We start from the raw sequence: 142076 nt of genomic DNA, 5'->3' as shown, positions 1-142076 counted from the left end.
AGAGAGAGAGAGAGAGACATAATAAAAGAAGAATTCATGCACACGCACACACAATAAATGATGATCACACACACATTGAGGTGATGAACCCACACATCTCCAGCCTCCACTGACCCATATCTGCTGAGCACAACTCCTGGGGTCCTGGGTGGATGTCAAGAGGTGTGGTGGCTGTCAGTAACGGTTGACCCTGCACCAGTTCTCTGATATCTCCTGTCACACATCACTGCCCAGGAAGCACTTTCCTTTCTCTCATGGTCTCTCCACACACTTCATCATGCTGTCTGACAACAACAAGGCTCAAACCACAGAACCTCTGACCAGCATGTGCACATGTTCGCGCGTGTGTGTATGAGTGTTGAGCAGCACTTGACTGATATGCGGAGTATGTGGAAGCTTTCATTTTTACATTTTTTCATTTTTAGTTTGACAGTGTGTGGGTTTTTTTTTCAGTTCAGTGCTTGCTGGATGGAGTGGATGAAGGAACATATTTAATAAAAAACATCAGTATTTATAACTGAAAATGACTGATGTACAATAACTGATGGTCAACATGCATTCTTTAACAAGGTAAACTCAAACTCACAGATTATGACCAAAAGCTCTGGACCAGTGATTAAAGGGACCTCCTTTCCAACTACTTATTCCAATGTGAATAGTACAACTTTGGATTTTGGTTGAATACCATACAACACATGAACTCTGACCCATTGTATGTAACAAACACCAATTGTCTTTTTTTTATTTATTTTTTTAAAAAAAAGCTCTTTCTGCGCCTTTATGTGTCTAATTAATTTTAATTTGAGGTTGTTTTCTTTTTTGAGAGGCAATGATAATTAGTGTTCAGCACAACAATGTATAAAGCTGGTGTCAGATTACATCCCTGTTTTCCACAGTCACATAAAATATTGACCATTAGTGCAAAATCTTGTCAGAATTGTTGTGTTAAGTCTTGAGTCGTGGCTAAGAACAGTTTAATTTGACCTGTAGACCGCCAAAGCCTTATCACCTTATTCTTGGGTCCAAGTGAACTGCCTCAAAGCATTACATGGATAGTCACTTCGACAAATGTGTCTATGTTTTATGAAGTCACTGAGACCTTGAACTTTAACCTTTAGCCCCAAACCAGTTCTTCCTGAAAGTTTTTTTTTTTTCCATCATTTTATTTTTGAGTCACTGCAATTCACAAGAATGACATTCACAAGAATGGGACGGATGTACGTACAAACTACAACATGGAGGATTAACAACAATGTGAAAGGACTCACTTATAGCTTTGGACCTTTAGACAATTCAAATCACACAAATCTGCAGCTAAATGGAGCTTCATGTTGAGTTTCAGCTCTTTGTGTGGCTGTTGGAACAGCAGCTTTACTGTTTTGGCTCACCGCTCTCAAAGTGTAGTTTTGGTCGAAGCAGCACAGAGACAAACTTACGAACACATTTGTGCACATAGTGGAGTAGTTGGTAGAGAATTGGATGGGGAGGATTGATGATGGATGGCAACTCGTACTGACGTTTCCAAATTGCTAAAGAAATAATTCATCACAGGTTTACAGTGAGACTGAAGATAAGAGTACTCCTCAGAGGTGTTCATAAACTTAAGAAAGAGCACTTTTTATATACAAAATGTGAAATTATTTATTAGGCGGGGACACGCACAATTTCCTCCCAACTCAATCATAATATTTAAAATGTTTCCACACTGAGTAATGTTTGAAATAACGAGCAGCTATGGCCATAATTGGCAGTAATTAGGAAGAGTATAGAAAAATGAATGGAGTGGAACACCACAGAGATGGTATCTGTCCATATTGTAGTCCGCATATAGCACATGTGTACATATGAATTACTTTATTTCAGTCAGCCATAATTTCCCCCCATTTAAAAGAAAGAGTAGATTAAAAGCATGCTGAGAATAGTTCCTGACTTAATATCTGGAAGCATTTAGATGTTGTTGTTTTTGCTCAGCAAACACTTCAAAGTGGAAAGAGAGCTGTGGTTGACCACAGGGGAACAGATATGGTTTCTGATCAGCTTGCTAATTACCTTCCACAGAGTAAATATGAATAAAAAAGAAAAAAACATTGTGAAAGCCACCCGGGTGTAAATGCAAGCTGTTCCACACAAATGTGGTCTTCAGATGCCTCAGTGTGTGTGTGTGTGTGTGTGTTATTGTGTGTTATACAGACTACTACACTTCAGTGTTGTTGCTGCCGCAGCAACAAAGCCCAGCTACATCGTCACTGTACTCAGTCCTCCCCGTCTTGTTGACGAATGCCTTGTTTAACACAGTGAAGTTGATGCAGCCTTTTTTGGTGCTTTACACTCTATCTACGATCAAGGATCATGACAGCTTCTGTAAACGCACAGATCTGTCACTGGCCTTGGAAAACATTTCTCAATCTTATGTTCCATATGATTTTTAACATGTCTTTTTTTATGTTGTTGTTTTTTCACTGTTACAGAGCATGACCTTACTTTATGCTTGTATGACATGCCAATGCAGCGTTACATAAAGGGGGCAGTGATAGTATGACATGTTTTGTGGTGGATGACAGACCTGTGGAGCTGCACACACATACACACACACACACACACACACACACACACACACAGTCTGCACTGTCTGTATAATTCTTTGCATGTCTGCCCACTGTAGTTCAATCACAATCCTGACGTTTCCTGCCAAACCCCTGCTAATGTTGCTCTTGACCGCGGTCCAGTTTGGAACATTTGGACTGCGGTTTGACATCCACTTGTGCAGAGGTCAGGATCATGGGTCAGGATGATGATGTGCCTCCCGAGCACCTTCCTCTCTCTGAAATGTAATGTAAACAACTCCAAGTGTATTACACTGGGCTGCTTCCTGCTGCTATGTGTGTGGCATGCTGCGTACGTCAGCTGATGAGACATAGTGAGTCTGTTTGCACAGTTATAAATACATGGGCTGTGAATGGAAGCAGCCAAATTACCAAGGACTGTTTTGATTTAACTGTCAGAGTGTGGTGTGGAAAATTTTGCAGAAATTGATTATGACATGAAGCCGACAATGACATGAAAATCATTTTTGGATAAGTTATTGTTTCTTTGAACATGAACGCCAGGAGTGGACATGTAATGCAACATGTTTTCCCTGAAGACTGATGAAATCAACAAAGCACAAAAGTTCTGACAGGAAAAAGCTGGTGTTTGTCAGTCACAAATGAACTTCAGGCTTCATTGAATTTCACCCTTGCTTGTTTCCTCTTTATATCGAAAGCATGTAAATCTAAGTCAACTAATAGCGGTGATGTTTGGCACACTTAGTCACAAACCACGCACCAATTTCAGCCAAGGAAACATACCGGTACTCAGTGAGAGTGTGCTGTTTCGACCTGGGATGCTGCAATTACATACTGTATGCACAGATGCACAGCAAATTAAAAACCAATATGAAATGTTCTAGCCAAGCTGTTGGGGCACCACGAATCTATGTAAGATGAATATTCATTTAACTGGTGTTTTGATGACGATGGTGAAGGGCGCCATCTACAGCTATTTCCACACCAGGTCCATATTTCACACGAAAGAAAGACTGAGATTGAGTGAAATACTGACATAGCATTTAACACAACGATACTATGTGCATGCTTTTTAATACCTGGTTCCATCCAACCAGCGAACAACTTTCAGAACTGTGATATGTTTTTCTGATATTGGGCATTTGGGGCGTCCTAGTGGCCGCATGGTGAAGGTGCATGCAACACAACCACGATGTCATTGGTTCAATGCCCAACCGAGGCATCTGTCTGTCCCTGCTGACTGTCCAAGTGCTCAGAAATAATAATAATTATTTCAAGAAAACAAATCAATGATGTGACAAGTGTAAGGCCATATCTGCGTCAAAACCGAAGATACCAGTACACTCCATCAGTACTACGTACTTGTTGTGTTTTTAAGGAGCATCTGTGGTATAGCAGAAAGAACAAGTTATCCACAAGTCACAGAGCTAGCAGTTTGATCCACAAAAGACAAGACACGGAAATTCACTTTGCTTCTGATTTAATGCAACTGTTTGATAAGGCAGAAAAGGGCTGTGCAAGTGCTATTTATTTTCAGTTGTCAGTGTTATGTGATATTGATGCTAATACTTTGATGCGAGTGAAAAATCAAATAAATTTTGTGGTCAGTGATGAATCTCTCTCTTAAAACCAACCTCATTTCATCACTTAACTTGCTACTCAACATGCAATGCTGTTAAGCGCCTCCTTAAACCAAAACTTAAACTGTCGCTATGATCAATAGTATCTTTGATTTGGAGTTACCAAAGCCTGAAAAACTCATTGAAGTGTATCTGTTGGCGAGACAAAGGCAAAGCAAAGAGAGAAAGTGGCAGAGAGCACGGTGCCATGACCCGGAGGTCATTGGCAGTAGATAATCTGGTATGAGAACAACTGATAGCCTGTCAGTAATGATGGGGCCTAATGCTGGAGAAGAAAAAGGAGGGGAGCCGTAGAAGAAAGAAAGAAACCTACTGAGAACTCCCCTATGTTTTTTGTCATCTGTGTGCCAAATTAGGGTGAGAGGGGAGAAGGGGTGGTGGGGGTATGTGCAGGGAGGGGGGGGGGGGCAAAAAGAGAGAGTGCAGATGGACCACACCGACTGACTGGTTGGACTAATGTGAACGTTTTCTCTCCGGGGTCAGATATTTACTCCTAATTAGCTGGAGGAATGCGACGCATGAGAGCGGAACAGATACGTTACCGTTTTGGCCGGAATTTCCTCTCCTTCCGTGGCATGCACTGCTTTAACCTGATTAGGTATGGCACTTATCAGAGGAGATGAAAGCGCTCTGGGGATCGGTGACGCATTGCTGGACACCCCTGCTCTGCTCCCACTTCACCCCCATTTCCACCACGACCCTCCCCATGGTCATTACTGGTTGAACGCGGTGATTTACAGTAAGACTGACACCGTGCCCTCAGTGTGGCACTTGTTGCGGGACAAGATCAAAAGGAGGTTGTTGGGAATAAACAAGCAGGGAGACTTGCTATAAAAATGATTTTTATTGAAGGAACTTAAAATGAGATAAACAAGTTTTACGAGGTGGAGAGAGCGGCATGCTGTTGTCAGGAAGTGAGACAATTTCTAGCGTGCATATGCATGCTTTTCAGAGGAAGTATCCGACCTGGTGGGAGCAGATTTCGTAGCACCACCCCGGTGTAGAGCAAAGCCTGTGACAGCGTCAGGCCTAACTTCTTGCTAATGATGGATTAGAAGTCTTTAAATGACAGATGAAGCCAGTTGATATTGGCAGGCCTGGTCTGATGTAGCTTTAATCTGCTACATTTGTGGTTTTCTCAGAAAAAAGGGTGATTTTGGCAGGGGACAAGGATATTTTTCTTCATGATGTTTCAAAGCCATTTGGTTTGAATTCACTCTGTTGCTGTTTGTTGGGGGAACACAAAGAAAAATAACACTCAAATTTTTCACATTAATCCAATTGTGTCCAGTCATTCATATATTTTTGTTTTTGTTTGGCACGGTTTTAAAGTCTTAATTCACTCATACCACCACCACCACCACCACCACCACCAATAATTAGTGTGTGGCGCTTATGACATGAAAGAACCTGAAGAGAACTACTTATTACTGGGATTTCCAAGGAAAAGTGTTCACTGTGTTCTTTTGCGAATTGTCCAAAATAATTGCAACATAGCTTCTGCGGAAAGTTTGTCCATCATTGAAATATCTCTGACTTTTGGTGTGCATATTGTTTTATTATTAATTGTCTTCATTTGTGATGCCGAGACGCTGAATTTTTATCTTCTGACTTGGTTTTGACTTTTTTCTTTGGTGCTGCCATGAGGTTGACATTTGGAGTTTTGAGTGAAATGTCTACCATGAAATTTGTTGCAGATATCGAACTTCCTTTCATTATAAAATGTACAAACTCATAATCATCAAAAGAAATTATATTATCATCAGAAGCAGCTGTGCTTAATGCCAGTTAGCCAACGGTAGCATGCTAACAACACTAAACTTAGATAGTGAATATGGTGTAGCTATATATTGTGCATGCTTTGATCAGCATGTTAGCTTATCAATGTGTAATTATTGTGACCTTTTATTTCAAAGTTAACTAAGTGTGCATTAAATAATCTATATAGTCCTTTATAGGTTAAACGATAAGTATTTTGTTGTTGTTGTTGTTGCTGTTGTTGTTTGGGTGAGTTACTGCAGGTACTGTTTACATGTGTATTTTTTGCACATGAAGGACATAAACAAAACCCCGGATGTGTGCTTTTGAAGAGGAGAGAAATGTGTTAATCCTCATGTTCAGGAAGGAGCTGGTGGTCCTCCGACTAATGTGGTTCTGAATTCAGGCTAAACATATATTTTTCAGAAATCCCCAACACAAACAAAATCAATCACCAGCTGTCACACAAACCACCGCTGAAGTGGAAGTCCATGATTACACGCTCCTCTTATCAGTGTCCATACATAACCTCATTTCAACAGAAAAAAGGGTCATGAATATTCTTCTTATGCTTCATAGCATTACAATCTGTCTTCTTTCTCTGGCTATATATTTCAGAATGGAAATGATGTTAGATTTCACTATTACTGCCATATGCCATATGAGAGCTATCATTTCTGAATGCAAGACCTACCTCTGCTTGTAGCCAGCGGCACATCTGTGCACCTTCTGTGGTGGGCTCTGCCTGTGGTGGGCTTTACTCATGTGTGTGTGTGTATGTGTGCATGAAGCAAGCAGATAGATGTGCGCTCGCTTGTTCACAGGCAGTTGCAGGTGGGCCCCCAATGTGATAGCAACAACAAATTTCTAATAGATTTAATGAACACACTCCATCCAGAGCATATTCCTAACTACTGATCCCTGCACTCCACATCCTCTATGTGATGTCCAAGCTCACCCTATGCATCATGGGAGCCTCAGAGCCGATGGCTGGGGCTAATGACCTGGATGGATAATGTCTAATGTGTGTTACAGTAAATGACAATGAGGTCATACCCTCTAATTTTCATTTTGTACCCCACACAGAGCTCGTTCCCAGACTCTGCTACTACTACTTGCTTTCTTTCTCACACACACACACACACACACACACACACACACACACACACTTGCTCACTGGTCTGTATTTGCTCAAGAGTTACTGGAACAGGCCACATTGAAGTCTGGAAGCAAAAGGACATCCAGGCTCACAGCCCCCAGGTCTCACGGTTCCACTGATTGACCTGATGAAGACCAAAGGCTCCAATCACTGAGTCGATGTGTGTGTGCATACAGTATGTGTGTGGGCACGACTGTGTGTGTTTAACACGCGTGTGTCATCACCTGACCACACACACGGTTTGGATGAACCGTTATCATTTGCACATTCGACTCTTGAAAGTTCTCCAGAAATTCTGGGGCCAAAATCCGTCTTGTCCTTCTCTTCTTCCTCCTGCTGTCTTCTTTCTTTAATCCCACACAAGAAGGACCACATCAGTAGTCTGTCAAGCATGTGTGTATGTGTGTGTATGTGTCTTTGTGCATGTGGAGATAGATACCAGTTGGTTTTATCTACTGCCTAGGTGGCACAGTACAGATGATGGTATGCTGACAGTGCTGGAGTCCTGCCAGTGTGCCTGAATTCAAAAACAGCTTGTTGGAAAATGGACACACTGACAGAGATGGTTGCCTCTCTCTTCAATCCACATGTCCTGAACACAAGTATCTCATCACTATAACTACAGGTCTGTGAGTCAAGATTCATTTCCATCATTGATTAATTTGTCTGTTTAAACTGATCTTTAGAGGGTTGTTCAAACTTATGCTGCTTCGTCACTGGCTGAAACAACACAAGTCTTTGTGGTTTTTACACAGTCTTGTTTTCAGTCTGAAAATCCATCTAAAACCCAAAGATATCAAATAGCAAAAACTTACATTTGAAATACTGGAACTAGTGCATGTTGAACATTTTTGCTTGTTTAGTGACTTAGATGAATGATGTATGATCAACCAGCTGGTAAAACGAGAGTTATACCTGTATCAAGTACTGAACCAATTTCTTGATTAAAGTGTGGATCTACTGAAAACGCTTTTGATGATTGATTAATCAAGCAAACGAGCTGGGATGGGAAACATACTGAGTGGTTTCAGCTTCTCAAATGAGAGGATTTGTTTCTTTCCTCTTTTTTAAACTGATGTAAATTGGGTATGTTTCAGACAAGTCAACTTGGAATCTGGGAAATGGTGAGGAAAAGCACTTTTCACAAATGTCTGACATTTTTTTCAAAATCATTGCCAGATTAATAGAAAAACATCAAAAGACTAAGGGCTAATGAAAACAACCATTAGCTGCTGCACTATCTGTATCTGTGTTTACCTCCTGTGTGTGTGTAATCCTACTACACTGCTGACTAACTGGAAGCCAAATTTAGACCTCTCTTTACCACACACACACGCACATTTCCGTTTTCCGTAGCTTTTTTTCCCTCCATACTCTATTTTTTTTTTTTTTTACAGTATTATAACATCACTTTCCTTGGCACTTAGATTGTGATTGTTGCCTACAGGCATCTCCCGTCCTATTCCAGTGGTTAACACCTATTTATATAAGGGTTTCTGACGTTTTGCTTCCGCATCAAACAAGGTAACAATGCCAATACTGTAAGCTGCTTTCATTCATGAGGCACACCAGCATCAGCTGAGAGATAAATCCACTCAATAGTGTGTGGGTGGTATGGTCTGTGTTCTCTGGGTGGTCATATTTGGGAAATGTGAAGTCCAATAAAGGTGTATAATTTGGAGGGAGTTTTCATCCAGATGTACACAAAAATGTCCTGAAGCAGTAGGTTCAACAGGAGATGTTGTATTTACAGGCATTGTATTCATAAGTCACTTTGGCAGGTGAGAGAAATTTAATGAATTCCCTTGGGAACTGTTTGCAAATAATAAGCTCAGTTCCTCCAGAAAATTTCATCTGGGAAAAGATTCAGTTTGTGTGGTTTACAGTAAGCGCCAGAGGAAGTCGGAGCTGAATTGGTCTTACTTATGTACACTTGTTGAAACTACCAGGACGACAACGCACTCATTGTTTTGCTTGGAAGATTTAAGCGTCGTCGGCGCTGCTCGGCTGGTGTCACTGTATGTAACCAGCTTATGGATCAGAGGGAGCCACGGAGAGAAGTGAGTGACAGAGGGCGGCCGGGGGAAGAAAGAAAAGAGCGAATGAGTGTTCTGGCTTCTTGACCTCTTAGCGTAAGAAGTCTTCTAAGTTCAAACTCCAGTGATTATAAGCTGAGCTGGTATTTAAAGTGCCGACCCACCACCACCACACACCCCCACCCCCACCCCATTCACTCCAGGCTCGTGTGAGCTGTGTGTGCATGTGTGACAATGTCAGCGACTGGAATATAAGAGTACATACCACATGAACCTGTGTGTGTGTGTGTGTGTGTGTGTGTGTGTGTGTGTGTGTGTGTGTAGTGTGTGTGTGGGTAGGGTTTAGTAGAGTAGGTGGGCAGGGGGTCAGGGGTTGCTTGGTGGGGTTCTGGAGCCAGTGGGTCTTCTCCATTGTTCAGGCTGGAGGAGCCGAAGGGGGGCAGCGAGTATTGATGCTGAAGGTATTGCCTGCTTACGGTAGGGGGTTAGCAATAAGTGTGTGTGTCTCTATGTGTGTGTGTGTGTGTGTGTGTGTGTGTGTGTGTGAGTGTGGACCTTTGCTCCAGGAGGGACCCACAAGGGGCGGGAAAGGGAAAGTAATTACAGATGATATAGGACCAAAGGGAGGAAATTGATTAAAGAAAATGGGTGACCAGGAAGTAAGCAGGGATCTTTGTTTCCCCTTCAATTAAACTGAAATGTCTCAGTAGTCTGTCTCTTTGAGCTGCATGTGGAGGAGGAGGACAGGGCTGTGGAAAGAGAGGGGGTTCTCCCATGGACAGGGGGGGAGTGAGCTTACAGAGGTGATACTGATGGATGGATGAACTTGCAGCAGCACTCTCTGTAAAGGGGTGACAGTCCATGATCACCTCCATACGTTACTGTGCTCAGCGAGGAAAGCACATGGGCTATACAGTACAGTACCTGCAGCCGCAACACTCGCACACTTGTGTTTTGACCATCACTGCCATTGCTATCATGAGTTAACTGTTGTGGTCTGGAAAGGCAGAAACAAAGAAATAAAATTTTTTTAAAAAAACAGTCACACGAACCAACAAGGAAACGTAGGCATACAGCGTAAACATCCATCTCACCATACACTGACCTCTTTTTTCAACTTTGACCTACTACTATAATTGTTGACGCTCTTTTTAAACTGACTGAAAGCATCATGATCAATAAACAAGGCATCACTGTTATATCGAACATTTCAGGCGCACAAACTGAAATGGTGATTAATCTCAGTGGTTAACCTGCTGACATTAAACAAAGTTATCACAATAGAAGAGAAACAATTGCAGTGACCAAAACTACTAAAATAAGACCCATGGGTGTAATAAAATACTTACTACATTTGCGTAATTGTGACCTATGTGACACATTTTTCTAAGCTGTGTTAAATATGTACAGCACTGGACACCAATACACAACAGACCGTTGACTATTGCTTGATACGTCTAAATATTATTCACATTGGTTGTGTTTAACTTAACATTTGGAAAAATGATGTAAAAAAAAAAATCCAGTTTGAAGTCGACTGCATCCTCAAACAAACTTTAAAGTCACCACTCAGCTTTCTACCTCATTTACTGTTGCTTCTCTGTTACTTGCTTGGCAAATGCGAGTATACAGTATGAATAGTTTTACAAGGCCAAGGGAGAAATAGGACTGAGGGGTGGTGGTGGTGGTTGTATGTGTGTGGGGTGGGGGTGGGGGGTTGGGGTGGTTGAAGAAAGAGAAAACAGGTTGTCAGTGTGGTTGAACAGCAAAATAGCATTTTCTCCCTCGGGCTCAGCCTCCACAGATGTTTCATTCAGGCCCCATGGCAGGGCCACTCTAAAAAGTGCTCCAGTCCCGACACAATTCAGCCCCTTTGTGCGCTGAAGGAGAGAAGCTCAGCCCACTGTTTACTGCTCGTCCACCCCCATTCCTCCTTGTCTAACCCCCCTCCTCATGTTAGCAGGCGGAACAATTGGGGAGGGCCTTGCCCAGAGCTGGGGCGGTGTGGCAGGTCAACAGAATGGGCTGTGAATCCTGTGCCTCTGAATCCTCCGGGTGGGTGGTCCAGCTCTCTCCCCTCTCTGTGTCTCTCTCACACACATACACATAGAAACACTCTCCTCTCCTCTCCTCTCCTCTCCTCTCCTCTCCTCTCCTCTCCTCTCCTCTCCTCTCCTCTCCGTGCTCATTAGCTCATCCGCTGGGCCACGCATGGTGTTGCTGCATGGGTTCTGTGATGTGGTGATAGGTGGCCCAGAGAGGAAGCCAGACGGGGGTCTCTCTCTCTCTCTCTTCAGGATTAGCGGACTCCCAGTAGTTCCTCTTCACTGCGAGCAGGTCCCGCGCAGACCCGGTCAGACCACTCGGCAGTGCATGGGGGCCTGAGGTGGCCCACGTGGAGCCTGCCAGTGACTGGGTGGCAGTTACAACACTAATCCTGCTGCTGATTACCACTGGCATGAGGAAATAAACAGTAATAAATGAACCTACAAGGCCCAGCACACATACGCCCTTACAACAACTCCACCCCCACAATTCGTGCTGACACACTTGTACAGTGATACTCATCCAAAAAGTGGTAGCTTTACAGACCAGGAATATTGTTTTCAGGACTTTTTATGAATGATTGATCGGTCATTCGGTCTGTAAAAATGAAAAAGAAAAAAAAAAGGTGACATGATTAACCAGAGCCAAAGGAGATGGATTCAAATGTGAGAACAATATTTTAATTCAGGAAAGGTCCAAAATTCAAAGATATTCATGGAAGACAAAGAAGAGTTTCATGTTTGAGAAGCTACAAGGTGTGAAAACTTGGTATTTTTGCGTAACAAGTGAGTAAAAGTATTCACCGCTCATCAAAATAGCTGACTCAGTTGACTAATCAACTGATCTGTTCATTCTTCATCATATATTTTTCCTCAAACACCACAGCAAAAAACATACCACAGTCCATTGTTGTAACTAATCTTAATCATTTACATCATTAGTTAGTGTTTTTTTTTTTTACTTCATTTCTTTCATAGTATATCACACAGAAAAAAAAGGTTTTGTGTAACTTAGTCATACATTCAGGAAAGGAGAGGGGAAACTGCCTTGTGCATGTCTGGCATATTTCCCCATAGTCACAGCGACATCTAGTGAGCAGAAACTGGTACTGACAACAATGGAAAAATTGCACCAACTACTGTATATTGGGTAACACTGAGTTTTTTTTTGGTGATCATACTTTGTTTGATTAGAGGAAACTAATTGAAAACACAAATAAATTGTTTGAAGACTAAAAGGGTAAATATGAGATCAAATATTTGCTTGTATGTGTTGAAGTCAGTACAAATAGTCCACGTTGTTTACTAAATTAATTCATTTAAGATCCACAGTGGATCGTTATGAATTTTAGTTCTTCACGGCAATTAACATCTGCAAACTAATAGTGTCCTGCAGTGAGAGGGCAGAACTGAAGCAATGTACCAGCATATTTCCTCTAACAGCATTTGAGCAACGCTACATCCTGCTGTGGTTGAGAGGCGTTGATCCTCTTTTTTGGTTCCTTTAGATGCAAGTTACACTGTGATGCATTGAAGGGGAAGCTGCATATGAGAGCATCACCTGATGATAAAAATATCCATTAAAGATTTACGGAGACTACGACTCAGATTTTCTTAGATTTCTGCTGCTGTGAACCAAACTTAAAATGCCAGGGATTGGTTATAACCTCTTCATCCTGGGTAAGGCTTCTTATATTATATATTTATGTTAATTATTGTGCAATGACCCTTTATATATAAACACTTAATTTTATGATGAAATTAAGTGTCATGTTTTGTTACAATTTCTTAAAATCCTTGTTCTTCAAATGTTCTGTCTGAGTCTAGGTAATTTTTGTAGACATTAATAATGGAGTAGAAAAACTGAATATAACCCAAAAAAAGCATTTTAAGATAATCATCGACAAATAAAAACATAGTGAGACTGTTATATGCTGTCCTATTAACATAGTTTGAGTAAAATATCATTGGGCAAACAGGGCCACACCCTGAATTAAACAGCTGGTTCCCCATAAGGTTTTTAATGATAAGAAAACTAAGGTCAGGTGAGGGTCAGCAAACAAATAGAGACAAAATATTAATAATGGGGATACATAGTTACCTTTTATTGTTCATATGACAGCATATATATTTTTTAAAAAAAGTCCATATTGGGGGTAGACAGAGGTTGTTTCTTTTAACTACAACCATCCTTAACTGCAAGTTTATCATCTAACCCTAACCCTAACCACTAAACCTAACTGTGACGACGTTAGTCTAAACCCTAAGTGTTTTGTTTTGTTTTTTACCTAAACCTAACCCTAAACAAACTACAGCTGCTTCATAAGCTTAATCATGCGTTTAATAGTGTTACTATGATGACTTCAGCTCCAGTGTTCCCTCCTCCATGCAGTACAGTAGCTACTATTTCAGGAGATACTCCTATAGGCTATCAGGGTATAGGGACAAATGACCCATATGGTTGATCAGATTGGGCAATTTATTGGTAGAGTCTGTTGGATCTTAAGTTGATGACACCAGAATAGAAAAACTCAATGTGTTATGTTCAAACTTTGGACATTTCTGTGTTTACTGAGTGTTGAAAAGGCTGTATCCCTTCCTGCAGGTGTGGTTGTGGCTTCAGCCATAGCAGATGGGGAATCAACGACTCAGTATTCAGATGTATCAGATGTTACCGGTGGCAGTGGGCTCAATATCTCCAGTGACCAAATGCCCTCCAATATCACCACTAGTGCCAGCCCCAACACCAGCAGCTCCCTTTCCACCAGCAAAATGAGCACCACCAGCATGAGCATGTCCCCCAGAACAACAAGGGAGAAAGGTTTGATCTGAACTATTTAAACCCTCATACTGTAGCCTATATGTATTACCCAAAACCACGTATGTCAGAGATTATGGTCCTGAAAGCCAGTCCTTATCATTATCAAGTCTGCTTTCCCTAATCCTTTTATGACTATTATCTGTTTGTTTTGCTGTGGAGTAGAATAAATTGTTTCTTTGATTCAAGGTGGTGGAACAACCACCAAAAGCCCCACGACACTCTTGACCACACCTACACCCCGCAGTCCTCCTGAAAGCCAAACTTCCACCACGAAAACCGCCAAAACGACCAAAGGTGAGTGCAGACGAAAATGAATTAACTATAGTCTATAATTTTGTGTTCCCTGAATAGCCTCGGGATTTGATTTTCTTTTTTTTTTGTACTCTACATACAATTAGAGAGTCAGTTTTACAGTATTTGGCTTTACTGTAAAAAAAAAAAAAAAAAAATCATTCTCAAGTCAACCTTCCTTAACTTAGGCAACAGCTTACAAAGAAAAGGCTCCAATAAACGCTGGACGCTAACTGCAGAGTATAAGGGCTGACAGATAAAACAACTATCTTAAGAACATAGTGGAACATTTATCAGCTAAAAAAAGACAGATGAGCCGCTCAGGAGTTGGTAGAGACCTAAACATGTGAAGGCAGATATCACTGTGTGTCTGGATGTGTGAATAGGCAAATGTTTGCTGACACATTCGCCAGATCAGCAATGTTAAGTGAAAATATGTCATTGTTGTGGATTCGACTTAACTTTGTTGCCCCCAAGTGGACACAAAAAAATGATTTGCAGCTTTAAAATAGTAGAGTAATATAAGGGATATTGGACTGAAGCAACAGGGTTTCCCAATCTAGCATCTTCTGACACTAGGGTTTAACATTTAACAAGTCATTAGTAGGTTTCAGTGGTGTCCCAACATAATATCCTGTTAGCAATGTATCAAGTAAAGCCTCCCTCTTTTTAAAACACCTTTTTGTATTTCTTTTTGTAGCAGCAACAACAAGTCCCAAACAAAAACTTGGCAGTAAAGACGATGACAATGCTGGTGAGTTGAATTTAGGTTTACACCTCAAACAATATCAAACTATAATGTATTTTTGAGGTTGTATCTATGCTGTACGCTTTGACATACATGACAGATTTATGTCATTACCTTCAGCCAAGACTTTGAACTGCTGCTCCTACAGGTATTATCATCCTGGTCGTGATCATCCTTGTAACTGTTGGATTTGGACTTGCTTGCTTTCTTGCACGGAGGAGAGGAAGAGTAAGTAGAGTATATTAACTCTTCATTTCCACTTCCAAAACAGGAATAGCTACAATTAATGGTGATTAGCACAGTCAGCAGATAGTCGGTTTAATTTGGCTTGAAGTTGTGGCACTGACGATGTGTGTCTCTGAATCTCCTCAGCGCTACTCTGTTGATTTCGCCTCCAGACCAGATGAAGCTAACATCCCTCTCAGCACCGTGGAGCCTGTGGAGCCTGCTGACGCTGGTTCTCAGAACGGTCAGTCCACGTATATCAATTAGAAAAACTGAATATAACAAAAAAATTAAGCATTTTCAGATAATCATCGACAAATAAAAACATAGACTGTTATATGCTGTCCTATTAACATAGTTTGAGTAAAATATCATTAGGCAAACAGGGCCACACCCTGAATTAAACAGCTGGGTATAAGGTATAAGGTTTTTAATGATAAGAAAGCTAAGGTCAGGTGAGGGTCAGCAAACAAATAGAGACAAAATATTAATAATGGGGATGCATAGTTACCTTTTATTGTTCATATGACAGCATTAAAGTCCATGTTGGGGGTAGACAGAGGTTGTTTCTTTTAACTACAACCATCCTCAACTGCAAGTTTATCATCTAACCCTAACCACTAAACCTAATATATCGACAACAACATCGCTGAGAATATTTGTCACTATAGCAGAAAGAAAACACATCCTCCAAATGTGCTCTTTTATTGTTGCACAAAAACAAATCCTGACACTTGTACATTTTTCAGGTTTGCAGACATTTCAAAGCCAAGAAACTTCTACTAAAGAGCCACAAGAACAAGCAGCAGAGCCTGAAGTTCAAGATGAGAAGAAAGGTGAGACCCAATGATAAGCTGACAGGTATTTTCTATCTGTTATATAACAGTTCAGTTCTGTGAAACAGAAGAAAGAATTAGTTTTAGCTGTGACTTTAAGTGTGGTATGTGCACTTCTTTATTTTCTCTATCGTAAGATCACTGTTAAACTTAGTAAAAGGAAGTATCGTTCGTGACAGCTGTCTGAACTAAATATATATTAACACCAACATCCTGTGAGCTGGTGTGAATGCCCAGATAGGGAAAGCACAGACTTTTTAAAGCTGACAACAGAAAATGCCCATTTAATTCACGAAAGGCATTGATTTCACAACCTAATGCCAAAACTATACTACAATATCAATATGTTCTGCATGCAAACAACCTTGAATCCAGTGTGTCTGTCATCACACTAGGTATGAATTTCCTAAGAAATTACATTTGACGTTATGCAATGCCGTGACTCATACAAATCATTAAAAGAACTTGTGCAAAGATAAGAGCAGTTAAGGACCAGCTGAAAATGTTGTAATGTTTGTGACGACAAGTTGTGCACAACTCAACAACAGTTCCTTAGTTGGAGGGGGGGGGGGATGTGTCCTGCAGTACCGGAAACCACCACTTGATGGAAATGGAAGCCAGGTTAATATATTATAGGCCAATGCAGTTCGCTATGACTGATAGCTGATACTGATATCCAATAACTACAATAACTAACTGAAGATGTTAATGTGTATAATACAATTCAGCAAGTTTTATATGCAGTCACTCAGCTTTAAAAATTGGATAATTGACATACTGATGAATGCAAGAGCTTCTTCTGTGTGTTGTATATATTACGGCACATTCCTACCCAAACTTTTGGTCCAGCCTGCAGCACAATATATGCATGTCCAAATTAATTTTCCTTGTCCTATTGTTTTGACATTTTCATTTGTCTGAGGATGTATGAAGCGTACCTGCGCCCATGTTGAAAGGTAAAAAGTTCAGTCACGTCTGAGCCTGCCTCTCTGCCTTGAGCCACACTTTGTTTAAAACGGACAGTGCTGATGGCTCAAATGGTTCTCTTCCTCTCGTGGGAAAGAAATAATGAAACTCTTTCAACAATCAGAGCAGGTGGGGAGTCAGATTTTCTAACTGCTGCTGCTGTATAGGTTCAGGTTTTTGGAAAAAAGATTGATCTGATGATGTCTGTCTGTAACTTGTTTCAAAAGGGAATACTGAGGAAACCAGTCAAACACTTGGCAAATTACAGTTTCCACACAACCAAGGCTATTTGTTACAGCACCTGCTTGAAATGTCCATTTACAATATGTGACAGACAATAACCTCAACTTTGCTTAACACAAAGTCACACCCTTGATCTCATGAAAACACACATATCCAACCCCATTCATCCTTACTGGCACTTTGGCAACAGAGCAACTTAATTTTATTTTTGGGATTGGGTTGTTGTTACCGTAGCTACAACAAAGAAGACAAGAGAGGCAGAAGAAAATTTATTTTTGTATCTAAAGTGGAATCCATCTGAATGTGCGTATGACACCTTAGAAATACTTTATTTAACACCTACATCAATGGCAAGCATGCATTAGAAGAAGTGTTAGACCGGAAATCACATCATTGTGCAAACTGATGACTTAAGTAACTTAAAGTAGCTTGTGTGAGGTAACTGGAGGAGAAGACTGTTGGACCGGGACATTTGTAAGCTGTGCTAAGTACATCATCACAGGTTCATCGTCTTTCAGGGATAATGAGGTGAAAAAAGATGCAAAACATTCAGCTTTCTCTGTTTTTTTTTCATTTTTTTTTTTTTTTTATCTTTAGCAGGTGGTTAGTCACTTCCTGTGGGTTGAGTGCTTCCTCTTTATCCTACTTCATTTCATCGGAAAATGTGTTAATGCAATTAAAAAGTTATTCTAGAGAATTGGCCAAAGAAGAATATGTGTATTATGACAATAAGTAACCCACATAAGGATGCCAATGACCACAATGACACACTCGAGAACATCTAAAAAGATTTGCAAAGAGGTACTGAAATCATCCAAATAAATCTCTAACAATAAATGTTGAATGGGTAATTAGACAACAGAAATATTAGAGGGGTCTAATATGTGTAAATGCCCACACAACCATGTGATCGGCTGTAATAATTGAGATCACCTGTCCAGATGGGATATGGAGCCAGCGTTATTGGTTTTTATCATAGATTTAAGATTGGTTGAATCCTATTTGTCTAAGGACAAGTTGTGCTCATGAGCAACTTGTTAGTGCATCGTGTCATTCACATGTTGAGTAAGACACAATAACTGTTTACATATTATTCTTATACTTAAAATCTGTTTTTACTGATGCTTTATGCTCTCAAACAGCAGAAATACAAGACACAACCGCTGTGGACAGTTGGGCTGCACTAATGCATAGCAGGGCTAATCAGTCAGTCAGAATGCCAATATGCTCAAAATGACATTGCTAACATCCATATGTTAAGCATGTGTGATTTTAACATTTCCATTTGATGGTGCGTGAGGTATTTGAGAGTTACATCATGTTTCTGTATCAGCAACAACAACCACATACTTCTCATTTCATGTCTTTATACTGAGCTCATTTCCTCTTGGCTCTAGTTCAGTACTGAACATGAACATGTTCAAATAACCATTTTGGGGAAAGCAAAAAACTTAACTAAAATGTTGACCTTCCTTATACTGCATTTTAACATATTTTACATAACACCAATACAGAGCACATTTGCTGTCTCAGTATATGAAACGGAAAGGAAAGCTGATGAACAGGTCAACGGTCTACCTGTAGTAAAGAGTCTAGTCAGCTGCCATAAACCAGACAGACATGATGATTCTCTTAAGACTGGAATAACGCCCGAGGAGCCATCTTAGTCATGGCAGAATTATGTCCAGAACGACGGTCACCTTCCTCTCCCCTTCATCTCCGCTTTCCCTCCACCTAACCCTGGGTCAGATAATGATGGGGCCGCCCTACTTTCCCACAACCTCCAACAGCTGCATGGCTGTAGCTCATTAGGAACTGGTCAGTAATCAGCCGCCTCATTACCAACATGGTGGCCCCCTCAAATGCCTTTGCCCAAGAGAAATCCCCCTCCCTGACTGTCAGAGAGGGCAAAACCACTGCAGGCTATGAGTGGAAATACTGTTATTATGTGGCAGCTAAATACAGAACACACTGAACCAGTCTACCTGCAGTTTAAAACGTCAACCAACAATGTTACACAATTAATCTATTGCAACAGTTTAACTTCCTATTCGATAAATGACGACTGTTCGGTTTTTCCACTGTATTTCAATATTACCCATATTGTGTGTGTTTTTTTTTTTAACTCATCCCCGTGTTTATATTTATATTTGTGATGCCAACTAGATACAGAATAAAAACGGGCTTCCTGCTTTTGAGAACCACTAAAAAAAGGTTTTGCTTTTCCTTGGGTTTGTGCTTCACAGCTGAGACTGATAAATCTGTCGATGATGCCACTGCCGAGTCTGCAGCTCCGGCTGATTCTCCAGACAGCTCTGTCTCTGAGGACAAACCCAAAGCGGACGTCGTTGAGCAGACTCCTGATGCTCCTGTGCAGCAGAGCGTGGAGGAAAAAACTGATGATGAAGGCGTCGCCTCCAACCAGACTTCAGTGGAGTCACTGAAGGAGACAAATGAGAACAACAGCAATAGCACTGACTTGAGTCAGAAGAGAGGTTGGTATTTAATGAAGTTGTCCACTCATTGTAATGTCCACAACTATATAAGATATCACCTGAAGCCCACATGAGGCTGCAGCAGTCTGTACAAAACCCCCTTCATGCTTTATTTCTAAGCTGCAGTGGAGTGATGGTAACAAAAAAAGGGGAATCAATTAGAAAGACTGGGACAATGGGAGATCCTCACTTTATTTGGCAAACTCTGAACTGCTGAAGTTTTACATTAGCTTTAGACAAAACTTATCATGCAGTTTTGTATGGAAAGAAGGTGGGATAAGGATTTTATTGCCCATCTCTTAAACTGGAGTAGACCCTATGAACGTGATCATGTAATATGATGAGCAGTAACATTGATTAACTCTTATAACATACATGTACTTCAGAACATACTGGTATTAGTCGTCTTGTACATACATGTCAATGTGAAGAAATTGTTTTTTTTAATTGTTATTATTTGCTGTAACAAATACATTTATAAGGTATTGTCACATAAAGATTTTTTTGTTAGAAGATGTTATCGTCCAACATTTGACCAATACACAAAATGCGTTTTAACACCATAATGCACTTTGTCAACAGGTCTGGAATTGAGCAAGGTCTTCTGGGACGTTTCCCTCGACAGTCCAGTGTGACATTATTGCCTCAAAGCTCCTGTCCTGTTCTTCAAAACCTTGGTAAGACCGCAGCGGGCGAATGCTGTGCTGCAGCTGCTACACTGCTCAGCCAGTTCAGATGTTAGTAAATGGAAAACCCCCACCCCACAGCGCAGGTCAACAGATCACGTACGACCACTGGGAGTCCTGTGTTACAGCTTCTCGTTCTCAATTATTAAAAATAGATAGTTAGGAGTCATAACCCTTAAATCTAAAATTATAAAATGTGCTCGTCCCCAGAATTGTAAATCACGCTGATGGCCCGGTATCCAGTGGTTTATAAATATACTTTATGGAAGCTGCATCCAAAAGTTGAGCCTCACTGCAGGAGACATATCACAACATACAGTATATTATTAATGTAAACTGCTTGCCTATACCTTTACTTGCTTCTAGTAGTGTCTGTTTGCTAAGTCACACTTTGTCCACTCTTTTTTTTTCCTTGAGCTATTAACTACACATCATCAAATATCAACACATGATGACGACCAGGCAAACTCATTCAACTTGTGAAGAAAGGGGGAAAAAACTATGAAGCAGACTTTGACGGCTTTTATTTTTCTATCAAATTAATTCTGTTTCTGCTAAATGTAAACCACCCATTGCTTCCACTCACAGATGAGATTCCACTCGCACAGGTAGTAACAGTGGCCCTCTCAGTCTAATCATCACATGCTTCAGGATGTTATGCTCACATCTGCACCTGCGCTGCTTCTCTCTTCCTATCTGCTCAGAAACACTCAGGGCCGAAGCCTGAGGCCCGAGGAATTTGCACAGCTCTTAACAGCTGATGATAAGCTCACATCTGAGGAGCTAACCGCTCAGAAGCTCCGTGTTAGCAGTCACGGATCATCTCTGTTCCCACAAAAACACCAGCTTCAGAAATCTCAAGCATATCTGCATTTCAGCAAAGGTGGTCAGTCCTATAGTGCTACTGCAGCTCTAAATACCTGTTCACATAATGAGAGTTTTAATGTTAAATTCATCTTTACTCACTACATCTTAGCCTTTCTATTAAAACTGTTATCAGTTATCACATTGGCATCGGTTATTTGGAGCAGGAAGTTATTGATTATTGTTATCAGTGGGAAATGATCCCTAATACAAGACAATAAAGACGACTATGAAACTTACAGTAATGAGATATGTGAAACCTGTTGCTCGAATATGCCTCCAACTAGACCTGTTTCACAGAAAAGAAAAGAAATACAAGGTTTTGCAAGTTACCTCAACTCTGTCTGTAAATATTTGTTTCACATCTAGAAATTATTTAAGAACATGTGGTGTCATTTATTGGTGACATCAACTAAATACCCTCCACCCCTCCCTGTCCAAGTGTGCAAGACGACCTAATGTAGATACAATGTTGTGTAACATGGCGAGCTCTCGGAAAGAGGACCCAGTCCATGTGTAGGCATAGTCTTGTTCTAAGCATCATTTCTTAGTTTCAGGTGATTATACACTGATGAAAACAAAATCATGAATATAACAGGCTCTAGCAACTAATGTCATTCAATCTTAAATCCCTGCCTGCCACCCCCTCTCCTTCCCCTACCTTCCTGTCTCTCTCACAATGTTACTCTGTAATAACTTAGAAAATCATCCACTTGCAGATAAAAAACATTATAAATATTTGTTGTGATGCCTTAAGTTGGTTAAGTAGCAATAATGAATACAATTTAAAATTAAATCCAACGTTATGGAAAGCAATCATTTCTTTATCGTGGCCTTAATTTCTATTGAAAAGCACATATTTAGATTAATTGTACATAATTTTGGATACATAGTGAAAGTGATTTTTCTAAAATAAAATGATATTATTAGAGATACAGCTTTGATTGACAGGTCACATGAGTAGGTCCTCTAACATAACACAATGAACACATGATGGAAAAAAGGGGAAAAGGACAATTGCACTGAAACAGCAGAGAAAAGAAAAAGTGAAGTCTCTACTTGTTCCCACCTGGGATGGGAAGTGATGAACAAGCTGGAAACAGAAGTTGAAGGGCTGTTTGCCATTCTGCGCCAGTAGATAATTGATATGAACTGACAGGTCATAAACTAAACCAGCATAATTAGACCTGGGACTTCACAGTGTTATTTTCCAGTCAGCGCTTGGCTTTCATGTTTGATGACTATAACGTTGGTGTAAATTGTCCGTCCCGCCTGGGATGAATATTTCACAGAGAGGTGGAGGCAGGAGAAAGAGAGTGACAGACTGAGATTTAACTGTGTGAGACAAGGCTATAGTCAGCTAAAGCAACTTCACAGAGGCTCTTATTTGAATGAACTGCTGCTGCTGGTTCAGAGACAGGTCACAAAGACGAGGAGGGTCAAGGATCTGAGCATGAAGAGGGTAGTTAATCTCTCATGGGCCTTTAACTTCAGGGGAAGACATTTTGGCTCTTTGGCTATTGCAGGTGTAACACAGATTTATGGCAACAGGATGACAATAGTATACAGTATGTGGTCAACACAGGATTTGTATCTTGGTAATAACAGTGAGAAGAAAGCTTCCTGCTCGTGAGTTTTGATGTGGTGCGGGTAGACCATTACACCTGGGCAGCTTTACAGGAGGGAGGGACTGTCGGAAAGCGCAGACTAACACTCCCCTCACACTACAAGAAGAAGAAAACAGCTGGTCCAGGCTGGGTCTGCCCCTTCCTCCCGACACTTCCCATCCCAAACCATCAAGTTTTAGTTAGAAATTGAAATCTAAAACTTTGCAGTTGCAAAGTGGTGAAGATAGCAATTAGACCTGTCTTATTACAGGGCTCAAAGGGCTGCCCCTGCAGTTTAAGCTGCACATGTAATTTCATGGTGTGTGTCATCGCTGTTTTCCTGTGACGATGTGAAAATTGAATTTACTATATATCCTTTATGTTTATAGACTCCAAAATGCCCAGTGTCATTTTCTTACTTTCTAAAGAAGTCAAATTTATTGCCATTATTAAGTGTTTCACTTAAGAGTAGTGACGTGCTATGGATAAAGAATGGTAAAATTGCAGCTGAGTGACAATAAGTGAATATATTATTACTGGATATTGGTTATTGGATAGTGCTTCACAATATTAAATGTGTTGTTACCACCAGGTCAGAATAATTTCAAGTCTGGATTATGTTACCAACCAATAGATAAATGTCACGCAGCGTTAAGAAAAAAGGAATGGTCACAAACCATTTAAGGGACATTGCGTTATTACTCTCATGCATACTATAATAGGCTATATCTCAAATAAGGAGCAAGATGATATTATAAAAATATCTGAAATTTGAATCTTAAGATAAAGACTTACAATTAAATGCAAAAAATATATAACTTTTTGAATTATGCTCATTCACTTTCTTGCCAAAAGTTTGGAGAGCAGCATGAGAAATGAAGCTGATGCTAGCAGACAGTTAGCCTCTTCTAGCACAAGACTTTAGCCCTTTTATACAAAGGACATAAGATGCTATACAGGGGCTTTGTAGTCGACTCTTTCTTGTTGCCTATTTGACGGTGAAATTAAGACATGAAACTAAGTTATCAGGGTCTTAAAAGAAAATGAATCTAGAGAGGAATTCCTGAAATGTTTTAGCAGACAATGAGACAAATAGTGCTTTGTGATGCAACTTGCACACTGTTCAGCTTCAATTGTTATAGGTCTAATTTATAAGTGAAAAAATTTACTTGTCATTGCAGGAATACAGCTGTCCCTTCTCGGACAATTTGAAGATAATAAATTTGTCAGTGGTGATTTGAGGATGCTGTTTTTTTTTTAACGCCTTGTCAACATATTAGGAGTTGTGCACCAAACAAAACGGAGCAAGAGACAAGCTGATTGTTTCCCAAACAGTTCAATGAGTTTGTTTTGAAACCGAATCGTTTATGAGGTCATGGTGTGATTTTGTTGAAAGAAATGAGACACTGATAAATGAGCTCGACTGAAACCACTGCAGAACCTTTCCAGGTGCCGTCATGTACAGCAGATCGATACCTTCCTTCATGTCTCACAGGTTAGCTTCCTGTGTTATGCCTCTTTATCACAACCGTGCAGTTTGTCTCTTTTTCCCCTCTGTGGTTCCTTGACCTGAAGAGGCTCTGGAGTTGTCCTTTCCAAGGGTCATAGGTCAGACAATCCTAATTAAAGGGTTCACAGTGACTGCAGGAGAATAATGTGGCCTCAATGTCAGAGTCAACTGGCCTACATTCCTCTACCTGTCACTGAGCAAGTCTCAGCAGAATAGGATGTGCGGCGGCTGCTGTGATGTGAAGCTCAAACCAGGATACATTTCAACGAGGCCACAGCACATGACAGAACCTGAAACAAACTACAAACAATATTTGTGAGAAAAATGGATGGAGAAATGAAAAACTGTTCTTGGTGGTTTTAACGTCGCCTTAGAGCAGAGTCTCACTTTCCTTCACAAATACTTCAAACAGCTGACAGAAACACACATCTAATGATTTAAAGAGATGTGAACATTTTTCTGATAAAGCAAGTTTTTAATGTATGATTAATAAATAATTTGTTCAAGCTTTGCTCAATTACTTCCATTTGGAGCCATTTACCAATATTAAATAGGTGTTAATATGGAGAAATGAAACACTATTTATTTTTTTATTTATCAAAATGACAGAAAACGGCCAACTTAACCAAAACTTGCTCTAATTACCTAAGTGTTTATATTGCGCCATAAAACTTAAGTAGATTATTAATTTCCAATTAATTTTTGTCATGATTTATAAGTCTGCAACAGGTGAGTTAGTCGGAATTACTAACACAAGATGAAAGAAAGTGGTCACCTAAAAGGCTTCTCACCTCTGCTTTCCCTGATGCCCCGACCGGTGTCCTTTTATTTTAAGAGGCGTCCATGTATGCTGGGCCTTGACCTTCACTATTTACACTTAGACATTTTACAACTTCAGTCCATACTTTGGCAGGTGGCCTGCAAAACATTTATAGGGCTTAGTTTGGCGGTGAGCGTTTCACTTTTACGCCATGCTGCATGTCTCTTAACAAAGGAAAAGGAGGGGGAGTAACACAGTGAAAACAATGTGCAGAGAACACAGAAATAGAGCCGGCGCTCCAGTCGTATACTGTGGACTCAGGGTGGGTTCGTTGTGAACAATCACACCTTTGACATTTTGTGATCTACTGGCTGAGCTGCCTCTACTCTGCCTGGTTACTAATGGTCACCAATGCTTTGATCTGTTTTTGCATTTCACCTTCTCTAAGGAGGAAACAGCTGTTCAGTTTATGTTGAAGCAATGACAACCGGCTGCAGTTTAGAAGTTTGTCATGATCACTGAGGAGCAGCGGGGGTTTTGTTTGTGTCGCTGGTTCCCCCGGGGACAGCGTTAGGTAAATGTTTATATTACTGTGAAGAGAATGAAGAAATCACCACTCTCGTGTTGCGACCTCGCCCAACTTATGTGTGTGTGCGTGTAAAATAAATCAGGTTGTAAGCTTAGATGTGTATTAACAATCTCTGAGTCAGGTATTTGTCATGATTGAAATTCTAGACTTCATAAATCACCTAAAAGACTAAGAGGCCACGCTAGTAACTGTGCAAGGCTGTTCTTAGCTGCAATGATAAATGCTGGTGGCATCCTCATACTGACATTGTCAACATGTTCAAGCCCAGAGAGTAATGTGTACCAGCTTCCCTTGCTTAGTTCAGCTTAGTGCGTTAAAAGGCGAACCTTTACTAACTGGCACTGAAAACCAGGGGATGGCGCTGGATGAAATGTCTGAAGATTACGACAGTTACCTGACGATGTGAATTTTTTACCTAAATGACATAACATTCATTCATTCATTCAACCTTTTTTTAATTTGGTAATGCACCAAGGTGGACACCCCATTTACAATGTAGCCCGGCAAAGTTAACAGGTACAGACATAAGAAACAACAATGTTGTGCTTACATAAAAGTGGCAGAAAACACAAACACCACAAAATTGAAACGTGGCAAGAAATAATACAACAATTAAAGTCTCTGAAAATATGAACAGTACACTAAATAAAATCTTAACAGTAATTGAAATATCATAATGAGGATGTATGGATCAGGTAGGCGGGACCCTAACCATCACTCTATCTCTTACCAAACAGGAACATCTAGAGATTAAATGCGATGTAAGTGCCCTAAGGCTAAATAATAAGAAAGTTTTAAAGTATTCGGCAAGTTGTTCCATATTACAGGTGCACAATAAGAAAAACTAGATCTTCCAAGTTCGGTTAAGTGTTGCTGAGGTGTTGCTAAGCAAAACAAACAAAACATTTCCTCAGATGCAATTTGCTGGTAGCATCAGAGGCAGAGAAGTCACCAAAGTCATTAGAATACATCATCAGGGAACCATGAATGTCTGCACCAAATGTTATGGCGATCTATCCCATAGCTGTCATGATATTTAAGTCTGGAACAAAGCAGTGAACCAAGCGATCCCCAGAGCCGGGCTTGTCCTCTCCCATTGTCCCATCCAGACTGGGTTAGACATTCCTGGCCCGGCTTTGTGCAGTTGGCAGGGCCGCTGTGATCAGGAGGCCTGCTGACAGACGGCCGTTGATTCACCTGCTGGTATTGCCTCTGGCGGTGGCTCCGAATTCCTCAGGCAGTGTCAAACTGTCAGAGTCCTATACTGTTGCTTTATTACATCTCTGCCTCTCATCATTCACACGCAGTTTAAAGTGAGCTCAGGTGGAATCTCAGGTGATGATGAATGAAAGTTCCTAAAAATGTTAAACCCTTAGTTTCGTTTCATGTGCTGCGAGTTGATGCGCAGGACATGTTGAAATACGAACGTGGAAACAACCAAGAATTGTTTTGAAATCTCGGTATCAACCCTGATGGGTATATACAGTATGTCTCACACTGTGTTACAACGCCGGACGATAATGAGTACAAGGTAGCAGGTGTCACTGTAAGTGTAAGTAACCTTAAAGCCTGCTCTCGTTATCAGCATGTCTTCTCTGAATGGATGGTGCTGAATGCTCGAAGCTAAGAAGTTAACGGCGACTTGCTGGCTAACTGGTGACCAGCCAGGACCAGTACCAGTACCAGTCAATCCTTTTTGATTTCGCTGCAATTACCTTACCGAGATTGTTTTCAAAAAGTCACAGTTCACACAGTTAATTTAAAAGATGTACCATCGATCCTGTGCTAGCTGCAAAGAACCAAAAACAAAAAAAACTTTTGGTTGTTTGGGGAGCAGTGCATATCCTGATAGAGGTGAAACAGAAGTGAATGGTGCAATATACCTCACAACTTTGTCCTTTTTGAGCTCAATTTCCAGCCCACCATTCCCTCAATGTCACTGGACAATTGATGATGAAAGTTGTGGTGCCCTATGTGGCTCACCTGGTAGAGAGCGGCATGTGTTTCAATCCTACCTTTGGCTCCTGGCTACATGTCATCCCCTCCCTCTTCCCCTGACCCTCCAGTCTATCTTTACTGCGATTTTGACTGCTAGACTTGATTTTAGATGTTTGGATTTTGTAAACCTGACTTATACCCAAGCATTCATTTAAATTATTTAGATTTCTATTCTAAACTGAATCCAGAGTCAGAGACTATGTTATACAGTATCTTCTTCTTCCCTTCAATATTTCTAAGATTACATCTCTCACCTTTTTTTCCTTTGAACTAATGTTTTCATCATTCATACCTGAACCATAAATCTGCATCCTGTTTTGTTGTGGAAAAACATCCTTCCACATTCTAGTGCATGAAACTTAACCTTGGGGTAATCAATCCATCAGGTCTGATACACTTTATCGCTCCAGTTGTTCCAACCTCTGTTTTTGTGCACACCCCCTGTCATGTCAGTAGCCCCAATAAAAACATTAATCACCTTACAAAATACACACACGATCACTTCAGTGACAAATTGTGTCATTTAGCCTTTAGCTGCGTGTTTTTGTCCTGATACACATCAATAATAGAGAAATTTTTAATTTATTATTCTTTCTTATTTATGTTTTAGGAGCAAAGTAATAAAACTGAAAAAAGTTTAAAGGGACAAAGAGGATTTTTGGAAAGCGAAGTGTTTCCACACTACATTTCCCATGAGCCTCCGCGTGCACGGTGAAATTCTTGGACCGGCGCAAAACGGACGAAAGCGAAAACATTTGCCAAAATCTTTTCATTAATGAAGAATGAAAGTCAGAGGTTCGAAGACAATCAGATACCATCGTAGTTCCGACCATAAATGGCGATTCGGCAGGGTTATTCCCATGACAGCGTCTGCCAAACCGAAACTAGGAAATGCTGGGCGAGCCGACCACTAGTAATAATAACAAAATAACGATAAAGACAAAATGATATATTTATCGAAAATGGAGCCATTAACAGGTGTGGGTAACATAGATTCATCCACATTAATATGAGACTTTTTTATAACCAAAAGCAAACTCCTCGTTGTCCCTTTAACTGTTTGTTTTCACAAACTTACATTGTTTTACCTAAATAGTATTTGTGGGTTTCCCATTTGTGTGTGACTGAGAAGAAGGATGAACAGCCATATAGGGGATTCGGTTGAGAATTTTCCTCCACACTCCTAAATCCCCCGAGGAATGCCCAGTCTTTCAGCAGCCAGGTTTCACTATAGTGGTTAGTGGTCTCCACAGATCCCTATCTGTGCCTGTGGCTCAGCTCAGTGAAGCCCTAAGATCAATGTGAAGTCTCACCTGCAACCTGAGTCCCAGTGGTCACATGACTGGTTTAAAACCAAACTCCTTTATATTAGATGCAGTTCAGATTCACACAGGTCAAATTTGGGATTTGTGGGGTTTGTGAGAACAAAACACCTCTTTGACAGATACGATGTGAGTTCGGGAGATTGCCAGTAAGAGTGCTCTAAACTGTGCTGAAAGCATCAGCCATTGTCCTCAAGTTATTGCTCTAAAACCACTTAACACTATACCTTTGTTTAGACAAATATTTGGATACATCCACAGATGAGCATCCTCTGCACTGTTGTCACTTCACCCTTGGGCACTACAGTGTTTTTTTTGTGCAGCTGCTTAATGGTTAAGCATAAATCACATCAATAGATGTGGAGTGGGATTATGTCAGCTATCCTTTTCCTCAAACAGATGTTTCTCCATGAAGGTGAAAGGTTATGGCAAAGGCCACATAAACTTGGCCAAAGCAGAAGTTACAAGTTACACAAAGCAGGTGATTGCAGGACACATGACTGTGGGACGAAGTACATTGTCTTATTTGATCTCTCTCTCTCTTTCTCTCTCTCTCTCTCTCTCTCTCTCTCTCCCTCTCTCAGATTGAGGAAAACATGACCAAAAGGACACTTCTCCAAACTTAAATGGATGTTGCTTTCCCGTTGGAAACTGATTTGTTGTAACAGCAGCTTTTTCTAAATTAACTTTCAGCTGAGCTCAGATTTGTTTATAATTTCTATGTATTAAATATTGAGTGTAACCAAATGCATTCAAGTCGAGATTTATTGGACTAACAGATGTGTTATTATTTTTGGTGCAATTTCACAATGAGGTACACTTATAAAAGTTTAAAATGTTATTACCACAGTAATGGTGAATATGATGTAAATAAATGTGTTTTTATAATTTAAGTGTAAATAACAGTATTGGCAGCCTATAGTCATTGCCCCATGATACCCTCAAAGGCGAGCAAAGCAACCTGGTTAACCAAGACTACTCTTTACACTTAACAGCCAAATGGGTCCATTTTTTTCACATCAAAGTTTTTTGTGAAGTGTTATAACTATATTACACATAAACCAGACAGTATTTGATTGTAAGATTTAAACCAGTGTTTATGTTGGAATATTATTGTATTATGCTGAATTTTGCCTTTCCATGCTCTCACCATTTAGTAGTATTAAAGTTTATGTTATGCTGAAATACTGTTGTAATTTGTATTTTATTGTGTCCCACATGTTATTGACATTATAGTTAAAGGTGGAAGTAAGCAGAACGTTTGTGTTAATATAAGTCTTAAATAGTTATATCTTCCGACAGCAATCACTTATATAGAGTGTTTGGTCCGAAACACGGGTCTGTCAGTCACTCTGCTCTGCTGTAAGCCGAGGAGAAAACTTTCCTTGTATCCTACAACCTTTATCCAATGAGGAGAGAGAACGGCATAAAGGGGCGGTCCTCTCTGTGTGTGCAGCCAAGGGATGCGCGTGAATGTGGTGACGTAGGGACAAGGGCGGGGACTGCTAACTCCATCGGCTGACAGGATCGGATCTCTTACTTCTGCTTTAAAGTTTGATCAGTCGTGGCCTTCAGAACTAAATAAATTCCGTAAATTTAACCAACAAGTTGCGATGTGATCTGAAACAACAACACATCTCTGTTGTTCCCCCACTGACATCTACAAACTGTTCTTCAGAAAGCCCCTGGCTTGTTCTCCTGTAAGTGCAAATATGAGGTCCAGGTGCAAACATATATAGTTCAAAGTGATAGTGTTAAAAGACAAGAATCCCCCAACACTGTGCGGCACACATTCCTAGGTCAGTATCTGAGTTTCCCTTTTAGGAACCAGTGTTCTCTAGGAGCAGTGTGTAGTTGCATCAGTATTGATGCTAATTAAACCTTAAACAAGGAGTTAAATGATTGGAAAATTATAATTTTATGATGCTATCAATCAAATATGTCAGTGTAAGTCTGATAGAATATTAATTTGCTATTTAATAGACAATAAACTTCACCTTACTGTGCGTGGTTTGAGCTCAACTAAAGGGACAGCATATATACTACGTGGCTTTAGAGTCCTGTTTAATTGCATAAGGTATATAACATTTTTATTATTTCCATCTACAGTGATGTGTTGCCCAGTGTTTGGGCCTGATCCAGCTGCTATATCCAGCCTGTTTCCATGGGCTTCTACTCTCCTTTAAAGACAAGTGATAGCACCAGCCTATATCAATCTGCCTGCAGGATGCTTTAATCCACCATTAAGAAGATGAAATGCTGCACTGAGCCTGCGGTGCAGCAGTGACGGCAGGAGCGGTTCTAAAATTTGTGCGCCTACCCCCTCAAACCTAACCGCAGTCATGGACACCCTGCACCAAACCACCCAGTACAGCAGAACACAAACCTCTTCCTCCTCGGAACTGGATCCAAACGTCTCGGGTCTCAGTATCCTCTATTTATATGCTGTGTATATTTACAACAGGCCGGATGATTAGGATGCAAGCGAGTATGCAGCGTTAGAGCAAAGAAAATGTAGGCGCAATCTTCTTCAGCTATTCTGAGGGGACAACGAGTTTATTAGGGGTGAACCACCTCACTGATGTCAAGGCTTGTTTTCAAAGAATCGCTCAGATCAACTTTCCGGAGCAACTTCGCACATTACATTTTCACGTTGTTTCTTTATTTATTTATTTATTTTGAGTAATGTAGGAAAATCCAGTACAGCAAAAACAACCTATAAAGTCAGACAATATAAAAGAGCATAAGCACACAAACACCTGTAATTGACAGTATGTTCTTGGGTAACAGTTTGAAGGAAGTAACTCCAGATAACATCCTTGGTTTATACCGCTCTTTCGCTAAATATATCCATTGTCACTAACAAGGCCTATGTATTAAACACAAATTACCTTTGTAGTTACCTTCAGTGTTGTTTTTGCGGCAACCGTTCTTTTTCCGCCGTGTAGTTCTTTATGACATGTCTCTCCTATAAGAGGATGAGCAATATCTCTATATTGAATTTCAGATGGATAAACCTTCTAGTAAAAAAAAACATGTTTCTACTAGATATGAGACACAGAAAATGTATGTATTTTTCAAGTGTGACTGTGTTAACATTGTTTTAATGTGTTCAGCAGATATTCTGTTCTATTCTCAGTGCAGTGGGGATTTTGTCTTCACTGGATTAAATGTATGTAGGAGCAATACAATAGGAGCAGTGTCTTTAACATGACTCAGTAGATCTTTACCTATAGTTGACCTCCCGTATTCTCGGCACACTGACGCACATACATACACATTTACACACACACTGACAGTGGCTCGAGTCTGCAAGTGTTCAGAACAGCTGGACTTAGCTGTTCATCAAGCGCATGAATGGTCGTGGAGATGTTCTCGAGTGATAAGTGTTAAGGACACGCTGAGAATGTGAAGAATGATCACTAAAACTAAAACTTCTGTTGAGGGAAAACATCCATTAACACTTCTGTCAGTGTGCCACATTGTGGAATGTTATAATGATTAAGTCTTTTATTTTCTGATCTATTTTTGACACTATTAAACTGACTGATTAAACTGATATTGTCTTAATTTAAGTATCCATATTCGTTTTGGAGTTGCTCCCTACATGGAAGTCTTAATGACATCACAGATTCAACATCAGGAATTATTTCCTGTCTGTGACATATGATGAATTTGTCTAATGCTGAAAAACTGCAGTCACTTTAATAACCAACTGTTCCCATGGATACAGGTTTGCTTAATATATTTAGATTTTCCTGTGCTAGCCAAAGAAACACAAGACCAAGACTTTTCATTTAAGTGCACTCTGCTCCTGTACTTATTACACATTATGTTTAGAGCTAAATACTAAACTCAGCATGATAACAGGTCACAGTGACTATGGTGTCTTGTGCTTAACAAGTGTTTTGTTTTCTATGTCACCCACTGAGTTTAACATGTTAGCATGCTTACATTTGCTACTTAGCACTAATCACAAAGTGAGGCTAAACAGCATGTAAACAAACCTGTTGATAGAGGATAAACCGTAAAAAAAAAAAAAACATTTTTAGGCAACTTGAGTGCAGTGAAAAGTAGTTGTGAACATAGCTGGTGAACGTAAAATATTCACCTTCACAATTTATTTTGCCTTTACCTGAGGAAAATATCTCCTGAGCAGGAAACCACCTGGCTAATGGACCGGCTGTTTGGTGCTGAGAAGTTTTTTTCTTTGGATGTATCTGCCTGTATTGGCCTAAAATGGTGTCATGAGAGTGTGTGACAGTGATTGCAACTAAATAATGACCTAAAAATTACTATAAACCTTGTTAAAATGCAGATGCAGATTAATAATTCTCTGTAGGTTCAGTCATATTTTGACATTCTTATATTAAGCTGTTGAATCACCACAGTCATTAGGATTCATCCTCTGCTGCAAATACATTTTCCTTATAACATTTCATGAGACCCCATCATGAAGCATTATGAACTTTGCATTCTGTGTTATTTAAGGAAAACGTGTCTCTGAAGAGCTTTACAACAATGACTGAGATCTGGTTCTGAACACAGACAAATGGAACAACTGCACCAAGAGGAAAGGTTGCAAATCCCATCTTCTCTCATGGGCGGCCGTGAAGGATACAGGTATGGGATCTATTTGGGCTTTATTTTCCATCTATCATGAGGTCATTAGTGCCTGCTGTCATCGTGAGCTGCCCCCTAGATGAAGAGTTGATCCTGGGCAGCAGGGCTCTGTTTACCTCTAGATGCTATAGGTCATGTCATGTCTTTAATGTCTAATCTGGACAAAGGCAAACTAATGAATATCGTGACTGGAGCTCAAGAACAGGCAGATTTAGAAGCTGTTTTTTTTTTCAGCTAACGTGCAGCATTTGTGCTGGGGAAGCAGTTTCATTTCCTGTGTTTCTTGGCCTAAAGAGCAATATCAAAATTTTCTGTTTTAAACAAAGTTGGATTCAAATAAACTCAACAAATAATACATTTCTGAAATCTGTGGGTCATGATATTTTACAAGGCACTTTTTCAGCATGAGAGGAATGTGAATGAAATCCAAGAATAACAAAGTATAAAAAGACTGCTGTGTTTTTTTTCTATAGTTACACCCTGCGGTGTGAGTGCCCCCTTTTTATTCTTGGCTGGTCAAGTGAGGAGGGCAAGATTTATTTAGAGGATGCAATGAAAAGTGTGATACAGAATGCCTGGATGCAAATGGCATGTCTGCTATTTGGCCCACATGGAGGAAGGTTGCTGGGAGGTTCACAGTGTTGTCCTTAAAGTTTTAATGTTGTGTCTTCCAGATCAATAACTTGAGTTCAGAGAGATATTCACTGATCAGACACATTTTTCATGATAAGATTTGTCATTATGTGCAGCAATGAACCCCCCGTCACAATAGTAATGTAAAAATGTCAAAAATTCCAACCACTGCCAGAGAAACAACTGTGAAAATGTTCGAGCAATGTGCACATATCACTTCATACAGTGTCAGGCGCAACTCAAAAGATGTTCCATAAAAGGCTACTAGGTATTTTTATCTTAACACGACCTTGTGCACCATACTGAGTACACATTCTCACATTCTCACTGCATCCAGTATGACCGCTTGATGTCTCCATGTTGCTCTTTGTCAGTATCAACTTGTCTTATTTATGTATTTCACCACTCCCTGCTAAGATAAAAACTTGTTATGTTGTTAAACTTAATAACATATTTTCTTTATTGTTAAAAAATAAATAAATAAAGATAAAAATTCTCAACATCTTATATCTCATATCTATAATTACAGACTGACCCAATAAGAAAGAGTCTTTCATTGCATGTTTTAAACCCTACAGTCAGCAACACAATATCAAGCACTAAGCAGTATTTTGGCTGTGTTGTTTTTGTTGAGACCAAACAGTGTCTATACACCTGTCCTGCCAGCTGATGCCAGGTTATTGTCCCTCAGTGTGGGACTAATTGCCACTCCGGTGCCGAGGTGTCCCTCTGACACGACCTTATACACCCTAACTCGTGAACACAGCACAAAAGACTTTGGAAGATAGTTGTTCACGTGTTGCAGTCTCATTTTTGTAATCAGAATTATTTTGTTGATTGTTAGGTTTCAGGTAAGAACTGAAATCCATGCTAAATTTGCTTAGATTCTCTTTAATTCAACAAGTCAAAAAATGTATAATGGTCGAATTACATTTCTGCATTTCACTAATTCACTGATTAGTGTTAATAGAAAGTGGTACTAGATTAATAGCAGTTAGTCCTGGGTTGCCAGCTCTGACCTTGACAGGGAGACACTCAATGAATTGTATTATCTTTAGGACTTTCTTCATGCCCTTCCCACCCTTAAAGACCCCTCTGTCTCCCTCTAAAGCAGTATGTGAAATTAAACAGGTCAGTGATGACACAAACATACTTTTACAGTACGTTAATTAAAATCAACTTCACACTAAACAATGTATTCGATATTATCTGGAATAAGTACTGTTTATTGCTTTATATATTCAACTTTAATGCACAGAGAGGACAAAGGTATTTTCATTATGATATGTGCCCATTTGAGGGCCAGTGTCATGCTCTCAAAAAGGCTTTAATCAAATTATTATATTACAGTACAGTAAAGTAAACCCTGAAAAGACCAAGGAATGCTCCATTGTCATACTTTTAAATGTATTACATAATATGGAGACCACTTAAGTTTATCTATTTATTTATTCTCTAAATTCTGTGAAATTAGTTTTTGCACTGACTTTTACTCACAGTTTTTTTCTGTGAGCCAAGGGGAGAGGGGTGGGTGTTGGCTGGGGTAGCACTTTCACAGTCTTGGCCAATGGTCTTTCTTTAATTAGCTATGGGGGCAGGAAGCTCCCTCCCCGTGCTGACAGAAGGAGGAGCCTGTGCCTGTCACTGTCTACTGTTTCATTATTACCTGCACAACCCTGCAGCATTCACCACACTTGTGTCTCTGTGTGGCCACACAGAAACAGAGAGACAGAGACAGAGGGGACAGACTCCAAGGCCCAAACCATCAGAAAGAAGTTTCTTTGATGCTTTTTTCCCACTTGGGAGTGTAATCTGCCTGCTACTGCTGACTTGTAAAAGACATTGCAAGGCAACTAGCAGTGGACATGGCTGGTTGTCTGAAAAATTGCCAGCTTTGGGCATATTTGAGATGCCTGCTTGTGACGTTTTCTCTCAGCTTTTGCTTCACATCAGTAGATGCAGAGCCATTTGACCCAGCTCACCTCTATCAGTACAGATCTGGACCTAATGAAGATAACATCATCATTGCCAACAATGGGATCAGGGTGCCCTTTGGGAGGTCTGTGTATCTGGACCCAGTGAGTGACCTCGTAACAGAAGTGCAGCCTGGTGACCGCTGCCACATCACAGTTTTGGACAATGACCCACTGGCCCAGAAACCTGGGATGCTGAGCCCTAAAAAGTTCCCCTGCTCATTTGGACTGGATGAAGTGAAATACACTCATTTTGGATCTCGGAGCCCAAGTAAGGATCGCGTGAAGCTGCAGCTTCGTTATGACTCCCAGACGGACACAGTTATTATCCCTTTCATGCTGGAAGTGGAGGTGGTTTTCCAGCAGCTGGAGATCCTCACCAGGAATATGCCTCTTAATGTAGAGAAGCTAAATGGTGACAGCACCCCTGTTGACAAAAAGGCTCTGGAGTTTTCCTTTGAGGATGGTGTCACACAGTGTAAGATCACCACTCTGGTCGGCGCTGGCGGTCTCCCCAGGTATGGCACTCTTTTGAATAACCCTGCAAATGGCCAAATGATTGACTGTGATGAGTTTGTGAAACAGGGCATTCGCTACAAGCACACCGCTAAAACAAATTCACCAAACAGAGACTATATTCCAATGATGGTGGAGCTGCAAGATAATGATGGCAACACTATAATGCAAGAGCATTTCCAAATGATGGTTAGAATCAGAGAAGGTGCAGAAAACACTGCTCCTAAACCCAGCTTTGTAGCCATGATGATGATGGAGGTTGATCAGTTTGTGATGACAGCTATTACAAGCGACATGCTGGCTGCTGAAGATGTTGAATCTGACCCAGATGATTTAATCTTCAACATTACGTCACCGCTGGGCCCTCAGCAGGGTTATATCATCAGCACAGATGATCAGAACCTGCCTATCACCTCTTTCTATCAGAGAGACATCAAAGACCTTAAAATTGCCTATAAACCACCCTCAGAGGATTCAGAAGTAGAAAGGATTTTCCAAATAGAGTTTGAAATCGTAGACACTGATGGTGCTGTGTCAGATACATTTGCTTTTATGATTATGGTGAAACCTATGAATACATTGGCTCCTGTAGCAACCAAAAATACAGGGCAGTTATTGTTTGAAGGACAGTCGCGAGCACTTTCCAGCTCCCAGAATTTAGAGATTAGTGATGAGGATAACCTAGACGATGTGAGAATCACTGTTGTTGATGGCTTAAAGCACGGAGAGCTGACTGTGCTTGGAGCTCGCAGGAAATTCTTTACACCTGCTGATCTAGATGCAGGCATTGTGGTGTACCAGCATGATGGCAGTGATACCTACAGTGACAACATTATTTTTAGAATGACTGATGGCAGCAATGAAGTGGAGTTTTTGTTCCCTATCACTATTGCTCCCACTGATGATGAGCCCCCTATTATCAATGCTAACACTGGTGTGGTGCTGTTCAAGAATGAGGTCATGCAGATCTCTCCTTTCATCCTGAGTGCGACAGACATTGATTCAGAGGACTCTACCATAAAGTTTATCTTAGAGGCGCCCTACTCCTCTGTTGGTGAGCTGCTGCTAAGGCAAGTTGAGCCTCCATCTGACCCGTCTCTATGGAAATTCAGTGAGACAGATGAGATGTTTGAGCAGGTGGTGACTGAGTGGTTCCAGCAGGATATTCTCGATGGAAAGCTGTTCTATCGTCACATCGGACCCCATAGCACTACCACTGTAATTGACCACTTTGTGTTCCGGGTTCAAGATGATAATGACCCTCCTAATCAATCAGGCGAGCACAAGTTCACTATCAAAATCCACCCTGTTGATGACCTTCCCCCAGAGCTTTGCCCAGGCACCACCCTTCACATGACAGTCCAGGAGTATGAGCTGACACACTTCAAGAAGAAATTCTTGTGTTATACTGATTTAGATTCAGATGACAGAGACCTCAAGTATACCATCACAAAGTCCCCAACTGACACAGATGAGAACAATCCAGCCCCCTTAGGTGAAATTGTACTGACTGACAACCCTGACACTATAATTATAGAGTTCACACAGGCCCAGGTTAATCACCACAAAGTAGCTTACAAGCCTCCAGACCAGGAGCTGGGAATCACTCCAAAAGTAGCTCAGTTCACATTCATTGTGGAAGACACAGCTGGTAATACAGCAGATGGACTATTCACCATTTTCCTACAGCCAGTTGACAACAAGCCCCCTCTCATTACCAACACAGGTTTCACTCTTATGGAAAGAAGTACATATGTCATTACTAGAAAGGAGCTACATGCCACCGACACAGATACAGATGATGAAAATATCATATTTACTCTGACCCAGATTCCTCGGTACGGGTATCTGCAGTACCTGGGGATCGACATGTCAAATGGTGAAACGTTTGTGCTTGAGGACATCGCAAATGGCCGCCTAAGTTACATACATAGTGGAGAAGAATCTCTCACTGATGTTATCAAGCTTGATGTCAGTGATGGTTTCCATGAAGTACCCATCATCATCAAAATAACTATTGACCCCGTTGATGATGAGGCGCCTACAATTATGCTCCCAGCCGGTCTACTGGGAGCCTCTATCGATGTACTGGAGAATGGAGCCACAGAGATTACAAGCAATGTGATTCAAGGCCACGATGAGGACACAGATGATCTTATGCTCACTTTTATTGTAGAGGAACCTCCCAGGCAGGGTGAAATCCTGGTAAATGGTGCTCCCACTGAGAGATTTACCCAGGAAGACATCATTAATGGGGTGGTTATGTATGCTCACACATCTGGCGAAATTGGACCAGTCAGAAGACATGACTCCTTTAACCTTACTTTATCTGATATGTCGGATCAGTGGGTCGTTGGTGGCAATAAGGTCCAGGGTGTGACAGTCCATGTCACCATCCTTCCTGTTGACAGCATTCCACCCATTGTGCAGGTCGGAGAGCAGTTTGTTGTTGTGGAAGGGGAGAAAAATGTTATTACTCTAGACCACATCCAAGCAGAAGATATTGACACAGAGAATGACGATATCCTGTGCACCATCATTGTTCAACCAACATCTGGTTACGTGGAAAACATCTCCCCGGCTGCAGGTTCTGAGAAATCCAGGTCAGGGACAGCCATCACTGCCTTTACCATTAAAGATATTGCCCTTGGTCATATCTACTATGTCCAGAGCATCCACAAAGGTGTTGAACCGGTGGAAGATCGTTACACTTTCCGTTGTTCAGATGGTATTAACTTCTCTGAACGCCACTTCTTCCCGATAGTCATCATTCCAGCCAATGATGAGAAGCCTGAAATTTTTGTTCGTGAGTTTGTGGTAATGGAGGGCATGAGTCTGGTCATTGATACACCAATTCTGAATGCAGCTGATGTTGACATCCCTGGGGATGAGCTGCACTTTGAGATTATCAAAAACCCCAAGCATGGCACAATAGTTCAGCAGCTCAGTACTGGCACCATTCCTGTGGATAACTTCAGTTTGGAACAAATCAAAGAGGCGTCCAATATTGTCTATGAACATGATGACTCTGAAACCAAAGAAGACAGCTTTGAAGTCAGACTCTCAGATGGAAAACACACGGTGGAAAAAACTGTTCTTATCATGGTTATTCCTGTTGATGATGAGACTCCAAGGATGGCTATAAACGATGGCCTTGATGTGGAAATCGGAGAGACAAAAGTCATCAGCAACAGGGTTTTAAAGGCCACAGATCTTGACTCTGAAGACAAAGATCTGACATATGTTGTGCGGTATGGCCCTGGTCAAGGCTACCTCCAGCGAATCAGCAAGTTTGGGGATGTTTTAGGTAACATCACCCTGGGGATGAACTTCACACAGGATGAAATCGACAAACAGCTCATTCAGTACGTACACACAGGCCAGGAGGGAATCCGCGACCTGCTGAAATTTGATGTGACAGATGGTATCAATCCCCTCATTGACCGTTACTTTTACATTAACATTGGAAGCATTGACATGGTTTTCCCAGATGTTATCAATAAAGGTGTGACTCTCAAGGAAGGAGGGAAAGTCACGCTTACCACTGACCTCCTCAGTACCACTGATATCAACAGTCCTGATGAGTATCTTAGCTTTAGCATTACAAGGGCACCTAGCAGGGGTCACTTAGAGTGCACTGACCACCCAGGTGTTCCCATTTCTACCTTCACACAACTGCAGCTTGCTGGCAACAAGATCTACTACATCCACACCTCTGATGATGAGATGAAAATGGACAGCTTTGAGTTTGAGGTAACAGATGGTTACAATCCTGTCTTCCGAACCTTCAGAGTGTCCATCACTGATGTAGATAATAAGAAGCCTGTCCTGACTATAAACAGGCTGGTTGTTGAGGAGGGAGAAACCAAGCTTATCACACCATTTGAGTTGACAGCTGAGGATAGGGACACTCCAGATGATCGGTTGCGCTTCATAGTCACCCAGGTACCAGTGCATGGGCAGCTGCTTTTCAACAATACCCAACCAATCTCAACCTTTACCAAGCAGGACCTGAATGAGAACCTTATCAGCTATAAGCATGATGGCACTGAGACCAATGAAGACAGTTTCTCCTTCACTGTCACTGATGGCACACATACTGACTTTTATGTCTTTCCTGACACTGTGTATGAGACACGCAAGCCCCAGATGATGACCATTTATATCAACACAGTGGACAATGGTGTGCCCCAGATATTGGTCAATAAGGCTGCAGCCTCACTGAAGGTCCTCCAAACAGGACACCTGGGCTTTGTAATCACCAGCAAGTTCCTTCGATCAGAGGATCGCGATAGTCCTCAAAAGGCTCTGAAATACATTGTGTCTGAGACTCCTCTACATGGCTTCATGATGAACACCGGCCTGGGCAATGACAGCATCAAAACCTTCACACAAGGTAAGCTAATGTCACAGTATTACATTCAGTTTAATCCCCTCAATTCCACTGAGCATTTCAGCATTTTTCTGCTCTTTTTTTTATTACTGTATTGGTTGGCCATTTCCAAATTCACATGCTGCAGCAAACGCAGTGTTGTGTTTGCTGCAGCTAGCCAAAAATAATCAGTTAATGCTTCTTAAGGATCATAATCATACAACACTAACACAAAATGAGATTTTTTTATAAGGTTATTCATTATTGATCAACAAAATATGGTATTTCATATGGCTGTAAATGATAATGAAATGAATGCATGTTTAATTTAGATACTGCATTAAGTTGTCATGCATGCGATAATTATTTATTGTGTAATTTCTCTAATAATAGTGATGATATTAAATGCAGATAATATTTCTGTAATAGGATATTTCTTACAGATAATACTCTTTGCCTAAACAATCCTGAATGCCTTGTATCACATGTCCTCTGTGGCCCATATTACTTTGCAGCTTAAGGCCTGTAACTAAAACCTTGTTAAAGTGGCTTAGTCGTCACAGATATCTTACTAAACGTTTTCAGCTACCACTCACTCTCTCTATATTTGTCATACCAACAGCTGATATCAATGACATGAAGATCTGTTACGTGCTGTTGGATGGGAGCAATGCCACAAGTGATATCTTCTACTTCACGGTTGAAGACAATGGTAGGAACCCTTTTAGATTTCATACTTGTGTGCACTGACATCAAACTGGGCCCCATTACTAAGGAATCATTTGCCCAAAGGCTTTCCCCAGACTTTATCTGTCTTTTTAATGGCTTCTTAAAATTTAAACTTCCTGCTCTCTGTCAATCACCCAAGTGTTTGCATCACAAAGACTTAAGGCAGTTGGCCATGACTGACACCCAGTATAGAGCCGCCAACTCTTTTCACCCCACTGGAAAGGGTAGCAGGTTTAAAGGAAAGAGGTCAAATGAGACTTAGGACAAACACCAACTATTGGTTGGTAAAAGTGAAAGAAATGGGACTACCGCATGCTTTAAACTTTATTGTTAATGAACAATAGGGCCCATTCCCTCTGGGTGCTTCCCTGAGCTTTCAAATGTCCCCTTTCATTATGCATTGGAAGTGACACTGTGAAATGTGTAAAGGTTTGCATGATAAGTGATTTAGTATACTTCCCTCTTGGAACCAGTGTCACAAACATGTTTCGGTTCTGAGAAAATTTAAAGGAACAATATTTGTCATGTGAGTTTCATGATAGGTATACCTCAGAAATCCATTACGTAAGTGCTATTTGAGGGGATTCAGAGTTTAATGATCAACGCCTGATAGGATCCTCTATATTCCTACATTTCCCTCCTTTCTCAGCTTACACAGGCGTACTGGTACACTTTGGTTTTCAATAATTGTGTTTGTGCTGTAGATTATATTTCCCTTTGGTCCAATGTCATATGATTTTTTAAATATTACTATATATACTGGTACAGCATGACCATCTGTTAACATGCTCCTATCTTGTTTATCGTGAAGAATTCTCTTAAGTAAAGCAGATTTGCCTGACGACATGACGATGAGTTACAGTGTAATGTCTAAGCTCTGCAGCTTGTCACCTCTGGCTCTTCCATAAACTCACTTGAACAGTGTTACAGATATAGCAAATGCAGAGCAATAAAAACATAAACAGGTGTCCCTTGCCCTTTAAGCATTAGCTATCAAATACCAAACAAGACGTGGGAAAGGCAATCGATGGAAGAGAGAAAGTTTGGTCTATAATTATGCTGCATTGAGGGTCACGTTAAAGCTAATGCCACCATTACCATCATTGGGAAGGCAGGACCAGGAAGATGTGAGCTTTTACCAGATTACTGTCTTTTGTCAGTGAAGTGAAGCCTAAACTGAACACCTACAAATTAACTCCTTCCCCCTACTGTAAGTGAAGCAGGTGATAATTTACTTGTAATGAGGGTCAGCAACTCTGGTATTCCTTAATATTTCTCTACCTTATATTTGTGACCCATCAATTTGACTTAAGCAGGGCTGGTTGGCATTCTTGTCTCTAAGGTGAGGTTTAACCACAGGAAGGGAACAAGGGCTTCAATTAGCTCAACAGTCCTTTTTGTGTTTGCTTTCCCACTTTGTTTAAGCTTTCAGCCAGCTCAGCGGAACCAGGTGCAGTGGGGCAGGCTGGGACACAAAACAAAACCATGTTTCTGCGTGACCACGGGTCACATATGGAGGGCACGGGTCACATATGGAGGGCACAGACAAGGCCTCACACCATAGTAGCCTATACAGTATAGCATCTGCATTTATCTTCCCACACATCAGATTATACACTCACAGCATCGCCAGGCAGACAAGCACAAATCACACACACACACTCAAACACCCAGAGAAAAAGATCAAATAGCAGATAAAAGTGGGATGAGCCAACAGGTGAATGTGAAGTGTTGAAGAGGTGACTACTGAGACGGGGGTGGAATTATCCTGGACAAGTAGGGACATGCAGGTGGGGAGCATGTTGATGGTCAGCCTATCTGCTTATACATCTAAGTAGGTGAGCTTTTTGTGTGGGAAGGAAATCTCTGGGTTAGAGGTGTTTTACTCCCAATTCTATAAGGCATCTCTGTTACTAGTTAACATACTAGTTTAATTTCATAACTTAAAAAAAAAAAAAAAAACGTTCAGAAATTGGTCTGAAACAGAAGAGTAAACTGATGTTAGATCCAAACAGAGTTCCCTTGCTAAATGAGCACTGACCACAGTGGTTTAATGGGCTATACAACTCATTTTCCAATTGCATTTTTTTTCTAATTTAAATTTACTTTAATTATTGGGTTTTTTAGATGCACCAACAATTTAGATAAGTCATGTTAAACACAGCTTGAGTGTGATCTCACGTCAGGGCATACTCCTCAGATGTACTGATATGGGCAGTGCTTAAGGGTCTTAGCAGCCTTTAAAAGGTACCTGCCCCTACATGTACTGCACTGATGCTTTTTTTTACAAGTGGGTCAATAGCACACACACACAAAACACACACAAAACACACAAATCATTAACATTTCCTCATGGGGTAATGCAGCAGTGCTGCATTCCTTAAAAGTCCTGTAGGCTCAGATGTTACTAGCATGTATGTGTGTAACTGGGTGTAAGGACATTTAGATCCTAATCAGAGACTTTAAGGTGCCTTGTGTGAAGCAGGATCAGTGTGTGTGTGTGTGTGTGTGTGGGTGTGTGTGTGGCCAGGCACAGTTGAAGTGTGGCTGACATAATTTTGTAACAAGTGTGTCTCGGGAAGAGGTCAGGAGTGGACGTTTAGTTTCACGCCGGGAGTCTGAGTGCAGAGCTACTGGTCAGTTGTTAAATTCCAAAGAGAAGAGAGTGAGAGCTGTCGAGTCAGGACACATCAATCAATCTTTTAAACGTCTCACCTCTTCACAGAAATGCATCAGACATGCATAAATCCTGAATCCTGCAATTAGTGAAACTGAGAAAGTCAAACTACTCACAACAAGTCAAGTACATATGCAGACCTAAATGCAAACAAAATGTAAGTTACCATAACATCAAGTGCATGTGGTTGTTTTCTCTATTATTAAGATGATTTATTATTTAATTCATGGACATTGTAGAGTAACAACTCAAAACCCCCATTACCGATGTGGCAGTGACCTCAAAAACAAACTGTAGTTCAACTTGGGTCATTCCTGCTGTCTGCTGGGAATTTCTATGGGAAAAGCAATAACCTGTGTGCAAATGACCAGGTCAGAAACTCCCTACAGCCATACAGAGTGTGGGACACTGAAGCAATAAATACTTGTTTTTACAAGTGGATACACAGCTTGCATATCCTTGTCCATCAGGCCTGGGCCGAGTGAGCCACAGGGTATGAGAGGAAATCCTTTCTTGCTTGCTTTCAGACGTGCTGGGACATCTGTAGCTTCATGCTAATTCCCACCTCCAGGGGACTGGTGCAGTATATGTACAGTATATGTCAGATCTTTAGATTTTGTAGTATTGGTCTGCCTGTTCTTGCCAGGGTTAGGTGCAAGATAGTCTTAGATTTCAGTGCAACACTAATCAAGCTCTCCTGATAAAGAAATGAAGAAGAAAAAGAGAAGAGAGCTTCTGCATTCAGATAGGCTGACTCTGTCTCTTCTTCCAATTGCAACAATATAGTCTTCCAGCTCTGGAGAGGGATCATAGACCCCGGTGGGCTGAGTGTTATGTGATCATTCAGAGCTGTGAGAGGAATGCACTTCCTTGGAGACTCCAGACTCCAGGGCCACAGACAGAGCAGGGCCTGGAAGTGCGGTGGTATCCCGAGCAGACAGGTGTGTACGTGAGAGGGAAGGCTAAAGCGGGGGATCCCCTTTCAAAGCCGTCCGTCACCCCATTCCCAGCTCTGCAGAAATCCAACCCATTCTCAGATAGCCCGATAACCCACAGATTTCCACTGCAGGGGTCTCTGCCCTGGAGGGGCATTTCCCCACGGGGTGCAATAATACCAATAAAGAGAAAAATGAATGAAACAGAGCTGCAAAATGTGATTATGATGACATGTGCTATAGCTAGACTTGGATGTATTCTCTTGTACAGTAGGACTGTGTGCTGATTGACAGAGCCATGTTACACGCCCACTTCCTAACTGTGTTTTGGGATCTTACATGTCACCCGTGTCAACAGTCGCCAGGAGATTTACTGGCTAATGGTGCCACAGTCAGGGTCCCCCGTGACTAGAAGAAGCTGAGGCCTCTCAGCCCCCCTCCACCACGCCCCCACTCTCTGTTCTCACTCTCCTTCCTTTCCTTCCTCTATGACCCCTTCGGGTATCGCTATTCTTCTTCTCTGGTGTGTTCATGTCTTCACTTCGTCTCAATTTCTTTCCACTCTCCTTCGTCTTGGGCTTTTCTCCTATCCCTTTCAATGATCCATGGTATCACTGCATTCTTAGTCTGTCTTTCTCTTTTTGTCTTTTTTTCTTCAGCATTGATTTATGCTGCTTTGAGGGGCTGCTGGGGTGGGGAGTTATGATGTATGGCTTCAGCGGTTATTCTTATCTGCTCTCATGTGGCAAAGCTGTTGCTGCCCTAAGCCAAACTGTCATTGAGTTACTCGCACTGCTTTCCCTTGTCCTTTTCTTTTAAGCCACACTGTTACAGTTGTGATTGCAATGTTGCTTTGTTGGTTCAACACTGTGGTCCATGCTGAAATATCACAACAAATTGTGAATGGATGGCCATAAGAGTTGATTAAAAACACCCATAGTGCCCAGGGGGTGTGACCCTGTCTTTACGTCCAGTACCACCATGGTTGTGGGTTTGAGAGAAATGTATTAAAAACTATTGATGCAAACATTCATCTTCTCCTCAGGAAGATGAACTATAACTTTCATCATCATCTTTTGATTTCATCAGAACATTGTCAAATGTTAATGTCCAGTTCTCCGGTACAGAACAAAAACATTTGCGTCAGTAAGAATTATACAGCATGTTAGCATGCTAATAGGATTCATAATAATGACCATCATAAACATTATACTAAACATCAGCATTTCAGCACTGTCATCGCCCCAAAGAGCTGATGTTGTGACTTGTTTCTATATTAGGCTACTGTCGTTTTGATGCAGCTGACTGGACATTATCTGTGTGTCCCTAACCTTTTTGTTTATGTCCACTTTCGCCTCATGTTTGTTCAGCATTCGACAAATAGTTTAATGAAAAGTGTTGCAAACGTCTGTGTCACCATGCCGAATGTGGTAAGCGAGGGTCAAAGAGGATGTAGCTCACAGGCCCTGTCAGATTATGATTTGCAACATCCTCCAGCGATCACTTCTCTGTCCTGAACTGAAGCAGTAATCCAGCCACCGTAATGTGTCGATTTACAGCACATGCTGCCACTGTCCGGAAGGAATGATCACAGTTATTAATACATTTAACCATGTTGCATTCCTAACATATGAATTCCTTTGAGCACAGAGAGGAATCTAAGCTAAGATACTGCTATTTGAAAAATCTCTTAACTTTCTCATTGAAATCTACAAGAATCGAAATTTTGACATCTCCCTGATTTAATGGGACATACTTTTTTTTCTTTCTTTTTTTTTAAATGCTCTGATATTTAAATACCAAGCATAGCTCACTGGAACCTCCTCAGTATTTATACCAACAGGATGATTAATGAGGAAATGCAATAATGGCAATGCTTGTCACTTGATAAGGATATTCTTAGAAGGTTGCTCTTCCTTGCATCATGTTGGTGAACGTCAGAGCTCCATACTGACCTTCCTTTCCAATGATATCGTCGCCTGACCCACTATCCCACTGCAGCTATGTATGGCGCAGGCAGCACGGCTGTGTAAATATAAGCTAATGAAGAATGTGCTGTCCAAGGACACTGATGCAAGGCAAATCTGAGGCTGTAATTTCATGTACTGTATATGTTTTGATGTTGCTTTGCTGACGCAGGATATTGGAAACTTGAGATTTTATTTTTAAACACTCTTTTCACTGAGTCATTCTGCTGTCCTATACCCTCATCAAAATTATTCATCATCAAACGTTAAGTTAAAATCTGTACTGAAAAGACCTTCTTGAGCCACTTTGTATAAGTGTTTTTGGCCCTAAAAATAAGTCTAGAAGCTTTTAATGAGGCACTGAAGAGAATCTCATGAAGGTCCTAAAACAGAATAACATTGTCACGCTTCCTTGATATTCCTTTCCTGCCTGTGACAGTGATTAGCATCAGTCACAGTACTGAAGTTAATTTATTGAATAGCTGCTAACAGGGACATTTAAGCAAAGCGTGCAGCCAATAAACTTTTCATCCCGGCAGAAATGATGATGATTGTCAGTTTGAAAAGCTAATGGAAATGTGAGCTGAGCCAGGCAGTTACTGTGTGTATTGGATTTGATGGCCAGTCCAATATAGTATGCGTGTCATAAAAAATGTAAATAAGACCATCCATCATGTTTAAATTCATGTAAGAGGAGCAATTTGAACTTTTGTGTTTTCTGGTCAAGGCCAACTTAAATCATTTTCATGGCTCTCTGAAGCAGGCGGCCATATCTGTGTTACCCTGAGTAGTCCTTGTAGCTTGTATCTTGATTACTTCTTGATTTGTTGAGACTCATGCCAGCTCCAGCCTCAGTGTCTGACAGCATGTACAATGGAAGTCAGAGTTAGGGAGATTCCCCGGTCTTACACTGGTGTGAACAATGTGGAGGCAGGCGAGGAGGCATGCCATGGTGGTGGATGTGGCCCACCCAGACTGTGGCCTGCTGTCCCTCTCAGTTGTTCATCCCCTGAGCGAACAAAGCCGACACAGGGAGGAAGGGGAACTCAGAGGAGGAGGAGGAGGGGGGTGTGGACTACAGCTGTCACTCTGCTCCACATAATATGGGAGTCTGGCGGGAAGGAGGGTTTCACAGAACAAAGACAGACGGACGGATGGACAAAGACAGTGAGAGATCTTTGCTTTGATGATCTTGCTTTTCCTCTCTCACCGAGGTTATGTTATTATTACCTGAATCGACAGTGAATTAGAGTGGGGAGCTGAGAGAGCTAGGCAAAAGAGATGAACACTGGTATTTTGGACAGTACTGACAGAGGTAATGTTGGGCTGCTTGCACAGCAAAAGAAAAGCACCTGTTGACCACACAGTGTTGTAAACCCACTGACCAGGCCAAAGAAAATGGCAGATGTCACTTCATCACATTTCCTCAGTCCTTTTGGCTTCATGTAGGTGGCATGACGGCAATTATTCCTGAATGTCATGGCAAACTGTGCAAAATATGGAAGATTTATCCAAAAAAAAAAAAAGTTATATTTTTATATAACAGATATAAGAATGAGTAAATTCTGATTTGATTATAATACAGTTTAAGGAAAAGAAAAAAATAACCCTTCAACAAGTTGCTATGCTAGGGGCCATCATCAGACACATAATACCCTGACATCATTTCACACATGTCATGTTACACCTGTACCTCCAGTTCACACATGTACATATCAGGTAGCACTGTTACAGACATGGAAAGGTAACACGTTTCATCAGCTCTTTATTTTGTTCAGCTGAGCTTGTCAGTTTTAACCATTTCTCCAGTCAGGGACTCAACACCTACTGTTTAAGACTATTTACTGTATTCATTTTTGACTCCATCCATTGAAATATTGGTATCAGTTTACAATAGGACTAACCTTTTAAAGGATCTATATATGGCTTATAATTAGGTTATTAGTTCACTTTATAAATCACAACTTATAATTTTCATACATTGATGCAAGCTCACTATTTGGCAAGATCAAGTTAATGTTTACTATTGATTATGCTCACTAATGTATTACTATAATTTTTATGCAATAAAGTGAGTCTTATTGTAGTGTAAAACAAGCATTAGTTATTAATAAGTCACTTTAAAACTCAATTTACCTGTTATAAACAGTAATAAGTCATTAGAAAGATTATTGAGTATAGTAATTATTAGTAGCATTGAATTTACATCACAAGAGGTGCAAGAATAGATGACCATGAAATTGAATTGACCAGAATTGAAATACAGTAATAAAAATAAAATAAAATAAACCTATTTTGTACTACAGGTGTCTCTTATTCAACAGAGTGTAGTCCAGCATCCGATAAATTATCAGTAGTGTAGCTGTGCTCTGGTCTCATTCATAAAACCTCCATTGTTTTTACGCCTTGTAGCAAAGCAGAAACCTAAAACTGCCTGATTGCTCCATGTCAAAACAGAGGCAGCTTTTTGTCTTAGCCGTGTTCATTTGATAATCCTCTATGATAGCAACTGAGTAAGCTTCTCATATCAGCTCCAAGTAGAGGGCCGGCTGCCAGGACACACTTTTTCAGCACAGAAACAATCTGATAATTGAAGCTTGTCAAGCAGCTTCTTATGTATGTAACTGTACTTCGTGTTGGAATGAGAGTGTTTTTAGTGTTCGCGAAAGCCCAATCAGTCACAAAATTATTAATTTAGCAGGATGCAGGAACTCTGTAGTTTTCGTACAGGGCACAACAAAGGTATATGTTTGCTAACTTCACCTCATGCGTATACTGTATCAACAGGGTGAGAATCCAGGGTGAGCAAAAACAGACATGATACATGTTTCCCCTTTTTTTAGACTATTGGAAACCTGAGCATGGAGCATGGTCGAGGGTGGCTGTGCCCACTGCTGCTCCATGTCGCCTCCTCTTCACCAGTGTGGTTTCAACCAGGGGATGAATTTCATGTGTCCGTCTGCGTGTCTTCAGTCTGTGTGTGTGTGTGTGTGTGTGTGTGTGTGTGTGTGTGTGTGTGTGTGTGTGTGTGTGTGTGTGTGTGTGTGTGTGCGTGTGCGTGTGCGTGTGCGTGTGTGTGTGTGAAGAAACATTAAACTGACTTTATGTTTCTGTCTCATCACCACATCTTCCAGGTAATTAGCTCCAGCAGAGACATGATCCAATGTTATTTCAGAACAAACACTGGACTTTATCAGCTCCATCTGAACACACTTCGTCCTCTTAATGAGTGTGGTGTGTCCCTGTTGTGACACTGGCTGGTTTGGCCCCAGTGTTGACATGTGGGTTTAAGGAAGTGGCCCCTCTCCCCATCCTGAATACCCACACTCAACCCCCCAGTGTTTTCATTCTCTGCACTCAAACAGCAGAAAGACTGCAGCCTCTTTCTTCCTCACCGAGTTTAGTGCTGGTTTATTGTGTGGACAGACACAAACCCCCTCGACAGTCAACTGTACATGTCATGTTCACCTTTGTATTGTATCATTCCTAGGACATATATCACACCATGTAACAAATTATTATCATTGAATGAATGTGTCCCCTGAACCAGTGAGGTTCCCTTGCTCCTCTTGGTGTTTTTAACAAAGTTAGGTCAACAGGGCCGCTGTCAGTGTGACCAGTCATGCAAGACTAAAGAGAGACCAGTCTCTCCAGCCTCCCTGATTCAAAGAATCCACTGATCCTGACCCATTTCACATCTCCCCAAGTCACAGGTCACCAGGCTCGTCTCATTGAAGGATAAGACGTACGGGGCGTTTCAGCGCTGTTGTTAAAAAAAACATTCACATTATGCAGCAGAACCCATAATCTTAAACATCTCTGAAGCAGTCAGTATCAAGTCGATGAGCAAAACTGAGCTGACAGCTAGAGGGATTACTTGAGTCATGAGATAGTGTGGATTAAGGACAAGATTGGGCCTATAGTTGTTGATCAGTGACAGGTGACTCTGAGATTCATGTCGAGTGTTTGGTTGGTTTGCAGATGTGTGTTTTACAAGTAAGGCCTCTTAAAGATGATAAAGAGGAACCATGTTAAGGTCATAAGTATTTCACTTCCAAATAAATGGATCCAGGGCTTTTATAATGAATATAACTGTGGTAAGATAATGTGGTATCAGTTTAAAATGGGAACAGTGTATAACCAGTAGTATGCCTTTGCAGTCATAATGAGGTCCCTGCTGCTCATACTTAAACTTTACCCTGTGTGACAGGGAGAGCGACAGAGCGTGGACATGATGGAGTGAGGCCGATTCACAAGAGGCCAGCTCATTAATGAAATAAAATGAACTATTATTCCATATCCACATCCTAATTTTTCCATAAGCAGACCATGTACAGTGTATTTATATGTTTTACGTGGGCAGAAGTGGATGAGAATCAGGGGAAATAAGAAGCAAAGCAACTCCTCTTGAAGCCCTGTGCAGTGAGGTTTAGGGAAGCCCTGGTATTAAGTTATCATGTTTCCCTTCCAAAATTAAAATGCCCCTTTGATTCCTCTTAGCCCGAAGGAGAGTGCAGTTTATATGCCTCACTGGCTCCTAATATGAACAAAACAGATTGTTTCCTTTTTGTACTGTGCAGTTGAGGAGGTCTTTCAGAGTAAGTGCTGAGGCATTAAGCTTTTCTCTCTCTCTCTTTAGGTGGAAACAAACTAAAGCCTCAGCCTTTCCGGCTCAACTGGGCCTGGATCTCCCTGGAGAGGGAATACTACTTGGTGGATGAGGATGCCAAATTCCTGGAGGTGACACTGAAACGCAGAGGCTACCTGGGCGAGACCTCCTTTGTCAGTGAGTGACAGTTGTTTGTTTAACATTTGTCCTGATATGTCAATATTATAAATACTTCCTTGACAGTGGATTGAATAGATTAACTTTATATTTGGGAAATCAGTGAACCTATGTGATTTTAATTTATTTCAATAGTTGTCATGGTTTTTTTTGTTTTTGTTTTTTTAGACTATATTTAACTTTTATTTTTTAACTTTTGTCTCAAAACAGAGCTAGAATTTCAAGCAGATGTCACTAATTACTTGATATGAAAGATGGTGGTACCAGTCAACATGCCCTTATTAAACTGACAATTTTACTAAGAATTATCACCCCTGCACCGGTTCCTTGAGCCTGCATTATGCAATTTATGTGACATTTCAAAGGCCAAGCTGGCCATAGAATGTCAACATAACCGACTTATTTGAAATCTGTGCAGACTCTTTTAAGGCTGCAGGATGTCGCCAATTTTATCCTACATTTAACCCACAAAGAAACAAAGCAAACGGTTGAAATATTTTGTTTTCTTGTGGTACTGTTGCCATACCTTCATCTCTTGTCTGTGAGAGAGGCAAGTTTGAGGGCACGTATGATCTTCTCTGGAAAAGGTCACACAGAAATGTCAACATGTTGATCACTGACACTTGCATGGTAGAGATTTATTACTACATATGTTGCTATCCTGTCTTTGAAGACACAAGGGGCATGTAAAGGAGGAACCAAGGCAATACATAACTACATGACAGGCATAAGTTCCCACGACATATAAAATCTGTAGCTGCTATTACAGTGTCACTTCGTCTCATCTACAGTATGTAAATCACAATTTCCATTGAAACTTACAATTTCTGACAACTGACAGCTGCTTAAATCCACATTTTAATCTTCTTTTGCGTTATTTTCCAAACAATCTTTATCTCTCTCCCTCAGGTATTGCCACTAAGGATGGCACGGCCGAGAAGGATAAGGACTTCCGTGGTAAAGCCCAGAAACAGGTCCAGTTCAACCCTGGTCAGACCACAGCTACCTGGAAGGTGAAGATCTTCACGGACCAGGAGTTTGAGACCTCAGAAGTCTTTGAGATCCAGCTGTCAGACCCAGTCATGGCAGTGCTGGAGTTTCCAGATGTCGCAACGGTGGAGATTGTTGATCCTGGAGATGGTGAGAATCTGATATTTGAGTCAAAAAAAGACAAAATAAATGACTTGTATGACTTTAAATGTATAGTAGTTGTGAGAATATTTACTCATCTTTACTTTTTCTCTTCCAAAACAGAATCGACAGTTTTCATTCCTCAAGCAGAGTTCAAGATTGAGGAGGATGTTGGAGAGCTGTTAGTGCCCGTGCGGCGCTCAGGAGATGCCACCCAGGAGCTCATGGTTGTTTGTTACACTCAGCAAGGTGAGATGAACCTGTAGAGAGTGAGGAATTCACACATAAAACAGCCAAATGGCAACAGGGACAACAGTAAAGTGTCACACATCAGAAACAGTAAATCTTTCATTGTCACAATTACAGTAGTTAATGTAGCAATGAAATTTTCCTATGTTACCATGTTTGCTATTGTATTTTTATACTCTTTATTGGTATTTTAGGCTTCTGTTTTGCCATTTTGTATCATACAGTTGCATTTCAACCGAGATGTTCTCTCACTATTCCCGTAATTCCTCAGCTACGGCCACTGGCACCATACCCAGCACTGTCTTGTCCTACTCTGATTACATCACCCGGCCCGAGGACCACACCAGCGTTCTGCGTTTTGATAAAGATGAGCGCGAGAAACTCTGCCGCATCATCATCATCGACGACTCACTGTATGAGGAGGAGGAGACCTTCAATGTCAGCCTCAGCATGCCCATGGGCGGCCAGGTCGGCGCCAACTTCCCAAGTGCCAGAGTCACCATCTTGGCAGACAGCGACGATGGTGAGTGGAACTGCACGTCATGTGTTGACGTCTTGTCTTGTCATAGTGCTGCAGAGGGTTATGACAGCTATTAATCCACCAAAGGTGCACAGACAACACCGTAACCACAGTTGCCAGACCAAAAATCCTTGATACTCTACTCGCTTTAATGGCTTGACAACATTTCCTGGTCCATTTCCTGTTTCCATTTCACGCCTGAAAAGGGAACTTCTCAGTTTACATACACTGCTTCATTCGCCCAACACACTGAGTCTGTCTGAATGTTGGAAACGAGACAACAATAGACAGGTGTCGAGACAGAGAACTGTGGCCTCGGTGGATGTTATGCTACATCTGCCTGTCTGACAGATAAAAGGACTTTAAACCTCGCTGTGCTCCTGGAGCGACCCCCCGTCCTAATTGGCATTCAGAGGAGCTCAGGGGGGAAACACAGGGCATCCCATTGTCTGCAGGGACCAAAAGGCAGGTGGCGGAGAGAGAGGGACTATTGTACAGGGAATCCAAATGACTGGCATGTTTTTTACACTGTTCCTCCGTTTGATGGTTTTCAATGCAACCCTGCCTTTCTTGTGCTAAAGATATTAGGTTGGCTGCAAGGAATGCAGGTTTGAGAGCCATAAATCACAAATTTGTCATTGTCTTAACAAGTCTGACAAACTGCAGGCCCTCAAATTGTCAACATCCTAGAGGTCATTTTAGTCTTTTCTCTGCAACCAGGCTCATTTTGTCTTCCTAACATTTCCTGACTGTCTCTTGCACCTTTCAACACGACTAATTTTCTGAAAGTTGCCTTGTAGTGACAGACCTGCTCACAGAACAAGCATCCCTCCCATGCAATTTGCAACAGAGGTACAATCAAAGTTCATGTATAAATAATCAGCGTGCATTCCCAGACATGTGAAGAGACAAGAGAAGACTCCTCAGTGTAAACCTCTATTGTGGCTCCACATCTTGGTGGGTCTTGAAGTAACACCCCACCATAAATCTGGTTCTGTGTGTGTGTGCGTGTGTGCGTGTGTGCGTGTGTGTGTGTGTGTGTGTGTGTAAAACCATCTGCCTGTCTGAGTAAACTTGTGGTTTGGACTCTTGCCAGCATCAAGCCTCTATTGTTACTGTATTTGTCTGGCTCTTCCTCCCACTGATCTTTAAGGTTGCCATGTTGGCACTCATTTCCCCCTTCCAACCCCCCCTCTGCTACTAAATAGCAACGGCTTGGACGGTGAAAGGCATTGAAAGCGTGCCAAAAATACTTGCTTCAAAATCAGTTGTCTGTTGCAGTATCTGTTGACTTCGAAATAAACCACAGGATCTGCCAATACAGCTCAAACACTAAAAACTGAAGGGAATTTTTTTGTGAAGACTTGGCCTACACGCTTCATTCTGCTCATCAAACAACACTTTCAAAGACCATTTAAACAGACAAAATGAAATGTATCTGTGTATATTAGATTGGTCATTTATCGTTAAACACCCCCCTGCTATGTTTGTTGTATTTCAAGATGAATGTTTTAAACTGCTGTTTGATAACCTTGATGAAGGCATCACGTTTAAAGAAACCCGATGTCACAATGGCCATTGTTGCCATAAGTGACACCAGCAACACTTTATAAAGAGTACACACTATTTAAACATTAGTTAAGCTTATTTAATACTTAATTGGGCATTTATAAAGTATTTTTACCCCAATTGATAGTAATAAGTGTGTAATGTATAAACAAAGTTATAAATGTGTGTAAATTCATGTCAATAGGTTTTTTAGCTGTCAACAGATATATTTGTGTGTTAATGGATGGATTTGTATCGATGTGCTTATCAATCAAGAATTAGGTAATTATAATTATGTTTATCAATGTTCCCTGCATTAAAACAAGGGGATGTTTCATAAACTTGGCAACCCAAATCTTATTTTGCATAGAGCTACCTATAGTTACTATTCACAAACCCCCTTACTTGAAAGTGCTACTGTGCAGATTCCACTGTCTCTACACTGTCTTTCTTTTTGCTTTAGTTTTTAACCCAGAAAAGCTGTGGCTCAAATCTCCACCCCTATCAGTTGATCTTTAAGAGCACTGGCTGGAGAGACTGTGTTGAAAAGCAGTTTTATGCCAAAGTGAAGAGAGATGAATCGACGGGGTCTGAATTCTTGCCCTCTGCCTCTGCAAAGTGGAAGGCTGCCTTGCCTCTCTGTCTCTGCCACTTCACCTCTCCATAGTGCTTATCAGCTGCTCCATCTCCAGAACATCCCTTCACTCATGCATCATTCTGTGTGTGCACACAAGCACGGCCCTTATTCTTCAGGTGTAGCCTCAACCCTTTGGTGCTGAGTTCAGACAGAGCTGTCTGGATTTAGATAAATGGGGAGGAAGGAGGACAGGATAAGAGGGATGACAGTTTTCTTCCCATGCTGAGTCAAAAATGAGTTTTTCCTCAGCAATTCGTGCCAGTCTGTCACCAAATCTGACCACAAAGCCACAATATATATGGTCAAAAAATATCATATACTATAGTGACAGTTTATATTGCATTTGTGTGTGTTTCCTAAATTGCACAGAGCCCTCCCTGTACTTTGGTGAACCTGAGTATGTTGTGGATGAGAGTTCAGGCTACGTTGAGGTGAAGGTTTGGAGGACGGGAACTGACCTGTCCAAGACGGCCACCGTCACCGTCCGTTCCAGGAAGAGTGACCCCGTCTCCGCAGAAGGTAAGATCAGTAGTTTGACAGAATCACCAGCATTCACTCAGTCGTGATTTAGCTTTGTGGTGTTGATTCATGACTTTCTCTCCATCTGGCAGCTGGACTAGATTACGTCGGCATCAGTCGCAATCTAGACTTCGCTCCTGGAGTGACGATGCAGACGTTTAGAGTGACCATCCTGGACGATCTGGGTCAGCCGGAGCTGGAGGGGCCTGAGACCTTTGACCTTGTATTGCGGATGCCCATGAATGCTGTGTTAGGAGAACCAAGCAAGACCACCATCACCATCAATGATACTGTCACTGATGGTAAGTGCCAAATACAGAAACGTAACACACATGTAGTTACTGATATGTCTGTGCCTGATAATAGATGCCAAATAACACACCACAGTACATTTACATATTGATTCATAACAATTACAAAGTCTGTTCTGAAATATTAATAGAAATATTGATTTTATTAATTATATAACCATTCACAGTTTATATATAATAACACTTATGTGTGTTATATTGCATTATCAGTGCACAATGCTTTATATTAGTTATACTTATTGACAAATATATTATCAAACACTTTGAAATGTCCCGATATCTGCTTTCAGTAATTCTGTGGTCTGTGATTGTTTATATATAGGCACTTACTGAGGAGTGTGATTGAAATAAAGTGTTGCTGTCACCTCCACCACTGTCTGCTAACAGGTTTAGTTTTGTCTTTACAGTACCAAAGGTTCAGTTTAAGGAAGGCAGTTACAAGGTGGATGAGTCTGACGGCGAGGTAACAGCCATTGTGTACCGTAGTGGAGACATCAGCCTTAAGTCGACAGTGCGCTGTTACACTCGCCAGGGGTCCGCTCAGGTCATGATGGACTACAGTGAGAGGCCCAACACAGATGCATCAGTCATCACTTTCCTGCCAGGTGAGACTGTGCTTCTCTCCACATTCATCTTTCTATGCCCTCATAACTGGCAGCATTTCACTAACTTTTGAAAAACTTCTTCTCAAGGTGAGTCTGAGAAGCCGTGTGTGGTCAGTCTGATGGACGACTCTGTCCATGAAGAGGACGAGGAGTTCCGCTTGGTCCTGGGAAGTCCAAAGAGCAAGTCTCCGTACGGAGCCTCTGTCGGGGAGCAGAAGGAAGCAGTGGTCACAGTCACAGATGAGAAAGACAGTAAGTGCTTTATCCACATATTCTAAGAGTTGTAAAATATCTAAATGTAACAAATACCAGTGTTTTCATGTTCAGATCATCAATGGTTTAAATGTAAAAAGATCCTGATTTACATAACGTTGACAGTGTTTTTGTTGATGACTGTACTTTGTTTCCTGCTCCAGAGTCCATTATCCGTTTCTCTGAGATCAAGTACAGTGTGCGTGAACCCCAGGTCAAAGGAGACGTGGCGGTCGTGAAGATTCCTATCCTACGTACTGGGGATACCTCGAAAGTCTCAGTGGTGAGAGTGCACACCAAAGATGGCTCTGCAACCTCTGGAGAAGATTACAACCCGATGTCAGAGGGTAAGAACCTGGTTGCAGTAGCTTGCCTGGTGCCTTTTGATGTCTGGGATTTTATTGACTTATTATTTGGTTTTTCTAAGATGTTGAGTTCAAGGCGGGCGACAAGGAACACTTTGTGGAGGTTGAGATCCTATATGACGGTCAGAGAGAGATGAGAGAGGCCTTTATTGTGCATATGAAGCCTGATGACAACATGGTGGCAGAAATACAGGTGAGACAAAGGCCACGCAACACACACAAGCAGATAACACACACATCACATCAAAGATAAACCAGTAAGAGTATGTGTGCACATGTACAGTACTTCATATCTACACATGTGAGCGTGCGCCCTGTCATGTCAGCCTGTGTTAAAATAGCCAGGCAGCAGCTGGCATTGCTGTCAGCGCGCCTGAACCACAGAGTCTTATAAAAAGCTTTTCTCTCTGGAATGAGATGCTTAGGGGAATGTCCCAGCAGAGCCAAGCAGTAGACGGGCCTATAAACAGAACTGTCACATTCTACCCACGACTCCACATCAGACATGTCCTGTTCACGTGACACGAATAAACTACCTCTGACTAAACTGTTTTGTGTTTTTTCTGTGAATGAAAGAATGATCAGCCAAATAAGAAAGTGCTTTGAGAGAGTACGCCATCACCAAGGCAGCACATTGCTCATAATAGTTATGATAATAGAAAATGCTAGTAAATTTTATTATCTGAACCATAAGAGATATATGATCTGTGATTTATAATAATGCAGTTGTTTTGGACAATACCTAAATCCAGTCAAGTGAGAAAATATAAAGTTTGTCAGACTCATGTCCACCGAGTTAGGGAAAATGTCCATTAATGATGTTGCAACAGCACCATATATACAGTAGGCTACACAGTTTATGTGAAATACCATCTATTTTTCTTGAATTGCTCAGACTTTATATTGAATGTAAATTTGGCCATAAGGTCCACAATGCACTGAAAAGTTACAGTATATACTTGCAGCCAGTCTCAGGGACCTTGTCAAGTTTATCAGTGCAAAGTGATGACGTTATAGTTATAGATTTGTCTTGACCATAGGCATTCAAAGAACAAAATAGATATTGCACCTGTGCCCACCAACTCTGGTTTGGGAGTCATATAAGCGGTTTATAAATGGCAACAGTATCTGCATCAAAGATTTTCCTTTGTCCATGGACTCCACCGAAAACATAACCTCATAGGGAGATGTGATGAACGATGAGGTTCATTTTAATTCTTGATCAATTTCTCAAGTTTACAACCAGCTGACAATGCCTCTCTTTTTCCTGCTAGATGAACAAGGCCATTGTGTACATAGAAGAAATGGACAGTGTAGCGGACGTCACCTTCCCTGCAGTGCCCCAGGTGGTTTCCTTGCTCATGTATGACGACACTGCTAAAACCAAGGACAAGCCCCATCCACCCAATGGATACCCTGTTGTGTGTGTGACGGTGAGTATGATGATGCTTTTTCAATCAAACCTGATTATCATGTGAAATGAACGTACTGTTAAGCAACTTAAAGTGGAACGATATTCTCATCCAGTCGCTATTTGTTGTCCTCTCTGGCAGGCCTGCAACCCAAAGTACCATGACTTTGATAAAACCGGTTCTATCTGCACTGCGGAGAACATTAACGACACCCTCACCCAATACCGCTGGTTGGTCAGTGCTCCCACTGGGTCAGATGGAGTGACCAGCCCCATGAGAGAGGTGGACACCAACACCTTCTTCACCAACACCAAGTCCATCACGTTAGATTCAATCTATTTCCAAGCCGGCTCCAGGGTTCAATGTGCTGCGAGAGCCTTCAATGCCAATGGAGATGCAGGACTGGAGCTGTCCAGTCCCATCGCTGTGATCAGCAAGGGGGAAGGTGAGTGGAAGGCAGAGGAGCTTTTTGATTTATAGATTTTTATTTATGCTGGTTATGGAAATAATTGGATTAACCAACCTTATCTGTTTGCAGGTATGTGTCAGCCTCGTGTGGCAGGTACTGTTGGGGCTGAGCCTTTCTCCGCTAAGATCCGCTACACAGGCCCAGATGACCCAGACTTCCCCAACCTCATCAAACTGATTGTCAACATGCCTCACATGGATGGTGAGCAGAAAACCATTTAGCAACCTTTGTTACATGATTATTGTTATTTATTCATTTCAACTAAACCCTTGTCTTGCGTGATAAAAAAGAAGCTTTCCCCTTCTGACAGGCATGTTACCAGTGATCTCCACAAGACCTCTGTCCAACTTTGAGCTTACCCTGAGCCCAGACGGCACACGTGTAGGCAACCACCGCTGTTCCAACTTACTGGACTTCAATGAAATCCAAACTGGCTACGGCTTCATCACTGATGCGACAAAGAACCCGGAAATCATTGGCGAGACTTCACCCTACCAGTACAGCCCTATCATGCGTTCAGCCAACTCCCTGCGCTTCTACAGGAACCTCAACTTAGAGGCCTGCCTCTGGGAGTTCACCAGCTACTATGACATGTCCGAGCTGCTGAATGACTGCGGAGGCTCTATAGGCACTGATGGACAGGTAAGAGATTCAAATATTCGGTGCAAGCTTTTACAAAATTTCCAGAAACATTTAGCCATCTCAACGGAATCCGTGAGATCAGTGGATTTACTCACAGGAAAAATAAATCCATGCTGTTTATCTTTAAGTTATCTTTGAGTTCAACCTTATTTAACTTTGTGCAAACTTTTTGTGTCTTTGTTGGAGCATGAGCCTCCTTCAATTTCCTTCACAATGTCTATTTTTGCACTTCTTCAGGTTCTGAACCTCGTCCAGTCCTATGTCACCCTGCGTGTCCCATTGTTTGTATCCTACGTCTTCCACTCTCCCGTGGCTGTGGGAGGCTGGCAGCACTTTGACCTGCAGTCAGAGCTCAAACTCACCTTTGTGTACGATACAGCTATTCTGTGGCAGGACGGCATCGGCAGCCCTCCTGAAGCTGAGCTGCAAGGTACGTTTGAGGATCAACACTGCTCCCTGTTGGTGACAAAAAAAAGTACATTATTTAACTAACTAGTGTGCAACTTTATTCTCTGTCGTCATAGGAGCCATGTATCCAACCAGCATGCGTATAAATGAGGAGGGCCGTCTGGTTGTCAACTTCAAGACCGAGGCTCGTTTCAGGGGACAGTTTGTTATGTCTCATCCAGGTAAGACATTGGTGCCCACACACACACACATACATGCACTCACAGTCCTGTGTGGTCATTCTATACAAGCAGCCTCCTATTAGATTACCCAGTGGCCCTCATCGTCTCTTCATCTATTTGTGGAGCTCCACATTAGGGGTCCTTCCTGTGTGAAAGTGCCAAAGGTCATTTCACCAAATGTCAAAAATCACCCCGCAGCGTTTACACTCAGGAAACAAGTGGCACAAACAATACAAAAGGTCACGCTGTAAATAAGAAGGTTGGACGCCGTCGCTAGCTTTAGTTTGGACAAGATGTAGCTTTAAAGATTTATGACTGTCTGTGCGCACGTTTGTTTTCAGGAACCAGCGTGTCATCCATGGTGATTTGTGCCGACCACCCTGGGCTGACGTTCACTCTGGCCCTGGTCAGGACTGAGCCGACGTACAACCAGCCCATGCAGCAGTGGAGTTTTGTCTCTGACTTTGCTGTGAGTCATTAGGAGGGAAAATGCTGTGACTGCTGCAGAAAACAAATTTGCAAACTTGATGCAGAGTACTTACGTTATCCCTGTGTGTGTGTGTATCATGCAGGTGAGAGACTACTCTGGGACTTACACAGTAAAGATGGTCCCCTGCATTGCTTCCCCCAATGGAGAGTTCAGCATCCCTCCTGTCTGCCACCCCAGGGAGCCTCTTACCTTTGACATGGACATTCGCTTCCAGCAGGTTAGCCATTACCTCACATTACCAGACATTACCTATCGTTAATCTTATCGTTTATACCAGAATGCATATTGTTTTATTGTTTGCGTGGGTTATGTTTATCAAGAAAAGCTTCACATATCTAAATATTTGATCTGTTAAGGAAAGGAGTTGCATTGTTCTGCCTGTAATGGCTGATTTTCACTGTTATTGCTTTTTGCCATTTGTTCCCTATACTGTAATCCCTGTTCTGTGATCCAGGTGAGCGACCCAGTGGCAGCTGAGTTTAGCCTAAACACTCAGATGTTCCTGCTGTCAAAGAGGGAGTTGTGGTTGTCTGATGGCTCCATGGGCTTCGGAGAGGGGACGGACGCTGCTTTTTCTGATGGTACTGCAACACTGCCATCTAGTGTTCATAAATAACTTTACAACTGACAAATGAATCATCCCTATGATAATCCGATGCTGCACTTCCCCCTAACCACTTCATCCGTCCTTTGCTCCAGGCTCCATGATCTACGGGCGTGTGATGGTGGACCCAGTCCAAAACCTGGGTGACTCCTTCGCCTGCAGCATTGAGAAAGTCTTCCTCTGCACAGGAGCAGATGGTTACGTTCCCAAATACAACCCCACTAACAAGGAGTATGGATGCCTGGCAGATGCCCCATCGCTGCTTTACAGATTCAAGATCCTGGTAAGATGCAAAAGACATAACTACATACGTGGAAGCTAAAAGAAGAAGATCTCATGTCTGATTTCTGTTTGTGTGTTGTACAGGACAAGGCCCAGCCAGAGACCCAAGCTTCAGCATTTGGTGATGTTGCTTTTAAGGCTACCCTGGCCTATGACACACCTGGAGCGCTTCCTTTGGTCAGACAACCAGGATCAGATGGCTTCACGCTGTCTTCATCTCCACTTTTCCAGGTCTTGATGAATATCAAACTATACTTATGTATTGCATAAATAAATATAAACATTGAGGGAACATGCTCAAGTATCTCTCTTCCTCCAGGTGGCTGCTGGTCGAGAATGGTTCATCCACACTATCTACACTGTCCGCTCCAGAGAAAACGCCAACCGCAACATTGGCAAGCGCAGTGTGGAGTACCTCCATCATAGTGTATCGTCAGTTGAGCAGCCTGAGACATCTAACGGGGCCGCCCGCCACCGCCGCGCCGCCCCTACCTTCTCTGGCCCTGCTCTGGCCGAGGACATCGGTGTCGATAACAACAGGGGCACCAACATCCAGCACATCGCTCTGGACCGAGCGGACCGCCTGGTGGTCAGCCAGCGCCAACCCTGGTCCCCCAATCGCGACCCTCTCCTGGAGCGCCCCCTGCTGGAGAGTTCAGGCAGACAGCCGGCCGACAGCTCCACCGTGCCCATGTTGGTGGGCCTCGCAGGTCTGATCCTCCTCATCTGCCTCATCGCCACCATTGTCATTCTGCTGCTGCGGCGCAAGAAGAGGGAGAAGAAGACGACCCAGTTCCCTCCTTACACCACCTCCTCCTCTTCTGCCTATGGCGGCTACAGCCAAAGTCCAGCGGCCATGTGGAGCAGTTCAGACAGCTCTGAGGTCTAGATGTGGAGTACCTCCAGCTCAAACACCTGCCCCCCCCCCACAAAAAAAAAAGACTAAGATAGTCCCCTCCACCATTGTGCCTTCAACGCCCGACTCCTGTAGCACTGACGCCCAGAACAACCTGTGGACAGCATGATATGTCAGTGCTTAGGGCCCACATGCAGAGAATTCACCGGTTTTCTGAGGCTTACCGATCTCTGATGATGGTTCGTTCCTGCTGTAATGTACGATAGGTTCTTTTTTTTTTTGCAGCAAATGCATGAAAATCCCAAGATGCAATTATTTACCAAGTAAAACGCAACCATTTTAAAACTTCATGAAAGAATTTCCTATGTTCCTCTTTTAAAGATAATTAGTTTACCAAGTTTTTTATTACTGTGATTCACTGTGTTCATTATTTTGTTTTGTGGAGAGTAGCACAAAATGGACTGAATGTTAGTTGAGGCTGTCCTTTAATGAATGATAATGTGATAAATGATTTTTAGTAATGGTATTTTTCTGTTGTGCTTTAAAAAGCCTGCAGTATGTTGCCCACTGCTGAATTAACAATACCACTATGGTGTCATTGAAAGGGATTGTAAATGTCGTCATTTGTCTTGAGAATGCAAGATTACTTTTTTTTTTTTTGATAAATACTTTTCAGGTTAATATGGATGAAATCAGATGCAAAACTATCTGTGTACATATCAATGTAGGACTATGAAAAAAAAGGTATTATTACACCCTGATGAAACTTGAAAAATTATGAACTGTAAGTCTTTCTAGTTCATTAATCAGATTCTGATAAAAACAAATGCAGTATCAAAATTATAAATATTCTTCTACAGTATATTTTCATGTGACAGTTGTTAAGACTTTTACAGCTTATTCATTTATGTCAATTTCAAGAGTTTGGATGTTTGTACACTTCAACTGCCAAATATAAATGTCCTTTTTTGAATCAGTGTCTTATTTACCAGAGTGCAGACTTTTGGGTTTTTCTCTTTTTAAAAAAAAAAAAAAGGTAACGTTTATTTGTGACGTTCAAAAAGACATTTTCTACTTCACATAGGAAGAACAAATGTTTTCTTACAAAAAGGGGTACATATTGTTTCAGGCAATGGAATGTAGTACAACAACAGGCATAAATACATTTATTTCAATTAAGTACTAGTAAAAAAGGGACTAGCAAACAAAAAACTAAACCAGCACAGCTGCAGTGTTTAGCTCGGTGACAACAAGGCAGGCTTGTAGAAGGAGAGCACTTCCTAAAACCTAATACAACCAGATCAGTCCATCAGGGAAATTTACACAGTACATTATCACGGCCTGCAAAACAAACACAGACACTAGAACTAATGGTACCGGAGCTGGCTGCTGCTCTTGAATTCTGTTTGTGGGTCATCGTCTGCTTCACAACTTGAGCTTTTTCCTGCGTCCACGACCGTCTGGGGTAGCCTCCGACTTGCGTTTCTGAGCCTGGGAAAGAAGAGAAAATCAGTTACAACCCATCAGATTCATACTCTCAGTTACATCTTCTGTCATCAGGTAGTTTCTGATTGAAACCACAATTTTGCCAATTACTTCTTCTGCTTGTATCTGGTCAAGATACCCATCTCCAGACAACAATTATTCTGAATTTAAACAAGTCTTGAAGTATTGACAAACAAGCGGCTTGTAACATGACAATGGATTCCCCTCTCACCGAAGTGCTCTTTGGGCCTCGTTTCTTTTTCTCAGCCTTCTCTCTCTCCTCCAGCTCCATGTTCTCTCTCTCTATCAGTGTAATCAGGGTGTTGCATCGCCTCTGGAGCTCCTATACAACAAAGTCACAATACAACATTTAAATCATAAAGCAGCATTTCAAAACATTACGCAAAATGGTATGAATACAGGAGAAATTGTGGGGAGAAAAAAAGCCAAAAATTTACCATGGCAGTCCTGGATTTGAGGAACCAGTCGAAGCGGAACTGGGGGGAGTTACGGATGCACTGACGCAGCTCGTCATACACGCTCTCCTTGTCGAAGCCCAGCTTGTGGAGCATACAGATGAGGAAGCGGTCCTCTTCCTCTGTGTAGTTCTTGCCTTTGTTGGTGCCGTACGAGATACGGAGCTGATGGAAGGGAGCCTTGTAGCGACCAATCTGTACAACAAGATGAGAAACACGCAAGACACTTAATTAATCAGGAACAGATTAATGTGATGCAGAGACAATTAAGGAATCAGAGCAAGAAATTAAGTTAAAGTACTTAATGAGATGAAACTAATTGGGTAGTTTAAACCAGAAATTAAGAGCCAAATGGCTGACAGGCAGCTACCTTTGAGTCAAGTGCCTTCTTGATGCTAATCCTTCTCTGAATCCTGGCCTCTCCTCTCTCGATCTGGGCCATAATCTTCTCAATATCCTGCAGCTCATTGCAGCGCTCCCAGAATACAGCTGCAACAACAAACACAAACATTAAAATCACACAAGCAAGGCAAAGGTTTGAGTTTACTTTCTGGATCAAGAGATAAAAAAGTTAAACTTGACCAGAATATTCCATGACTTCTTCTGGAGTTTTTCCCTCCACTTCTCTGGCAATGTTCTCAATATCATCTCTTCCCCACTTCTCATTGGCTTTAATGAACTGGTTGAAGTCGCGTTTGTTCCAAATGGTGAATCCCTGCAACAAAGTTAAAGTTGATCAAAACATGCAAAATCGAAATAAAGGTAAGATAATAAAAAAAAGATGATTTTATTCTTTTTTTTTTATTGATATAGTACAGAGGCTGGTATGAAGTGAGAATGATCAGTACCTGTTGCAGCAGGTTCTCCTTCTCCTCCAGTTCCTCCTCTGTGAGAGCCTCGGCCTCATCAATCTTAGCCTGCTCTTCTTTCTGCACCTGAGCTGAGTTTGGCATGTCTGGATTACGAGGAACCTGCAAAGACACACTTTAGAGTCATTTCTATTGACATTTGATCAACTACGATCGCACTCTTGCCAGAGAAATATCTTTGTACCTTGTAGCCTATGGTCTTCCTATAGAACAGAATTTCCTTTTCTAGAAGCTCAAAGAGGCGTGGAGGGAAGAACTGGAAGTCCTGGACATTTGGCTGCTTGGGAGGACGAGGAGCCTGGGAAATGGAGTCGAATAGACATATGTTATGCCACAAACAGGATAATACGCCATCCATCGTGAAAAACATTGTAATTACACATTCTGTTACATGAATGCTTTATATCCTGAGGTTGTTTAGACTGTTACAGCCATACCTTGGGTGCTTTGGGCTCACTGACTCGCAGGGCCTCTCTGAAGTATGCATCCACAGCATAATTGGCTTTCCTCTCTCTCTTGGGTGGCTCGATCCAGTTGGTAATGACCTGAATGGAGACAGAGGAGGGGAACAAGGTAAAGCTTCACAGGGTCATGTAGCTGGAATGGGGGCAATTAGAGACAGAGCGTTGACATTGTTAAGTCTCTCTACCTTTTTCTTCTCTCTGTAGTCCTCTCCCTCAAATGTGTACACACTGCTGTTCTCTGTGTCCATGGTGAAGTTTCGCAGAGAGCTCTCACCCAGGTTAGATAGTTTCTCCTTCATCTCCATAGTCTAGCACATGAGAAGATGAGAGTTTGAATTTAATGGCAAAATGAGGAATTTGTACAAAATTACACAACCAATGTAAAATCAAATATGACCATAGACTTCACTTCATGCATCCAAACTCACCTTCCTTTCGCCTCTCTCCAGGATTGCGTCAATGTCATCATCTGTGATCTCACTCTCTTTGGAAGCAAACACATGCGTGGCACCGTGACGGATGATGGACAGCATCTCGTCCTTGCCCACTTTGTTGGCGCTTGGATCCACAAGTCGTCCTGTTAAACAAAAGCATGGAAAAAATATGGCTTGTAATCTCCTAATTTATTTCATTTTCCATTTAAATTACAGCAGCCACTGTCTTCCATTCTGAACAACAATGTTACCCTTGGCTCCTAATTCTTGATCATCAATTTGAATCGTAATCCAATCTGTTTCGTTCAATTAAAGCCCCTGTAAAGACTTTTCATTTAGTGTTGATTCCCCTGTGGACGAAAGTGGCGGAATGAAGACTGCATTTCCCACCGTCATGAAGACGTTTGTCTGGCCGACGCGTGTAGATTTATTTTGGAAACGTCGGAAAGAAGACGGGACTTGCTTTTTTTTTTTTAGCAGCGTAATGTATCTATTCGTATCGTTTCATCAGTGGTCCGACCTGACCATGCCTTCCAGAGGTATAGAATTAGACTACTTAGAAATAGCGTATCTTCACACTGATGGGCTCATTTGCTGTTGTAGGTAACAGAGACACATCAGCAGAAGACGTTTGCGTATCCAGTTAAAAGCTCCGTACAGGGGCTTTAAAGGAGGTAAAATTGCTCTTTCCTTCCTTATAACCCAAAGTTCAGCAGGTGACAAGAATTACCTTGCTGGATGACAATAGAGTCCAGGCGCAGTTTCATCTCGGCCCTCTCTACGATCCTCTCCTCCACTGTGTTTTCGGTGATGAAACGAAAGACGCGCACCTGCTTCTGCTGACCAATCCTGTGAGCACGATCCTGAAATCAAGAAGATTAAACGAGTCATGTTTCCTGCCTCTGAAACAAATGCATCCGTTTACCGTTGAACTAGGAACATAGTGAGTACCGACCATGGCCTGCAGGTCGACTTGAGGGTTCCAGTCTGAGTCGTAGAGGATGACAACATCAGCTGTCGCCAGGTTGATACCCAGCCCACCGGCCCTGGTGCTCAACATGAAGATGAACTTAGAGCTGTTGGGCTCATTGTATGCGTTGATAGAGATCTGAAACACACAAAGAAAAGTAAACTTAAGTGTCTCTTACTACACTCAATTATCGGTTTTCTCCCATTAATCCTGTCGACTTGTACAGTTTGAGAAATAAACATCTCACCTGTCGCTCCTCATGAGGCGTCTGCCCGTCCAGGCGGCAGTATCCATAGTTCCTCCACATGCAGTAGTCCTCCAAGATGTCCAGCATCCTGGTCATCTGACTGAAGATGAGCACACGGGAACCTGGGAAGGAAACAGACATTGATTGTCAACTCAATGTACAGAAAAGACTTTAAGTCTCAATTGATGCAAAGACTATACACCGAAATCCCTTTTTCATTGTTATCACTTTTCTGATTCTTTTTAAATAAAACACTAAGTAGAAGATAACAGGGGGAAAAAAAGAGTCCACTGATTCCAGTACTGATCTACATACCTTGCGCCTTCATCTTGGGTAGCAGCTTGTCCAGCACCGCCATCTTGCCACTGTTGACCGCCAGGTGGAGGTCAGTTGTGTAGGGAGGACCTGGCTCAGCGCCGTCGAACAGGTACGGGTGGTTGCAGCATTTCCTCAGCTGCATGAGGACGTTCAACAGGCGCATCTTGTCCATCTTACCCGCCGAGTTCAGAATGTCAATGTCCTTCATCAGAATCTTTGTGTACCTGATGGGTCGTAACAGGGGTTAATGTTACACTATTGTGTACAGCTATCCAAACAATAGTATCCAGGTGCAGAGAAAGTAGTGTTTCTGGATCATTTTAAGTGAGGAAAGCTTAACTCAGGATGCTTACCACTCTCGCTGCATCTTGCTCAGGCCCACATACATCTTGACCTCTTTTTTAGGGAGCAGAGTCTTTTCCACATCAGCTTTGATACGACGGAGCAAGAAAGGACGCAGAACCTACATACATGCAAAAAAAAACGCAGGTCAAAAGAATGTTTAAATCCAAAACCAAATTATATTTAATCTTAAAATGAATAGAGATAAGTTTGGAGATGTCAACAAGAACATTCAATACGTACAGTGTGAAGACGTTCAACCAACTTCTGGTCACCCAAGCAGTTGTTTGTGTCAAACCATGAGTCAAAGTCCTTAGGAGAGAAAATAAATAGATAAGTAACAGAATCACACACAAAAACACCTTTCTGCTCAATTATGGATTGGAACAAAGGAGGATATGTTTTGCAACAAGTAATAATCTCTCATGTGCTTGCACATTTCTTGTCATTTCTTACATCTGCAGAGTTAAAGACATCAGGCAGCAGGAAGTTCAGCAGAGCCCACAGCTCGTGGAGGTTGTTTTGCAGGGGTGTTCCAGTCAGGAGTAAACGATTGGTGGTCTTGAACTCTCGCACAATTTCTGAAAGCTATGGGAAAGCAAAGAGCAACTTAGGATAGTTCAGGTTTTTTTGACGTGGGGTTGTATGAGGTACAAATGCAAAAAATCTTCAAAAAAAACAGAACAGACAGAACTATCCCTTTAACCTTTTCTAGACTATCTTGTGACACTACGTGTAAAACACATGGAAATAACCAGTTTATTTCAGTAGCTGTCTGACCTTGGACTTCTCATTTTTGATCCTGTGGGCCTCATCAATAACCAGGTATCTCCAGTTGAATTTCTTGAACACAGCCTTTTCAATGATGAGCATCTCGTAGGATGTGACGCACACGTCCCACTCTCCTGGCAGCAGCACATCTCTGATCAGGGCAGTCTGAGAATGAAGCAAACGTGTTTTTAGCATTTTGTGTTGTGACCTGTGACACACATCAACTTCTTGCATGTTAGCGTCGCTCATCATAAACACAGTTTTGGAAAGATGATTATCACTTCCAAATAAAGGCGCGACTGATAGAATTACTGTTCATTAGTGAAGCTAAAGTTAGCTTTAGCACTCTGTGCCACTGCTTACAAAGGAATCTTGTGCATGCTGTTGACATATATAGCATATCCTCTTTCTCACCTTGACACAGACTGTAAAGAAAAAAACTTGGTGGTAATGATCAAATCAAAGCAAGCACATGATCAAATTAAGCTTAACTATTAGATTAGTGCACTGCATACTGCTGATTCTACACAGAACTAGGGCAATAGTCGCTGACCAAACTTATAATCAAGCAAAAAAGGAACCATTAGTGAGTAAAAGGCTGAGTCACGCTGACTGCCCTCAATTAAATCTTGCTTTCCAGAGAACTGCAACATTTTGAGGAAGCCTACCCTCTCATCTCTGTCTCCGATCAGGCAGACCGCACGAAGAGAAGGCACCCATCGCTTGAACTCGTTCATCCAGTTGTACAAGGTGGATTTGGGCACCAGCACCATGTGGGGACCAGGGATGTTTCTGTAGTGCTTCATGTAACCCAGCAGAGAAATAGTCTGGAGAGTCTTACCCAAACCCTGAGAAACAGCAAATGGAAAGTGTGTGAGAGGCCGAACCGTACATAAAAATACTAAAAAATAAAAACAACTGGTTCACAAATAGAGGGAACCACTTTGACTGTGAGAGAGGACTGACCATTTCATCAGCGAGGATGCCATTGATGCCATTTTCATACAAAGAAATGAGCCAGTTCAGGCCACGGACCTGATAGTCCCTCATTTTTCCCGTTTTGACATCTGGATGAAAGACAGGAAAACAAATGAATTTCTGGTGTTCACATGCACTTCCTAACATCTGTGCTTTATCTCAGGCCTAAAAAAACAAACAAAAAAAACCACTGAATTGCTTACAAGAAGGAGATTCATCAAAGCGAGCGCAGACATTAGTTGTCTTGGTGCTTTCATTCAGAAGCTCTTCATCCTCCTCCTGCTCTGTGCGGCGATGACGGTTGCTGTCAATACCAGCCAAGACAAAAGATCTTATGAACGAGGTATAAGAGCAGCCATGATGAAATGACACTTATAGATTTTGTGCAACTCCGGTCTACTCACTCCCCGGCTGACAGCAGGTTCTGTTTCTCGTCTTTCTTGATGCGAGGACGTCCTGGTTTCATCTTCAGAGGGGATGTGGGGGTCTTCTGTGCGGCTGGTTGGATGAAATGAGCAAACAACTCCGTTTGCTTCAGCAGGTACTCAAATCTGTTCGTCCGGTCTGTTTGCTACACACAGAAGGAGAAAACACGTTTTAACTTATTTATCCAAAGATGGTGTTTAGTTGCACCATGCAAACCAAGATCCAGTGTCCTTACCACTTTCTCCTCATAGCCTGGAGCAGAATCTTTAGTTTTGGATGAGGAGGAGGAGGATGCATCTTGTCCATCAGGACCAGCTTCTGAGGAGGACTCTTTTCCAGCATCGGAGGAGTCAGATTTCTCCTAAATAGACCAAAGATGTTTTAGTTAGTGGTTCTTCTCTAGACATACAGATCACCAGCTTTGTTCATGTCTTTTCCCCCGCTTACTGCAGTTGTTTGCTTTCTGCACTTTGTCTTTCCGTTATAAAACACTCACAGATTCAGTACCATCATTCATAACAGCCCATAATACTTTCAAAGCATCTCACTCATGTATTACAAAAGTGTACGTTTTGATTTTCAATTGCATTTATTCTGAAAGCACATGCCTGTATTTTCTTACAATATTCATGTTTACAGCAGTTTACTACACATTGTTAGTTTTGCATAAAATGTATACGACAGATGACACATTTTTTAAAAGTAACTTATACTTCTGTCTGGACTCGTACAGTTGAGTTGAATCAATAAAGTTTGTCTCATATAAATGACCAGCAAAACATAAAGGAAATTCTGTTAACTTTATGGATATTATCGTGTCCCCACTGATGGCACAATGCAAGTGATGTTATTATTAATGGGCTGGCCTCATATTGAGGTTTCCTTTTTATTCTCATGTTTTTGATTTGTTTCTCATTGTATATTATTGATGTTACTGTCCTGTGTGCGTTTTACTCTCATGGAGCTATGGACCTCTCTTTGGGATGTATCTTTAATAAAGTATATATTTCTATCTATTATCCATAACATTAGAAAAACTAGGCACCAAAAGCAACAAAAACAAGTTGCAGACAGGCAATGCTGCTGTTTCTATCCTGTATGGGTTTTACTCTACTCCTCTATGGACCGCTCTTTGGGAATGTGACTTTAATAAAGTTTATCCATCCATCTACTGGATCCACCTACCGGTATCTATTATCCATAACATTATAGAAAAACTAGGCAACAAAAGCCAAGTTGCAGACAGGCAGCGCTGCAACAGTATGCCTTCCTCAGTAACAACAGCCATGGCTGCACTGTCCCCCCCTCTGACAACAAAGACGCAGATGGGACAGCTGAGCGGGCTGCTGCTCCACACGCAGTCCTCCTCACGAGGCTTTCCAAAGCAGCATCGTAGCTACAAAACCCACTCACTGGGGGCGAATCTAGACCAGAAGTAAACAAAAGGGCACTTGCGTTACTTTTAAACACCATAATGAATGGGCAGCTAGCGGGGCTAGGTAGGCTAGCGGTATGAACGCTGTTACGAAACAGACCGGCCTCGTTGTTGCTCCGTGCCGTTACGTTACCAGGACGGAGCTAATGTTAGCGCCGCGGCGGTGGCTAACTAACTAGCTTCATCACACAGCCCGCTTCGGCGTTGACAAAGTGAAAGTTTCACACAGCCAAACTGAAGAAACCCACGTTTAAGAGACGAGTCGGGGTCAAATGTAAAGTCTTCAACAGTGGGTTTGAAACAAGTGTATGTTATGCGTGTTGGGAGCAAACAATGCCTGTTTAAAAAATAAAAAAACACATCTTACCTCCGCTGCTCCTCCGGCTTCTTCAACTTCGGTTTGCTCTTCCCGCTGTTCCACGCATTCTGCGCTTTCGGACATTTTCAGTCGAATTTCCGCCTCGATTCAGATATATCGTCCCTTATCAGGTGCCTTGTGTGATCCCGTGTACGAGCAGTTGAATATTTTCCGAGGTTTGTCGCTGTAAGTGAGGACTATCCTCTTGTTTTTTAATGAAAGACGCACCGGTTGTTCAGAGGCAACACATCCGCGCTAGCGAGGATTTTCTCGGGCACCCGCGCTAACGTAACCCGGTGTTTACACTCTATCGCGAGACTTGGGGATGCTACCTTCAGGGACGGTGGGACATTTTTTTGTCCGAACAAAACAATAAGTTCGTCCTTTTTTTATTACTATTTCCTCAACTCTGTTGTCGCAAGATATTAATGTCCATCTCTTGATTCTTGTAAAACTGCTGTAAGAAGACGAATATTAAAGTTCTCATTCAACATGATTAATGATTCAACATCTATTTAGCCCAATTTGGTCTTTGTTTTTTTTTTGTTTTTTTTTACAATGTTGGATAGGCTACAGACAAACTGTCTTGACTTGATGCAGCTTCATAAAAGTTGAGATATCTTGGCCAGATACTACAATTTTACATTCACTGATGTTGTTGATATTAAATCTAATGAAATGGTAAATGGTAAATGGTCTGTATTTATATAGCGCTTTACTGAACGATACCCAAAGCGCTTTACAGTAGGCTACATGACATTCACCCATTCACACACACATTCATACACTGATGGCGGAAGCTGCCATGCAAGGCACTAACCACGACCCATCAGGAGCAAGGTGGGTAAGGTGTCTTGCCCAAGGACACTACGGCAGCAAAGAAAAAGAGCAAGATCATTGTCAGGAGTAAGGAACATAGGAGATTAACTTTTTTAGCTTTTCACTTGAGTGGTTATACCTAAAGGTTTGTGAAGAAACAAAATATCTTTGGCACTTCACATGTGAAGAATTGACTGATGAGAGAGACATGTATAAACAGTGCTCCAGTCCGAGACACGTCTGGCCTCTGTGTGTGCCTTGAATAATGTTATGGGTCACGTTTGACCCATAACATTATTCAAGGCTTAAAGCCATCTGCCTGTTGGTTGCCAGTGAATTAAATAAATAATATGTTCCATAAACATTTTTAATTTCGCTCCCCAATTTCTTCTTGTGCCCCCAAATAATTAGAATTAAATTAGAGCCCTCCGCAAATGCTCAATAAAATGCTCCCGACACTTGTATTGAATGTATTTTCAACTACAAACAAGCCTAACACGCTATATTGCAATCAATTTTTTATTTTGTGACTCCGCATTTCTTTTGGACGTTTTTTATTTGTCATGATAGGTCTTAAATTTCATCCATAATGGTCTTAAAAAGGTCTTTAAAAGTCTTAAATTTGAGCTGGTGAAACCTGCAGTGACCCTGCTTCTTTCAGCGGTGATAAAAGTGAAATATATAGGCTATAGTCTAATATACCTACAGTATGAGCTCCTGACAGCTGAGCAGCGTATTCCCTCAGCTGAACGTCTGCAGGCGGAGACGCTCAGAGAGAAAGTCAACAGCAGCGGATCAAACGCTCCGTTCTGATCCAGCTCCACTGGACTTTCACAGTAAAGCTGACGCAGCTGTAAATGAGTTAAAATAGTGAAACAGCGGCACTGTAGCCGGTTTTAGGATGAAACTCTGAACATAACCATGGTCGGGACCAGGTTATGGGCTAAGCACAAGTTACCATGGTGATCTAGCCGGGTTAAAAGAGAGCCACCTTTGCAGTACAGGAGAGCCTGGCTTTAGACTCTACATACCTCGTTAACCCACTAAACTGGCTTGGCAGTAGCTACAGCCCTGCTATCATCACAAACAACAACGTGGTTTGGGCCACTAGTTTTGTAGACGCCTGTGCCGTTGAGAGATGCTTCAATAGATTGGAGTTGCTTACAACGGACGTCCCTCCCTCCTCCGCCCTCCTCCCCCCTCCCCTCACCAAAGGAAAAAAAAAAAAACAGTTTTGCAGCTTCTGGGGCTGAGATGAGCCAAGTCGGAGGACAACGGCTTCACTGAGTATTGTAATAACGCGCCTCATTTAATTGTCGGTAACGGTAACGGCGTTGTAACGGTGGAAATAGTAATTAGCAGAGGTGGGAGAAAGTCCCTATGTTGCAAGTCCAAGTAGAGTCTCAAGTCTTTGCTCTCAAGTCTCGAGTAGAGTCTCAAGTCTTTGCTCTCAAGTCCCAAGTCAAGTCCAAGTCCTAAGATTTTTGTTTCGAGTCCCAACCAAGTCCTAAGATTTTTTTTCAAGTCCCAACCAAGTCCTAAGATTTTTTTTCAAGTCCCAATCAAGTCCTAAGATTTTTTTTCAAGTCCCAACCAAGTCCTAAGATTTTTTTTCAAGTCCCAAACAAATCGATTATAATTAATGATACGTAAAGATCATGACCACGCCTCAATTGTTAAGTTGTTTATATTTTATTGTTAATGTTCTGTCACTTATTCATCTATTTATTTTTATTAATATTCTATTGTGATATGCTTTGTCAATATGCACTGCCTTCTCATGCCAATAAAGCTATTTAAAATTGACGTACAGTAACACGCCAGAAATCCTGTGTGATCAAACGTGATCTGACGTAGGCTACTCTGTTGATGGTAGCCATGGTGCATGGATGTATTATATAGATCCATGCCATGGAGCCGTTAGCCACACTGGTTTGTTATGCTACGTGTGCTGCAGTCAGCTGCTTCTTTATTGGTTACATTAAATTTCACGTCACATTCTGCGGAGACGGTGACTCGAGATGATCCAAACGGTCACGATTGTTGCGACCAACAATCGTAAATGCTGGACATGTTCAATATTTACGATTGTCGCCGCCGACCGTTTTACGAGCCGATCGTTGGGAGAATTTAAATCTTAACACACCACACACCACAGGAGAATCTCATAAAATACTCTTAACAGCCAAGATAATCGGGCGATTTTTGTCTTTGGTCCGAAGGGGGAAAATCGGGGGAAAATCAGCCAGATTATCTTTATGTGTGTGGTAGGAGTTAGTGTGTTGGCATTAATTATAGCCTACACAGCCAAGACTGATAACAGGAGTGGGGTCTATATAGAATGTCTCTGGCTGGCTGCTGCAGTATAACACTGATGTGACACTTTTTAAAATATTTTATTTGTGCTTGCTGCTTGTGACTTGACTTGAATTCAAGTCAAGAGGGTTAAGTCCAAGTAGAGTCTCAAGTCTTTGCTCTCAAGTCCAAGTAGAGTCTCAAGTCTTTGGCATCAAGTCCCAAGCAAGTCCAAGTCTTTTTTTGATTTGATCAAGCAAGTCTTAAGTCATCAAAATCGGGACTCGAGTCCAAGTCAAGTCTCAAGTCTCAAGTCCAAGTCCACACCTCTGGTAATTAGTTAGATTACTCGTTACTGAAAAAAAATAACGCCGTTTATTTTAACGGCATTATTCCCATCACCAGAGGTGTGGACTTGGACTTGAGACTTGAGACTTGACTTGGACTCGAGTCCCGATTTTGATGACTTAAGACTTGCTTGATCAAATCAAAAAAAGACTTGGACTTGCTTGGGACTTGATGCCAAAGACTTGAGACTCTACTTGGACTTGAGAGCAAAGACTTGAGACTCTACTTGGACTTAACCCTCTTGACTTGAATTCAAGTCAAGTCACAAGCAGCAAGCACAAATAAAATATTTTAAAAAGTGTCACATCAGTGTTATACTGCAGCAGCCAGCCAGAGACATTCTATATAGACCCCACTCCTGTTATCAGTCTTGGCTGTGTAGGCTATAATTAATGCCAACACACTAACTCCTACCACACACATAAAGATAATCTGGCTGATTTTCCCCCGATTTTCCCCCTTCGGACCAAAGACAAAAATCGCCCGATTATCTTGGCTGTTAAGAGTATTTTATGAGATTCTCCTGTGGTGTGTGGTGTGTTAAGATTTAAATTCTCCCAACGATCGGCTCGTAAAACGGTCGGCGGCGACAATCGTAAATATTGAACATGTCCAGCATTTACGATTGTTGGTCGCAACAATCGTGACCGTTTGGATCATCTCGAGTCACCGTCTCCGCAGAATGTGACGTGAAATTTAATGTAACCAATAAAGAAGCAGCTGACTGCAGCACACGTAGCATAACAAACCAGTGTGGCTAACGGCTCCATGGCATGGATCTATATAATACATCCATGCACCATGGCTACCATCAACAGAGTAGCCTACGTCAGATCACGTTTGATCACACAGGATTTCTGGCGTGTTACTGTACGTCAATTTTAAATAGCTTTATTGGCATGAGAAGGCAGTGCATATTGACAAAGCATATCACAATAGAATATTAATAAAAATAAATAGATGAATAAGTGACAGAACATTAACAATAAAATATAAACAACTTAACAATTGAGGCGTGGTCATGATCTTTACGTATCATTAATTATAATCGATTTGTTTGGGACTTGAAAAAAAATCTTAGGACTTGGTTGGGACTTGAAAAAAAATCTTAGGACTTGATTGGGACTTGAAAAAAAATCTTAGGACTTGGTTGGGACTTGAAAAAAAATCTTAGGACTTGGTTGGGACTCGAAACAAAAATCTTAGGACTTGGACTTGACTTGGGACTTGAGAGCAAAGACTTGAGACTCTACTCGAGACTTGAGAGCAAAGACTTGAGACTCTACTTGGACTTGCAACATAGGGACTTTCTCCCACCTCTGCCCATCACTGGTGTAGGCTATACAGCTCATCTGTGGTGGCGATATAAGAACAGCAGCATGCAGAGGCTGACTTTGGCCTTCAATAATGCTATGAGACTGCTGCTTCGTGTCCCCAGATGGCACAATGCAAGTCAGCTGTTTGTAAATTGTGGTGTTCCCCGTGGAGCTCTACTAAGACAGCTGATGTACAAATTCATGTCTCGTTTGTTTGTACAAGAACGCTACTATAAAGGCATTGATTGTGTGTGTGTGTGTGTGTGTGTGTGTGTGTGTGTGTGTGTGTGTGCATCCAGTCGTTACAAATATTATTTTCTAGTCTGTATTATTCTGCCCTGAGTGCTTTAACTTTTAATCATTTACAGCACAGTTTGGTTATTATACTTGACAACATTCAATGAGGCAAGCTTTTTAATGTAGGGCTCGCTTTTCTTTGCAATAAAGCTTTTTTTTTTTTTTTTTTTACTGTGTCATAAAGTATAACTGATATGAATGTTTGAGACCTTTTCTTTCTTTTCTTTTTTAAATTGCTTTATTAACAATTATATGTAGCTACAGAACAATACTGTTTTAGCCAGGGGTAATAAATGATTTACACAAAGAGTAGGAAAAAATTGATTGTCATTAAAAAACAAACAAACAAACATATTAATTAAATAAAAAAGTGACCAAAATAGAGTTTGTTTTTAATGCCTTTTGGTTTTCCAGTACATCCAGTGGTGCTATGCTGTTAGTTCGTGCAAAAAAGTGCGTTAAACTTGGTTTGGAGTCAGTCCAAGTCCTTTTCCTTCCTATTGTCCTCAAAGCAAACAAAAATGTCCCTTTCTTGCAGCAGGTGTGTCCGGTTTTCCTTCTAATATAGTTCTGTACATCCAACCAGTCAGAACACTTTTGTGTACGTACAGTTGAAAACAAATGTGATAATAGTTTCTCTGAATGGGTGGTTTACGGAGGAGTCATTGAACGCAGCAGAGCGGCTGTAGCCTACAACAGAAACCTCTCAGTTCTGCTTCAATAACTCAGCGGTGATTTGACAACATTAAATATCGTTACTAAGAAACGTTCACAGACGTTGTGCGCAGCAGACCGCTTGGTTTAATACTTTAAAACTAAAACTAAAACTAAAACTAAAAAACTGTCTAACCAACAGGCAATGTTAAGACACAGATCGCATCTCCTCATAGCAGAGGGGTCCTACCAGCATCTCCGTCCACGACAATGACGCTACAGGAGGGTTAATCAGCTGATTTTCAGCGAACAAAATTGACCAAAAAAATTACACAGTTTTTAACCGTTAAAAGTCGTTGAAACTACGAGCGACAGCAGAGGGATATTCAAGTCGGACATGCTTTATTTGGGTAAGCACGGATTACAACGCCGCTGCATCGCGCTAATGTGTATATATTAGCGCTATTTATGCTAAGTCAGTGGCTGCTCGGCTAGTGTCAGGCCTGTTTGGTTGCTTTGTTCACAGCTTTATTATTGTTATTTTATGGCGTGTTTATAACAGCAGCCTCTGTGGAGCGGGGGTCAACCGTCTCCGTCGGCAATAGCTCCGAGGGCCATGTTTTGTTTTTGTTTTTTGTTAAGCTGTCAGACACAATACAGATATTATTCAACGTTACAGCCAGCGTTAGCATTAGCTAGCCGCCTGTTTTTCCACACACACACAACAACCACCACCACAGATAGCGGCCGGTGGTGGTGCATTTCACAGCAGCAGGGTTTGATTTATAATGGCTCAACGGCGTCGCTGTTCTCCTCTGGTGTCGAGCCATCAAAAGAAAAAAGAAACATCATTGAGAAATAGGCTGCTACGCATTAACACCTTGGTTTGCTGGGTTATGACGTTGTTAAAGCAGATAGCTGATAGATGAGTCATAATGTTGGAGTGACGGGAGAAAGGGAGTACAAAAACACCACAATATTTGGACTGCCTGTCATAGATATGTGGATGGATTAAATTCAGCTTGATTATTTGTTACTTTTCTGTTTCAGTGCCCTGATGATGAATGATGAATTGAGACAGTCCTTGTTTGAGAAAGCCCAGAAGAATAATCCAGACTTATTTTGGATGTCTGAGCATGATATGTTGTGTTGTTTTTTAAGGAGGAGATCTATACTGTCCTGGCTAGATTCACTGATAAAGCCTGGACACTGAGACCATACATTACTGTTTATTGTTTTGTATGTCTTGGAAGCTTGCCTGTTTTTTTCTCCTTTCTTTTCTTTTTAAGATGACAGGCTAGTAGCAATTCTTAAATTTCTATACTTAGTGTCTTATAAGCCCATGTAGGCTGGACACAAAAAATGTGCATGACACTGAAACAAACAAACCAATCAATCAATCAATCAATCAATCAATCAATCAATCAATCAATCATATACTGTTAAGGAGTGCTATGCACATATGTGATGTTTATTATGATTAACTCTTTGTTGACTTAGATTTGAATAATAAATGCATAACTCACCTACGTTTTCCTGCCTTCACCAGAGTGACCAGGACTCAGGCTTCAAATAGCTAAGTCTATGTCGTATTAAAAATGAATTTAGAAATCTTAAATTGTAGTTAAGAGAAATTTGCATAAACTCTCATTATTATCAAAATGATGGCCAAAATTGAGGCAAATTTGTTACAGAGGAAACCCCTTGGCTATTACCACTCTTTTAGACCTGTTAATTTTATCAATGGAAAATATGACATATTTGTACGGTATTTATACTTAATATTATTGACAAAACAACTTTAAAAATGTGTTGTGCTGTTGAGCAAAATGAATGTTCGATTGAAAAGTAGACATCCATGTGTAGGCTACTTGGTATGGAAGCGAATATGTCTCATAATGGTCAGTCCATGGAAATATGAGCTCTGTCTAATAATTTTTTTTAATTTTCCAGTTATACTGGTAAATTCTTTAAAATATTAGTACATGAGAAAAACTAAAAACTATTGAATGTGTTCATCAAAACTAAAAAAACTAAACTAAAATAACATATTAATCTGATATAATTATTAGTTAATTGATGATTGATCCTAATTGGCAAAAAATATATATTTGTTCTATTCTTGTTGTATGTTTTTTTGTTTGTGTGTGTGTGTAATGATTAAGGAAGTTGTTGAACGGTGTAAAATGCCTATTTTCAACTCAACAGTCCCTGCCGCTGCCTGTTCAGCTGAGTAAACATGTTCTATGTTTGTATGCTGGCAGTGTTCAGCCACCGAATGCAGACAATTGGTGTACTCTGACAGTTGGGGGTGAAAAGACCTCTATACACTACTGGGACCAAACAGTCTCATGTGTTCAATATGGTGTAAACAATATAAACAATTTGAGACATCACAATTGTGACATGTGTGTATATATTACAAGTACTGTATTTTAAAAATCCTTTCTGATTTGTCCTCTACAGACCGTCATCATGGACAAGATTTTGGAGGGCCTCGTGAGCTCCGATCACTCTGTTCCAGTGAAGAGGGCCATTGTGAAGAAGGTAGTGGAAGCAGCAGAGAAAGAGGTGACAGAGGAGCAGTGTCAGGCCCTGTTTACTCTCACCACCAGGCTCATCTTACTCGGTGAAGATGCCTTCCAGAAGCAGATCGGCTCCCAGGTCCTGGATGCCTATGCACGGTACCATCGCCCAGAGTTTGAGCGTTTCTTCAGTAAAGACTTTGTCCTCAGTCTCCTCCAGCAGGGCTACAGCCAGCTGGACCACAAAGACCCAGCCATAATAGACTACATTCACTGCTGCCTGCGGCTGCTCATCAGCTGCCCCTCGGTTCTGGAGATCTTCAGCGTGATCCAGGTGGAGGTTTTGAGGATGGTGTGTGAGCGGCCGGAGCCCGTTGTGTGTGCCCGCCTGAGCTGTCTCCTGTCTGACTTTGTGCAGTGCATCCCCAGAGACAAGTCAGGCGTTTTGTTCTGCCAGCAGCTAGTCAGGACCATCAGTTACTTCCACTGCTTTTCCAGCCAAGAGCGGGAGCTGAGAGAGTATGTAGGCAAGGTGACTAAGGTTAGCACGCTGCTGCAGAACATCTGGAAGGCTGACCCAGCCACTCTGCTTCCCTCACTGCAGGAAGTCTTTGCCATCATCTCTTCCACAGGTGAGACATCTCCACACTTTTTTATTCTAGAGCAGAGTGCCTTTATTATTCTGTAGGTTTAATATCAATTTCATATTCATCAGCATATGAACACATTTAGATTTTTTGTTAGATTGATTGCTAGATGTGTGTCTATTAGCAGTAGAAAAGACTTAAAACCCTTCCACCATAAATCTTGGCAGGGCTGTTAGCACATGATTGAGCATCCGGGAATAGCTTAGCTTTTTTTCATTTTGGTTTTCCGAGGCCTGCCAAAGTCTGACTTTGATCCACTGGCTGAATTCTCTCATATGGATAGGTTGGATATAAATCAAGTCACATTCACTATTATTGGCACACTGATTATTTTCATTTTGGAGGTGGTTGCTTCATTTTATACACGTGCAATCAGTGCAGTTACCTTCAAATCCACGGATTCAAGAAGTGCATTTCCTCATGGAAAAGTATGTGTCGTGAAGATGTAGCTGATTATAGCTGCACTTCTTTTGTTGATGGTAAATTTCGGAGTTGTCCTGAGTCTACTGTGCAGTGTGGCTGGTGACTGAACTGCAGATCAGCACAAAATAAACAAACAGCAGGCTTCAGTTTCAATTAAATAGTCACAGCGTGTGTCAGTGAGCAATGTGAGCAGAGCCTCAGTGGGTTAAAAGGTCATTCTGCCTCTATTTCAGTGACATTTTCCAGGTGTATTGCACTTCTAAATTGCTGTAGTTGAGATTCAGTACTTTGTTGGTGGAGAAGATGTTGTCTTTCTGTCCCAGAGAAACAAAACACTCCTTTTTTTACACATATTACACCAAAAAATAATGGACACTGTAGAAATTATTACAAGATAACATCAAGAGCAAGCGATGGTGCAGGATATAGTTTCATAATGCGACACTACAAACTGGTCAAGCTTTGGATGTTTTAACTCAAGTCAAGAGAGTTGTCTATTTTTTGCATTGTTGTTGCATGTTGTAAAAAATTACCAGTTGTAATTATGTTCCTCTTTAATTGCGATTTGCATCTTGCAGACCCTTCCTTTGACCCATCCATCGCCCTCGCCTGCCTGGTCCAGCACATCCCCATCCAGATGATCACAGTGCTTATCAAGAGCCTCACTACAGACCAGAATGTCAAAGATGCAAGCATGACTAAAGCGCTCTGCAGGTAACCTCTTTTGAGATGAAAAACTGTGACTCTTATTCTTTATAATGCAGTCAAGTTATGAGCTATATTTACTCCCAACGGTTCCGACATCTACAAAATACATATATAAGTTGGAGTTGCACATTTTTTCTGCATGTTTGCCTAAATTTGTTTCACATTGTCTGAAAGAAATTGCAGTACTTTGATATGCTTAATGCTTAATAACATTTCCGCACATTATTCACACTTCATTTAATGTGTCTGTCTAGGATGATTGACTGGCTTTCTTGGCCTCTGGCCCAACATGTTGATACCTGGGTTATTGCTCTGCTGAAAGGACTTGCTGCAGTTCAGAAGTTCACGATCCTTATTGATGTCACTCTGCTCAAGATTGAACTGGTTTGTATTGAGAACTCCTTACTTTAATTTATTATTGACCTCAGGAATGAGGAAGTTTATGCATCTTTATAATCCACACAGATGTTAAAGTACAGCAATAACTAAGCTAGATTGCTGCAATTCCTCTTAAAGGTAATATAGGTTTGTAAAAAGGACATACTTGAATTATTGAAACATTTCCCCAACTGTGGCATAAAGATTTCTTTTTAACCAACAGGTATTCAGTCGTCTGTGGTACCCCATAGTGCGGCAGGGGGCGCTAACCGTGCTCTCTCACATGCTGCTGAGTTTCCAGCACTCTCCTGAGGCCTTCCATTTGGTAAGGGGTCCCCTGTCTCCTCGCAGCCCATTTCCCACTCATGGCCACTTTATTGGTTTTCTCATTTTCTTCTCCTCTGGCTTAAATTACTTCAAAGCATAGACTTCTTCTCCCGGAACCCCAAGCCCGGCAACGTGCTCCCACTAATGATGTGTGAAGTGCTTAAATGCCGAGCAATGGCCCTTGAGTCGGCCAATTTCATTAGTATCTAAAAACATGAATAGTCTCAAAAATACTCGGCAAATGAGTCCGAACCCTCTGTGGGATTCCTTATGTGCAGCTACCCTCGGGCTGACCACACTGCAGATTTGTATGATTAATATTAGTTGTACCTTCCAGTGTTTTCAGCACCGCAGCGTCTTCATCATTTTTCCTCTTCTCTTCATCCCTCGCTGTCTCAGGTTGTTCCACATGTGGTGCATCTAGTCCAATCCTTAAGGACGGATGGTCTCTCTAACAGTAAAGCGTTCTTGCTGCAGTTCACCGAGCTCATACACTGCATGATGTACCAGTACTCCGGCTTCCCTGACCTCTATGACCATATACTAGAAGCCATCAAGGTAAAGTGCAGGAGACCTCATGCTAGAAAATGTTTTTATTTATAGGAAAGTATTTGTGTGTTTTGCCTGCCAGATGCATAAGAGTAAAAAAACCAAACCTACTCATGCTTGATGTTAATTTTCCATGTTAAACATTTAGCCAAGGGGCCGAAGTTGTTCTGTGTCTGATTAAATTATTTGTATACCTTCTGTCAGGATCTCCCAAAACCTGGAGAGGAAAAGATTAAATTGGTGTTGAATCAAAGTGCCTGGACATCTCAGTCCAATTCATTTGTGTCTGGTCTACTGAGGCAAGCCGGGAAGTCTGAGACAGGCAAAACAGGCCTGATCAACCTGGGGAACACCTGTTACATGAACAGCATCATCCAGACCCTCTTTATGGCCACAGAGTGAGTTATTCAAACAAACACAGAAGGACACACATGTATAAAGTTGTTGCATTGTTATGTTTTTGTGAAACATGAGGGTTAAACGTGATTATTTTTTCAGTTTCAGGAGGCATGTTTTATCATTACATCTACCAAATGGTTCAAACACACTAATGAAGAAGCTTCAGCTGCTCTTTGCTTTCCTCGCACACACTCAGGTGAGTGTTGTCCTTTGTAGCTGATTCCACAAAATATTGATCACATTGAGGCTGTGTGTTTATGTCACGCACGTATGTATGTCTGTGTCCTACAGAGGGCAGCATATGCTCCCAGAAACTTCTTGGATGCATCTCGGCCTCCCTGGTTCAATGTGGGCTCTCAGCAGGACTGTTCTGAGTACCTCAGGTTTCTCCTAGACAGGTAATGTGGCACTCCATGCAGACTGGGTGAATCATAATGAGACAAGTTTGTTGGTGCATCATTTGTGCATCACTGAATGCAGAATGTGTGATTAAAGCCATAGTTGTCAAGAACTCAAGGCACATAAAGCATTGTGAGTGTTGAATGTGGATGACTGGAGCTTACAATTTGACTGGCCATGTTGTAAAGAAAGAGTAGATGTGGTATACTATTAAATTTTAATCAGTACACAGTAGTATTTTTCCAAAAAAAGATTGATTGTCCCTGTCTTATGTCAAGGTTACACGAAGAGGAGAGAACACTTCAGGTCCTGGAATCAGCTAAGCCAAAGGTTGCCTCCCCTGTTGATCCAAGCAGCAAAGACCCAACAGGCCAGGCTTCTCCAGAGCAGGGTGAAGAGTCATCCTCAGCTCCTGCAGAAACCAAACCAGAGAGCGATGGGAAGACTTTGACAGAAAGGATGTTTGGTGGGAAGTTGATCACAGGAATCTGCTGTATGCAATGCAACTGCATCTCTGAGAAAGAGGAGCCTTTTACAGACCTGTCTTTGGCCTTCTGTCCGTCAGCCACCGCTCAGAACGGCCCTCAACCCGAGGGGCCCTCGGAGGAGCCCAAGGTTCTCTGTCAGGGATCCGTCAATGGTGGCAGCGAAATTCCCGACCCAAACTCAGCCAAAGCCCCGGCTAGCAATGTCCAATTTGTGCCAGTGACAAATGAGCCTCCTCTCTCTGTGCCTGACCTGGTGAACTATTTTCTGGCTCCAGAGATCCTGGATGAAGACAACGCCTATTTCTGTGAGAAGTGTAGCTCCCTCCAGCGGGCAGAGAAGACCATGAAAGTGGTGTCGGCACCCGAGTACTTGATCCTCACCCTGCTGCGATTCTCATACGATGCCAAATGCCACGTCCGGAGGAAGATTCTGGACAATGTGACCATCCCACCACTCATGAGACTTCCAGTACACGCTCCTTTGATGCCCGTGCAATGTTCCTCCTCTACCTCTTCTCCTCTTCAAGTGGATTCTCCTGAGAGCAGCGAGAATCTGGCCAAGAAGCTCAAACCATCCCAAAACGACGAGGAGGAAGAGAAGGAGAGGATAGATGGAACAGAGCAGATAATCGGAGGAGGAGAGATGCCAGTCCTGTCAGTGCCCTACGTTCTCAGCTCAGTGGTGATGCACTCTGGCATATCATCCGAGAGCGGCCACTACTACTCGTACGGTCGTAACATCAACGGAGCAGACGGGACACAGCATCCAGCCAATCACTTTGCCCTCAAGGAGGATTTGGGGAACGGCCAGGCCGAGTGTAGCCTCTCCACTTGCTCAGCTCTTTCAATTCCCCCCCAACAAGGAGACGTGGTCCCTAGCGGTGTCCAGGAGGCTAAGGATTGGCTGCTGTTCAATGACAGCAGAGTGACATTCACATCCTTCCAATCGGTGCAAAACATTACTAATCGCTTCCCCAAGGACACAGCTTATGTGCTTATGTACAGAAAACAGGAGCTACTAGGGCAGGACGTAAATGGGGGAGTGATGGCAAATGGAATGAGATTGAATGCTGAACCTCCCTTGCAGAAAGAATTGCTAGATGCTATTATCAAGGACAACAAGCTGTATTTACAGGTAAGCGAAGGTGGACAAAAGAAAACATTCTCATCCAACACGCAGGCATTGTGGCACACATTTAAACTACAACTAAAACCAGCTAAGTTTTATTGGATATTCTGCCTGAATATTTGCTTATTCTCTATGCTTAACATGCATTTGACGTATAATGTAATTACCACTCACCCCCTCTAAGTGTGAGGTTATTATGAATGTTGAGGACCGTGCAAGATTCCCTCATTTAGAAAATGGCTGAGTGAAAACAGACCGAACCTTTACAGATAACTAAAAGCCTTCAGGGCATGGGACCCTTTTTTTTTTGACTGCACTTGAAGTCTAATCTGAACTGTCCTGTTATAAGACATGAGGTGTAATTTCACGAGTCATTGAACTGTGCTATGTTAGGTTGACATTCCACCACACTTGTACAAGTAACTAAAGGAAATGGCCTCTAGAGGGCGCTGGAGCAGTGTGAAATGACACCAACTGATATACTGTCAATCACACAGACCTACACCATTGCTTAATTAACTCTTTGGCATGGCATTGTTTTTGTTTATTTATTTATTTAACCTTTATCCAGGAAGAGATACCTTGAGATTAACAATCTCTCTTTTTGTTGTGCACACCTTTAAAATTTAGAACTGTGAATAAAATGTCACCTTTCTTCACAATGTCAATAGGAACAGGAGCTGAATGCTCGGACCCAGGCTCTCCAGGCCCCTTCATCTTCCTGCTCATTCAGGCCCAACGGTTCAGATGACAATAACCCACCAGGGAGCTGTGGCCCATCTGGTGGTGGAGGAGGAGGAGGCGGGGGCTTCAATACCATTAGCAGACTGGTGTTCTGAAAGACAAAAACATGCTGCAGGAAACCTGTATGAACTGGCACTACAGGAGTTCTGGACTGCTTCGTTCAAGAGCTTGAACTGTCATATCATAGATGTGCATATAACTTCATAAAAAAAGAGCACTGAAATGATCTAAGAGTACACACACACACACACACACACACACACACACAAACATGCACATACACACATAGAGTATCTGTACTGGTCTCAGATTTGATTATGACTAAAATGGTTTTTATACCACTGTTTCAGTCATCATTTAATATTTTTTTTTTTATTTATTCAGGTTGTTTTCCAATGCGATCCGAGTATTGTAATCTTTCATTAATCTGTCAAATTTTAAAGCTTGAGGTGGAAAACACTCACTGGTGCAGGTGTATTCTCTCCCTTAAATCAAATAAATATGATGAAATATAATTTGATTACATTGAAGTAACTTTAGTAACCATAAGCCTCATAATAATCTTTACGTTACTTATGATAAAGATGTGAAATCAGTTCAGTCTAGAACAGGTTCATGTCGTCTGGCTTGTCTTGAGTGTTTCTGATATTACCTCACACAGAGACAAACACACAAACATATGCAAACACATGCATGTGCAGTGCACAGTACAGAAGAAAGTATTCAACTGTAAGATAAACTGATTTTGATTTGTCATAGTTCTGACAAACTTTGTTTACTTTTCTGATTTGCATGCAGCAGTTTTTCTTCACGAGCTGTCGAGTTTAATTTTCAAGATATTTAAATCTTTTTTGATGTGTGCTTTGGTGTTTTATAGGTTTCATATTCCATGCAATAAATGTACATATGTGACTGAAACATGATTTCTGCATAATCATGGAATACAAAGTATATATGGAGAGTGAAATCTATATATGGGAAATTTTCAAGATAAAGGCATTTTCAATAAGAATATTAAGGCTGTTTTCACACTGTTAGCTCGTGTGATTTACAGAGGACTCAATTGCAAACTACTTGTTTAAACAGATTTGACAACAGGTAACTGTTTGGCAGCATATTTTGATGTATTCCTCTGATTTGATCATTCAGGGAGACTTTTGTGTTCATGCTGATTTTATGTGCCTTTTGATATTTAATGCAGACTTTTTGAAGAGGAAATTCTCTGAATTTACACCTCAGCTGTACTGTGTTAATATTCACATTGGCTTCACCTTTCCCTCCAGTAAAAACAAATCAGTGTTTGTTAGATGTCTTACTTAACCAGGAAGGTAACGTAATTTAAAGTGGTTTTTTGGACAAAGCGGTGGGCAGATGTTAGGGACTAAACTATAAAATGTAATATTACTTATATGGCAAGACAATAACTGTAATAATAATTGGAAATTCAAAATATGGAAAAAATAGATTAGAACTAGATTTGACCATGGAAACACGAGCAGCAGACGGTGTCTGGAAACCATTCGTTAATTTCTGTCGAAATGAACTCAACACCAAGGTTATGCTGAACAGCTGAAGTGTATCTAAATGTCCATGTTACAGTCATACAAATTCGAATTACTTTATTATCCCCAAAGGGAAATTCATTAATTATGTCATATTACCATAGATTTCAGCATTTCCACTGCAGGAACTATACTGACTATTTGGAGTCGTCTGTAGTCCCACATGTTAACTACTGTTCATGATTTCTTGTCTTTGCAGTTCTTACAGACCTTTCTGTTTCTTTCAGGAGCTACATTTGAATGTGGTGAGATGGATTTGAAATTGCAAATAATCCGTTTTTAATTGAAATTCTTCAAAATGAAAATGTTTAAATGTTATATTTAGCACATTACTGAGATTGCAGACCTCAAAAATTACATAAAAGGATGACAATTTTAGTATGTAAGTGACTATGCTGATTAAAAAAAACAACTCTATGTGGTTTCATAATTCATCAAAACAAACATGTGTATCCTCTCATTTGTTGCTTCGATTGCAAAATGTTTCTGTACAAATGGAAGTGCAAATAGACAAAGCAATGACTGAAAAGGGAACTGTGAAATCACATGCACTCACTATTCCCACAGGCATAGGACAATTGACAGTTATGTTGCAGCAGTAGCAATTATTTGTGAAGGTGCCATTTTTGCTAATATGCAATTGATGTGGAAAAACACGGCAGTAGGTTCAAAGCTTTTAAAGGGCATTCGAAAAAAATCAATGACTCTCAATTATTTATCAACCAAACCATTACATTTCTGTTGAAATGTTAACTCCGGGGACTGTGATATTATATGGTCTCTTCACATTTAAGGCCACATTAGCATTTTATAATACTCACAAAGGTTTCCATTTAGTGTTGGTGCAATGACATGTACGCACAGCAAAGTCAGATATCCTCAGTTGACCACTTGGATACTGTAATGTCCACAAACTAAAGATGTATGCACTTGCGAAGCACACCAAGGGACATTAGACGAAGACATGGCTTAACAGATTTATGCAAAATTTCTGAGTCATACAGTCAGAATAATTTCCGGAAATCTGATACATAAGAGCTAAATACTGTATATGGTATTGTGGAAGAGAATTCACTGACAGGAAATTGTGTATTGTGTGTACAGCCTTTAATTGCTCGCTATTTCTTCATCAGTACCCAGGCTGTTGAAAGAGGTAATGTGCCTGTATAAAGGCAAAGTCATTCATCATAGACTTGCAGGGAATCCTTTGGGGGGGTGGGGGGTGTTTACCATTACAATAGCATTCCAATAAGATTCCTCAGATACCGATCCAACTCCTTGGAAAGCACGTGTTTCTTAGTGGAACAGATCAGTTATGGATGCTCTGTTCGACCCAGGAAATTGATCAGTTTTTGGGAGAGGCAGATCAATATTAAGCTTATAACCTCTTTCTAACCATGTATGTGGTGAACAATTAAGCCAGGACTAGTGTTAATCTTGGCTTTGTAACACATGGGAATGTAGTTCAAAAGACATGCAAACAATGGTAGAGAATCTGTTGGATATAGTTAGTAGCCTATCATGAATAAATCATTAGATCAGAAAACTATATAGGCCTAACTAAAAACACATTATGCAATTTTATATATATATATATATATTATAATTATAAAGAGACCAAATAAATGCACTAAACTAGGCTACACTTGGGTATACTGACATTATGAAAACATGCCATGATATATGGCGCGAGTTTTCCTGGGGGAACACATCAGACATAATGGATGTAGTAAAGACATGCAATGATTTGTTGGGACCTCTCGGTTCACACTGAGGTGGGTCCTTTCTTTGTCCTTTCTCCAACTGTCTGAGCCCACTTTTTTGTATTCACCCAAAGATGCATTTAGCTCTATTGCATCATTGTTCATCTACCAACCCGCCCTTCACTCTTTTGTTGTTTTTTTTGGGACGGAACGCAAACAATTTTGAACTACATGTCCCATGGTTGAAGCTCTACAGTTTTCCCTGCACGCCGCCGCCTCCCCTGTTCGTCCTCCAAACTAGTGGTCCAAAACTACACGAGTTATATCGACACAACTTCCGGCTTTAACTTTCAAAACAAAATCGTCGGCGACTAAAAAGCGCTCGTAGAAGGAATGTGGTGAAATTAATAATACTACTTAGGGGTTGCTCAGTTCTGATTATGAATAGACTGGAATAGCTAAATGCGTATTCACGAAATGCCAACAATGCAGGCGACTTCAAATGTCAGTTTTTGGCCGTAGTCGTTGAAACAAATAGAACCAGGCATTTTATTTTGAAAGCAGTGCCCCCTCACTTCCGGTATTTCAACGGTTGGGTTCGTTGGCTTGACGACGCCATGTTCCAGAGAGAGGAGGGTGAGTTTAGGGAAAGACGGAGCCACCCTGTCAATCACAATTAAGGAACCATGGGAGTAAACTGGTAGGGAAGCTCGGCGGAACCACTGTGTTTACGGGTGAAGCTTGGTTTTAATTTAGGAAGAAACGACAACTATGCACCGGTTACACTGTGGGACGGACAGCTACATTTAAAAAAAACCTCGCCAACTAGGAATCACGCTCCACTTTTGACGGGGAATTAGCATGAGGCGTTACATATAACAACAAAAAACTTAGCGACTTTCACTTGGCTGTGTCTGTTTTTTTTGTTTTTTTTTTGCCCACACAGCGTTGCAGTTTGAACAAAAATACACAAGTCAGCGTTGATATTTGTACAAAAGGCGGTGCCGCAGAGGTTTATATTCACTCCAAGATCAGGATATATCCGTGTGTTTGACTACAACTGGTGGAAAATCTGCTCTGTGCATTTCAGACAACTGCCCTGCTGTCGGTGAGTCGACTTTGGAAGAAGGAGTGTTTCAAAATACACCCTACTACTACTACATTTTAACTTTTCTTTTTCTTTGTGTCCGCGTCTTCTCTTTTTTTTTTCTTTCAGGTACGAGAAGACACTCCCAAAAACAAACGAAGCCAAGCAAGCCAGCAGCAATCTCCGCTCAAACTCCAGGGAGAGCAAGAAAAAAGAGCAGCAGATATGAGTGGGGGAGATGTGGTGTGCTCAGGGTGGCTGAGAAAGTCTCCTCCTGAAAAAAAGTTGAGACGTTACGTAAGTGCACTTTATATCCTATTTGTTACGTTGTAATAATAAAGTAACCTGTTACACGAAGTACACCAAGCTTTTTTCTCTCTCTCTGCTGGGTGTCTTTCATGTTCATATGCACGGCTCCACACAGTGACAGGCATGTGTAGGCCTCATCTTCTCTACAACAACTTGTACTGTGTGTGTGTGTGTATGTGTGTGTGTGTGTGTGTGTTTTAACTTTCTGAACCTGACCCGGTGTTTGCGTTTTGTCTGAGCACAGTTTGCCAAGTAGTCGCCGCTCACAATAACAGTGACATAGCAAATTAGAAGGTCCGTGTTTTGCTGAGGCACACTTTACAGGGGTGGGGGGGCACATGGCTGTTGTTTTGACACTTTTTTTCATCAGAGGACAACCTAATCTAAGTCTTCTTTTTTTTTCTTTTTTTTTTAACTTTACGATCAGTTCTCACTACATTCCCCAATGAGCTTTTGATTTTTCTTTGACCGGTAAAACACAATGCAGTGATTACCTTGGGGAGTAAATGCTTGTGCAGACACAGTCAGCACTCCCTGTGTCAAAGGTGGTAGGCTACATGGTCACGCCAAGGGTTAAATGGCTTACAAAACAACTGGGGAATACATCAAAGGATGGCCACTTCCTGCAGCTCTCAAACAGTGTGGTTGTAGAGAGTCGTCAGATGTGTGCAATGAAATATCATTTTGCCACAGTTAGTGTAATGATTAGTGTTTACTGCCCTATACTGACTGACTAATCACTCATACACATGCACACATGCTATTCACACAATGTTACATGGCTCTAAACTATAGTGAAGACATAACATATTTTTCATACTAGCAGTGAATTGTCATTGTGATTTGATGCTTTTTTGTCACCCACTTGGAAAACCTTTTCAATATTCTGGTGCAAAGACAAATAACTTCAGTAGCACAGTGTTAACTGTCAAGTCTACATGCTGTCCCTGGTGGATCAGTGAATATCTCCAATATTGATATTTGGATTATGTAGACCGCAACTTGAGAATATGTTTTTACAAAAAACAAAGCTCCAATGAAATGTTTTCTCTGAAAGCGATGAAACTAAAGTCTTGTTAATACTACATAGAATCACTCATTTGTGGCAGATTGATTTCTGCGTAAACGAAGAGGAAGTCTGATTGTGAGAATTTTTGTTGTAATTGTTGTTTTTTTTATTATGGGGTAGTAATCATCACTCACGGCTTTATAACAGTAATCAGACACATCTTATTTACCCTGTGATGGAAGAACAAACCATTATTACCATCAGTGGGCAGCCTTATTTACAGTGTGGAGTGGATGAAAACTTTTAGTTCCCACTTCAACATGTTCTCACTTCTGCATCACTTGATATAACCCCCCCCTCCCAAAACAAAGCGTTTGCTATAATGACCCGAAATAGTTCTTTCTCAATAGAGTAAACAACCGGCTGGAGGAGGACTTAGCCATTCTCAAGAGGATATGGCAACTAACGGCTCCAGTATTATAACTGTTCTGGGCACAGTAGCAGTCAGAGAATAGCCAGGAGGCCCTCTCTTGTGTATGTATGAGGACCCCAGGAAGTCCTCTGATACTGGTTTGGTACAGAGGAATGTTAGTGGTTCACGGCTGATTCGCTGACATTATTTTTTGTTTTCATATTTTGTGGTAATGACCGTTCAGGGTTGTGCCTGTGGCTTTTTATTGTTGAGGAATTTTGCATTTTGAAGCAAGGGGCAGCCATTACAAGTCCATAAGATAAACTAACACAACAGGGGAGACCTCTTATGTACTTTTTATGTGGGGTTTAGAGACCCACACCACTGTCTACCCCTCATATATATATATTTTTTGGACCAGATTTGTCAGACAGGAGTGTGTTCTCGCGGCCCAATGTATAGGCTACATAAAAGCTAAAATTAATATGTTAGGCCTATTGTCAATTGACAAAATACTGATTAACAGAATAGACAGTGATTGGTACATGGTTCCCCTCCCCGAAGGAGGTCATAGTGCTTGATCACATGAGACTGTGTAATCCGTAGAAGTGCTGACTGTCCTGTTTTTGGCAGATGACAAATTGTTCAAATGTTACCTATCTGGGAACTCACCACCAGCTGTTTGAGCTGATGCTCAATAAATAGAGAAGTTTATTCTCAAAAATAGAAATAATTTAGCTGGAAATGAGGTATTGTGGTTTAAGGCTGGAAATGATCACAGTTTGAGGGCTAAATTTAGGAATAGATTTAGTGTTTGAGTAATCTGGGGACATTTCTTATTGGATGACGAGTCCCTGTTCTTTGTTTGATTAGAGAATAATGTTGTCAAGAGGAAGCACTTGCTAGAATGTAATTACTTTTTGAGTTTACTTACTTGGATGACAAAGCATTTAGTGTAACTGGCTCAACGTTACGTGCCTTATTACGCACAGTCCTTATTTTGGTAGTATATGGTAAAATGTTAACGTAAGGGCAAGGTATGAAAAACTTTGTAGTCACATCTAACTGTCTGGGATTGTATGCATACATGGTGCCATGTAAATGCTAGTGTGTTTGGTGGCTATGATGTAATCTCTGTCCTTGATGTTTGTGGGATATCAGTCAACGTGAAATCTTGATGTTCTCGCCACATTTTCGCAAACTTTTTAATCTCCACTGTTGCTTCCTGTTTAAAACATAGGTGATACTAGTTTCTTGGTTGCTGCTTCAGTCGTTTGCTCTTTTTGGTTAGTCTCATTAGCTATTCTTTAACTTGTTTTCCAACAGCTGGTCTGAAGAGGGACCTGTTTAGGAATTCACAAAACACTTGATTGAACACTAATCAAACTGGAAATAATACACACCATTTGAATTGTCTGAAAACATTCTTGGTTTTTCGTATATACATGTTAGAGAATAAGACAAGTTGATGTCTTCTCACAAAAGAAATTGACATTGGCCAAGTCATGCTGTTGACTGTTGAAAGTTAAGCCAATCTTCTGCCTGCATGTGATTTTTGTTTTTTGACCATTCACTCAGGTTAAGTACTTTGACCCATTGTCGGGACACATGTGGCACACAGTGTTGTGTTAGTGAAAAATATTTCCCACAAATGTGCATATGACATGAAAATCATTATGATTTTTCCCATCTTTGACATGTCAGACCTCACAGTTTACATCTGTTAACTGAATGATCTAAAAATGCTCCTTTTTTTTTTTTAAAGATGCCAACTCTTTATATTTTTATCATGATAATACAACAGAACCCTCTCAAGAGAAATGGAAACAGATGTGTTACGGTGAATTTCTGGAGGAAAGTTTAATGACTGAATTAAAAAAAATGACCAGACTTAACACTGTGAACATGGCACCAGCGTCAGCTCTCTAAGCCTCATTTCCAGACAGACTGAGCAGCAGTTCACTGGAAGCCGGGGCCCCTGCTTACCTGATTTACCACTCAGGGCAAAGTTTGCCCTGAAGGCTCTGCTGCTTATTGGTGGAGCTCAAATGTGAGGGTAGTTCAGCTGATCTGTCTGTGTCTGAACAGCTCCAGTCATCATGGGCTTGACACTCTGCAATGTTGCATTGTTGGCCTCTTTCTATAGTGCCAATGAAACAAGTGTGAACAGACAATACTCAAACGCCCAAATTTTGGTCACCATCACCTGCTGTTAGCCAGTCACAGATTAGCCCATACATAGACCATGGATTCCTAAAATTGATACAATCAGAAAAAGACGTTTTAATCTTTTAAAAAATGTCTGTTGAGATACAGACACAAAATGGGATCAGTGTTTTTCTTTTTCTCTCTCTCAGAGAAATGAGAGTGGTCAGTCTGGCCTTTGTCTCTTCAGCGCCTCAGTCAGCATTTGATATACACATTATAGGCAATATTGTGGTCTCAATAGTGGAATAATTCATGGCTGCAATCAGAAATCTGTGAGAAAGAGTCCAGACTCTCTTCCTTTAATGTCTTGTTTTACAGCAAGTGTGAAGATATCTAACCACAATTGCTTTTGTAGGCCTTTCCCCAGCCAGAGTTTGTCATAACTCTGGCTGGTTTTCCGTTTCATTGACACTGCATTTTCCATCTGGTTCTCCTTTTTGTCTTTCATTTCTCTTACCTCTCAATCTGTGAATTTCTGTCGAGGTCCACTTGTAAAACCCTCTTCAAAGGAACGGTTTTGAAGACTGGTATCTTCGGGACATCTGCAGTGTGTTATCACAGGGACTTGAGGAAATGCAGGGATGAAGACACAAGGTCATGTTTCAGCATCACTCTCAGAAGAGATGGTGTGCATGTGACAATATTGCTACATCATATCATGATAGCAAAAGGAGGTGATGCTTTGTTGAGACACTGAAACAGGAACAATAGGTAAGGGGATTGTTGGTGCATCGGCTGCGTACGTAGAACAAAATGTACAAGTTGTCAAAATGTTATACTTTGAGACATCTCGTCTCTGCTGTTTTTTTTGAAGGAAACTGGAACCACAGACTTGTGATACTGACATCAGGAGTGGCCCACCAACCCAGTTCTGTGTGTTTACAAGAACTGTTCCTCAGCTGCTTTCAAGAGTGGTTCCCTAAACACTGCAATACCAAATTTTTCATTGTCACATGCTCCCATTTCATCACCCCACATTTAGTCTCCATCTTAATTCATTACAAAGGCAGCATGTACCCACAGCAAAACAGATTAGGATTTTGTTGCACACGTTGTCCAGCCCTTAATAGGGCCTCAGTGCTGGAGTACAAGGCTACAGGGTAGACCGGATGAAGGAAAATATTGAACCCTGAAGGTCCTCCTCTGATGGCTGTAAAGGGAGAGTGAGGACGTACTACTACATGCTGCTGGTCTTGATTCCTCTCAGCTGGGAGAAAATGGATTTACAGTATACAGCACATGACCGTTAGCCATTACTTTGTCTGCGGCTAACTGGGAACAATTGTCATTTTGCAAACTGCTGAAGAGAAATATGTATGTGACGGCGCGGTCAGACGAAAACAAAGGCATAGCTTTTTGATTAAGTAGAGGATTCATTAAATCTGCTTAGCAAGTGGAACAGAGAACAAACACTCACTTTCTGTTAAACCCCCCCTTCCCTCCCCTCCCCACATGCTTGAAGAAACAAACAAACAAGCAACCCGAATGGGATGCAACAGAGGGGTTCTTGTGCAGCATTAGCCTCTTAGGCTAACAAAGAAAAAAAAATCACTGGACCATGTCCTGACCAACACAGCTACACTGCGCTCCATTTGGACCGAGCAGACCATTGCTGTGTGATCTGCCACAGCTTGAAAATGGATTGCGTGTGCCATTAATTATTTAATGTCCATTACAAACAAATAACCATTAAATATTAATATCTGTGCTACTACAATAGTTATCCTTGCTAGTCCACTTTTGTTCCAGACACAGAATATCATTACCTAGTTATACATAGGCCTATCAGTTTCAACGTACCTAAACTGACGCCAAAGTTGGACTGCAATGATTCAACAAATACAAATCATCAGATTCTGTGCTGTTTAACTCTGCAGTGGCATTTTTATCAGTAGAGTTGGTTGTGTGAGACTGAACACTATTTTCTTTTCCCAGGAATATTCTGTGAACTAAGTGGTTGTTTTAGTCTTTGTTTCAAAAACAGAAGAGAGGTGAACATGATTGTGATTGGTCTCCTTTTTCTTCTGGATATTTATAGTGTGTAGTAAGCCTGAAATCATGCCATTGCATCACAAAGAAAAACACACAACCACCAAAACAAAACAGCCAGCAACTGACAAACCCGTCTGAGAGTTGGCAGCACTGTGAGCACATTTCTTTGCAGCCGTAAATCATTTTTCATGTGGATTGCAGGTTAACACTCAGTGCATCAGAGTTAAAGAAGTATCGTTAATATTATCTACTTGCAAGAGCAGTTGATATTGACTATAGCATCTCTGCTAACTGTTTCCTCCGCAGGGGAAATCTAACAACAATTGTTCCTCCCGCGCATGATCATGTTTTGATTCAGAGTGCACAGAGAGGAGGGGCTGTTCATAGATGGTCTGTAGCCAATGTGGTTGTGTGTGTGTGTGTGTGTGTGTGTGTGTGTGTGTGTGTGTGTGTGAGAGAGAGAGAGAGAGAGAGAGAGACAAGGGGGCAAGGAGGGGTTGAGCAAATCAATGCACTGTGTACAGCTCTACTGTGAAATAATATCTTACCCATTTGAAAAAGTAAAAGAAAATAGGAAATCAATATGTAGTTGTGAATGTTAATATTGTCATGGGCCACCACAGAGCATAAGAAGTACTGAGATGATTGTTTAGGCGTCTTGTTAGCTCTTTTATTCAGAGGTTTACTGGAACACAAACGTAGGTCTGTTCGATTCAAAGCAGTGAAATTGACCTAAAGGACACTTTAAAATGGCAAAGTGTGTGATATGTGAAAGTTGTGTTTCACTTGAAAGATAATGGAGCGGAGCATGAATCATTTAGAAACTGGCTGTTGGATACGTATATTCATTCAGATGTGATTGTATTTTTAATTTAAATTTAGATTTCCTGGATACTAGTACATTATAAGGATGCCATGAAAGATTCTAAGATTTACAGACAAGGTTCAGTACAGCACACTAGCATTTATAAGTGCACTATCATTGTGACCCAGTGTAGACCAGTTCAGCGTTTACCACATATGTAGCGCTTTGTGCTGATTCTGCACGATTCCCCTCCGAATGTTGATATTACGCCATCACACCCTTCCATCAACTTAATTTGTTGCTTTAATGGAACAATGAGATTGTTGAATTGAATTGGTGGGTCAAGGCTGAATGAAGCATTTTGTAAACAGATGTGTCTCTTTTTGCCTGGTGCAGCTGTTTACTGTCCTCTGTGCCAAGTCACCACAAAGCAGCGCAGGGAGCGACTGCAGAGAACTGGTGCTAATGCAGACTTGGTTTTCCTGCTTGAAACACGGCGGGAAACGGATTCAGAGTTGTGTTTTCTATTGGAATATAATCCTGTGTCCAGCCATAAAATCATCCCTTTGTGCCATTTGTCACCTTGCCAATTCGAACAGTTCCAAGTGCTGCTATTATTAAACACAGATGACAGAAAGTGTTTGGCAAAGCGAATAATACACGTCATCATTTTTGTTTTTCATGTCTTACAATTTAGCCTGACCATTCTCCCATGCACAGATTCAATTAAAAGCTCATGAAGTTGTAGAGATAAAAAAAAATTAAACTCTCACTCACATACTTGCTTTGCATCGTTTCAACTGTTAAACTAATGACACCAGGCAGTAAAAATAGTGTGTGTCACTCACTGTCATAAGTCTGCTTTCTATTTCCAGAGTGTAGTTGTAGTGTGTTGTGGACGTAGAACAGGGCTGGTTTGAGAACACAGATGGCCGGAGATGGTCGACACTAACCAGACAAAAAGGCTGCAGAGGTCTCGGTTCCCATCAGCTTGATGTGTGTGTGTTGTCAGAGGGTTGGGGGGGGGGGAGGGGGTAAACAGAAGTTGGGCCAAATTTATGATAATGTGCATTCCCTGAATGCTTGCAAAGCAGGGGGAACTTCCTCAAGGCTAATGGTGTGGTGTAAATATGTATGCAGCGAGTGCAGATCAGGGATATACTGTACCACAATAGCAATCAATAACTTTGTCATCATTGTTGAGGGGAGTGAAGAAAAAGCAAACGGGGATGAGAAAGAGTGGAGTGCTTCTCAGAGCAACACCATTAGGCAGCCTCCAGTGAGAGCAGCTCTCTGTTCTCTCCTTCTTTCTTTTCCGTTCCCAGTGCTTCTTGGCAGCCACAGACAGCAGGAATGTGAGGTTGCTCTGTGCTCCTCTTTGCTGGTCTGCTGGGGTGTGAGCGCCTGGTCCCGGGCTGCTGCTGCTGCTGACCCTTCAGCTCAGGCTAGGATGGGCGCTGCACTGCACTGTGCAGAACAGCACAGCACAGCACAGCAATGCAATGCAATGCACTGGCCAATTGTTGTTTCTGCAGCACTGGGAGGGAAGAGGAGCCGCTCCCTGGCGCCCCAGCAAGGCACGGCCGCCCCTTCCTGTGTGAGACGCTGATGGCTACCAGATGGTGGGTGAAGAGAGAGGAGGAGGGGTCCTGTACTCTCTCTCCCTCTTCTGTCTTCATCCTCGCTCTGCCTTTTTATATTTCTATTTTTCCTGCTTGTATTCTACTACTCTTCTCTTGCAAAAATCTTCTAATTTCCTCTTTACGTCATGGTTATCTTTTCTGTACCTTTTCTGCTCCCATTGTCAATGCATAGGAGAGTGATGATGAACATGGACTTGCAGGCATCCAGGCTATGTAACATGCAGCGTTCCTCTAGGTGTTACATACCCTCTGACACAAAAGATGTCACGATGACTCACTTGCGATCAATGACTCACTGAAAAATTCTATACTTGAAGCCTATTCATGATTAATACTTGAAAAACTCTGCAAGTAACATTATAATAGTAAGCCTTGCACTGTAAGTGCAATAACCAGAGAAGTCTGTGAGCACACACCTGTTCAGCAGAAGCTGAGGAGTACGCATGATGCCTGGGGGACAGAATGAAGGAGCCGTGAGAACAGAGCTGGGCAACCACTTGATTCACTTTGAAAACCTGCTCCTCACCAACAGGAGGCCCTCTAAACTCATAGCAAGACCACTATTACCATTTTAGCTGAGTCTCCAGGGTACATACGGTCACAAGCGACTTAACACACTTCTTGGTGAAATAAGCTTTCATAGCCCTGTTTGAAGATTGACCTGTTTGTGCTTTGCTGCAGTCTCTCAAAAAAAAAAACATCTGTACAATACAACAACTTCCTGATAATTGGTTGTTTAGGCTGCTGCAATTAGTCGCCAATAGAGCCTTGTCACCATTAACCTCTATATATTGATTTTCTATTAATCATCTATGGTTGCGCTGCCTCTCTGTCTTCTCTCTGTGAGGCGTGGCTGCACTCACTACACCCAAGTACACATGCACACACACATGGAGTGAACAGGAGTGCAGCGAGGCACAGAACCAGGTGAGGTAGAGATAACTGAAGATTACCTAACTTAACTGTAAATACAATAAAAAAGAAAAAGATCAATAAGACCTTTAATAAACCACCTGCTCAACAAACAAAAAGAGATGTTTGCTCTCATGGAGCTCTAATATATCTGTTTGTCTTATACACAACAACATTGTGCTGGTTAAGCTTATAGCCTAATAATGGGGAATAATCTTACTTTCTTTCTTCTAACTTCCTGTTTATTGACCACTTGATTAATTGATTGGTTGTTTAAACTATAAAATGAGGTTTCCATATTGTGTATTTCGACCTCTACATCCAAAGACCTTCCAATCAATTTGAAAGCAATAGTTTTTTTCTGTGTGATTTTGCCTGTGGTGTTGCCTGTCTGCTCTTCTTGTGAATCACAGGCTGTGTCTGTAAAGCCTCATTAGATTGTTAAGAATTTGAAATTTGACATCACAAATTTAATTTTGACTTGATGTTATCACAGTATAATGTTGCCTGAGGGCGACAACTCATGGGCTGGAAAAATATTGGCTAATGTGGTATTTATGATCAAACCAGTCCAACAAAGAGGAGCTATTGCTGCCAAACATCTTGTGACCAGGACATTTTAAAACCTTCTCTTTGTTGGTTAGCCCAGTCTTCAGATGGGAATTATTTTTAAATGTCAGAGATGCCAACAACTAATTTTCCATTGTGTTCAAAATCGTCTAGTTTTGTTGTGTGTCGCAGGTTATTTTGAGATGGTGGAGAAGTGCTTGAAAGTGTTGTTATGATTGGAGTGCTCAGCTTTTGAAGGTAGAAATGTGTGTGACTGTATCTGTTCACATTTAACTCCAAAGGTTCACCTGTCATTTCCCACACACACACACCCACCCACACATACGCAGATGCAGCTGGCACTCAAGTTATGTGGTGCTGTGTGATCTGACCCTAGTCGCTGTGTCTGCAGCCTCTTAATATAGCCCACTGCTGTCATGGTAGTTTTTGCCCCCCGTTCCTCGCTGTGTGTTTTGTGAGAACCAATATGTGTGTGCATGTTTGTGTCCCATCCTTATACAGGGGGGTTGGGGTGCTGTGGCTGTCAGCCTAGAGACTAGATGCGAAATATTGCTAGTGACCTGTGTAATTTCCCAAGTTACTGTGAGGCAGACAGGCCCTCAATAAAGTGGATGCAGCGCGTATCTAATCTCCATTAATTTGTCTTTTTAATTGGTTTTCTAATCAGTTTGTTTTGTGTGTTTTAGAGGAAGAGTCCTCAGAACAAACTCAAGTGGACAGGGAAAGATGGATGGCTCTTTGCTATTCACCAGTGGTCCTATTGTGGCCACTGTCCCTGATTGCATTAGAGTTACTATGGAGCTGCCTGATATCTTTGGCCTGGCCTCAAGCCAGAGGACGTGGTTAAACTTGCACACATGTACACACACACACACACACACACACACACACACACACACACACACACACACACACACACACACACACACACACACACTGAGAGAGACACAGAGATGCAGCAGAGACCCCTGCTCTCAGAGAGTATTCCTTTCCAGCCTGACTGGAGGCTGAGAGTCTGTAGGACCTTCTCCCCTTGTACATCTACTTTTCTTGGCGTTTCTCTAAACTTTCCCTGGCACGCCTCTTCTTTTCACACTTGTTACTGGCGTGTCTTAGAAATCTGTGGAATACCCTCAGCCTTAAACCCATGTCTTTTGGATAACCAACTAGTGTTCAGGCAGAAGCAGAGCTCAAGGTTGGTAATTTTGTTACTTAACAGCAAATAACAATTCGCTAATATTACAATATGTTGTATAGGGATATAGGCAACTGGTCATGTTATGAAATGCAAGAGAAAACATAAATGGCTAATAATGTTAGACAAATATTCCTTTTTTAACACGTAAGCAATGTAATGTCTTGTTGCAGTTCCACATAACACTTTGGGAAGTTGAAAAGGGAATTTCCAGTTCAATCTTTTTATAATTTGCAGCTTCAGTTACAGGTGTTTAGTGTGGCAGGACCATTTCCAGCTTAGTTTTAAGGTGAAAGTTTGCCTCATAAATGAAGTGTGTAACATCTGTGTTGCATGTGATTACTTACTAATTAGTACAAGTTGCACAAACTTGTTCCTTAGCTAAAATAAGAAAAATCTGCTTCTCTGTCAAATATTTTAAGTCTGGGAGCCAGGACTTGTGGTTCTTGGCCAGTTCCTCAAACTTCTCTTAAAATGTGTTCTGGAGTGTGTTTTGAATGCAATATATATGTCACAGTCGATGTTCCACTGTGACTATTTTTTGACTTAACTGTTGTGTACACATTTGGCTCATCTGCACTGTTTGACTGCGCACAGGCCAATAGAAGCTGAATTGTTTAAGCCTCTCTCGTCAGCGGTCAAGGAACAGCGTGATCATGTGAACCAAGTCTGCCAAGCCAAAGGAATGTGTTGAATTCTAACGATGCAGCTTTGACAAGTGCATGTGACTCTGTGCAAGAGCTCAGATTGGCGAGGGCAGGAGAGGCAAAGGCAGATGGGATGAAAACAGGGGAGGATAGGTAATCAAAGGAAAAAAATGCAATGGAGTGTCAAGGTTGTGGCAGAGCAAAGTGTGCATTGTGCAACATTTTAAACTTCCTGCTTATCTGGGGGTGAAAAAGGTATTAAAAGTGTCAGACGAAACAACAAGGAGCTCGTGTGGGAATGTGATAAACTCTATGTTTTGTGAAGTAACATATCCTGAAGTCAGATGAGCTGGTCTTTATCTCTAGTACAGCTTTGGTTCTCATGGCTGAGAGAGGGCTGCCATCTGCGCTCACAAACCGTCCTCAGAGTATGCAGATTGAATAGGCCACTGTATGAACAAGGGTAATTAAGTACATTGAGTCTGGGAATCATTTTCAGCAAAGATTCCCATTGGTTTTTCATAAAGGAGCCAAAGTAATTGTGGTGATAGTTTATTAGTCAAGGAGCAACAGTGATTTGCTGTCAGCATGTTTCTTTTAGATGAGTTTAACATAAAGACAGTCCAATACTTGTTCCTTCCATAAGCAGCTGATATCATTTGACCAAGAAATCAATTAGATCATCAAAAGTTATTTTGTTGTAGTTGCTCATCCTGTGAAGGAGACAGGAAATGGTTAAAATTGAAACAGAAATGTTCCCTTTTACTGTAATTTATATGTTACAACATTTACAAAGAAACTGAATGAGTGTGTTTAAACACAGTGGATGTATAACCTCCATTTCTCCATGTTACAAGCTAAATGCTGTTTCCCTACTCAGCAGGGTAAAAGGTATTGATTGGTGACCTGGATTTTGCTCTTGCCACCACAAGCCAACATGAGTGCATTTTAACCATGCTGGAGGAGCAATAACTATGAATCACAAGAAATTGAGAGAGATACTTAAGTAATAGAGCAAATGTTGGCTGGCTGTGATTTGTGCTCTGGTTGTTTAACTATATTTAAAGTCCTGTCATGAAGCTGATTTCATGTTTGAACCTGGTTGCGAGTTCTGCTATGCATTTGCCTAACCATTGGCTGGACAGGTATAGTCTTTTATTCCTCTAATAACCAGGTGTTTTATTTAGATAGAGTCTTCTTTGCATCGCTGAATTCTTGAGTTATGTTGAACACAGTGGTCCTTGAGACGCAAAGACCTTTCTGTCTTCCGTAGTTGGGCAAGTGAAACTGCTTTCCACCACCAGTGGTCGTTCCTAAGTGTGTTTCCCACAGTGACCATTTATATTTGACTGACGTGTACTATTTCTTAGTTGCATTAATAATGGTGAGTTGCTAATGTTTTGCTCCACACACCATATTTTGATATCACTGCTGCTTCAGCAGAAGACATAGCAATACAACCAAATGTTTATTGGATGGACTGTCAGAAAAGAAATACGTGGGAAATGGCCCGTGACATAAATTTTAAACATTAAAATATTAGTGTTTTAAAGGTCCAGTCTGTCAAATGGAGGGAAAACCGCGATATCTAGCATTCAGATTCTAGATTGCAGCGCTCACCCGCTCGCTCGCACTCAAAGTGACGGTGACGGTAAACAACTTGTTTACCACGACTGGGAGTATTTCAGGAGTATCGAGCGATGAAGATGTAAACCATAAACATGGCGGCAAGACCCTTGCTATATGTATATACGTATAAAAGAATAATTATAAGGCTATGAAAACTGATTTTATTTTAGCGATTATACACTTAATTCATGGGTAGTATATTCAGATTTTGCCAATAAACCTTGCCAATTATTACACACTGGACCTTTAAATATGAATTTATCATATGCTTTTTGTTTGGCTTTGAGTTTGTTTTAAATAATCAGAGGGAGGTAATCAGAGCAGTTTATTTTTTATGCAGATGGATCCAAACAACAGCTAATGGATACATATGGCATCATAACCTGCCATTTGGCCTCTCTCTCTAGGCATCAGTGCATGCATCAGACGTCTGTAAAATTGGGAGAGAAGCTGTGTTGTACGAAAAGATGGTAAGTGCAGGTGAGATGAGCACAAATGAGTGCAAGCTGTTAGAACAAATCTACAGTCATGCAAGCAAGCACACACCCACAGAAGCCAGCCCACGTCCAAAGAGAGAGGAAAGTAAAAAAAAAAAAAATTGCTGACATTGTTGGTGCATTTGCATAATAGTTGAGCTGGAAAAATATATTGCATTGTTATCTTTGCTGCCTGTGTTAGAGGCTTAAAATGAATGTGTCAGAAGGACGTCATGCATTCTATACTAAATGTGAATCACTGAATCACAGGAACACCAAGGCTGCACACAGCCTCTGAGGTATGTGCTAGCACCACACACATTCCCTTTCAACTGAAAGTGAAGCAGTATCATGTGAATGTGACAATAGAGAATGGAGGTGTGTACCGGTTTCAGGGGACTGGCTGAAAAAGGAGGTGTGTCTTCAAGTTGGCTGAGTTACAAGCCCCGGCATGCTCTACAGCTCAGCTAGTAAAACAAGACACCAAACATGGTTAATGCAAGCACCAAGAATCAGCATGTTATGCTTCTTATCTGTAAAGGCAGCGTTTAAGATATCATTTGCAGTCGTATTTGAGCATTCATAAATGCCCATTTATTATAAGGTTATTTCATGTTTTCATTAAGTTGATTGAAAACCAAACTTTTATTTTGAATCTTTTCTCATCCCTCCTCTCTGCTGAGTAACCTGCCACCACTTTTTTCTTTTTCTTTTCCTGAAAGCAACACCACTGGCGACACATAAGTGCGTACCAGAGTCCATTTCCTTATCTGTGAATGCGGCATCTCAAGCCATTTCCTAGTGGACGGACTCTAGCCAGAGAGGGGCTAATTAGATCATGTCTAAGGCAACCTCTCACTGGCCGCTAAATGTGATTTGGAATAATTTTCATTGGATTGATTGGATTAGACTGCTGCTGCTCACTGCATGGATAAGGATTAGGTTAGACACACACTCAGAGTGGACTAAAAGTATTAACACACTACCTATTATCCAGCCTTTTTGTAAATCTTATTGGATTGTAATCAATAAAGCCTTGATTGTAGAATCCAGAAGCTTCATCAGTGTAATCTGCTTTTAAAGAAAATGTAATATGAACATGGCCTCCTCCTTTAACAAGTGAGCCAAACACTCACTCATAATTCACCCAGAGACGCTTTCTGAAGCCAAACTGTAGAGAAGTCATCCATCTCACCATGCAGTGGTCCCCCTGCAGGAAGCAGGGGGACCATCATGAGTCTGCCACTCAACCCACAACCTGCTGTAGTGTGAAACCCTTTTGCTCCACTGAGAGCTCCAAGGCTGTTCCACTGCAGGCTCTTATCAGAACATCAGAACATTAAATGTAAAAATATCTCAATGTCGAGTCTACGTTATGGCAGACTGACCTCTTTGCACTGACTTGTGCATGTGCAGGAGTGAATCAAAGTCCGCGCCGGGGAATTCAAAGTGGGATGGTGCACTTTTTTGGCATGTGGGCACAGCATGTTGAGCAGTGGCTGATATTTTTGGTTTCTACCCACCTATCTTAAGCCGGCGTATTGTAGGTGTATTGTAGTGTCGAAAGCGGTGTGCAATGGGGGTTGGGGTGGGCAGTTGTTGCCAGGGGAGGTGGTATGTTATTTTCAGTCCATTGTGTCTACTTCCTGTGGGTCAGGGGTTATTGGAGCAGGGTGTTGCAGACTTTACGGAGTAAGAGGAGGGGAGGGAAGTCAGCAGGGTAGGCCGGAAAGTGGCCATACTCACTCGACAACAGTGGCTGGTCAGCAGCTTGCTTACCTCGCCTTTCTATTAGCGTTCTTATCCGTGCAAAGCTTGGACTCTTCAGAACCAGGTAAAGAGACGCAGATACTGAATACTGTTGAGTAATACTGTTGCTGTCGGTGCTTTACAAATACGATTAGCGTCATAACTTTCAACAGAAGATCAGGCATGGCGTTAACTATCAAATTATTATTTCTCCAACAGCAGTGTGGAGGTTTTTGGCGCAAAGAAATACGAGAAGCTGCAAGACTCTTACATAACCACATAAGTGCCACCTTAATAGTGGTGTTGTCTGGGCAGTTGAGTTGTCAGGAGCAGCAGTAGTTGCACCATGAAGCTTTGCTAAAGTATTCATCTTTTAGTGAATCTAACAGAAACAACAGGATATAAACCTTTACTTCATGCTCTCCACCAAAACAACATGTGCACTCAGTGGTAGTCAGGCATTGTGCATGCAAGAAGGACACAACGTGGTGAGATGTGATTGTTTTTCTGTGGCAAATCCTACAAAAATAAGAGAGCATTGCCCATGCCAGGAAATGGCCATCGTGAGCATGGTGACTTCCAGCGAGAGCAGTGACAGCTTTTGTGTGGGGGAGAAACTTTGTCTTTGTGGGCAGTATTGTATTTCAACAAGAAATCTTTGATCACTTTCAGTTGACTGTGGCTTCAAAGTTCATCCTCTCAGCAGAGTTGCTTTTGTTTTCTCACCAAACCATTGTTCTGCAATCAGGGGTTGCTTTGTTATAATGATTAGTGGCAGTTGTTGTTCCAATGCATTTTAAAGTTACTGCACCTGACTGTGTGGAGATTTGTAGTACTGTATTGTTTTTCCAACACTTCCAGAGTCCCAGGCTAGCTTGTCTGCAGCTCGTATACTGCCATGTGAGTGCTACATAAGTAGTTGTTATCAGTTAAGTTACACAGAGTCAGTTATAGCCAACATTAAATCCTACATTTATAGGGTAAGCCTACTGTGTTACCAGGACTTACGGCAACGCAGGTATCACAAAGGATACAGTTCCTTTCAGATAGGGGCTTTATATCATATCCTGACAAGTAAGGTAGGGGCAAAACAGTCATCGTCGTTACAGTAAACAGATTTTCATGCACCATTCGTTCCTTTTAACTGTGTGCACACGTTTATTTTAGTATTCTGAGTGACCTGTCTTTGTATTTCAGTGCATATTTCCCTACTCTATATACTCCATATAAACTTGAGTGTTTATTGGTTTTTCAGGTGATGGGAGGTTATGGTCTTTACTGATTTACAGTGAGGAAAGACTACACATTGTATTGCATTGTATTATTTCAACAATGCAGGTGAATCCGAAAGAATACATTTTGTCTAACTGTAACGCAGGATGTAAGGGTTAATAGTTGTAAAAATTTGGTAATTGTTTAAGTTGAATGTCAATAATACTGCCATCGTGATGTATGTATGTGGTATATATGGAGTAGGTTGCTGAATATTGCAGACACAAGAGGGATTCCTTACTATTGCCTGCAGAAACAGGTTGTGGATAATGTGTGCAAAATCATCAACTTTGGTTATTAACTTTTCATAGTGCAGATGTGATTCCTTCTCTGCTTTGTCCTCTCAGATATTTACAGTTTTCTATCAATATGACAAGCATGCTGTTACCTTTCAAAGGAAAGACTGGCTGTCACTGTCTAGTTACATTGTTCGGGCGTCTTAATCCAATTTCTCAGTTTGCTGGACGAGCTATGAAACATTAGCTGTTGCAGCACAAGGTAAACGTTCTAAAGTTAGCACCCGACAGACCCCCAAACATAACCACAGTGACAAAAGGAGGCAAAACAGGAAATCTTTTTGCCCAGAGTGTGTGTTGGGAACAGATGACCAGGAAGATAAAAAGCGCTAACAAAGTGGAAACTTCCACTAAGGGATGTTATTTTGCCTTGTGTGTGTTTTTTCTCTCCTTTTCTCTGTTTCACAAAGCCCAGTGTTTCCTGGAAAACACAGTCAGAGGTAGTTGGTTTAGTTTTGATGAAAAGGCTAATACTGTGAGTGCTTAACAGTTTCCTATATTATATGTAACCACTGACACTTCTGTGCTCCCTCAGTCATACATGAAGTGAAGCCGTGTTAATGTTTAAACCTGCTGCCTCGGAGTTAATGCTTTACCCCGTTAGCATGGTTTAAGTCTGAAGCTGACCTATCAGAAAGAGGTGACAGGAGGCCACCGGAGGGGTTAGCTGGTTTTCTTAATTCATATTCAACTAAGGTAGCACACATTTAATGTGAATTATAGAAAATGGATTGAACCATCCTTGTCTTATGTAAATAAACACCACCCCCACCACCACACTCAGGCACAGTGGAGGACTACTGAACAGCTCTTGACTTCCTCATGCTGTCTTCTGTTACATCTTCCCCACCTCTCCCTCTCTCTCACTCTAAACTCTCACTCACTCTCAGTCTTTCCCTCCCTCTGTCTGTGGATACTCTAATGAATGATATGGAATGATTACTTGACGGAGAGTTCCTGTCCCCGCCCCACGACAAAGAGTCGGTGCAGCAACGACAGCAGTTGCACACAGTCGCGTGTTTCCAAGCCAATGGAGTAACAGCAAGGACCATGGTCCTGGGCTGGATGGAATAAGTACCAGGTATCAGGAACCACACACTTGGTTGAGAGATGTAATACCTGCTGTTCAAAAACTTTCGGTAAGCACTGTGATTCCTGCAGATATTTCTTGTCAAAGTTTTGTGGAGCTGAAGAAGCTGAAAGTTTGATAATAGTTTCAGTCGTTCCAGAACCTGCTTCTGTGTATTTGACCTGATGATGAGATTGTCATGGGTTCTGTTTTTTTTTCTTTTTTTTGCCAGAATATGAAGTTTTTGATGTAAAACAGTCTGATGAATCGTGACATTGTCTTGTTATTAGGTCACCTGTGAAATGAAGAACACCTGTTTGCCCTTCAGATGGTCTTTCATGAGAATGTTGGTCTTTGCGCGCGCTGTTTGCAAAGATAGCAGTATGACTACCAGGGTCTGTGTTCCTTGGACAGTTACCGTAGATCGTTAGGGCTGGGGTCAGATGGCGCCTGTCTGGGTGAGAATTTCACAGCTGCAACATGAAAGCAGAGCGACTGTGGGATGGTAAATTGAAGGCGCGAGTGAGGGATTGTGTAGATGATGAATGGAGGGAACTAGCTTGTTTTGATCCGACAGTAGGCGCTCCTTATGGATCAATACACTGTTGATGAGCGTACATATAGGATGGCTGTCTAACTGATGTATCATGTTCTCTCAGGAAGAGCTCCTTATGGAGGCACAGCTGCTGAAACTTGGTGTCTAGATGAGTTTCTTTCTTTTTCTGTCTTCAAACCCTTTATTAATATCAGATGGTATAAACAGCTTTTTCTTTTTTCTTTTTTAACCTCACGCACATGCACGCTGTCTTAACATTACACAGCAGATGTCGTTCACCAGTTTATTCCTGGAAATGTAGGAATGCACAAATGTTACCTACATAGCACATGTCCAGCTGCATAAAACAACTGCTCTGTTTTTGGTGTGGAGCCAATTTATTTGGCCTTACAGCCTGTGCAGAGTTTATTCACAGAGCCTCATTAAGTTGCTGTGTGGTTGTGTAATAATTCAATATATTTTATTTATAATCACTCACTTCACATAATTGTATCTTGACAAATTTTCGTTATTATCTACAGCTGTGTTTTGTTTAAATGAATGTAAACAAGTTGAATGTATCCATAATCTGTTACATCATTTTATAAAGGAAAAAAAAAACAAACATGGGATAATGGTCTTAAACCATGTGACTCCATAGTAAATGGTGTTTCACTGTTGACTTGTGATTTCAAATGTTGTAACATACAGCGTGTATCAGACATAAACCCATTCTAATTTGTATGTTTCAGCAATTGAATTTCACAACTGTACACACCATGGACTAGTTACTCATCATTCAGTTCTCATGTGATAGTTTGTGATCATTTATACAAAACATAAACTTGATCATGGCCCATTAATATATGAGTATACAGATTTAGTTGCGTTATTATATTATTATTATAGGTTAGTCACTTGCAGTCTAATAAAACATGGATGTGTAGTTCCTGAGGAATTCTAGATTTGAGCTTTGGTTCTTGTGGAAGAATTGAGACTTGAGATCCTCACTGTTGTGTCTCTGACCTGTGTGGGAAGATGGGGCGCATGCACACAAAGCAAGGATGTGATGTTTCAGTTTAACAAAGATTTGCTCTTGTTTTCTCTGGTAGAGGAGAGAAATGAAGAGGTTGACTCTCACATGGGACCAGCGCTGTGCTGTGGACATGAATGATAATTGATAAGTTCAGAGACGGTTGGGAGTTTTAACATTTTTGTTGTGGGTGTTTCCAAGATGGACGTGTGAGGGTTCAATAGGACACACACAGGCACACATAAGTTAATGTTGTTCTTACTTCAGTCCTTTTGCCTGGGTGGTCCTATCTTTAGCCTCGTTCTCACTATTTCTCTTTGTTAATGTCCTCTGCTGTCTTTGGCCACACTCCTGTTAAGGGTGTTAAGAAAAGGGCCTTTTACTCAAACGATGCATGTGGCCAGTGATGATGACCAATCAGCTTTTTTAAAGTTTACGCTTTACTGTTGCATATGGTAAATAATTACCGGAGAATTTGGCGAACAGGATGATAAAATTGTCACTGAGTTGCCTGGTTAGTTTTGATTTATTTAGCTCCCATCTGCAGCTTTGTTGCTGAGCGCTGTTAAGACTCTGTGGTGAGGGTTAAAGAGTGGTTAAAAGTATGTCTCTGTATGTATTAAGTGTAGCTTGCAAAGCTTTCATGCATGACTTAGCTTCCTTAAGGCTACCCGGCAACATCGCTCGTCTTTGTGCTGATGAGTGGGCACTGGGCAGTTTGTTAGTACAGCACAGCATGATGAAAAACACATTATTATTTTCCTCCAACATACAGTTGGAAGTACATAAAGTAGATGCCACACGTTGGACTGACTTAAAAGACCTCCAGTCACCTCCAAGGTGCCTTTGCAGCAGTAGGAAGTTGGGGTTTTGTGAGGTCTTGTCAAGCGGGCATGTAGAGGAAGCTGTCCACGCTGTGGCATCTCTGACCTCTTTTCATTGAGAGTGCAGATGGGAAACAGAATCATAAAGTCTCCACAGGAAGCAGAGGAAGGCTCACCAGGATGGGAGAGGATGGAGCCTTCAAATGCAACACTGCTGCAAGGAAAGTGATTTGCCTATAATTATGAGCTTCACACAGACCTTTTGATTAGGAATGATAATGAAGAATGGCTGTAATCTTGGAAAGGGGTTGACATAACAAGGGCAGAGTCCGCTAGGAAAAGCAAAATGAGTTGTGAGATGATGAGTGAGTGAGTGGTGATCCTGTTGAAACAGCATAGTGGTTACAGCAACACAGTGAAAGGTCGTTCTGAATTAGTGGAAAGAGAAAGTTTCACCTTTCATGTAATGACATGATGCTCACTTCCATTTTTACTTCTAAGTAACTGTTTCATAGTGAAATTGTTAGAAACACGTGTAATCTCTCGTGTTGCCTTTCTGAAAGCTGTGTCACAGAGCCTGTGTGTATTTGTAGTAAAACTGAAAAGTAAAATGTTAATTAGATAATGATTATGAGTAATTACCGCCACATAATTATTGAAAAATATTCAGATTGTGACAAAAATAAAATAAGTCCACTGTTTTCAGTGTTGGTTTATATATGTTGGGGTGCACATATCCACACACCCTCTAGTCTCTCCTTGTCCCACCCCCTCTGATTTAGCAATGGCAGTTAAGAGGGTCTGGGACAACCTGATTACATAGAACAGGAAGTTAGAGGAGGGAGAGGTCACAAACTGTAGACCCTCACACACTGCTGCACATGATAACGTCAGAAGGCGCAAAAGAGTGTAACAGTAGCAGCAGCAGCAACAACAACAACAACAACACGCTGGCTTACTCACTATCAGTAACAGAAACTGTACAAGACAGAATTAAAGCAGCTCTGGATATACAGCTTGTGAGGTAGGCTCAACCTTTTCTCTCTAAACCTCAGTAATATTTGTTGTGGTTGTATCATTTGTTTAAGGCGGGGAATCAGTTTTGTTGCACAAATAAAAACGATTCTCCTGATTTACAGAGGCAGGTGCAAATCAGACTGATTTTAAAATGATCTTATTTGTGCCGAATACTTTCAGCACAAACTATCAGTGTAATAGCTGATTTTCAGTTCATAAATCCAGATGCTGAGCCCGGTATTATGATACCTGTCAGCTGTTGGTGATTGGAAATCGTCTCAGCCTTATTTCATACCTGTACATCATGGGTTACACAATTTCTGAACCTTAGAGAAGCAGAAAACAGGACCTGCCACTGTTAGAAGGATGTGAAACTAAACGTCTAGATTTATACTACCAAGGATTTTTTTACTTTTACTTTTACGATAAATGAGAAGTAACAGGATTATTGTAATGCATCAAGCCAGATACTGTGCATTCGGTCAAAAATGGACTGAGTGGAGATAAGTGGAAATATTGGTGTTTAAATGAGGATAACAGATTTTTGAATTAAAATATCATATTGTAATAAAACGTGCTGTATTTCTAAATCGTCCGTCAGGGAATTGATGTGATAGGGAACTTATAGACTTATGTGTGTGTCTACATTTAAGCCTAGTCCTGGATGAAACACCCAGAATCTTTTTTAAAGGTGAAACTCTGAGTAGTGTCTTCCTTTACTCTGTCCTTTGTGAATACAAAATAATGCTTTCCCCCCAACTGTGTCAGCTGTAGTTCACATCAGGTCGAGCATGAATTGGATTATCTAACAAGACTCCATCATGCATGACTGTGATCTCAACAGAACAAACCGAGTGTTTACCTTGGATCCAGAGAATATTAACCACTGTCCAGGATGCTGGACCTCAGGAATGCACATGCTTCATGGAAGTCCCCTGTCCTTCCAGCAGGCGGAGGGGTTGATGACGTTCGCTGAACCGCCTCACTTAGCCAAAGGCCATGCACTCTTACTTGTACGTTAACTGCCCTCTCTGGTGCTCAAGGATGTAAAAATAGCTGTTTAGCAAGAATCCCAGTCATGTCTCGCTAACAAAGACTGATTTATACAAGTTGCGGCACTAAGCATAGAGGAGCTTTTGTCCCTCCTCTCCTTCTCCTTCTGCAGACCTCGTCACCAAGGCCAAGAGCGCCAAAACCTCTGACGCTCTCGACACTCCTTTCTTAGAAAAGTCTTTGTTCGGCACCGTCTTAAGGTCCCGATAGTGAGGCTTAGGGAAGCACTGTGGTCAACAAGATTGCATATTTGTTTACTGCGTTTGTGTCAGACTGCAGTGTCATGGAAATATTTAGCAGTTTTGTTGCATCTCTGCGTCAGCACTTGCATTTAATATTCAAGTTTCTTGCCCAAATAACTGAAAATGTCACATGTAGCCTACTCTGAAATTCACTCCTTGATTTTTGTTTCCCCAAATCCTCTATATGCCCAAACAGGACACATGACTCCTGGCATTTGACAGCACAAAGGGAGCGATGTGTCTCTGGGCCTTGGATGGTGTGTGGATGCTGATTTCACACTATGACTCTGACTTACTTAGGATAACCTTTCATAGCTTCATCCTTAATCATGAGATATTTCCAGGTCCTTTCTACATATTCACTCCTGAAGAAGTCTGACAAACATCCTCAAATGTTAACACCAGAAGCAATTTAGTATTGTTGACTGAACATATTAACAGCAAATCAAATGATGAAAGTGTTCTCTAATATTGCAATAGGTAATGAATTCAGTGTATGATTTTCTGCATCAGTGCTGCGTAAGATTACACACTAGTCTGAGTCTCCTTTTTTCCTTTTAATGAGACTGCCCTGAATAGTACACAGACTAATACTGACAATCTGGATTCTATTGTATGTTTAATTTCCTGCCTGGGATAGATACACTGTGTGAGTGTAGAGCTAATAGAAGAAAGGTTTTTCTTCTTGTCATATCCACTGACCATAAAAGGAGGCCTGTTTTCTGCGTGGCCATAAAATGTCGTCTGGTGGTGATTTCTGGCAGATTAAAGCGATAGCACATACTAATTTGTTCTGTTATCACCAAAAAATCTTGACCTTTTCTCTCCCTCATCCTCACCCTGTGCTCATCCTGCGCCCAGGCTCTCCCTCACTCTATCCCTTGTGTTTTTCTGAGGAACAAACAGAGAAGCTGTCCTAGTCAGGATGAGTCAGTGCAGCTGGGGTGCAGGTCATTTACCCACATCCCACTCAGACGGGACAGATGGCCCAGCCACTCGCATGCTGCTAAGTGCTAACTATCCAGAGTCTGTGAGCTAAGCTAATGCTAACACCTATTGGTTGAACTGGAGGGAGAGCTCAGCTAACATTATGTAAACATGTATTTAATGTTTGCAGAGGAAATCACTCGAATAAGTAAGAAGAATCTTGTTTTTGTAACACTATGATTAAAGCATTGTCACATTTGGTCACTTTTAAACCAGAGTTCATTGATCCTTTTTGTTTGATAATCTATTGTTACCTACTCAACTCAGAAGAATGAATTTTAACACACATATCTAAGTCAAATGTCAAAAGTATAAGCCCTAGCACTGATACCACATGCCTCTGTAAAGTGCCATGTCACTTATAGTTGTGCATTCAGGAGAAGCTGAGTGAGTCCTTGCTCAGGCAAACACTTCCTTATGTATTGTGTTTAAAATGCAGACCAAAATATTGTGGATCCTCCGGTTTTGCCAAATAGAGGTGCTGTATTGATTGTGTACAAAGATGTCTGTTGTGTGTCTCTCTCTTGTTTGTGTTTATCATTGTTCTTTTTTTTTCTCCCTTTCGGTCTTCTTTCTCTAATTAGCTGTGCTCAGTGACATTCAGTGAGGAAATCAATAATGTGATTCTGACAGCATAGTAAGACAGCCACACAGAGTCAGAGACAAAGAGAGAGAGAGTCAAAGTTTTAGATTTCTGGGAAAATACACACTGCTAGTGGTAGATCTATTGGCTTGTGTCACATACGCCTGGTGTTGTATCTGATGTAAAAATGTTTTGATAAAACACGAACACGCAATAGATATCAGCCTTTTAAAAGAAGCATTGAACCATTCATATCAACGTGTATGGGGTTTATGAGGCGGCATATTTGCTGTGCACTTCACGTATCCATGTTTATCTGGCTGTCTGTTTGTTTTCGAGGACTAAAATTATATGAGACACTCCAAACCGTTGTACCCTTTCTGTTTCAGCTTAAGTCACAACCTATGAAATCATGTGTTACTAAAGGTTGGGTTGTAAACTTATGCAGTAGATTTGAAATATTAAACCTTTGTTGTCTCACAGTGAGAGTGAGTCTGGGAGTTCAACCCTCAAGATAAAGTGTTTGCAATATATATAGTGTCCTTCTAACTGCCCTACAATCGTCTCTGGTCCGTTGCACTTAATGTGCAAAGCAAGCACATGTTGTGCATTCATTAACACATACTGGCAGACCTGCACCAGTTGAAACACAAATAACTTTGGGCACACTTTTAATTCTCCAACACAGGTGTCATAGAAACAGCACACTGGTCCTTGTCCTGAAGAGACAGCCTTTTTTTTAATAGACCAACTGCTGCTGCTGCTGCAGAAACACAGAAACTCCAGCCCGTCACAGTATCATTAGCCATTAGAGATACAGAGAATGAGTTTAAGTATGCAATTTAACAGCCTGTGATGACAGTACATTCGCATTAGCAATTAGAGCACTTAAAGGCTTTTTAGGCTGCATTAAGCTATCTAAAATATGAAGCACAATTAACCTTTTAAGCGCAGTGAAACTGCCTTGGTGGGGCTAGAGTTGTGTTGGTGGGATGTTACACTAGCAACTAGTTTATATATTTACAGTAATGATTTATAACAATTCCTGTTTAAGGAGACCGATATGACCACACTGTCTCCTTTTCAACAGCTGCAGGCGAAAACATAGGTTCATTCCACTGTATGTTTGCTCAATTCCTTGCCAAGTGTTTAATCCACACACAGTGGTGCCATATTGTCTCATTCAGTTCCTTACTTCCCCTATTATGAATTTTGACATGGCATAGTACCAATCAGGGATTTTCCAAGAGTTTGATATGGGAATGATGTGGCTTATTTAGACACTGAAATGTTACACAAACAAAAGCAAATGAGCCGTAATAGCTGAGTTGAATATAGTTTGACACTTTTTCTTACTAGATAAGTCAGTACATGAATTCTCTGTCTTGCTAAGGGTTGGATAAAAAGATTGCTGCACCAACAATTAGACATTTAACAGGGGCGTATTTGAAGGGTGAAAAAGTTGTTGCCTATTACAAAACATACTGAATGTCCATGAAGCTGCAGCTAATCTCTAATCTCGATCTTTCTCATTCTCCATCATTCTCTTGTATATGCTGTATTGTCCCTCTTTACCCACTTTACCTACTTTTCTCCCCCACCTTTGCCTTTGTTGTTCTCCAGTGATGTTGGGTCAGGAGGCCTCTGACGGCAGCGTGACTCCACTCAGTTGGCATCTCCCCCCGCTGACCCTCCCACCCTCCTCTTCCCCCTATCAACATCCCAGTCAGACCCTCAATGCGGTCTCTGTCTGGCCCCCATAGGCTGTAGGACCTGAGTGGGCGAATGGTGGGTGTCTTCCTGTGGTTTCACCCTATCAGAAGACACCAGAATGCTTGGAGAAAAGGGGGGAGGGGGTTGAAAAAGGGCTGGTGGGGACAGCTGCCATGCCAGGGGAGCCCTCCCCATCTCAGTCCACTATCGTCCCATGCCGTCCCATTCCCAACCCTGGTGCAGTGAACACTAGACTCCTACAAGCTGAAGTGGTCTCTGATTGTTGAGTGATCTGAGTGGTTCAGAATCTGTTGGTGTATTAAGGAAAGCTGGAATGGATATACATGTATCCTGTAATTAATTAAGTGCTGCAATCTTTACCTTGACTATTTGGGATTCAGCCCTTAATTCAACACAACACTGGCTACAATGGAATATACGATAGCAGAAGCAGGACTACAAGCTTCAATGTGTTCCTCATGAGCCTTGACAGGAGGTATGTAATGGTGGACTACTGCACAGTGTTTGGCCGTATTATTTCAATGTGTGTTAGTGGTGTTTGGTTAAGAGCATGTGTGCGGTTATGGTTCTGTCAGTGTAATATTATGTGTTTACATGCACTTAAACCAACAATGTGTGGAACTGCTGTGTGATTATATTACATGTCAAATGATTCTGGTGGACATTTTTTTCCATTTGAGGTTGAATAAGGCAGTTGTGGGGGACACTGGAGCAGTTTCCTTCAGCCCATTGGTTGTCAGTGATGGTGGCTATAACTTAGTTTCCTTAAACTATTTAAGAGGAAAGTTAGAAGGTAAAGCAAGGTCAGATGTAGGTTGTTGGTGAAATTCAGAGCCCAACTGCATGTGAAACAAAAGTCAATTTAAAGTCTACAAAGGCAGTTTACTCAGCAGAACTAGTATATTTTTAATTTCAGACACATAAGCACATATTCACACTTCAGGGGAAAAAAAAACTACTGTGTTGTCTTACTACAAGGGCTTGTTCTCCCACTGCGCTGCCAGTTATAAAAAAAGAAGAAAGAACACTTCAGGATGAAGTGCATATCAGTATTACATTTTTAAAATGCCAGTGCTGGTTTATGGAAATATGGAAAGAGTTAGGAAGGAGAAATGTGATTTCTGCCCACAGATGAGTTTTACTGTTAACAGGGTAAATACAGGGCTTGTAAATTTCTTGCCTGAAGCTGATGTCTCCTAGTTACCTCGTGTCTTTTGTTTATAAAAATTAGGGATGTTCCTATGTCTTCTTTTCCTGTTCATTAATTGTATATTGATAATTAGTATAATTGATGAGTATCTGGGGCAGATGGCACCGGGATGGGAATGTTGACATGTTTTGCCATATGATTTTATACATTTATACGTTGTTTTCATTTGTTCATTAGAAAGTGCTGCAAAGATGGCATACCGTACTTTTGTTGGCCAACCAGGAAGTTGGCATCAGTCTGGTTCCCTCAAGAAAAAGCCAGTTGAATTTTTCTATTGGTTTTTGAATTATTGTAGAAAATAAACTCTGGGACAAACCAATGTTTACAAGACTTTACATGTTATATTACACATTAGTGAAATGCTAATAATGTTTGGCTGTAACCTCTGCTACACCACTGTTGCATGATTACAGTGTCACCACAACCTAATATTTTAAAATAAAATGTGAAAATGTCTTATTCAAGGCGTTGAACCAAAAACCCATTGACCTAGGGTCAAGGAAACCGGAAGTGCAAAAATGCCAAAAGGGCTCATTCTTGCAACATGCTCTTATATAATGAAGTACTTATTTTATGCATGTGTCTCTTACTGAATGGATAGTACAAATCACAGTTATAAAACAGAGCAAGTGTGTACAATTGTGCATGAGGAAATCTGTGTGAAAGCCCACAGATGGTGGATAGATGCTCCAGCTACCACACAGCTTGTCATCCTAGAACTAGTGGTGTAACCATGCTAATGTAGCACTGAGCGCAGTTTCTCTTCAGAGCTGCAGCCCCATGACTCTCAAACTACCCCTTAAAACTGAGAATGACACCATATTACACTAGAATTTAACATTAACATTGGATTTGAAACATTTTATGATAAATAAATGACCATAATAAAACATTCTAATCAAATATCTCAGTTTAAAGATTCCCAGATCCTTTGGCAGACTATGGACCTGGTCAGGTCATAATTAAAAGCAAAGGTCATCCCAGAATTATTTGTGCTTCCCTTTGAAACAACTCAAAGATTTGTACCGGAGTGGTCGTCCTGGTTCATAAGGAGGCTTGTGTGAGGTAATGAGGCGCCTTAAGCCTGCAATAACTGATTTTATCCACTTCAATTTTTCCCTTTTCTCCCCCAAAATTGCTTTACTGCATATCCTTACAGGGTCATGGGGGGCTTGAGTCAATCCCAGCTAGGGTGGAGGAGGGTGCCCTTCCTGGAGGGGTCACCGTGGTCAGACTGACATAGCGATAAACAACCAGCCACTCACATTCATACCTTTGAGCACTTCACAATCACCGATTAACCTAATGTGCCTGCCTTTGGACTGTGGGAGGACACTGGAGTACCCAGTGAGAACATGCAGGAGTGAACAAGTATTGACTGTTTTCCATTATCTTTGAATAGTTCCTCAGTAGGAATTTGACCCATTTCATTTTTGTGCACAAACTTTTCTATAGCCTGTTAATGTTTTGGTCCTTCTTTCCTGTTGGCTGTATTTGTTGTTTCTTTGTTGCTCCCATTGATTATTGCTTCCCTTTTTGATACTTGATGTGATCCATATCCCTGATAACATGTTTGCAATTGATTCTATATAGTGTGACTTTGCAGTCCCTGTTTGTGTTGTCAAGTGCAGTTTGATTTTTAATTGTACTGAGTCTGAACACAGCCGCCTTTGCGATGACTGTGTATATTGCCTGCTCTTCTCTCGTGTTTACTTGACTAAGCTTCACAAATATCTCTGTGAGATCACAGCATTGTTGTCTTAAAACTATTGGCAAGTCCTAGCACAGTTCTTTAGCTGACTTTCTGTCTTCACTTTGACTTTTTGATCCAGTTGTTATGTGGGTTCTTTGAAAGTGTACAGTGTCCACGTCCACTTTACCATTGTAAATTACCTGTTGTTTCCTCATGAATTTCTAAAGGAACGTCTACTCCTTGACTATTAAGCAGTTAAGCAGAGAACAGGTCTCGTTTGCCTCTCTCTGTCTTGAGCATATACAACTCGCCCATTTGTCAACACACTCACCCTGGGCGGGCCTGGCCTTGCAGTAACTTAAGCTCTCGGTCCTTCTGTTCCCCACAGGGTAACTTGACCCACGATTGCTTTGTCATGTGCCAGAGAGAGAGAGAGAGAGAGAGGTTGCCTCTCCACACCCACTGTCTTTATTCAACCAACATAACACAGACACATCACTGTTGTCTTTGCACTTCAGCTTTTATGGTTAAATTTGGTATTTAAGTAGGCCCGGCTCAAAGGATGTCGGTTTAATAGGTTTAGGCCTCATTTGGACTATGCGGGTGTGTTTGTGATTATATAATACGGACCTTTTGAACTACAGTGTGTGTGAAACATGTGCTGCATGTGTGTGTGTGAGTGCAGCGCGTTAGTGTGGGATGTGTGTTATTGAATGTTTAAGTGTTTTGTGCATGAGGTTTCTGTATGTCTTGTGTGCCTGCAGTTTAAAATCCACGGGGCTTTGCAGCTCTGCTTGTTTCTTCATCCTGTTTTCGGAGGGAAAGGTCTGATGCTCTTCATGCTGTCTCAGTCCGGGGCTTGGCCCACTAACAAAGGACACCCTGTGGATGGAAAAACAGTTAAGGGATGAAAAAACCCAAGCCCACAGCATTGTTAATACCGTCAAACTCTTACCCCAAAACAACAACAACAAAGCTTTAGTTTGCATTCCTCACACTCTGTTGGTATGCTTCCTGATCTATCTGATCTTTGTATGGGTCTTGTTTGTCATTGTAAACTTACATTTCAAACAGCACTGGGAAAGTTCCTGGTATTTGGTTGATCATCTCATTTTAGCGTACATGTTTTTCTTTTTTAGTACTGCACTATTTGGCTGGTGAAACTTGCTTAAGCAATAGATGGAAGTGAGACATTTTCAGATGAATCCTGTATCTTACGACAGGATCTAGTCATGTCCCAGACAGGTTTAGCTTCTATTTTGAGGAGAGCTTATTTTGAGCCCAAAACAAAATGTTGAGCGAGCCTCACTGCCATGACTCAGCTAAATCAAGAGTTTGTGACCTCCTTGAGTCTGCATGTAAATAAATTACTCCTGGATATGTACTCTGGGTAAAACTACAAAGCATGATGTGGCAAATAAAAATGGCAAATAAAGTTCACAGTATCAGTTCAGAGGCAAAGTTAATTAGCTCTGAATTCATATTAAAAGCCTGCAGACAGGTCTTTTCACTCTCATTGACCATTATCTTTCAAACAAGCTGTAATATGCATGATACATTTTGAAGCTGCATTTTAAATAACAGAGGCATGTGTGATTTTTTTTTTCATGTTTTCTTTGATTTATTAAATTCCCCCAGGAAGCAATTGGTCTTTCATTGTGTTCTCTTTAATGTACTTAATTGTCAGATAAGGTTTTTATTACTAAACTTTAATTTTTATTTATGTACACAGACCGAAAGTCATAAATTCTGTCTGTTCTTCTGTGTCTGCTCTCTCTGAATTTAAACTCTTGTGTCTGCTTTGTGGTGACATATTCTCACAGACAACAAATCCCATTTGAAAGAAAAGACCTAATTGCCTGTTTCTTCTTATAGATTTTGGTTATTCACCCCAATCAGGGTGCTAGACCAAACTATGTGGCTTTTGTTCTGGTTATCCCAGACACATATTTCTGGTTGCGGGCCTCTTCCCTCTGGCTCTCAGTATTTTTCAGCGAGGGCAGTGCAGCTGGATGGAGAATGCACACAGAGAGACAAGCTATGCTAGGACACATTGGCTAAACTGGAAAAATAAAGCATTTGGCCAGCCTGTGGTCAGTTGGGAATGGAGCAGTCATTGTGAGAACACAAAAATAACCTTTGGCCTCATTTCTGTGCTCACCCTGCAGGCATGGAAGAAGCGGTGGTTTGTTCTTCGCAGTGGCCGTCTGACAGGCGACCCAGACGTGTTGGAGTACTACAAGAATGACCATGCCAAGAAGCCCATCCGCGTGATTGATCTCAACTTGTGTGAGCAGGTACAGTTACTACCAGCCTGCAAATTGAAGAGCCACAGTTCCACATTGATTGATTATTAAACCTGAGCCACAGATTTAAGCCACTGTTGTCCTCACAGATACATTAAGAGGAACTATGCAGGATTTCTAGCTCAACTCTCGCAACTCTCAGCTTTGGAGTATTTGTGATGGTTAAATAAATGACATGTAACTTGTTACGAGGGAGAATGGAGATTCTCTGCCTTCCACCTAGCGCCGCCTCCCTGGTGCCCTAGCTCTCGTCTCTGCAGCACCACGACACAAACCCACCCCGTCATTTGTAATCTCTTGTTTATGACAGATAAGACTACAAATATACACGTTGTAACATCTATATGATATGTAACGTTATGTATCCCTCTATTGATTGATTTCTCACCGACTTCGTTGAAAACAAATGCACATGGCCAGGAGGAGGGTTAGCAAAACAGAGGAAAAGCGACCAGACTTGCATAGTTCCCCTTTAAGTCACATGTCATTGTTTTAAAGAAATTAAACATTCATTCATTCCCTTCTGTCTTGACCGGTGGCATGTTAAACTAAGGGCTGTGGTTTGCTCCCTCAGGTGGACGCTGGGCTGACATTCAATAAGAAGGACTTGGAGCACAGCTTCATATTCGACATCAAGACCATTGACCGTGTCTTCTACCTGGTGGCTGACACTGAAGAAGAAATGAATAAGTGGGTTCGCTGCATCTGTGACATCTGTGGTTTTAACCCCACTGATGACGGTAAGGACTGGACTTGGATAGTTGGCCACACATCACTGCTGAAATTGTTTTACTTTTCAGCCACTGTGATTGGCACTGTGTTGCCAGTGTGACGAAATTCATACTTGATTCACAGACCATTAAAAACAAATAGCATTTGGCCACATGTCATAAACACCTTCTATAATGTGCGTGCATTAATCCGGGGAAATCTGGATTCCTATGTGGCAGCTGTATGTAAACCAGGGTGCATTTTGTCGCCAGCAGTGAGCAAATGTATTTCTGGAATTCAGCGATACAACGTTAGCGCGTACTGGCTAACTGCTGTAGATTTGATTGGTCTCTCTTTTGACTGTTGTGCCTCTCAAATATCTGCCTCTTTCTCTCAGAAGGAGTTAGGTGAACCAGCTGAATGTGCCAGAAGGCCTGTATTCAGCATAGTTCTCAGCCAAGGTCTAATGATCCATGTGTTGATCCATGTGTTATGTTGAGGCTCACATTACTCTTGTTCCCAGTACTGGATAATCAAAGCATTGTGTGTGCCTGCTGGTCTCACTGTCTCCCTTTCGTTCTGTCCCTCTTATCTGGTTCTCATTCTCTCTCGTTTACGTACTCTTGTTTCCCCGTCTTTCTCTCTGTCTTCGAGGCTGATTGCAAGTTGGGCTATTAGCTTTGGTCCACTATGGTTTCCCCCCTGTCCCAGTCCCTATCTAAGCATTTTAATGACATTAACTGCCATATAAGTTGCATTGAATTCACTGTCTGGCATATCAAGCCACTAAGACGAGAGGGATATATTTTAAAAACTGGCAACTGAGTCACTAATTATGCTGCTCCAAGGTCATCCTACCCACAGTATTGTGACTGTGCCTCCACCTCAGATACATAGCTAGTGTTGCAGGGCAGCCCTGTTAACGGCATTCATGGCACTTCTGCGACAGGATTATTGAAACTAGCACATGAAAACAAACAGTGAGACTATTCAAGGAGAAACTAGGTCTAAAGACAAGTATCTTTGCAGATAGCCTTCCTCACTGTTCTCACAAAAGAATGTCCTTGGCTCTCTCTTTTGCGGCCGCTTACTCTTCTCTCTCTGCATGCGAGACCCAACTCCTACTCTTCTGTTGTGTGTGGCCACGCTAGAGTGCTTCATGGTCGGGCAGATATTAGAGGAGAGAACATTACGAGGGCTGGGGAATGAATGGTGTAGGAGGTATAGATGAGTGTGAGCAGAGGGGATTTTCCCTCTTCCTGTATGAATCAGCACTTAAACCTTCAACCAACAAATAGGAAATAGGGAAGAAGATAGCAGGGGAAAGGGAGGAGCAAATGATGCCTGTAAAGAGAGAGAGAGAGATGACTTTAAAAAGGAGAGAAAGAGGGGACCTTGCATGAGATATAACCATGGCAGTCATAGAGAGTGGGAGGACCGTGAAAAGAAGAAAGTAGAAAGATGTGGAATGAAAGCATAGATATATCTCACCCAGCATATGCATCAGGCATCTTGGCTTCTCTGTGTGGTACAACAATCGGCTGCAGAGCAGAGGGGCTTTGAAAAGGACTCTGATATTTGAAAACTCAATGTGACAAAGCAGAGACCTTCAGGAAACGCTGCTGTGTGAGAACGAGTGTGTGGGATTCTGAAGGCAAACACTGAATTCAAACGGTGACTAGTGAAGCTTTTTAAGTGGATTTTATGTGTTTATGTGTCGGATGACGTGGGGAAAAAAGTGTTGTAGAAATACTTGATCAGTACGGTGTTTGTTGTCTAAATTCACATCAGTGACGACAGTGAGATTGAACTTGATATCAGCAGCCAGTGTTATTTAGGGAATCTTGTCACGTATACATACCACATCCCTCCACCTTAAGCTGGACTGTGTACTGTTATTTCTCCCAGGAAATCTGACCAAGTGAGGTTATTGATTGTTGTGGTTTTCCTGGATCAGTTGAATAGGGGTAGCCTACGCTGTGCTTTAGTTCCAGGCGGCTAAGAGCTGCTGTGTTTTGGTTGAGTCTGTAAAAGAGAGAATTGGGAGCTGTTGCAAAGAATTATCTGAGCTCTGTCCTTGTCTGCCAGCTCCTCAAGTTCAGATGTTACAGAGATGTAATGTTGAGGTGGTGTCAGTCGAAATGCTGCAGGTGACTATAGACTCTTACATTGGAATTGGGTTGCTAGGAAACAGCTTGGGGCCAAGTTTACTCTGCTGGGGTTGACATCAGCAAACACAGCTTGAGCTTACTGTTTACTTTCTTCCTAATATCATCGGTCACCAATATCACCTTTACCGTCTCGATGGGCTTTGCGAGTCCACAAAAGCAGCAAGCAGATCCTGACTTCTTTAAACAGTGGGTTCAGTAGGGGTCATAGTTTACCACAGTTGAAAACACAACAATATGGTTATAATCCAACATCAGGATTATAATTGGATCAATGCGACAGAAGTAAGAAATAGGTCAGTAAGGTTAGTCCTCTGGATTTAATGAAATACATTCAGTGAGTTAGTCTGAAAAGAATAAAGGAACTGTTCATGCGTCTCCAGCTGGTGAATATCTAACTTCTACTTCACATGGTGTAAATATGTTGCTTTTAATAGCCTAATCAAATCTGAGCCTTGTGTTGCCCTGAGTAATTGCTACAAGCCGCTGTACAGTGTGTAAAGCCTGATCAGTCATTCACTGACATCTGCTGAGCTGAGTCTGACAGATCATGACGCCATCTAATTTTATTGTGATCAAATTAGTCACTAGATTACAGTCTAAACAATAACGTCATTCATTCACATGGTGCTTCTTGTGCAAAGGGGCACAACTGCTGCTGCTTTCCCCTCAAGATTATGTTATGTGTACTCATTTCTTTGGTTGGCAGTGAAGGTGATGATAAATTTAGTGGTGATTACAAACTTCCTCTACAGTCTGCTGTGGAAAACCCTGTATTGTGTTTGGCCTTTGGTGTTCTGAGGCACACATGGCCTGATATACAAACCAAGACAACACATAAACAGGAACAGAGTCTTGAGAGGAGTTAATCCCTTGCTTCTTGGTTCTTTTCCACAGAGGCAGCAAAAGCTGCTCACCAGTCAGCCATCGGAGGCCTGGTGGTGGACACGCCACCACATCCAGCACTGGGTAATATTGTTGGTCCAGCGGCAGGAGTGCTGTCCAGCGTGCCTCCGCCATACCAGCCGGTCAGTGTACGTCACTTGGACTCTCAGTCCAGCTCAGAGGAGCCTCAGGATTACCTGTGGCTGGCCAACTGTGAGAGCAAAAAGCCCGAACCCAACAGGTGAGTTAGTTTGTGTATGTAGGCTGCTATTGTATGTATGAGTCTCTGTGTTGGAGTGCTACACTGTGATGTAAGCTTCTCTAGTCTGTACACCTTTTTTTCCCCCCCACCCTATTCTTTTTGTACATTTCATCTGTACTGCCACTCTTGTCCTTGTCTCTGCTGTGTGGTGTGTGTAGCTCAGTGCAGCTTCACTCTCCATTGGAGGGAGACCAGGAGTATTTGCTTCTGGAGGAGTGTGAGAGCAAGACTCTTCCTCCACAGACTAGTCTGTGAGTGGCCAGCCGTCCAGCTGGAACTGCCTGCTTGTGTGGAGTGCTACACATGTAGATAAAAAAAGAAAATAAGTCAGACCAACAGAGACACACAAACATTGTACACTTGCGTGTTGTTTATTCTTTTTCTATCTCTATCTAATTAGTGCTGGATTAGAGGTGTTTGACACTTAAGTGAATTTGTAGATCAAAACTGACTGAGTTGTACCTAACACTATAACTAAACACTGCATGTTTAGACATTACAGAACAGACACTTATCACTGCAGTCATCTGCTTAACTCAAAAAAGTGCCTGTATAAAAACAGATGCCAATGATGAGGCATCTTGATTTACTGGAACTTGAGAATACTAACCATGACTTGCAAACTGTGAGGTGACTGCGATTTTTAAATTCTTAAAATTTTTTTAAACCTGAATATTTTTGTGGATATTTAATTTCCTGGTGCATGTATCTGCTCTCTTCTCAGAGCCCATGCTGAGTGCTCCAAGTCTACCTCCTCAGAGACAGACCTGAATGACAACCTCCCCTCTCACCGCACGCCTACGTCCTCCACCTCATCAGCTAAACACAACGGCTTCTTCCCACAGCACCCGGCTCCGGCCTCCGCCTCTTCCATCTACGACTCGCCCCCATCACGTGGCGCCTCGCTCTCAGCCGACGGCGGCCTTTACCACCTCCCTCGCAGCTACTCACAGGACACTGTGCTGCTCCCCAAGTCAGCCTCCTCCCCCTCGGCCCATCCGGACAGTGGGGACGCCTCGGAGCTTTACGTCTTCAACACGCCGTCGCGGAAACCCTCAATGGAGACGCAGTTGCGCAACCTTTCTATCAGTTACGATATCCCACCTACACCTGGTGCAAACTGTACCTACCAGGTGCCCCGCACGTTGTCGTCGTCGACGGGGGTTGGAGGCTCAGAGGGCGGGGGAGATGTAGTCCCCCCTCCTAGACCACCAAAGCCTTCGCTAAGTTCCACCTCAGGACCCCCACCGCCCCCCGCTGAGCGCTCACCTACGGACACCTATTGTGTGCCCCGGTCGGCATCAGAGACGGATGGGAACTACTGTGTGCCTACCAGTGCTGGGAATAAGGCATTACGCAGCAACACTATTGGCACTGTGGACTGTTCACGCCTCCGTAAAGGTTTGTGTTGGGAGAGTTGTTGTTTTTTTTTTCTTCTCTTTTTTTGATGTTGGAGTATAGCGCTGGAAAATTACTATGAAATAAGAGAATATCTTTTATGATCCAGAAATATAAAAATCTAAATATAGTGTTTAACAGGACACACAGTCACAAAGCCTCTTTCCTCAATAAAATTGTGACCTTTTTATGAGGAGTGATATTTTACTTCAACTAGACACATTACAAAGGCTCTATGAGGCTTTTGCACAGCTTTTATGTCTGCATTCGGTACCCTTTTCACTTTCTTTTGATGGATGATAAGAGACGTCGCCAGAGCTCTTAGCATGTTGTCTTGCAGCTGCATACCCCATTTTTTACCTTTAGTCTTCTGTTTTGTTAACAGTCCATTCAAATTGTCAAAAGCTTATCAGACCAAAACAGAGCAGAGTTTTCAGTAAATGCCTTCAGGGTCTTGAAGGAACTTGGCAAAGGTCTGTGCTGTAATTCCACATAATATTGGTAACAGTACTCTCTGTTGTAACATTTAAAAGTAAGATTGACACATAAAGAATCATCTTCATGTGTCCTCACTTGACACGGAAATTGTTGGCCAGTCAACAAGCGCTACCTTTCTTGTTGTGCATATACCATGACTAAACTTGGTGTCTTCTGCCCATATCACTAATTCTGACAACAAATGCATGTGATGTTTGAAATATTATAGTATCTATTAAATTAAGAGTTAGGAACAGCAATTTCTTTGTGCCATTGTCGCTTTCATGTGGCAAATCAGATCCTGATAAGTTCCTCTGAATAGGTTAGTGTTGCATTTTATCACAATGGTCAAGGAGAAATTGGAGTATAAAGTAGTCCTAATGATAAAGGTTTACTGCAGTAGTGCAGGTCTTAGATCACTGCACAACACTGTAGAATGACTTAAAATAAACAGGAGACAACTTTCTAGTTAGAAGAGAGGGGCTTGTGATGAAAAGATGGACACAAAGTGGTATATTCGTCCTCTTACTTCTCCCTCTTGTGGTGACAAATGTCATTACACAGGTATTAGTGGCAAGATAATTGTTTACCAAAGCCAAAAGTCAGTCTTTATTCTTGCCTGTGGTTAACATTTATAAAAACTGTCAAACGAGCATTGCATGGTTGGTGAGTTCTCCAGGTACGTCTGTTGTCTAATTTCACACTGAACAGCATTGAGGCTGCAGTGAATACTTCGCTGACCATGAAACTAGGCTGAAGGATTGGTCCCCTACTTTGCATTTTGATGATGTCAGGGGAGCAAAATGAAGAGTATAAGGAACCACTGAGCAAAAATAACCCAGCGCATGTGAACTATTCCCACTGCAATAAGCATGGGATTTCATCTCACCCATTTGGAACATATTTTTTATTGATTTGTCTGGATGCAGTTACAGTATTTCACAAAAATGACATGTCTCATTGTAGTTATTTCTCGTTATGGTCTTACCCCACTTAGTCTTCCTCAGCTGACACTCTCATTTGCTGCACAAGCTCTTCCTAGCATTTGCTGCGGTTCCTGTGGCCGTAAGTGAAATGCATTAGTGACTGCATCAGTGCATAATGAGAATGCAAAAAAACAATAATAATGTACCTCACAGCAGAGCCCGTAGACACAATCGCGGAGCTCTGTCCCACTCAGTGAATGTATCTTTGCAGAGTCATCAAATCACATATTTTATCTGGGCCTTATTATGTTTTAGCACAGAATGGCTTGAAATGAAGGCATTTCTCTATGGTAGATGCTGTTAAATATTTCCACATTGTGCTGTCAGTTGAAATAATGAAATGTTCAGCAACCATCACTGCTACTATGAATCCATTTTACCATCCAGTATACAGTATAGTGCAATTATGCGTATACATGTGATAATGTGATGTGTCTTTTTTTTTGTGTGTGCAGATTTTGGATCCCAGGACTGCTACGACATTCCTAGATCATTCCCCTCCGACAAAAGCTGCTCGTTTGACTTCAATGAAAGCTTCAACAGCTACTTTGTAAGTCATAAAATCACAACACTGTTGAACCCTGTTGTGCAAGGCTTTTCTGCATTCCCTCCGCTCCCTACTAAGGCAATGAAAGACTAGCAAAGAAAGTAAAAAGCCTAATATATAAGCAGTATTGTGTACTCAATTTTCCTCATCTTCTGGGGAATTAGAAAGCTTCGGGTCAACTGCACAAGCACAGTACTGCGCACTTTCTTAAAATGCACAATTTAATAAATAGCTACAGTGTTGTGTCTGACTAAATTAATTAAACCATGTCATGGCCACATTGTTCTCCAGGCGGTAACAGCAACATCAGTTCACTTTGGGATAAGAGAGATAGACAGGGTGATGGTTAAACGAGGCACAGCAGGGTTTTATTTTTTTCTTTACGCTGTTTGATATAGATGAAGAATAAAGAAGAGTTTACTTTCAGCTAATTTCATCATCATTTCAGTACACTGGATGGAATCCCGGTAAGCTTGAAAACTCAGCAGGATGTGAAATTCAGCAAAGTCTTGTTTTAACTAATCGGTTTTGCTTCCAGTTGGACCATCATGCTTAAATATTAAAGCTAGCTGTGGAGCTGAGTTAGTTGTAGAGTGTGTAAGCAACTGCTCCTGAACATCTACCTAAAATTTCTCAGTGCTTGGATAGTGGCTACTATCATAAACCACTTATCAGAATGAATTCCTTTATTGATTCGCTGGCTTGTGTTCCTGAACATGTGCGTGTTTGCCTTGTCACCCTCAGAAAAACAAAGGAATGATGCCCGTGGGTAGCCAGTCCACGGAGGAAGTAGACCAGAACTACGTACCCATGAGCGCCAATTCCCCGTCCCACCATCACTCAGGCAGTTTGACAGAGCCAATACATGAACCCAACTATGTGCCCATGACTCCCAGCACCATGGAGTTCTCCTCTCTGGGAAAGCAGGTGCCCCCTCCCGCCCACATGGGATTCCGCTCAAGTCCCAAGACCCCTCCTCGTAGGCCAATGCTCAGCGACTGCCAGCCCCCGCCTGTGGACCGAAATCTAAAACCTGATCGTAAAGGTGAGTTGGTTGTTAGGTGTGCATGCATGCGTCGCTATGACTTATATATTACTATTATTATAGATATTCGGATTAGATTTATCATGTTGGTGTTGCGGGTTTTGATGTGTGTTTGAAGTCTGTTCTTGCATTTAACTTGCTTCAGTATGCTCAGTATTGACTAATGCAACGACTCCGCAAGCTCTGTCTTAACATTCGGTTGCTACTCTCGGTGCTGGCTCATGGTCATTAATCCATCATCTCCACCCATTTTAAAAGCTGTGTCTTTGTTTAGCCATTATTAATGTGGAAAAAGACTCACCCTAATCTTGTCTCCTTTGCTTTGTCTGGTGTATTGAAAACCAACTTCAATCCTTCGCTGCGTCCTTGACCAGCTGATTTTACCTGTTGATGAATTAGTGTAGTGCCTGCTACATCTTCTTACATCGAACACAGTTAGCTCCTTGTCAAAAGCACTTTTGTCCCGGGCTCAAGAGGCCCTGTAGCCCATTTTGGAGGGGGCCAGTCTCTGTGCCATGGAGTGACCGAGGCCCGGAGTGGTCACCTCCATCCCCTTTGTTCCCATCATCTGAATGGAGCTCTTTGATGAAAGACCTAATAGCAAAGGGAATTGCAATCTGGGCAGATTGAAAGGCTGAGTAATGGGCAACGAGAGAATGGGAGTTGAAGAATGACAGGGAGACAGGGAGTCATCACAAAGCCAAACTAAAAGCCAGGGCTGTTATTGTCAGTGAGGAAAATAGGACATGTTATGGAGTTTTACATTACCCAGTGGGGAATCCTCCCATGCGTGACGTGTGCGCTCTTTTTTTTCTCTGACCTTTCGAGTCAGTCATGTCCAAATTTGGCAGCATCATCTCTGAACTATCATGACTTTAAGTTATAAAAAGATTTTTATTATTCCAAATCATCTGGCTGCTCCATTACAGAGCAACCAATTTGAGGGCATTGCTCATGTTTCAAAAAAGAGCCATAACTCAGAATCTTGAGTACTCATAAACAGCCGTCTTTCATCTTTAAAAATTCAGTCTCTGTATTTCTGGCTAAAGCCCTTGATACTCTGGGTGCAGAACATAAATTTGTAATCCATCATTTCCACAAAGGTATGAGAGTGGAAGATTTTGCCCATTTGTAGTTTGGGTCCTGCCATTTATAGTTTTTCTTGCTATGTATCACTTGTTCTAAATCAGAGTTTCCAGATTTTTCTCTTTTCTTTGTTAACTTTAAAGTCACATCTAGAACCACCACAGCATTTTGATGAAATGTGTTTTGGTTTAAGAGACAGAGGTGTCATTGCATCCATTGTAGCCATTTTTGGATAGTGTTGAAAATATGCAAAGTGCAAACACTGCTGTTCAGCTATCTCTTCTGATGGCAGCACACTGATGTCTTTTTATGTTACGTAACACCCTTTATAACTGATTTGAAAGGTGCTGTTTGATATTATTACAGCATAGACTCAGTCCTCACTTCCCACTGCACCTGTCATTAGAAATAGCACACAGACATACAGCACAAAGCACCGTGAATTTAAATATGAAGAGAAATCTTTGGCAGACCTTCTCAACTGTGAGCATGATAATCAGAGTAAATCTGGAGATAAGTAAGCATTTATGAGTAGTATCACTATTCAAAAGTATGTATTTGTATATTTATGTCTAATGCAGTGAATATGCATGAACCTACTAACAAGAATATCACATGATCCTTTGAGTTTTTTGTGCATATTATTAATTACTCTATTTTACCATGAGCCATGCAAACTTCGTCTCTATTCTGGACTAATTCTACTCACTACCAACTCGACTTGTCTTTTGTGCACTGTATGTGGTGAAGGCTTTGACATCTGTGGTCTGAGCTCATCAGTGGGTTTCATTTCATTAACACTATTTGTGATTCCATTTGAATTAATTTTCCTCGTTTTGAGATTGTGGTACATTACGCCTGTTGTCGGCACTGCAGGAAAATGTTGTGATCAGTGTTGTAGTGTAAAATGAGCTGTGTGCCTCATCAGTAAGTTGCTCTGTTCTGCAGATTTATTTGTGCTCTTCTTCTCAACATGACATGATTCCTCTCGGTGCTTATACACTGCTCATCGTGCATGCACAGCTGTGATGTCAGTCTTTGTGTGGGAAGCATTGGTGCATGGAGTGAGATGCATGTTGGGCAGTATGGGTCTGCTGTTGTCATGACAATCACCCTCTTGATAACTGTGCTGCACAAAAAGGTGACTGGGTGTACACGAGGGTGTAGTTTGTTGTCTAGCAAAGTCACGTCTTTTGCTTTGCATGGCAGAGCAGTTGTTAAAGTAGGGCTTAAGTGTTGTGATCACCCCAAAATTTTTTGTAATAAGCAAAGTCTTCTTTCACCAATCAGGTCAGAGTCCTAAAATAATAAGAGCAAAAGGTGTCGGTTTAGAGCGAACCGACTCTCAAACCGTAGGTGAATTCCCAAGGGGACGACGCAAGGGTAGGTACTCCACACTGAACTGAAAACTTTCCATTCTTTGACCTATCCAAACTCTACTTCATCTCGACTCTTTGCATGTTGTAAACAGTGTTCTGTGGGATTTCTCTTGTTTCTCAGGCCTCTTGGTTCTGGAGGAGATTTAAGTGTGAGCAACAGAATCAGTTAAAATGTACTTTAATGTTTACTATTTGTGAAGAGCACCATCCATCCAGAGGTACCCAAATAGGTCCATAAAATATTAAAGGGAGCCTAAAAGTTCTAAATCCCTGGATGGGTGTGCACTTCATGCATGATGGACCGCAGCTGTTAGTTTTGGAGTTCATGAGGAGTCCTCCTGACATACCTTCACTTCTGTTCTGAACTGTTATTGCCACACATCCTCTCACTCTGATGTGACTTTCTTATAAGCAGTCAACCAAATACCATAAGTTACTAACATTTCTTTTTCCCCAAACATTTCTTTTAATGCTTTTTTGTTGAACACATTGTGCTTCTATAACACACACACTCAGATGTAGAAGCAACAACAGGATTATTGTCATAAAAACTCTCACATGGGCTCTGGAAAAAAGCAGATAGCTTGTCAGGAGGAAATTGAACAGTGATATCATCTAATGAAAGAGAGACTCACATAAATGACCATGTCCACTCTCCTGTTTGTGTGCTTGAAGCAGCTACCTTCTTATTTGTATGTAGTTTACAATGTTTCAGTCCAACTCTAAAGAGCATTTATGGCTCATATTATGGCTCAAACATATTTTAATATCCTCACATATATTAGATTTCCTGCAGAAGGAAGTTTCACCATAGGTTCTTCAGCCACTTGCAATTGTGAAACTGATAAAATGAGCGTATGGAGTCATGTGTGTGGTATTTACTTATCAGTTCATTATTCAGTCATTAGTTGTAGTTCTGATTTGCGCCAGAAGTTTTTTCTCTTATGACACACAGCACTATTTGATGCACACATAGGGTGATAAACACCACATCATATACAGCGTTTCTGCTGTTCAGAACATCCACCTTTGCATACATGTACCTTAAGTCTTAAGCAGTGACTGACTGGTATGTGTACTTTTCTTCAGGAAAACCTGCTCCACTGGAGATCAAACCACTGCCCGAATGGGAGGAGCCCTGCACACCTGTCCGCTCACCTGTCACACGCTCATTCGCCCGGGAGTAAGTATTTAAAATGCTCTGCAGGACTTTTCATTATTCTGCATTTAGCTAACACCTGAGGGGCATGTTCACACTACTCTGCTTTCCCTTGAGCCTTGTTTTTATTTTTAGTTGAAAGTCATCTGGGCAGGCTGTCACAGAAAAAGCACTGTGCCCGTGGAGTGCTTTTCAAAGATGAGAAAAATTAAAACCCTACAGAGAAACATAGTTCCACAGGACAATGAAAATGAATCGATGCACTTCATTTCCTGGTGATTAAAGCCAGTGATTGTTGTTATGGAAACTGTGCATGTTGTCCTAACTACTCTTTGTATTGCCAACACAAAATGCAGTTGAGGTTTTCTTCTCTTTTGTAGAAAAAATGTTCTTTGGTGTGAACATGCCTTTATGTAGTAGATACCAGTAACTAAAGAAGTAGGCACTAACACTTCATGCATTACTAGAGAGTCACTATGTGACCAGAGCAACACTGCTCATACAAACAGGTCTGGGATCTGCCTCAGAGCTACATCATACTGAACATAGTTTGTTGGCTTATCTGGGATGAGGTCTATTTCTGTGCTTCGTGCTGCAGGGACTCTTCTGGCTGCAGTGGTTTATTGCTGCGGCTGTTATGTCTGTATTATATTTTGTGCTCACCAGAGAGTGTATTTGCCTTGAAGTCGGTGTGTAAACATTGTGAATGCTGCTCAGTCTCTCTAGGTTTCCAATGCCAACGAGACCCCCGTCAGTGCATAGCATGGCCTCCAGCACTGACTCCGAGGAGTGTGAAGAGAATTATGTAGCCATGGTCTCTAATATGTCCACAGATGATCCAGTATGTAACACATAACTATCCTCTGACATAAGAAGTTGCATGATTACTTTTTTTTCTTTGCTTGTCAAATTACAGATAATCAAAATTACAAAATAATATGATAAATGTTAACTTTGACTCTGTTGTTGTTGTTGTTGTTGTTGTTGTTGTTGTTATAATAATTGGGTTCATGAATTTATGTTGCACTTATTCATATGACATCTACAGACAGATTTCACCAGAGATGCACCATATATAGAGTAGAAGATTTTATATGAGGTCGATAAACAGTTTCCTGGTTGAACTCCTCACAACCTTGAATTTTAAGCCGTAGTTGTTCTTCAGAAAGTGTTAGAAATCTCATTTCCAGGCCTCGCTCCTCTCCCTAAGCCATACATTAGTCTTGACAAATTACTGGTTGCTGCAGACGGACTCCTCGCCACTTAAACTCTTTTCTTTGCAGCTTTCTCTGTATCCTCTATATCCTGTGTTTTTGGTCTTTTGCTTTTCAGGTACTGTGTTTTTTCAAGAATGCTTTTTGTCAGATCAGTACCCTTACTGTAGCTGAAAAGATCCATCTCTGTCATTTGGGCAGTGGGTAAAATTGAATCAAGCTGTAGTGTCCTGTAGTCTTTCAGTAATTCTGCTGAAAGAGGCACAATTGCTTTATTGGTTCCCTGAAGACTAAGTACATTTGCTATTCACTGATGGGATGACATTTCCGTCAACAGGGTTCCTTTCACTTACAGTTTGGGTATTAGATTAACCATTTCCTACGTTTCTTGCTTTAACAGTCTGTTTGAATTTTTTCCAACATTTGCTTTAATATTGTCTGCTGACTTCCTGTTCCTTCTTCACACGTGTTAATTTCTTTCTCCCTAGTTCCTCATTTCTCTGACTTCACCAGACTCTGGCTTCATCCATTTTCTTTTTCCTGCATTTTGTTCTTGACCATCTGCTGTTCTCTTTTTTTTCCCCCTTCCTTTGCGACTACTTCCTTCTTACTGTGTAAAGAGAGGAGTCCTTCTACTGCACAGTCCCCATCACCCCTGTAAAGAGGGAGGTGGAGGAACTTGACACCATAGAGGAGGTGAGCAGGGTTGCCAGGTTAGACGTGCATGGCCTGCCCTGTCAGAACACCAGAGGTCACCAGTCTCAGGTGTTATTAGATGAGAGCATTAGCAAATACATGTACATAGAACAGATGTTGCTGTGCTTATTTCAGCCCCCGACACCAGCTACAAACTGTGGCTTGGACACAGTTTGCAGTGATTTTCAGACATTATATATACCATCACTCTCGTCATTATTAGTGTATTCTAGTTTTGTCACCATCCTAGATCTAATAACTTCACCCCACTTGTAGTTAGAAAGTAACACTGTCTGTAGGTTCAGCATGTTCTCAGTGTTGTCACAATAGCATAATTTGATGTTTACATAGGAAATCGCATGTCACTGAACCTTTTCTTCAGAGAATCCAAAAGAGAATTTGTAAGACGAAAACAAAAATGAAAAACATTGCCCTTTCTTAATGAGGTTATTTGTTTTTCATTGGACAGCTTTGAAGCAACTGCAGTGTTGGCATGCAGTTTGCTTGTCAGACATGGATGAGATGAAAAGATGCTCATGAATTAAACTAATTAATTTTTATGATCAAATAATGATAAATGTCATTTAGATATTTTCACAATTCACCACTTGACAACCATTTTTGCTTGGATAGTGGTTTTATTGAGTGCTACACCTTTAACACTCGATTGCAACCCTCTCTTTTGCGTCCTTTAAATGTTCCAGTCCACAAACCATTAGTAGTTGTTCGATCAGTATGTATGTTACTCAACAAAGACAGCTCTGAGTGCAGTCTGGGATTGCAGATCATGCAGTAAAAGAGCCAACTTCTAGAAAAATCAAACACCAATCTCACAAAAAACATCTTGGTTATTGTGACAACACAGGAGTGTTTTTGGATGTGGGCTCTGTTTGACTCTGATGTGACTTCAGTGTTCCTCTTCTCTCAGTAATTAATTCTTTCCTGGGTTTATGTAGAACGTGAAGCTTGGTCCACCCATGACTGCAGATGGTGGCAGCAGCCCCATGGTGAAGCCAAAGGGAGACAAACAGGTGGAGTACCTGGATTTGGATCTTGACCCTGGCAAATCCACCCCACCAAGGAAGGTAGGAAGGAGTGAACCTTGATTATCCCAACAACTTGAGCTGCACACACAATATTTCAACAAGTCTGACGGATTTTCAGCACTGACCTGTATGGTTTTCCTTGTCTAGATGAAAAGCAATGGAACTGGCATGGCAGCATCAGATGAGCGTGTTGACTATGTGGTTGTGGACCAGCAACGGACACAGGCCCTTAAGAGCACCCGGGAGGCCTGGAACGATGGTCGCCAATCCACAGAAACGGACACCCCTTCCAAAGGACCCAAGTGATCCTGTTGTCACAGCTACCAAACCACCCTCCAAACCATTGGGCCATTTACACTAGTGTTGGTTCTGGTTTCTACTTTGGGGCGGTCCAGCTGTCAAGTTCCACCACAAATAGATCCTTAGAGTGTAGGGGCCAGTGGAGCTTCATAGCCACTCAACTGTCTATAGTTTACACTGCTGTCAGGCCGAGAACAGCACTGTGTGTACAGTTGTAGGAAGAATTGCGGGCCAGGAATAAGCTGTATGCAGTATGAAAGCGGGTGGAATGATTGGACTTGTCCTCGGGGTTTGACTCAAGCAGACTCATGAACTTTGAACATTCACTGCCTCCTATATTGGATTTTTTTTTTTTCACCTTTCAATAGCCGATGGGCTGATCCAGAGTTAACATTTCCTTAAATTATAATGCTGTTTGATGTTGTTTTGAAGTGAGTGCAAGTGAAATCACTTGATAACATGATCACATTACTTTATCGATGCAACACTCTACTAGTTAGCGTAGCTAACAGTTAACAGTGTTGATTTTTCAGTTTCTCCTTTTTGAACAGGGTGAGGTATCCATAGGCACCATTCACAGGTCAGATTTACCAGTTTTTCACTCGGTCTGAGTGGATGGCTAGGACTGAAACTGTGTTTGTGTCTGAGGCCGCCTCAAACCATATCCCTGAGATAACCCAGTACGACAGAATTTCATAGGGTTTTATTACTTTTTACTTTCAGTGCAAAGGCAGTTGAACTTGTTCATTTGACATGTAACCAAGTGCTCAATTTTAAGCTTTGGATTCACTCAAGGTTTAATCCACTGAACATTATTTGATTTCCATTTACTTTGTAAGTGGAGACGCTTCAATCTGTTATAATGGAAGTGCAAAGACTGTACAAAAGTGTTATGTATATAAACAGGAAAAGTGTCCTTTATTTGTATGGAATATTCAGTGTGTTTGGCTCAAAGGTATGTGGATTCTGCAGGGTAGAATCCTGTGCCTGTCTTAGGTGGTATCAGGACTTGTGAATAAAGAATGAATTACTGTGAGTTTTTAGAACGTGACAGGTTTTCTATAAGTTATGCAAAGGTATCAAACTTAGGCTACAGAGAGAAAATCAGGTACTCTTAAAAATGCAAACTAATACAACTATCCACTTCTAATTTATTTCTCAAGTTATTTCATCAGGTGGATGTCGTGTCCACTGAGCTCAGTATTCTTGATTCATATGGAGGAACATTTGCTAAAGTCTGTTGAAATGCTTAGTTTGACATGCGCTGGTCAATTAGTTTCACAAGTTCGTTGATATTCCTCATTTCTCTCTCCTCTTTGGTTTAATTTATTTCAAATTGAACTGGCATACAGTTTTGGGAAATTGACTGCCTCGTGTAGTCAACTAGATACATCTTTGATAAGCAGTGAAAAATCTTTGTCTGCATTGATCTGTGCTTTACTAACCTGTGAACTCTCTGTCAGAAGTCCCAAGCATGTGCTGCCACAAGATAAAAATCATTGCTGTACATATTTTTGCCATCAGTTAGATTAATATGTATCATCTGAAAAAATGTGCCTACTAAGTCATCTACATTCTACTTCACTCTTTCCTTGTTGCAGTCTCTTTGTGATATGGACTGCAAAGCTGATGATGCTTTATCTTTTTTAATGACAGAAAATGTAAATTTTAAAAGTGGACTAAATAAAATCAAACCTCTTATGCACGTGTTGCCTTTCTTCCATATCATTTTCAGTATGATTTTTTTATTGAGTTCTCTTCTTTCCTTATCTTCTCAGGCACATTTATATGTGCAAAAAAAGAAGAAGGATTATATCATTAAACACACTGGCTTGCACATATTCCTAGCTCTGTTAATCCTAGAGCTTTAATGAATTATCATCTTTTCCAAGAGGCTTTTCTAAGCATCCCTACCAATAATAGCCTTCAGGTATGATCTTACAATCTTAATACCTGAGGATGAAATAATCATGACATAGCCAAATTTCACACAACCAAACTGAACATGTACAGGTTGTGCATTTTCTAGTGATTTTCTTCCCAGATGACTATTATGCTAATAACAGTTTGATTGTGTGATGATTACTGCACAGGTGAACCTCAGGCTGATCACAATCTATGTCACAATAAAGCACTGAACCACAGATTCCTTTTGACATGGGCTAAAGATGAGCATTTTTTGGAGGGAGGATTAGGAAATAAACATCTCTGATGTGACATCATATTGTTTGACACATCGTCCTTGTACTAAGTTGATCATCAAAGTTTAAGTTTTGTATAAGTAGACCCAGAAGTTGCTGGATAATTACAGGAATTAGGTCAATGGATGAATGACAGAACAGTGGGTGCATTCAAATTGCTGTCAAAAAACCGCTTGTGTGTTTATTATGCTTACCTATAATACCATAACTAGACTCGTCATGGGGCATTTGGGCCGCTCACCTAATGCGATGATAATTCTAGGGGCCCAGCGCCCAGTAGGGCCCACAAAAAACCCTAGTAGTCTAATCTTTGTATGACTGATTTATTCTGCATAAGACACTGACTAATACTCATAGTAATAATGCTGCATTAATATCAAAACAAAGTAGGCTAAATAAAAAATGATAATACATACGTAGTCTAAGAAAAAAAGTGGAAAAGTCAGGGGGCAGGGGCCCATTTTAGTATTCTTTCAGGGGGCCCAGAATTCCTAGCAACGGCCCTGACTCGGACCAGCAGGGCAGCGCTACTGTTGGGTAGTAATCAGCCACACCTGTGGATGGACGGACGCCCCTGGGCCCTGGCAAAGAGGAAAATACCAACGTGGATTTAAACACTTTTATTTTTTTTCTTCCCTTTTTAGAAAAATTCTAAAGAAGAAAACCCCATGCATATATATATATATATATTTTAAATTGACCATTTGTTTAGTAAGCCTATAAAGTCGCGTTATTACTGTGCAGTTTTCGTTGGTTTAAGTTAGTTGAGTGATAAGACGACCGAGGACCTCGTCTTGTTTTCCACCAGTTGGGAATACTTGTCGAAGAATCTGGAAATATC

At 41.4% G+C, this 142076-nt stretch overlaps 5 protein-coding genes across 23 annotated transcripts; 4 read left to right on the top strand and 1 right to left on the bottom strand.

Annotated features, from left to right (window-relative positions):
- The first annotated feature begins 12722 nt into the window (after positions 1-12722).
- On the top strand, positions 12723-30345 carry LOC146991966 (uncharacterized). The gene is made up of 10 exons (XM_085781858.1): positions 12723-12882; positions 13808-14023; positions 14210-14317; positions 15015-15068; positions 15211-15290; positions 15435-15531; positions 16037-16123; positions 19579-19827; positions 20410-20504; positions 29748-30345. The coding sequence occupies exons 1-9, from the start codon at positions 12849-12851 to the stop codon at positions 20460-20462; spliced, it is 978 nt and encodes a 325-aa protein (XP_085637984.1). The 5' UTR covers positions 12723-12848; the 3' UTR covers positions 20463-20504; positions 29748-30345.
- Positions 30346-36103: 5758 nt separating this feature from the next.
- On the top strand, positions 36104-64868 carry frem3 (Fras1 related extracellular matrix 3). The gene is made up of 24 exons (XM_085781773.1): positions 36104-41304; positions 41903-41992; positions 52228-52374; positions 53284-53514; positions 53629-53754; positions 54026-54277; positions 56829-56978; positions 57071-57280; positions 57697-57894; positions 57982-58146; positions 58311-58493; positions 58574-58704; positions 59786-59944; positions 60065-60368; positions 60462-60593; positions 60703-61034; positions 61272-61464; positions 61559-61663; positions 62005-62132; positions 62236-62370; positions 62608-62734; positions 62853-63040; positions 63124-63270; positions 63359-64868. The coding sequence occupies exons 1-24, from the start codon at positions 36285-36287 to the stop codon at positions 63926-63928; spliced, it is 9423 nt and encodes a 3140-aa protein (XP_085637899.1). The 5' UTR covers positions 36104-36284; the 3' UTR covers positions 63929-64868.
- Positions 64869-64924: 56 nt separating this feature from the next.
- smarca5 (SNF2 related chromatin remodeling ATPase 5) lies at positions 64925-73728 on the bottom strand. 4 transcript variants are annotated; one of them, XM_085781787.1, is made up of 24 exons: positions 73478-73728; positions 71911-72036; positions 71654-71820; positions 71453-71580; positions 71238-71338; positions 70940-71119; positions 70281-70436; positions 69957-70088; positions 69744-69812; positions 69512-69621; positions 69156-69382; positions 68841-68962; positions 68579-68731; positions 68354-68486; positions 67618-67766; positions 67375-67497; positions 67163-67270; positions 66910-67023; positions 66705-66827; positions 66439-66571; positions 66227-66345; positions 65839-66051; positions 65613-65723; positions 64925-65386 (listed from the first exon to the last, which is right to left on the bottom strand). In XM_085781787.1, exons 1-24 carry the CDS (start codon positions 73550-73552, stop codon positions 65321-65323), a joined length of 3138 nt encoding a protein of 1045 aa, XP_085637913.1. In that variant the 5' UTR covers positions 73553-73728; the 3' UTR covers positions 64925-65320. The 4 variants fall into 4 exon arrangements, with proteins under 4 accessions (XP_085637913.1, XP_085637929.1, XP_085637921.1 ...); XM_085781803.1 differs by having other exon boundaries at positions 71453-71553; XM_085781795.1 differs by having other exon boundaries at positions 71911-72033.
- Positions 73729-79457: 5729 nt separating this feature from the next.
- usp38 (ubiquitin specific peptidase 38) lies at positions 79458-89211 on the top strand. The gene is made up of 11 exons (XM_085781747.1): positions 79458-79607; positions 81664-82354; positions 83371-83506; positions 83755-83884; positions 84102-84203; positions 84605-84763; positions 84959-85152; positions 85253-85349; positions 85445-85551; positions 85831-87175; positions 87841-89211. The coding sequence occupies exons 2-11, from the start codon at positions 81673-81675 to the stop codon at positions 88006-88008; spliced, it is 3120 nt and encodes a 1039-aa protein (XP_085637873.1). The 5' UTR covers positions 79458-79607; positions 81664-81672; the 3' UTR covers positions 88009-89211.
- A 2635-nt stretch (positions 89212-91846) lies between these two features.
- gab1 (GRB2-associated binding protein 1) lies at positions 91847-140735 on the top strand. Of its 16 annotated transcripts, none has more exons than XM_085781603.1 (14): positions 91847-92286; positions 92395-92562; positions 123538-123666; positions 124250-124415; positions 127452-127680; positions 127860-127952; positions 128426-129102; positions 131018-131112; positions 131854-132154; positions 134531-134623; positions 135709-135802; positions 137613-137688; positions 138645-138773; positions 138882-140735. In XM_085781603.1, the coding sequence occupies exons 2-14, from the start codon at positions 92491-92493 to the stop codon at positions 139038-139040; spliced, it is 2313 nt and encodes a 770-aa protein (XP_085637729.1). In that variant the 5' UTR covers positions 91847-92286; positions 92395-92490; the 3' UTR covers positions 139041-140735. The 16 variants fall into 16 exon arrangements, with proteins under 16 accessions (XP_085637729.1, XP_085637712.1, XP_085637755.1 ...); XM_085781586.1 differs by lacking the exon at positions 137613-137688 and adding an exon at positions 136496-136619; XM_085781595.1 differs by lacking the exon at positions 137613-137688 and adding an exon at positions 136496-136619 and having other exon boundaries at positions 92076-92290; positions 92402-92562.
- Positions 140736-142076: the final 1341 nt, after the last annotated feature.

The sequence above is a fragment of the Trachurus japonicus genome, chromosome 1 (genome assembly GCF_045865225.1).
Source record: "Trachurus japonicus isolate A0001 chromosome 1, Traja_1.0".
In the NCBI taxonomy this organism is placed as follows: domain Eukaryota; kingdom Metazoa; phylum Chordata; class Actinopteri; order Carangiformes; family Carangidae; genus Trachurus; species Trachurus japonicus.
The sequence above is the reverse complement of the archived record's forward strand: the minus strand, read 5'-3'. Positions and strand labels throughout refer to the sequence as shown.

Bases quoted from the DNA above. Each gene is read 5' to 3' on its own strand.
- LOC146991966 (XM_085781858.1), top strand. From the start codon at position 12,849: ATGCCAGGGATTGGTTATAACCTCTTCATCCTGG. The intron at 12,883-13,807 runs GTAAGGCTTCTT...CCCTTCCTGCAG, and splicing joins TTATAACCTCTTCATCCTGG to GTGTGGTTGTGGCTTCAGCC. The intron at 15,291-15,434 runs GTAAGTAGAGTA...GAATCTCCTCAG, and splicing joins TTGCACGGAGGAGAGGAAGA to CGCTACTCTGTTGATTTCGC.
- frem3 (XM_085781773.1), top strand. From the start codon at position 36,285: ATGGCTGGTTGTCTGAAAAATTGCCAGCTTTGGGCATATTTGAGATGC. The intron at 60,369-60,461 runs GTGAGTGGAAGG...ATCTGTTTGCAG, and splicing joins TGTGATCAGCAAGGGGGAAG to GTATGTGTCAGCCTCGTGTG. The intron at 62,735-62,852 runs GTACTGCAACAC...CCTTTGCTCCAG, and splicing joins GGACGCTGCTTTTTCTGATG to GCTCCATGATCTACGGGCGT.
- smarca5 (XM_085781787.1), bottom strand. From the start codon at position 73,552: ATGTCCGAAAGCGCAGAATGCGTGGAACAGCGGGAAGAGCAAACCGAA. The intron at 70,437-70,939 runs GTAGGCTTCCTC...CTTCATTCTCAG, and splicing joins TCGGAGACAGAGATGAGAGG to ACTGCCCTGATCAGAGATGT. The intron at 67,271-67,374 runs GTAGAGAGACTT...GTCTCCATTCAG, and splicing joins ACTACAGAGAGAAGAAAAAG to GTCATTACCAACTGGATCGA.
- usp38 (XM_085781747.1), top strand. From the start codon at position 81,673: ATGGACAAGATTTTGGAGGGCCTCGTGAGCTCCGATCACTCTGTTCCA. The intron at 83,885-84,101 runs GTTTGTATTGAG...TTTAACCAACAG, and splicing joins CTCTGCTCAAGATTGAACTG to GTATTCAGTCGTCTGTGGTA. The intron at 85,552-85,830 runs GTAATGTGGCAC...TCTTATGTCAAG, and splicing joins CTCAGGTTTCTCCTAGACAG to GTTACACGAAGAGGAGAGAA.
- gab1 (XM_085781586.1), top strand. From the start codon at position 92,491: ATGAGTGGGGGAGATGTGGTGTGCTCAGGGTGGCTGAGAAAGTCTCCT. The intron at 127,681-127,859 runs GTGAGTTAGTTT...TGGTGTGTGTAG, and splicing joins AAAAAGCCCGAACCCAACAG to CTCAGTGCAGCTTCACTCTC. The intron at 129,103-131,017 runs GTTTGTGTTGGG...TTGTGTGTGCAG, and splicing joins CTGTTCACGCCTCCGTAAAG to ATTTTGGATCCCAGGACTGC.